This window comes from Chiloscyllium punctatum, chromosome 18 (genome assembly GCF_047496795.1).
Source record: "Chiloscyllium punctatum isolate Juve2018m chromosome 18, sChiPun1.3, whole genome shotgun sequence".
Classification (NCBI taxonomy): domain Eukaryota; kingdom Metazoa; phylum Chordata; class Chondrichthyes; order Orectolobiformes; family Hemiscylliidae; genus Chiloscyllium; species Chiloscyllium punctatum.
Genome location: NC_092756.1, coordinates 8,818,169 through 8,958,584, shown reverse-complemented (window position 1 = coordinate 8,958,584; position 140,416 = coordinate 8,818,169). Strand labels below are relative to the sequence as shown.

General features: G+C 45.4%; 34 non-coding genes across 34 annotated transcripts; all 34 read left to right on the top strand.

Annotated features, from left to right (window-relative positions):
* Positions 1-15,337: 15,337 nt before the first annotated feature.
* Positions 15,338-15,419, top strand: trnal-aag (transfer RNA leucine (anticodon AAG)). The gene has a single exon. It is a non-coding gene; the product is annotated as a tRNA-Leu (tRNA).
* Positions 15,420-17,587: 2,168 nt separating this feature from the next.
* Positions 17,588-17,669, top strand: trnal-aag (transfer RNA leucine (anticodon AAG)). The gene has a single exon. It is a non-coding gene; the product is annotated as a tRNA-Leu (tRNA).
* Positions 17,670-23,325: 5,656 nt separating this feature from the next.
* Positions 23,326-23,407, top strand: trnal-aag (transfer RNA leucine (anticodon AAG)). The gene has a single exon. It is a non-coding gene; the product is annotated as a tRNA-Leu (tRNA).
* A 6,894-nt stretch (positions 23,408-30,301) lies between these two features.
* Positions 30,302-30,383, top strand: trnal-aag (transfer RNA leucine (anticodon AAG)). The gene has a single exon. It is a non-coding gene; the product is annotated as a tRNA-Leu (tRNA).
* A 2,169-nt stretch (positions 30,384-32,552) lies between these two features.
* Positions 32,553-32,634, top strand: trnal-aag (transfer RNA leucine (anticodon AAG)). Its single transcript has one exon. It is a non-coding gene; the product is annotated as a tRNA-Leu (tRNA).
* Positions 32,635-35,514: 2,880 nt separating this feature from the next.
* trnal-aag (transfer RNA leucine (anticodon AAG)) lies at positions 35,515-35,596 on the top strand. Its single transcript has one exon. It is a non-coding gene; the product is annotated as a tRNA-Leu (tRNA).
* A 1,475-nt stretch (positions 35,597-37,071) lies between these two features.
* Positions 37,072-37,153, top strand: trnal-aag (transfer RNA leucine (anticodon AAG)). The gene has a single exon. It is a non-coding gene; the product is annotated as a tRNA-Leu (tRNA).
* A 2,169-nt stretch (positions 37,154-39,322) lies between these two features.
* On the top strand, positions 39,323-39,404 carry trnal-aag (transfer RNA leucine (anticodon AAG)). The gene has a single exon. It is a non-coding gene; the product is annotated as a tRNA-Leu (tRNA).
* Positions 39,405-42,284: 2,880 nt separating this feature from the next.
* Positions 42,285-42,366, top strand: trnal-aag (transfer RNA leucine (anticodon AAG)). Its single transcript has one exon. It is a non-coding gene; the product is annotated as a tRNA-Leu (tRNA).
* A 1,475-nt stretch (positions 42,367-43,841) lies between these two features.
* Positions 43,842-43,923, top strand: trnal-aag (transfer RNA leucine (anticodon AAG)). The gene has a single exon. It is a non-coding gene; the product is annotated as a tRNA-Leu (tRNA).
* A 2,169-nt stretch (positions 43,924-46,092) lies between these two features.
* trnal-aag (transfer RNA leucine (anticodon AAG)) lies at positions 46,093-46,174 on the top strand. The gene has a single exon. It is a non-coding gene; the product is annotated as a tRNA-Leu (tRNA).
* Positions 46,175-47,649: 1,475 nt separating this feature from the next.
* trnal-aag (transfer RNA leucine (anticodon AAG)) lies at positions 47,650-47,731 on the top strand. The gene has a single exon. It is a non-coding gene; the product is annotated as a tRNA-Leu (tRNA).
* A 2,881-nt stretch (positions 47,732-50,612) lies between these two features.
* On the top strand, positions 50,613-50,694 carry trnal-aag (transfer RNA leucine (anticodon AAG)). The gene has a single exon. It is a non-coding gene; the product is annotated as a tRNA-Leu (tRNA).
* Positions 50,695-52,169: 1,475 nt separating this feature from the next.
* trnal-aag (transfer RNA leucine (anticodon AAG)) lies at positions 52,170-52,251 on the top strand. Its single transcript has one exon. It is a non-coding gene; the product is annotated as a tRNA-Leu (tRNA).
* Positions 52,252-54,420: 2,169 nt separating this feature from the next.
* Positions 54,421-54,502, top strand: trnal-aag (transfer RNA leucine (anticodon AAG)). Its single transcript has one exon. It is a non-coding gene; the product is annotated as a tRNA-Leu (tRNA).
* A 2,880-nt stretch (positions 54,503-57,382) lies between these two features.
* trnal-aag (transfer RNA leucine (anticodon AAG)) lies at positions 57,383-57,464 on the top strand. The gene has a single exon. It is a non-coding gene; the product is annotated as a tRNA-Leu (tRNA).
* A 1,475-nt stretch (positions 57,465-58,939) lies between these two features.
* On the top strand, positions 58,940-59,021 carry trnal-aag (transfer RNA leucine (anticodon AAG)). Its single transcript has one exon. It is a non-coding gene; the product is annotated as a tRNA-Leu (tRNA).
* Positions 59,022-64,152: 5,131 nt separating this feature from the next.
* trnal-aag (transfer RNA leucine (anticodon AAG)) lies at positions 64,153-64,234 on the top strand. The gene has a single exon. It is a non-coding gene; the product is annotated as a tRNA-Leu (tRNA).
* Positions 64,235-67,114: 2,880 nt separating this feature from the next.
* trnal-aag (transfer RNA leucine (anticodon AAG)) lies at positions 67,115-67,196 on the top strand. The gene has a single exon. It is a non-coding gene; the product is annotated as a tRNA-Leu (tRNA).
* Positions 67,197-70,076: 2,880 nt separating this feature from the next.
* On the top strand, positions 70,077-70,158 carry trnal-aag (transfer RNA leucine (anticodon AAG)). Its single transcript has one exon. It is a non-coding gene; the product is annotated as a tRNA-Leu (tRNA).
* A 2,880-nt stretch (positions 70,159-73,038) lies between these two features.
* Positions 73,039-73,120, top strand: trnal-aag (transfer RNA leucine (anticodon AAG)). The gene has a single exon. It is a non-coding gene; the product is annotated as a tRNA-Leu (tRNA).
* Positions 73,121-74,595: 1,475 nt separating this feature from the next.
* On the top strand, positions 74,596-74,677 carry trnal-aag (transfer RNA leucine (anticodon AAG)). The gene has a single exon. It is a non-coding gene; the product is annotated as a tRNA-Leu (tRNA).
* A 6,690-nt stretch (positions 74,678-81,367) lies between these two features.
* trnal-aag (transfer RNA leucine (anticodon AAG)) lies at positions 81,368-81,449 on the top strand. The gene has a single exon. It is a non-coding gene; the product is annotated as a tRNA-Leu (tRNA).
* Positions 81,450-86,580: 5,131 nt separating this feature from the next.
* On the top strand, positions 86,581-86,662 carry trnal-aag (transfer RNA leucine (anticodon AAG)). Its single transcript has one exon. It is a non-coding gene; the product is annotated as a tRNA-Leu (tRNA).
* A 2,880-nt stretch (positions 86,663-89,542) lies between these two features.
* Positions 89,543-89,624, top strand: trnal-aag (transfer RNA leucine (anticodon AAG)). Its single transcript has one exon. It is a non-coding gene; the product is annotated as a tRNA-Leu (tRNA).
* Positions 89,625-92,490: 2,866 nt separating this feature from the next.
* On the top strand, positions 92,491-92,572 carry trnal-aag (transfer RNA leucine (anticodon AAG)). Its single transcript has one exon. It is a non-coding gene; the product is annotated as a tRNA-Leu (tRNA).
* Positions 92,573-95,452: 2,880 nt separating this feature from the next.
* trnal-aag (transfer RNA leucine (anticodon AAG)) lies at positions 95,453-95,534 on the top strand. The gene has a single exon. It is a non-coding gene; the product is annotated as a tRNA-Leu (tRNA).
* A 4,100-nt stretch (positions 95,535-99,634) lies between these two features.
* On the top strand, positions 99,635-99,707 carry trnai-uau (transfer RNA isoleucine (anticodon UAU)). Its single transcript has one exon. It is a non-coding gene; the product is annotated as a tRNA-Ile (tRNA).
* A 2,814-nt stretch (positions 99,708-102,521) lies between these two features.
* trnav-uac (transfer RNA valine (anticodon UAC)) lies at positions 102,522-102,594 on the top strand. The gene has a single exon. It is a non-coding gene; the product is annotated as a tRNA-Val (tRNA).
* Positions 102,595-108,281: 5,687 nt separating this feature from the next.
* Positions 108,282-108,354, top strand: trnav-uac (transfer RNA valine (anticodon UAC)). The gene has a single exon. It is a non-coding gene; the product is annotated as a tRNA-Val (tRNA).
* A 1,155-nt stretch (positions 108,355-109,509) lies between these two features.
* Positions 109,510-109,591, top strand: trnal-aag (transfer RNA leucine (anticodon AAG)). Its single transcript has one exon. It is a non-coding gene; the product is annotated as a tRNA-Leu (tRNA).
* Positions 109,592-113,678: 4,087 nt separating this feature from the next.
* Positions 113,679-113,751, top strand: trnav-uac (transfer RNA valine (anticodon UAC)). The gene has a single exon. It is a non-coding gene; the product is annotated as a tRNA-Val (tRNA).
* An 11,774-nt stretch (positions 113,752-125,525) lies between these two features.
* trnag-ucc (transfer RNA glycine (anticodon UCC)) lies at positions 125,526-125,598 on the top strand. The gene has a single exon. It is a non-coding gene; the product is annotated as a tRNA-Gly (tRNA).
* An 8,813-nt stretch (positions 125,599-134,411) lies between these two features.
* On the top strand, positions 134,412-134,484 carry trnav-uac (transfer RNA valine (anticodon UAC)). The gene has a single exon. It is a non-coding gene; the product is annotated as a tRNA-Val (tRNA).
* The last annotated feature ends 5,932 nt before the right edge of the window (positions 134,485-140,416 follow it).

Genomic DNA, 140,416 nt, shown 5'->3' with positions numbered 1-140,416 from the left:
GGACAGACTGGCGGTGTTTTTCTTAGAGTCGAAGAGATTGAGAGGAAACATGATTGAAATGCATAAAATAATCAGTAATATGGATGGCATAGACTGAAATCAATGTTTCTCTTTGATGGTGAGATCGATCACGGGAGGTGGGGCAAGGTGGCATAGATTTAAGGATAGAAGAGGAAAGATTTGAGTGAATGTGCAGACAAATGTCTTGAAACAGCCGTGGGTTGAAATCTGGAACTCAGTGCATGCAAAGGTTGCAGAGGCAGAAATCCGCATAACTTTCAGAAGTTTTCAGATGTGAATTTGTGATGCCAAGACATACAAGGCTATAGGCCAAGTAATTTTAAAAAGTGTTCCGATATTTAAACGAATGTTAATTTCCAGTATAAACAAATAGGCTTATTTTTGCATACAATTCCTGGGCAGTACCACCGCCTGTCACTGCATGAGGTCGGGTTCAATTTGCTTCCAGGACAGGCGCTTGCATATTGGGAGGGCTCAGTGGGTAGAACTGCGCCATTCAGCGTCAGAAACCCGCCTTCGATTCAAGTCTTGTGTGACTGACTGTGTGGAATTTGCACACTCCTGCTCTCTCTCTCTCCCGTGTGAGATTCCTCTGGCTGCTCCGATTGCTTCCCACAATGCAAATGTGTGCAATTCAGGTAAATGGCAAACAAAGTCTGAATGGACTGTAAGTGCTGTAAATAAGAGACAAAATTCAGAATTGCAGCTCGGGGAAAACAGAATGACCATTTCGTGTCAACAGACCCTTCGATGGAACTGATTTTAATTCTCAATGTTAACTCTGATTTCTCTCCACTGATGCTGCCTGACTCGCCGAACTTTTGGAGTAATTTCTATTTTTGTGGGTGCACCATAAATGCTGGTTTAGAAAGATAGAGTGGGGAGTGTGAATCTCTTCCACGGCACAGTGCAGACTCAACTGGCCACATGGTATCTGTATGCACTGTATCTAATTCCATTAACTCTGAATCTATAAGTTTTTGTGCTTCTTTTAGTCTTTGGTTTTCACATCTCTCCTGTCATGTGAATTGCAGAGCAGGACAATCGACGGTTCGGGCATAAGCCACCACCAAAACTTTCCCAAATGACGCCTGGAAGATGACCGCCTCATATTCTGCCTTGGGACCCTGCAACCACACGGGATAAATGTGAATTTCAGCGGCTTCCTCATTTCCCCTCCCCCCACATTATCACAGTCTGAAACATCCATCTCAGCACCACCCTCCGGACCTATTCATCTGTACCCCTCTGACTTATCACCTTCTCCCCGCCTCCATCCACCATTTGCTTTCCCAGCTACCTTGCACCCAACCCCAACCCCCTCCCAATTATCTCTCAGTCCCCACCCTCAAGCCTCATTCCTGATGAAAGATTTATGCCAGAAACGTTGATTCTCCCGCTCCGTGGATGCTGCCTGACCTGCGGTACTTTTCCAGCACGACATTATTGCCATGGCGAAGATAGACAAGCTATGTTCAGGCTCTTTATCTGGGAGCAGAGAAGGCTAAGTGAGGATGTGACTAAGGTGCACATTAAGGGGATCGGTATGTGTGATAGGAATGAACTTCTTATGGAAAGAGTTAACATCCAGGGTTTTCTGTTAAACGCAAGGGAGAGGATGTTCAGAGGAGATATAGGAAAACGTTTTCACTCTGAGAGTATTGTATAATTGGAACTCACTGTTTGAACGTGAGGTAAAGCTATGAGTCATCAAAACATTCCAGGAGTATTTAGTCGAATATTTGAGAAGCGAGAGCACACTTGGATAAGGACCAGTTACTGGAAAGTGGGGTGAAGATGTCTGATGAAAGATCGCAACACTGCACAGAAAATACAGAGCATGAAAGCATGGGAAGGTTAAAGGCATAGAAACTACTGGCAATCTGTTACAAGGGGTCCATGGAATGCTACATTCGTCAAAAGATCACTGGGGCAGGATGGGGCCACTGTGGCAGGATGGGATAAGAACAGTGGAATGATCCTACACCAGTTAGCAGAGTCAGACTGAGGCTGAAAGGTTACAATGGCAGGCTGAGATAATAACAATTAGTAAAGTCAGCCTCGCCTACTAAATATTTTCATGGCAGTTTGGGAAACGTCGTGACAGTACATACTTAGGACATGACTTTCAATAATTAATTGATAATAGAGTCAGCCTGCTTGAGACACTTGTAGCAGGATCTGGCATTAAATACCTAATTAGTAGTTAGTAGAGTCTGCTTGGGACAGGAAAACATTGTGATAGATGGGGGAGCTAAATATCTAATCATGACAGGTTAGTCTGGGATGGAGGTTCATTGTAGCACAGGTGGCAGTAGAATACTTAATAGTTACAGTAGAATAAATTAGGAAAAACAATAGTGGCAGAAGTAGAACGATAATGGGAATTATCACCATTGGTTTATTGTATAGCTGGAGTGAGGTAATTCTGTACTAACACAGTTGGCATTCTGATAAGCTAACAAGACATGATTAAAGAAAAAGGTATAAAGTGATGGAGTTTAATTCAGATACATGTGAGGTGCTGAATTTTGGGAAAGCAAATCTTAGCAGGACTTATACACTTATTGGAAAGTCCCTAGGGAGTGTTGCTGAACAAAGAGACCTTGGAGTGGAGGTTCATAACTCCTTGAAAGTGGAGTCGCAGGTAGATAAGATAGTGAAGAAGGCATTTGGTATGCTTTCCTTTTTTGGTCGGAGTGTTGAGTACAGGACTTGGAACGGCATGTTGCGCCTGTACAGGACATTGGTTAGGCCACTGTTGCAATATTGCGTGCAATTCTGGTGTCCTTCCGATCGGAAAGATGCTGTGAAACTTGTAAGGGTTCCGAAAAGATTCACAAGGATGTTGTCGTGGGTTGGAGGATTTGAGTTATAGGGAGAGGCTGAACAGGCTGGGGCTGTTTTCCCTGGAGCTTTGGAAGCTGAGGGGTGACATCATAGAGATTTACAAAATTATGAGGTGCATGGAAAGGATAAATAGACAAAATATTTTCCCTGGGGTTCGGGCAGTCCAGAACTAGAGGGCATAGGTTTAGTGTGAGAGGGTTAAGATATGAAAGACACCTAAAGGGCAAACTTTTCACACAGAGTGTGGTACGTGAATGGAATGAGCTGCCAGAGGATGTGGTGGAGGCTTGTACAATTGCAACATTTGAGAGGCATGTGTCTATGAAGGGTTTGGAGGGATATGGTCCAGGTGATTGCAGGTGGGACGAGACTGGGTTGGGATATCTGGTCGGCATGGACAAGTTGGACAGCAGTGTCTGTTTTGATGCTGCACATCTCAATGACTCTATGACTCTATGCCATGGACCCTGAGGTTCGTGCGAGTCAAAAATTTGTTTTCTGAATGTCACTGTTTTAGTTTGCAAATAAAAGATCTACTCCTTGAAAAACTCCGCATCTCCTGGTGATTGTCGACATTTTATCTACGACAACCGCAACTTTGGGTGCAGTAAAATTGTGGCGAGTGCAACTCTGTGTCGCACTGAAAAGCGTGTTAGATTTCTACAAATTTGGTAACTTTGCAATTCAATGTTTGTTGTTTTGAACCGCATTAGAATTGGAGTTTAGTTCAGTTTTCCGCTGAATCATTGAGTGTTGTGCTGATTCATCGCCAATTCCTGTTGTCTGGAGTTCTCATCCCTGCTACTGACCAGAGGAAATTCATTACCTTCTTGGTTGTGAGTTTTTACAGAATCATATCGTTTGAAACATGATCAGACCAGAATCAGATGCTCATCCGCAAAACCTGCAAATTTCGTGCAGAAGCCCACTGTGCAACGTGTTCTTGGATGTCGGAATGGTGAAGAATATTGACGATTGCAATATGTTTCATGTTACCTGTATGAACAGAAATTTTCGATTGCTTAAATGATTTTATCCCATTGTACGACAGGTTGTTGTGGATGAGCTGGGCAAAGACATTGACGTGTTTGGTCAGCCATGATTATATCAAACGGCGGGTAGACAGTGAGAGAATTAATCCCACGCTGTTGGTCTCACTTTTCTCACAAACCAGTTAGTCAGCGAACTGAGCTAACCGACTTCCATTCAATGCAGAGCTAAACCAAACAGATCAGTGCATTTGAATTCTATAATATTTCATGTAGAATGAGCTGCTGCACCTTCCAACCCCATTAGCTCTTCTTACATTTAACATTTTCAATTGCAGGTGTTATGCAATTTCTTTCCTATGAATGTTAATGACTTCCAGAGTGTTTCCCTTTTGCACCCCCATCCAGGCAGCCCAGAATCACTGTCGCTGTTTAATTCACTCCTTGTGTGCCTGCACGCGCTTTTCGAATATTCTGGAATCAGCTCCTAAAATGTTTTTATTTCTGAAAATTCATCTCCGAATGCAATAACTCTCAGAATATAAAATGCCTGACCAAAATTATTTATCGTGCCCTACTGGGTTTGAAGTTCTAACGTCTAGTTTCCACTCACTGAAATGAGGAAATGTCCCTCATATTTACTCTTAAGATCTTCACATCAGCTGGATAACCTTCATTCGAACACAACTAAGTCTTTCTTGATTTCTCCCACATTATTCTTTATCTATGCCATCATCCCATGAAACCGCCTCTTTTCTTTTCTGGTAGCTTTGTCTCCCAGTAAACCTCATTTCCTTCATTTCGAACGACATGGTATCATGGGCGTGTCATTCCTAACGTCTTTGTAATTCAGTAAATGGTGCCCGTGTTATTATTCATGTCATTATATCCCTGCAAATTTCCACCTGAGAAAGGATGCATGAAAACTCATTCAATGCATGAAAACACACCACTACACTGTGCAAACTTTTTACTGAAACAGGAAAGGTGGAAGCAATTACAGCTGCAACAGAATCGGGTAAATTCGCAGTCACATACTTGACTGTTGTTCTTATAGTTATTTCTTATCTACGTGTGCTGAAGTAACACAGTGAGGGATCAATTACTATTGCCAGACATACATAAGGGACGTATGAAATGCTGAAGTTGTGAGACCAGAGCAGGTTTTTATTGACATAGACCATTCACTGTTCGAATATCAGTCTTAGGAATTAGACAGAGCGCGATTTTGAGCAAAATTTGAGCAGGGACGTTTACGCCATGACGTAATACCAAATTGTGTGGTTACTTTGTTGTTTACCTCATTGGTGTGTTTTGCCTCATTGAGGATTTTGAAGTTATCCTCTCTATACAAAAGTTTCGTGCTTTTGCACCATTATACAAAAGATGCAGTACAATAACACCCAATGCTGTTTCAGTCTACTTGTACAGATATTGACCCCTGGAAACAGCACTATGCACTCGCCTCGAGTCTGGAAAATAACTTGTTACATTCCCATTCTTATTGCTCTTTTCATTACATCGGCTTCTGTTCTTCACAGATCCGATTCAGCAGATCTGGTCACTGAGTCATTACTTTGTATGTGTTCAGATCATGTGAGCGGAATATCACAGTCCATAACCCAGAAGTCAGACCATACTCAGGGAACTGTACTCTGCTCTAGATCATTTCATGAACACCAGGAAGAAATATCTATGATCTTCAAAATTTACTCACCTGTTTTTCAGAAGCAAGATAAACAATTCCAGGTTTCTGCTTTTGTTGTCACACCGACAAGGTTATAATTGCTGGAACCAGTTGAGACTGTCCGCTCTTCCACATCAGTTTTCTCCCCAGGAAGTGTTAAGATGATGGTCTGAATGTGATTCTTCTAAAAAGAAGAATCTTTTTATCGATTGATTTCTGGTTTAGGGCCGACCAGGCTCCCGCTGGGCCTCCACGCTCGCGCTGATCACAGCAGATTCCCGCAGTCTTCAGCGTTTTTGTAGCAAGTACCTTCGAGGATGACATCAAAAGATATTTGCTGTTACTGGATGATACTCGGCCAATAGAGACAGCTCTATCAATGGAGGCAGCTCAGTCCGCTGGGATGGGATAATTTCTGCTGTGTGTCCTGCGGATCAGATACAATGCACTTTATCATTTAGATCATACAGAGTGAGAGTGCTCGAAAAGGCCAAGCGAGATTTCCCCACAGGAGTTTATTGTAGGTGGAACAATACCAGTGGCACTACCCTAACCGAGGAAAGAACAGTCTCAGAAGTCCATTTGGCAAGTTTACTTTTCAGACTCTGGTCAGCATGCTCCACGAGCCCTGCAGCCTGTGGGCAATAAGCACAATGAAGTTGGTGGTGAATCCCAAAATGAAAGTATAATTCTTCATTAATATGTCCAATAAAATGGGGGTGAGGGGATGGGCATTGTCAGAATGTAGACAATATCAAATACCAAAGCAGGTTATAATCTCCTTGAGTAAAATATTTACAACAGTTTTAGCAGTAGTGTTGGAAGTGGGGTAAGCTTCAACCCATCAAGGAAAAGCAAATCAACAATGACCAAAACATAATTATAATGCTGACACCTTTGCAACTCACTGAAGTCTTTAAACATCTTTTGCAGTTGGCATTAGGTGGTCAGAAGTCGACTCACACTTGTCAGAGAACATAGAACATAGAAACTACAGCACAAAACAGGCCCTTTCATCCACAATGTTCTGCCGCGATTTAATCCTAATGTAAACTATAATAACAACCTACACACCCCTCAATTCACTGCTATCCATGGGCAAGTCGAGAAGTTGCTTAAATGTCCCCAATAACTCTGCTTCCACCACTACCACTGGTAACGTATTCCATGCATTCACAGCTCTCTGTGTTAAAACAAAAACTACTTCTGACATCTCCTTTATACCTTCCTCCTAATATCTTCAAACTATGAGTTCTCATACCAGTCAATCTTGTCCTGGAGAAAATACTCTAGCTATTGACTCTATCTATTCCTCTCATTATTTTGTACACCTCTATAAGGTCTCCTCTCTTCCTCCTTCTCTCCAGAGAGATATCCGAGCCTATTCAACATTTTTTCATAAGCCAAGCCCCCCAGTTCAAGCAGAATCCTGGTAAACCTTCTTTGCACCCTCTCCCAAGCCTCTGTATCTTTCTTACAGTAGGGCCACCAGAACTGGACACAATATTTCAAGTATTGCTTCACCAGGGACTTGTAGAGCTGCAGCAAAACCTCATGGCTCTTAAACTCTATCCCCCCGTTGATGAAAGCCAAAACTCCATATGCTTTCTTAACAACCGTATCCACGTGTATTACAACTTTCAGGGATCTATGTACTTGCACATCCAAATCCCTCTATTCCTCCACACTGCCTTAAATCCTATCTTTAATCCTATATTCAGCATTCGAGCTCCACCTTCCAACATGCATCATTTCGCATTTATCCAGGTTGAACACAATCTGCCATTTCTCAGCCCAGCTCTGCATTCTGTCTATGTCGCGCTGCAGCCTACAGTAGCCATTTATACTATCGCTGACACCTCCAAACTTTATGTCATCTGCAAATTTACTAACCCTCCCCTCAACCTACTCATCCAAGTCATTTAAAAAAACCACAAAAAGCAGAGGCCCAAGTACAGAACCCTGGGAGACCCCACTCAGCACTGTCGTCGAGGCAGAATACTTTCTATCTACAGCCACTCTCTGCCTTCTGTCAGCAAGCCAATTCTGTGTATATCTGTTTAATGCCTGGAAACAGAGTGTTGATGGAGGGTTGTCTGTTTATGTCTGATTAATGGTCAGTGATAGGGGGTGGTGCAGGGTTGTGTGTGTTTTTCTGTATATATCTGCTTAATGACAGGAGACAGACTGGTGGTGGTCGAATGCTGTGTGTGTATTTATGTGCATATCTGCTCAATGGAAGGATAACAGGGCAGTGGTGGAGGGTTGTGTGTATGTGTTTCTGTGTATATCTGTTTAATGGCACGAGATAGTGTTGTCCTGGAGGGGTGTGCCTGTGATTCTGTGTATGTCTATTTAAGGGCTGGAGACAGGGTGGTGATGTGTGTGTTTCTGTGTATACCTGTTCAGTGGCAGGAGACAAGGTGGTCATGAAGGGTTGTGTGTGTGATCCTGCATAGACCTGCTCAATGGCAGGAGGCACGTTGTTCATGGAATGTTGTGCTTGTATGTGTGTGTTTCTGCGTGTATCTATTTAATTGCAGGAGATAGGGTGGTGGTGGAGGATTGTGTTTGCATGTGCGTTTTTGTGTATATCTGTTTAAGGGCAGTAGGCAGGGTGGTCGTAGAAGTTTGTGTGTGTATATTTCCGTGTATAACTGATTAATGAGAGGAGACATGGTGGACAAGGAGGTTTGACTGAGTGTGCGTGTGTGTTTCTGTGCATATGTGCTTAATGGCACGAGACAATTTGGTGTGTGTATGTTATTGTGTATATCTGTCCAATGGCAGGAGGCAGGGTGTTCATGGAGTTTTGTGCATGTCGGTGTTTCTGCGTATATCCTGTATAATGGCATGAGACAGGGTGGTGTTGGATTGTAAATGCCTGTGTTTCTGTGTCTAAGTGCTTATTGGTAGGAGACACGTTGGTGGTGGAGGTTTGTGTGTGTGTGTTTCTGTGCATATCTGTAAAATGGCAGGAGACAGAGTGGTGGTGGTGGAGGGGTATGTGTGTGTTTCTGTGTATATCTGTTTAATACCAGGAGACAGAGTGTTGGTGGACGGTTGTCTGTTTGTTTGTTTGTTTTTCTCTGTCTGTCTGTTTAATGCTGGTGTTACGGTCGTGGTGCAGGGATGTGTATGTTTTTCTGTAAGTATCTGCTTAATGACGGGAGACAGACTGGTGGTGGTGGAGGGTTGTGTGTGTCTGTTTCTTTGTGTATCTGATTAATTGCAGGAAACAGTGTGGCGGTGGAGCGTTCTGTATGTATGTGTATTTCTGTGTATATCTGTTTAAGGGCAGGAGACAGGGTGATGGTAGAGGGATGTGTGCGTGTTTCTGTGTATATCTGTTTTATGGGCTGGAGAGAGTGTAGTGGTGGAGGGGTGTGCGTGTGTTTCTGTGTATATATGCTTAATTTCAGGAGACAGGGTGGTGGTGGAGGATGGTGTGTGTGTGTTTTAGTGTATATATGCTTAATTTCACGAGACAGGGTGGTGGTGGAGGGATTTGTATATGTGTTACTGTATATATCTGTTTATGGGTCGGAGATGGGGTGTCATGGAGGTTTGTGTAAGTGTGTGTGTTTCTGTGTATATCTGTTTAAGGACTGGTGACAGGGTGGTGGTGGAGGGTTGTGTGTGTATTTCTGTATATCTCTGCTTAATAATAGGAGAACAAGGTGGTGTTGGAGGATTGTGTGTGTGTTTCTGTGCATAACTGTTTAATAGCCGGAGACAGGGTGGTGCTGGAGTTTTGTGTGTGTATTTCTGTACATATCTGTTTAATTACAGGAGACAGGTGGAGGGTTGCGTGTGTGTTTCTATGTATACCTGCTCAATGACAGGAGACAATTTGGGTGTCAAGGATTGTGTGTGCGTGTGTGTGTGTTCCTGTGTATATCTGTTTAATGGCAGAAAACAATGTGGTGGTGAAGGGGTTTGTGTGTGTTTCTGTGTATATCAGTTTAATTGCAGGAGACAGCGTGGTGGTGAAGGGTTGTGTGTGTGTGTTCCTGTGTATGTCTATTTAATGGCAAGAGACTGGGGGATGGTGTCGAGATGTGTGTGTGTTTCTTTTTATACCTGTTTAATTGCCGGTGAGTGTGTGATGGTAGACCATTGTGTGTGTGAGTGTGTGTGCGTGTGTTTCTGTGCAGATCTGTGTAATGGCAGGAGACAGTGTGTTCGTGAATGATTGTGTGTGTGTTTCTGGGTATATTTGTTTAATGGCAGAAAACAATGTGGTAGTGAATAGTTATGTGTGTGTGTGTTTCTGTTATATTTGTTTAATGGCAGGAGACAGGAAGGTGTTTTAGAGATTTGTGTGTGTTTCTGTGTATATCTGCTTATTGTTCGGAGGCAAGGTGTTGGTGCAGGGTTGTGTGTTTATGTGCTTCAGTATATATAGACAATACACAAAAGACAATAGATGCACGAGTAGGCCATTCTGCCCTTCGAGCCTGCACCGCCATTCAATATGATCATGGCTGATCATTCCTAATCAGTATCCTGTTCCAGCCTTATCTCCATACCCCTTGACTCCACTATCTGTAAGAGCTCTATCCGATTCTTTCTTAAATGAATCCAGAGACTGGGCCTCCACTGCCCTCTGGGGCAGAGCATTCCACACAGCCACCACTCTCTGGGTGAAGTAGTTTCACCTCATCTCTCTCCTAAATGGTCTACCCCGTATTTTTAAGTTGTGTCCTCTGGTTCGGCACTCCCCCATCAACGGAAATATGTTCCCTCCTGCCAGAGTGTCCAGTCCTTTCATAATCCTATACGTTTCAATCAGATCCCCTCTCAGTCTTCTAAACTCAAGGGTATACAAGCCCAGTCGCTTCAGTCTTTCTGTGTAAGGCAATCCTGCCATTCCAGGAATTGACCTCGTGAACCTACGCTGCACTCCCTCAATAGCCAGAATGTCTTTCCTCAAATTTGGAGACCAGAACTGTACACAATACTCCAGGTGTGGTCTCACCAGGGCCCTGTACAGCTGCAGAAGCACCTCTTTGCTTCTATACTCAATCCCTCTTGTTATGAAGGCCAGCATGCTGTCAGCCTTCTTCACGACCTGCTGTACCTGCATGCTTGCCTTCATTGACTGGTGGACAAGAACACCCAGATATCTGCTTGAGAGCATGAGGCAACGTGGCGGTGGAGGCTTGTGTTTTGTGTTTTAATCTATATCTGATTAGTGGCAAGAAACAGGGTTTTGGTGGAGAGTTGTGTGTGTTTCTGTGTATATCTACTTAATGGAAGGAGACAGTGTGATGATGGAGGGTTGTGTGTGTTTCTACATATATCTGCTTATTGGCAGGAGACAGGGTAGTGGTGGAAGGTTGTGTGCTGGTGTTTCTGTCTATAACAGTTTAATAACAGGAGACATGTATTGGTGCAGGTTGGTGTGCATGTTTTTCTGCATTTTACGTGAACCGTGCAATTTGCTGCAGAGACATTCACACCTTGACACGAGCCACAATGACAATAACTGAGTTGGAAACGTGTTGGAACTGAGTTGGAAGAGTGTCTTTTTTTTAACGTTTTCAAGATGTCACTTACAGCAACGCGCTGTTGGAAACAGAAAGGTGAAAGGTACAATGGCTTCAACTTTCAGTGCTGAATGCCACTGAGCCGCAGGAGGGGCGACTGTGGCTTGTTTCTGCAGTGTAGCAGTCATCACGTTCGCCTGACGCGCGAAACGTCCCCAGTTCGAAAGTGGGCACAAACTGCTTTGTACTACAACTGCAGCATTTGACATAGTCAATAACCGAGTTTCCTTGCTTGCTTTCCCATTTGCAAACCTGCCTTCGAATTTGCTAGAACAAATCTGCTCTCGAAGTGAACTGCAATACAATCCCATTCAAATATTGTGGAAAAAATTGTAAATGATGATATGCCTTCAGTTTGAGAGTGTAGTTACACACTTCTGATGCTTCCACGAAGAATTACCGCATTTACATTCCTTGCGCAGGCGGCCCGGTTCAAAGACAGGGAAGAAGCGGATGCGCTGGTGTCACAGTGCACCACGGATTCCTCAACTGGTCTGTCTGTATTCTCACGCACTCACAGATACATTTGTAGCTGAATCCAGTCTGAGAAGATAGACTCAGTTTACCGGTGATTTTTGTCTGGATTGATGGGCTATCGTTAACTGCTGAGAAATTGATATTGTAGACGGGCACATCCCAGCAGCTGTGCGAGTCGGAGAGGGATCATTCAACCCTTTTCACGTCAGTTTGAATCTGTTGTTATGCAGGAACACAATTGGAAGTGCAAGAAAAGGAAAACGCGGACGTGCTGGTAGTGTGGCCGTGCGGTCTAAGGCGCTGGATTAAGGCTCCAGTCTCGACAGAGGCGTGGGTTCGAATCCCACCGCTGCCATTTCTGCTGAACAGCTCCAAACCATTTTTTTGGTTTAAATGCTGCTTCAATCCCTGCCTCATTTCTGTTTAAAACAGAAGAAAAATGAGTTTGCTTCCCGGGGAATTGACTGCGGTGTGGAAAAGTGCCGAATTTTCCAAAGTGTCTGTGCTGTCGTGATCGTGTTCGCTTCCCGCACGGAAAATCGCCAGCAGCTCTACTGTTGCTTTCTGTTCCAGGCAAGTTGAGCTTTTACTGGAACCGAATGGAGACTGTTATTTCATCGTTGTTGTGAAACAGAGTCCTACGGTGACTCGACTCGTCGTTATTTGGTTTTCTGGCCAATGAGAAAATCGTTCCAATGTATTTCGATGTCATATGTTATTGAATTTCTCCCACTTCAGTCATTTCCGCCCTGGAGTCATCGGAAGGGAAAGGTAATCTAATCGAGACTGTGATTGGTGAAATTCACTTTTTATGGTCCATTCTTATTATGTTCTTTCTTTGTCTCTTTGCAGCATTGTCTGGGAAGTGGTGGTGCACTCAGGCTCCAGTATGTTTGAAAGAGAATTTTGGAATTGCCCTGTTCTTAGTTGTGTGATTACTTTATGGCTCATGCCCCCGGACTGTCTCACATTTAGCATTCATGCTCGCTGTGTCTGAAAATGCATTTGGTTTTCCAGTTTTGTTTGTGTTCCGTGTTAAGTGCTTTCTGTTTTGCGATTCGCTCAATACATTACGAATTAACAGGGTTTCCGAGGTAACTTCCAGCTGCAAAAATCCTCAACTGAGAATCTGGGAAACTTTCACGGAGTATGGTCAGTCGGAGCAAAAGTAAGGAAGTCGTTCGTTTCTGCAGTGTTTCACAATGCTACCTTTCCCGTGAGCAGTCGAACAGACTAAATGATTTTGCCACAGACTGCGACGGTAAGCTCCGCAAAAACGTAATTCTTTAAAGCAGGTGTAAGCAACACAACGTTATTGGCGTACACCGCGTGGAAACAGACACTTCGGTGTATCTCGTCCATGCTCACCACATCGCCAAAAATTACACAAGTCCCATTAAGTCGCTAGTATTAAGGTGCGCCCCGAGATCTAAGCCACGTTGGAACTGAAACGGAGGAATCGACAGAGAGGCGACAGAATGACATCGCATCCATTTGGTTTTCTTTAAATCACTGACGAGCAGGAAAATGGAAACGGGGAGGGCGAGTGGGGAAGTGAGGCAGTTGCAGCTCTGGAGAACGTCCTTCTTTGTGATTCACTCAGCAACCAGAGACGTGACGGTGACTCAGGCGTGAGAGCTCTTCACATCGTGAACAAAAAGCAATCAAGGGCAGTTAGCACCTCTTCCGGAGTGGGGGTGGGGTGAGGTAATTACCTTTTGACTTCTGTTACCATGTTCAGAAACTGCCTTTTGGATTGAGGTGAACAGAAACTGCATTTCTAAAAAGCAACATGGAACTTGTTAAACTTTATTGAGTCGCTTTTTTTAATCGATTCACACACAGGTTATTTCATCGTTGTTGTGAAACAGAGTCCTACGGTGACTCGACTCGTCGTTATTTGGTTTTCTGGCCAATGAGAAAATCGTTCCAATGTATTTCGATGTCATATGTTATTGAATTTCTCCCACTTCAGTCATTTCCGTCCTGGAGTCATCGGAAGGGAAAGGTAATCCAATCGAGACTGTGATTGGTGAAATTCACTTTTTATGGCCCATTCTTATTATGTTCTTTCTTTGTCTCTTTGCAGCATTGTCTGGGAAGTGGTGGTGCACTCAGGCTCCAGTATGTTTGAAAGAGTATTTTGGAATTGCCCTGTTCTTAGTTGTGTGATTACTTTATGGCTCATGCCCCCGGACTGTCTCACATTTAGCATTCATGCTCGCTGTGTCTGAAAATGCATTTGGTTTTCCAGTTTTGTTTGTGTTCCGTGTTAAGTGCTTTCTGTTTTGCGATTCGCTCAATACATTACGAATTAACAGGGTTTCCGAGGTAACTTCCAGCTGCAAAAATCCTCAACTGAGAATCTGGGAAACTTTCACGGAGTATGGTCAGTCGGAGCAAAAGTAAGGAAGTCGTTCGTTTCTGCAGTGTTTCACAATGCTACCTTTCCCGTGAGCAGTCGAACAGACTAAATGATTTTGCCACAGACTGCGACGGTAAGCTCCGCAAAAACGTAATTCTTTAAAGCAGGTGTAAGCAACACAACGTTATTGGGGTACACCGCGTGGAAACAGACACTTCGGTGTATCTCGTCCATGCTCACCACATCGCCAAAAATTACACAAGTCCCATTAAGTCGCTAGTATTAAGGTGCGCCCCGAGATCTAAGCCACGTTGGAACTGAAACGGAGGAATCGACAGAGAGGCGACAGAATGACATCGCATCCATTTGGTTTTCTTTAAATCACTGACGAGCAGGAAAATGGAAACGGGGAGGGCGAGTGGGGAAGTGAGGCAGTTGCAGCTCTGGAGAACGTCCTTCTTTGTGATTCACTCAGCAACCAGAGACGTGACGGTGACTCAGGCGTGAGAGCTCTTCACATCGTGAACAAAAAGCAATCAAGGGCAGTTAGCACCTCTTCCGGAGTGGGGGTGGGGTGAGGTAATTACCTTTTGACTTCTGTTACCATGTTCAGAAACTGCCTTTTGGATTGAGGTGAACAGAAACTGCATTTCTAAAAAGCAACATGGAACTTGTTAAACTTTATTGAGTCGCTTTTTCTCATCGATTCCCACACAGGTTTCCAACTCAGTTGGTATCGATGAGGCTCATGTCCAGGTGTGATCATCTCTGCAGCAAATTGCACGGTTAAGGTAAAAGGCAAGGAAAGTGGCATCTCGAACCGGCCCCGAGGTCAGACCTTCCTCACAATGTAATCTGTCATTCTCGGATTGTAATGCTACCTCCGGTTTTAGGGTGGAACATTCTTTGGGAACCTTATTCTGCAAAACAGACACAGTGACTGAAACTATGCTGCACGGTATGATTTGGGACACGGCCTGCTCAGCTTTGTGCATTTTCCCTGTAGTCCGGTGTGTTTCATGTTCCGTGTCACCGTGAAAGTTGTCCTGTTTCGAACAATGGGTGAAATCATTGAGCAAAGCAAGAATCGAAACTGCAGTAATGTCAAGTAGCTCATGGTAATTTGACCCAATCATAACCGATCATATATTCTCACGCACTCACAGATACATTTGTAGCTGAATCCAGTCTGAGAAGATAGACTCAGCTTACCAGTGATTTTTGTCTGGATTGATGGGCTATCGTTAACTGCTGAGAAATTGATATTGTAGACGCGCACATCCCAGCAGCTGTGCGAGTCGGAGAGGGATCATGGAACCCTTTTCACGTGAGTTTGCATCTGTTGTTATGCAGGAACACAATTGGAAGTGCAAGAAAATGGAATCTCGGGCGTGTTGGTAGTGTGGCCGAGCGGTCTAAGGCGCTGGATTAAGGCTCCAGTCTCAACAGAGGCGTGGGTTCGAATCCCACCGCTGCCATTTCTGCTGAACAGCTCCAACGGAACAGCTGGTTTAAATGCTGTTTCAATCCCTGCCTCATTTCTGTTAAAAACAGAAGAAAAATGAGTTTGCTTCCCAGGGAATTGACTGCGGTGTGGGAAAGTGCCAAATTTTCCAAAGTGTCTCTGCTGTCATGATCGTGTTCGCTTCCCGCGCGGAAAATCGCCAGCAGCTCTACTGTTGCTTTCTGTTCCAGGCAAGTTGAGCTTTTACTGGAACCGAATGGAGACTGTTATTTCATCGTTGTTGCGAAACAGACTCCTCCGGTGACTCGACTCGTCGTTATTTGGTTTTCTGGCCAATGAGAAAATCGTTCATATGTATTTCGATGTCATATGTTATTGAATTTCTCCCACTTCCTTCATTTCCGTCCTGCAGTCATCGGAAGGGAAAGGTAATCTAATCGAGACTGTGATTGGTGAAATTCACTTTTTATGGTCCATTCTTATTATGTTCTTTCTTTGTCTCTTTGCAGCATTGTCTGGGAAGTGGTGGTGCACTCAGGCTCCAGTATGTTTGAAAGAGAATTTTGGAATTGCCCTGTTCTTAGTTGTGTGATTACTTTATGGCTCATGCCCCCGGACTGTCTCACATTTAGCATTCATGCTCGCTGTGTCTGAAAATGCATTTGGTTTTCCAGTTTTGTTTGTGTTCCGTGTTAAGTGCTTTCTGTTTTGCGATTCGCTCAATACATTACGAATTAACAGGGTTTCCGAGGTAACTTCCAGCTGCAAAAATCCTCAACTGAGAATCTGGGAAACTTTCACGGAGTATGGTCAGTCGGAGCAAAAGTAAGGAAGTCGTTCGTTTCTGCAGTGTTTCACAATGCTACCTTTCCCGTGAGCAGTCGAACAGACTAAATGATTTTGCCACAGACTGCGACGGTAAGCTCCGCAAAAACGTAATTCTTTAAAGCAGGTGTAAGCAACACAACGTTATTGGGGTACACCGCGTGGAAACAGACACTTCGGTGTATCTCGTCCATGCTCACCACATCGCCAAAAATTACACAAGTCCCATTAAGTCGCTAGTATTAAGGTGCGCCCCGAGATCTAAGCCACGTTGGAACTGAAACGGAGGAATCGACAGAGAGGCGACAGAATGACATCGCATCCATTTGGTTTTCTTTAAATCACTGACGAGCAGGAAAATGGAAACGGGGAGGGCGAGTGGGGAAGTGAGGCAGTTGCAGCTCTGGAGAACGTCCTTCTTTGTGATTCACTCAGCAACCAGAGACGTGACGGTGACTCAGGCGTGAGAGCTCTTCACATCGTGAACAAAAAGCAATCAAGGGCAGTTAGCACCTCTTCCGGAGTGGGGGTGGGGTGAGGTAATTACCTTTTGACTTCTGTTACCATGTTCAGAAACTGCCTTTTGGATTGAGGTGAACAGAAACTGCATTTCTAAAAAGCAACATGGAACTTGTTAAACTTTATTGAGTCGCTTTTTCTCATCGATTCCCACACAGGTTTCCAACTCAGTTGGTATCGATGAGGCTCATGTCCAGGTGTGATAATCTCTGCAGCAAATTGCACGGTTAAGGTAAAAGGCAAGGAAAGTGGCATCTCGAACCGGCCCCGAGGTCAGACCTTCCTCACAATGTAATCTGTCATTCTCGGATTGTAATGCTACCTCCGGTTTTAGGGTGGAACATTCTTTGGGAACCTTATTCTGCAAAACAGACACAGTGACTGAAACTATGCTGCACGGTATGATTTGGGACACGGCCTGCTCAGCTTTGTGCATTTTCCCTGTAGTCCGGTGTGTTTCATGTTCCGTGTCACCGTGAAAGTTGTCCTGTTTCGAACAATGGGTGAAATCATTGAGCAAAGCAAGAATCGAAACTGCAGTAATGTCAAGTAGCTCATGGTAATTTGACCCAATCATAACCGATCATATATTCTCACGCACTCACAGATACATTTGTAGCTGAATCCAGTCTGAGAAGATAGACTCAGCTTACCAGTGATTTTTGTCTGGATTGATGGGCTATCGTTAACTGCTGAGAAATTGATATTGTAGACGCGCACATCCCAGCAGCTGTGCGAGTCGGAGAGGGATCATGGAACCCTTTTCACGTGAGTTTGCATCTGTTGTTATGCAGGAACACAATTGGAAGTGCAAGAAAATGGAATCTCGGGCGTGTTGGTAGTGTGGCCGAGCGGTCTAAGGCGCTGGATTAAGGCTCCAGTCTCAACAGAGGCGTGGGTTCGAATCCCACCGCTGCCATTTCTGCTGAACAGCTCCAACGGAATAGCTGGTTTAAATGCTGTTTCAATCCCTGCCTCATTTCTGTTAAAAACAGAAGAAAAATGAGTTTGCTTCCCAGGGAATTGACTGCGGTGTGTGAAAGTGCCAAATTTTCCAAAGTGTCTCTGCTGTCATGATCGTGTTCGCTTCCCGCGCGGAAAATCGCCAGCAGCTCTACTGTTGCTTTCTGTTCCAGGCAAGTTGAGCTTTTACTGGAACCGAATGGAGACTGTTATTTCATCGTTGTTGCGAAACAGACTCCTCCGGTGACTCGACTCGTCGTTATTTGGTTTTCTGGCCAATGAGAAAATCGTTCATATGTATTTCGATGTCATATGTTATTGAATTTCTCCCACTTCCTTCATTTCCGTCCTGCAGTCATCGGAAGGGAAAGGTAATCTAATCGAGACTGTGATTGGTGAAATTCACTTTTTATGGTCCATTCTTATTATGTTCTTTCTTTGTCTCTTTGCAGCATTGTCTGGGAAGTGGTGGTGCACTCAGGCTCCAGTATGTTTGAAAGAGAATTTTGGAATTGCCCTGTTCTTAGTTGTGTGATTACTTTATGGCTCATGCCCCCGGACTGTCTCACATTTAGCATTCATGCTCGCTGTGTCTGAAAATGCATTTGGTTTTCCAGTTTTGTTTGTGTTCCGTGTTAAGTGCTTTCTGTTTTGCGATTCGCTCAATACATTACGAATTAACAGGGTTTCCGAGGTAACTTCCAGCTGCAAAAATCCTCAACTGAGAATCTGGGAAACTTTCACGGAGTATGGTCAGTCGGAGCAAAAGTAAGGAAGTCGTTCGTTTCTGCAGTGTTTCACAATGCTACCTTTCCCGTGAGCAGTCGAACAGACTAAATGATTTTGCCACAGACTGCGACGGTAAGCTCCGCAAAAACGTAATTCTTTAAAGCAGGTGTAAGCAACACAACGTTATTGGGGTACACCGCGTGGAAACAGACACTTCGGTGTATCTCGTCCATGCTCACCACATCGCCAAAAATTACACAAGTCCCATTAAGTCGCTAGTATTAAGGTGCGCCCCGAGATCTAAGCCACGTTGGAACTGAAACGGAGGAATCGACAGAGAGGCGACAGAATGACATCGCATCCATTTGGTTTTCTTTAAATCACTGACGAGCAGGAAAATGGAAACGGGGAGGGCGAGTGGGGAAGTGAGGCAGTTGCAGCTCTGGAGAACGTCCTTCTTTGTGATTCACTCAGCAACCAGAGACGTGACGGTGACTCAGGCGTGAGAGCTCTTCACATCGTGAACAAAAAGCAATCAAGGGCAGTTAGCACCTCTTCCGGAGTGGGGGTGGGGTGAGGTAATTACCTTTTGACTTCTGTTACCATGTTCAGAAACTGCCTTTTGGATTGAGGTGAACAGAAACTGCATTTCTAAAAAGCAACATGGAACTTGTTAAACTTTATTGAGTCGCTTTTTCTCATCGATTCCCACACAGGTTTCCAACTCAGTTGGTATCGATGAGGCTCATGTCCAGGTGTGATAATCTCTGCAGCAAATTGCACGGTTAAGGTAAAAGGCAAGGAAAGTGGCATCTCGAACCGGCCCCGAGGTCAGACCTTCCTCACAATGTAATCTGTCGTTCTCGGATTGTAATGCTACCTCCGGTTTTAGGGTGGAACATTCTTTGGGAACCTTATTCTGCAAAACAGACACAGTGACTGAAACTATGCTGCACGGTATGATTTGGGACACGGCCTGCTCAGCTTTGTGCATTTTCCCTGTAGTCCGGTGTGTTTCATGTTCCGTGTAAACGTGAAAGTTGTCCTGTTTCGAGCAATGGATGAAATCATTTAGCAAAGCAAGAATCGAAATTGCAGTAATGTCAAGTAGCTCATGGTAATTTGACCCAATCATAACCGATCATATATTCTCACGCACTCACAGATACATTTGTAGCTGAATCCAGTCTGAGAAGATAGACTCAGTTTACCGGTGATTTTTGTCTGGATTGATGGGCTATCGTTAACTGCTGAGAAATTGATATTGTAGACGGGCACATCCCAGCAGCTGTGCGAGTCGGAGAGGGATCATTCAACCCTTTTCACGTCAGTTTGAATCTGTTGTTATGCAGGAACACAATTGGAAGTGCAAGAAAATGAAATCGCGGACGTGCTGGTAGTGTGGGCGTGCGGTCTAAGGCGCTGGATTAAGGCTCCAGTCTCGACAGAGGCGTGGGTTCGAATCCCACCGCTGCCATTTCTGCTGAACAGCTCCAAACCATTTTTTTGGTTTAAATGCTGCTTCAATCCCTGCCTCATTTCTGTTTAAAACAGAAGAAAAATGAGTTTGCTTCCCGGGGAATTGACTGCGGTGTGGAAAAGTGCCGAATTTTCCAAAGTGTCTGTGCTGTCGTGATCGTGTTCGCTTCCCGCACGGAAAATCGCCAGCAGCTCTACTGTTGCTTTCTGTTCCAGGCAAGTTGAGCTTTTACTGGAACCGAATGGAGACTGTTATTTCATCGTTGTTGTGAAACAGAGTCCTACGGTGACTCGACTCGTCGTTATTTGGTTTTCTGGCCAATGAGAAAATCGTTCCAATGTATTTCGATGTCATATGTTATTGAATTTCTCCCACTTCAGTCATTTCCGTCCTGGAGTCATCGGAAGGGAAAGGTAATCCAATCGAGACTGTGATTGGTGAAATTCACTTTTTATGGCCCATTCTTATTATGTTCTTTCTTTGTCTCTTTGCAGCATTGTCTGGGAAGTGGTGGTGCACTCAGGCTCCAGTATGTTTGAAAGAGTATTTTGGAATTGCCCTGTTCTTAGTTGTGTGATTACTTTATGGCTCATGCCCCCGGACTGTCTCACATTTAGCATTCATGCTCGCTGTGTCTGAAAATGCATTTGGTTTTCCAGTTTTGTTTGTGTTCCGTGTTAAGTGCTTTCTGTTTTGCGATTCGCTCAATACATTACGAATTAACAGGGTTTCCGAGGTAACTTCCAGCTGCAAAAATCCTCAACTGAGAATCTGGGAAACTTTCACGGAGTATGGTCAGTCGGAGCAAAAGTAAGGAAGTCGTTCGTTTCTGCAGTGTTTCACAATGCTACCTTTCCCGTGAGCAGTCGAACAGACTAAATGATTTTGCCACAGACTGCGACGGTAAGCTCCGCAAAAACGTAATTCTTTAAAGCAGGTGTAAGCAACACAACGTTATTGGGGTACACCGCGTGGAAACAGACACTTCGGTGTATCTCGTCCATGCTCACCACATCGCCAAAAATTACACAAGTCCCATTAAGTCGCTAGTATTAAGGTGCGCCCCGAGATCTAAGCCACGTTGGAACTGAAACGGAGGAATCGACAGAGAGGCGACAGAATGACATCGCATCCATTTGGTTTTCTTTAAATCACTGACGAGCAGGAAAATGGAAACGGGGAGGGCGAGTGGGGAAGTGAGGCAGTTGCAGCTCTGGAGAACGTCCTTCTTTGTGATTCACTCAGCAACCAGAGACGTGACGGTGACTCAGGCGTGAGAGCTCTTCACATCGTGAACAAAAAGCAATCAAGGGCAGTTAGCACCTCTTCCGGAGTGGGGGTGTGGTGAGGTAATTACCTTTTGACTTCTGTTACCATGTTCAGAAACTGCCTTTTGGATTGAGGTGAACAGAAACTGCATTTCTAAAAAGCAACATGGAACTTGTTAAACTTTATTGAGTCGCTTTTTTTAATCGATTCACACACAGGTTATTTCATCGTTGTTGTGAAACAGAGTCCTACGGTGACTCGACTCGTCGTTATTTGGTTTTCTGGCCAATGAGAAAATCGTTCCAATGTATTTCGATGTCATATGTTATTGAATTTCTCCCACTTCAGTCATTTCCGTCCTGGAGTCATCGGAAGGGAAAGGTAATCCAATCGAGACTGTGATTGGTGAAATTCACTTTTTATGGCCCATTCTTATTATGTTCTTTCTTTGTCTCTTTGCAGCATTGTCTGGGAAGTGGTGGTGCACTCAGGCTCCAGTATGTTTGAAAGAGTATTTTGGAATTGCCCTGTTCTTAGTTGTGTGATTACTTTATGGCTCATGCCCCCGGACTGTCTCACATTTAGCATTCATGCTCGCTGTGTCTGAAAATGCATTTGGTTTTCCAGTTTTGTTTGTGTTCCGTGTTAAGTGCTTTCTGTTTTGCGATTCGCTCAATACATTACGAATTAACAGGGTTTCCGAGGTAACTTCCAGCTGCAAAAATCCTCAACTGAGAATCTGGGAAACTTTCACGGAGTATGGTCAGTCGGAGCAAAAGTAAGGAAGTCGTTCGTTTCTGCAGTGTTTCACAATGCTACCTTTCCCGTGAGCAGTCGAACAGACTAAATGATTTTGCCACAGACTGCGACGGTAAGCTCCGCAAAAACGTAATTCTTTAAAGCAGGTGTAAGCAACACAACGTTATTGGGGTACACCGCGTGGAAACAGACACTTCGGTGTATCTCGTCCATGCTCACCACATCGCCAAAAATTACACAAGTCCCATTAAGTCGCTAGTATTAAGGTGCGCCCCGAGATCTAAGCCACGTTGGAACTGAAACGGAGGAATCGACAGAGAGGCGACAGAATGACATCGCATCCATTTGGTTTTCTTTAAATCACTGACGAGCAGGAAAATGGAAACGGGGAGGGCGAGTGGGGAAGTGAGGCAGTTGCAGCTCTGGAGAACGTCCTTCTTTGTGATTCACTCAGCAACCAGAGACGTGACGGTGACTCAGGCGTGAGAGCTCTTCACATCGTGAACAAAAAGCAATCAAGGGCAGTTAGCACCTCTTCCGGAGTGGGGGTGGGGTGAGGTAATTACCTTTTGACTTCTGTTACCATGTTCAGAAACTGCCTTTTGGATTGAGGTGAACAGAAACTGCATTTCTAAAAAGCAACATGGAACTTGTTAAACTTTATTGAGTCGCTTTTTCTCATCGATTCCCACACAGGTTTCCAACTCAGTTGGTATCGATGAGGCTCATGTCCAGGTGTGATAATCTCTGCAGCAAATTGCACGGTTAAGGTAAAAGGCAAGGAAAGTGGCATCTCGAACCGGCCCCGAGGTCAGACCTTCCTCACAATGTAATCTGTCATTCTCGGATTGTAATGCTACCTCCGGTTTTAGGGTGGAACATTCTTTGGGAACCTTATTCTGCAAAACAGACACAGTGACTGAAACTATGCTGCACGGTATGATTTGGGACACGGCCTGCTCAGCTTTGTGCATTTTCCCTGTAGTCCGGTGTGTTTCATGTTCCGTGTCACCGTGAAAGTTGTCCTGTTTCGAACAATGGGTGAAATCATTGAGCAAAGCAAGAATCGAAACTGCAGTAATGTCAAGTAGCTCATGGTAATTTGACCCAATCATAACCGATCATATATTCTCACGCACTCACAGATACATTTGTAGCTGAATCCAGTCTGAGAAGATAGACTCAGTTTACCGGTGATTTTTGTCTGGATTGATGGGCTATCGTTAACTGCTGAGAAATTGATATTGTAGACGGGCACATCCCAGCAGCTGTGCGAGTCGGAGAGGGATCATGGAAACCTTTTCACGTGAGTTTGCATCTGTTGTTATGCAGGAACACAATTGGAAGAGCAAGAAAATGGAATCTCGGGCGTGTTGGTAGTGTGGCCGAGCGGTCTAAGGCGCTGGATTAAGGCTCCAGTCTCAACAGAGGCGTGGGTTCGAATCCCACCGCTGCCATTTCTGCTGAACAGCTCCAAACCATTTTTTTGGTTTAAATGCTGCTTCAATCCCTGCCTCATTTCTGTTTAAAACAGAAGAAAAATGAGTTTGCTTCCCGGGGAATTGACTGCGGTGTGGAAAAGTGCCGAATTTTCCAAAGTGTCTGTGCTGTCGTGATCGTGTTCGCTTCCCGCACGGAAAATCGCCAGCAGCTCTACTGTTGCTTTCTGTTCCAGGCAAGTTGAGCTTTTACTGGAACCGAATGGAGACTGTTATTTCATCGTTGTTGTGAAACAGAGTCCTACGGTGACTCGACTCGTCGTTATTTGGTTTTCTGGCCAATGAGAAAATCGTTCCAATGTATTTCGATGTCATATGTTATTGAATTTCTCCCACTTCAGTCATTTCCGTCCTGGAGTCATCGGAAGGGAAAGGTAATCTAATCGAGACTGTGATTGGTGAAATTCACTTTTTATGGCCCATTCTTATTATGTTCTTTCTTTGTCTCTTTGCAGCATTGTCTGGGAAGTGGTGGTGCACTCAGGCTCCAGTATGTTTGAAAGAGTATTTTGGAATTGCCCTGTTCTTAGTTGTGTGATTACTTTATGGCTCATGCCCCCGGACTGTCTCACATTTAGCATTCATGCTCGCTGTGTCTGAAAATGCATTTGGTTTTCCAGTTTTGTTTGTGTTCCGTGTTAAGTGCTTTCTGTTTTGCGATTCGCTCAATACATTACGAATTAACAGGGTTTCCTAGGTAACTTCCAGCTGCAAAAATCCTCAACTGAGAATCTGGGAAACTTTCACGGAGAATGGTCAGTCGGAGCAAAAGTAAGGAAGTCGTTCGTTTCTGCAGTGTTTCACAATGCTACCTTTCCCGTGAGCAGTCGAACAGACTAAATGATTTTGCCACAGACTGCGACGGTAAGCTCCGCAAAAACGTAATTCTTTAAAGCAGGTGTAAGCAACACAACGTTATTGGGGTACACCGCGTGGAAACAGACACTTCGGTGTATCTCGTCCATGCTCACCACATCGCCAAAAATTACACAAGTCCCATTAAGTCGCTAGTATTAAGGTGCGCCCCGAGATCTAAGCCACGTTGGAACTGAAACGGAGGAATCGACAGAGAGGCGACAGAATGACATCGCATCCATTTGGTTTTCTTTAAATCACTGACGAGCAGGAAAATGGAAACGGGGAGGGCGAGTGGGGAAGTGAGGCAGTTGCAGCTCTGGAGAACGTCCTTCTTTGTGATTCACTCAGCAACCAGAGACGTGACGGTGACTCAGGCGTGAGAGCTCTTCACATCGTGAACAAAAAGCAATCAAGGGCAGTTAGCACCTCTTCCGGAGTGGGGGTGGGGTGAGGTAATTACCTTTTGACTTCTGTTACCATGTTCAGAAACTGCCTTTTGGATTGAGGTGAACAGAAACTGCATTTCTAAAAAGCAACATGGAACTTGTTAAACTTTATTGAGTCGCTTTTTTTAATCGATTCACACACAGGTTATTTCATCGTTGTTGTGAAACAGAGTCCTACGGTGACTCGACTCGTCGTTATTTGGTTTTCTGGCCAATGAGAAAATCGTTCCAATGTATTTCGATGTCATATGTTATTGAATTTCTCCCACTTCAGTCATTTCCGTCCTGGAGTCATCGGAAGGGAAAGGTAATCCAATCGAGACTGTGATTGGTGAAATTCACTTTTTATGGCCCATTCTTATTATGTTCTTTCTTTGTCTCTTTGCAGCATTGTCTGGGAAGTGGTGGTGCACTCAGGCTCCAGTATGTTTGAAAGAGTATTTTGGAATTGCCCTGTTCTTAGTTGTGTGATTACTTTATGGCTCATGCCCCCGGACTGTCTCACATTTTGCATTCATGCTCGCTGTGTCTGAAAATGCATTTGGTTTTCCAGTTTTGTTTGTGTTCCGTGTTAAGTGCTTTCTGTTTTGCGATTCGCTCAATACATTACGAATTAACAGGGTTTCCGAGGTAACTTCCAGCTGCAAAAATCCTCAACTGAGAATCTGGGAAACTTTCACGGAGAATGGTCAGTCGGAGCAAAAGTAAGGAAGTCGTTCGTTTCTGCAGTGTTTCACAATGCTACCTTTCCCGTGAGCAGTCGAACAGACTAAATGATTTTGCCACAGACTGCGACGGTAAGCTCCGCAAAAACGTAATTCTTTAAAGCAGGTGTAAGCAACACAACGTTATTGGGGTACACCGCGTGGAAACAGACACTTCGGTGTATCTCGTCCATGCTCACCACATCGCCAAAAATTACACAAGTCCCATTAAGTCGCTAGTATTAAGGTGCGCCCCGAGATCTAAGCCACGTTGGAACTGAAACGGAGGAATCGACAGAGAGGCGACAGAATGACATCGCATCCATTTGGTTTTCTTTAAATCACTGACGAGCAGGAAAATGGAAACGGGGAGGGCGAGTGGGGAAGTGAGGCAGTTGCAGCTCTGGAGAACGTCCTTCTTTGTGATTCACTCAGCAACCAGAGACGTGACGGTGACTCAGGCGTGAGAGCTCTTCACATCGTGAACAAAAAGCAATCAAGGGCAGTTAGCACCTCTTCCGGAGTGGGGGTGGGGTGAGGTAATTACCTTTTGACTTCTGTTACCATGTTCAGAAACTGCCTTTTGGATTGAGGTGAACAGAAACTGCATTTCTAAAAAGCAACATGGAACTTGTTAAACTTTATTGAGTCGCTTTTTTTAATCGATTCACACACAGGTTTCCAACTCTTTTGGTATCGATGAGGCTCATGTCCAGGTGTGATCATCTCTGCAGCAAATTGCACGGTTAAGGTAAAAAGCAAGGAAAGTGACATCTCGAACCGGCCCCGAGGTCAGACCTTCCTCACAATGTAATCTGTCGTTCTCGGATTGTAATGCTACCTCCGGTTTTAGGGTGGAACATTCTTTGGGAACCTTATTCTGCAAAACAGACACAGTGACTGAAACTATGCTGCACGGTATGATTTGGGACACGGCCTGCTCAGCTTTGTGCATTTTCCCTGTAGTCCGGTGTGTTTCATGTTCCGTGTAAACGTGAAAGTTGTCCTGTTTCGAGCAATGGATGAAATCATTTAGCAAAGCAAGAATCGAAATTGCAGTAATGTCAAGTAGCTCATGGTAATTTGACCCAATCATAACCGATCATATATTCTCACGCACTCACAGATACATTTGTAGCTGAATCCAGTCTGAGAAGATAGACTCAGTTTACCGGTGATTTTTGTCTGGATTGATGGGCTATCGTTAACTGCTGAGAAATTGATATTGTAGACGGGCACATCCCAGCAGCTGTGCGAGTCGGAGAGGGATCATTCAACCCTTTTCACGTCAGTTTGAATCTGTTGTTATGCAGGAACACAATTGGAAGTGCAAGAAAATGAAATCGCGGACGTGCTGGTAGTGTGGCCGTGCGGTCTAAGGCGCTGGATTAAGGCTCCAGTCTCGACAGAGGCGTGGGTTCGAATCCCACCGCTGCCATTTCTGCTGAACAGCTCCAAACCATTTTTTTGGTTTAAATGCTGCTTCAATCCCTGCCTCATTTCTGTTTAAAACAGAAGAAAAATGAGTTTGCTTCCCGGGGAATTGACTGCGGTGTGGAAAAGTGCCGAATTTTCCAAAGTGTCTGTGCTGTCGTGATCGTGTTCGCTTCCCGCACGGAAAATCGCCAGCAGCTCTACTGTTGCTTTCTGTTCCAGGCAAGTTGAGCTTTTACTGGAACCGAATGGAGACTGTTATTTCATCGTTGTTGTGAAACAGAGTCCTACGGTGACTCGACTCGTCGTTATTTGGTTTTCTGGCCAATGAGAAAATCGTTCCAATGTATTTCGATGTCATATGTTATTGAATTTCTCCCACTTCAGTCATTTCCGTCCTGGAGTCATCGGAAGGGAAAGGTAATCTAATCGAGACTGTGATTGGTGAAATTCACTTTTTATGGCCCATTCTTATTATGTTCTTTCTTTGTCTCTTTGCAGCATTGTCTGGGAAGTGGTGGTGCACTCAGGCTCCAGTATGTTTGAAAGAGTATTTTGGAATTGCCCTGTTCTTAGTTGTGTGATTACTTTATGGCTCATGCCCCCGGACTGTCTCACATTTAGCATTCATGCTCGCTGTGTCTGAAAATGCATTTGGTTTTCCAGTTTTGTTTGTGTTCCGTGTTAAGTGCTTTCTGTTTTGCGATTCGCTCAATACATTACGAATTAACAGGGTTTCCTAGGTAACTTCCAGCTGCAAAAATCCTCAACTGAGAATCTGGGAAACTTTCACGGAGAATGGTCAGTCGGAGCAAAAGTAAGGAAGTCGTTCGTTTCTGCAGTGTTTCACAATGCTACCTTTCCCGTGAGCAGTCGAACAGACTAAATGATTTTGCCACAGACTGCGACGGTAAGCTCCGCAAAAACGTAATTCTTTAAAGCAGGTGTAAGCAACACAACGTTATTGGGGTACACCGCGTGGAAACAGACACTTCGGTGTATCTCGTCCATGCTCACCACATCGCCAAAAATTACACAAGTCCCATTAAGTCGCTAGTATTAAGGTGCGCCCCGAGATCTAAGCCACGTTGGAACTGAAACGGAGGAATCGACAGAGAGGCGACAGAATGACATCGCATCCATTTGGTTTTCTTTAAATCACTGACGAGCAGGAAAATGGAAACGGGGAGGGCGAGTGGGGAAGTGAGGCAGTTGCAGCTCTGGAGAACGTCCTTCTTTGTGATTCACTCAGCAACCAGAGACGTGACGGTGACTCAGGCGTGAGAGCTCTTCACATCGTGAACAAAAAGCAATCAAGGGCAGTTAGCACCTCTTCCGGAGTGGGGGTGTGGTGAGGTAATTACCTTTTGACTTCTGTTACCATGTTCAGAAACTGCCTTTTGGATTGAGGTGAACAGAAACTGCATTTCTAAAAAGCAACATGGAACTTGTTAAACTTTATTGAGTCGCTTTTTTTAATCGATTCACACACAGGTTATTTCATCGTTGTTGTGAAACAGAGTCCTACGGTGACTCGACTCGTCGTTATTTGGTTTTCTGGCCAATGAGAAAATCGTTCCAATGTATTTCGATGTCATATGTTATTGAATTTCTCCCACTTCAGTCATTTCCGTCCTGGAGTCATCGGAAGGGAAAGGTAATCCAATCGAGACTGTGATTGGTGAAATTCACTTTTTATGGCCCATTCTTATTATGTTCTTTCTTTGTCTCTTTGCAGCATTGTCTGGGAAGTGGTGGTGCACTCAGGCTCCAGTATGTTTGAAAGAGTATTTTGGAATTGCCCTGTTCTTAGTTGTGTGATTACTTTATGGCTCATGCCCCCGGACTGTCTCACATTTAGCATTCATGCTCGCTGTGTCTGAAAATGCATTTGGTTTTCCAGTTTTGTTTGTGTTCCGTGTTAAGTGCTTTCTGTTTTGCGATTCGCTCAATACATTACGAATTAACAGGGTTTCCGAGGTAACTTCCAGCTGCAAAAATCCTCAACTGAGAATCTGGGAAACTTTCACGGAGTATGGTCAGTCGGAGCAAAAGTAAGGAAGTCGTTCGTTTCTGCAGTGTTTCACAATGCTACCTTTCCCGTGAGCAGTCGAACAGACTAAATGATTTTGCCACAGACTGCGACGGTAAGCTCCGCAAAAACGTAATTCTTTAAAGCAGGTGTAAGCAACACAACGTTATTGGGGTACACCGCGTGGAAACAGACACTTCGGTGTATCTCGTCCATGCTCACCACATCGCCAAAAATTACACAAGTCCCATTAAGTCGCTAGTATTAAGGTGCGCCCCGAGATCTAAGCCACGTTGGAACTGAAACGGAGGAATCGACAGAGAGGCGACAGAATGACATCGCATCCATTTGGTTTTCTTTAAATCACTGACGAGCAGGAAAATGGAAACGGGGAGGGCGAGTGGGGAAGTGAGGCAGTTGCAGCTCTGGAGAACGTCCTTCTTTGTGATTCACTCAGCAACCAGAGACGTGACGGTGACTCAGGCGTGAGAGCTCTTCACATCGTGAACAAAAAGCAATCAAGGGCAGTTAGCACCTCTTCCGGAGTGGGGGTGGGGTGAGGTAATTACCTTTTGACTTCTGTTACCATGTTCAGAAACTGCCTTTTGGATTGAGGTGAACAGAAACTGCATTTCTAAAAAGCAACATGGAACTTGTTAAACTTTATTGAGTCGCTTTTTCTCATCGATTCCCACACAGGTTTCCAACTCAGTTGGTATCGATGAGGCTCATGTCCAGGTGTGATAATCTCTGCAGCAAATTGCACGGTTAAGGTAAAAGGCAAGGAAAGTGGCATCTCGAACCGGCCCCGAGGTCAGACCTTCCTCACAATGTAATCTGTCATTCTCGGATTGTAATGCTACCTCCGGTTTTAGGGTGGAACATTCTTTGGGAACCTTATTCTGCAAAACAGACACAGTGACTGAAACTATGCTGCACGGTATGATTTGGGACACGGCCTGCTCAGCTTTGTGCATTTTCCCTGTAGTCCGGTGTGTTTCATGTTCCGTGTCACCGTGAAAGTTGTCCTGTTTCGAACAATGGGTGAAATCATTGAGCAAAGCAAGAATCGAAACTGCAGTAATGTCAAGTAGCTCATGGTAATTTGACCCAATCATAACCGATCATATATTCTCACGCACTCACAGATACATTTGTAGCTGAATCCAGTCTGAGAAGATAGACTCAGTTTACCGGTGATTTTTGTCTGGATTGATGGGCTATCGTTAACTGCTGAGAAATTGATATTGTAGACGGGCACATCCCAGCAGCTGTGCGAGTCGGAGAGGGATCATGGAAACCTTTTCACGTGAGTTTGCATCTGTTGTTATGCAGGAACACAATTGGAAGAGCAAGAAAATGGAATCTCGGGCGTGTTGGTAGTGTGGCCGAGCGGTCTAAGGCGCTGGATTAAGGCTCCAGTCTCAACAGAGGCGTGGGTTCGAATCCCACCGCTGCCATTTCTGCTGAACAGCTCCAAACCATTTTTTTGGTTTAAATGCTGCTTCAATCCCTGCCTCATTTCTGTTTAAAACAGAAGAAAAATGAGTTTGCTTCCCGGGGAATTGACTGCGGTGTGGAAAAGTGCCGAATTTTCCAAAGTGTCTGTGCTGTCGTGATCGTGTTCGCTTCCCGCACGGAAAATCGCCAGCAGCTCTACTGTTGCTTTCTGTTCCAGGCAAGTTGAGCTTTTACTGGAACCGAACGGAGACTGTTATTTCATCGTTGTTGTGAAACAGAGTCCTACGGTGACTCGACTCGTCGTTATTTGGTTTTCTGGCCAATGAGAAAATCGTTCCAATGTATTTCGATGTCATATGTTATTGAATTTCTCCCACTTCAGTCATTTCCGTCCTGGAGTCATCGGAAGGGAAAGGTAATCTAATCGAGACTGTGATTGGTGAAATTCACTTTTTATGGCCCATTCTTATTATGTTCTTTCTTTGTCTCTTTGCAGCATTGTCTGGGAAGTGGTGGTGCACTCAGGCTCCAGTATGTTTGAAAGAGTATTTTGGAATTGCCCTGTTCTTAGTTGTGTGATTACTTTATGGCTCATGCCCCCGGACTGTCTCACATTTTGCATTCATGCTCGCTGTGTCTGAAAATGCATTTGGTTTTCCAGTTTTGTTTGTGTTCCGTGTTAAGTGCTTTCTGTTTTGCGATTCGCTCAATACATTACGAATTAACAGGGTTTCCGAGGTAACTTCCAGCTGCAAAAATCCTCAACTGAGAATCTGGGAAACTTTCACGGAGAATGGTCAGTCGGAGCAAAAGTAAGGAAGTCGTTCGTTTCTGCAGTGTTTCACAATGCTACCTTTCCCGTGAGCAGTCGAACAGACTAAATGATTTTGCCACAGACTGCGACGGTAAGCTCCGCAAAAACGTAATTCTTTAAAGCAGGTGTAAGCAACACAACGTTATTGGGGTACACCGCGTGGAAACAGACACTTCGGTGTATCTCGTCCATGCTCACCACATCGCCAAAAATTACACAAGTCCCATTAAGTCGCTAGTATTAAGGTGCGCCCCGAGATCTAAGCCACGTTGGAACTGAAACGGAGGAATCGACAGAGAGGCGACAGAATGACATCGCATCCATTTGGTTTTCTTTAAATCACTGACGAGCAGGAAAATGGAAACGGGGAGGGCGAGTGGGGAAGTGAGGCAGTTGCAGCTCTGGAGAACGTCCTTCTTTGTGATTCACTCAGCAACCAGAGACGTGACGGTGACTCAGGCGTGAGAGCTCTTCACATCGTGAACAAAAAGCAATCAAGGGCAGTTAGCACCTCTTCCGGAGTGGGGGTGGGGTGAGGTAATTACCTTTTGACTTCTGTTACCATGTTCAGAAACTGCCTTTTGGATTGAGGTGAACAGAAACTGCATTTCTAAAAAGCAACATGGAACTTGTTAAACTTTATTGAGTCGCTTTTTCTCATCGATTCCCACACAGGTTTCCAACTCAGTTGGTATCGATGAGGCTCATGTCCAGGTGTGATAATCTCTGCAGCAAATTTCACGGTTAAGGTAAAAGGCAAGGAAAGTGGCATCTCGAACCGGCCCCGAGGTCAGACCTTCCTCACAATGTAATCTGTCATTCTCGGATTGTAATGCTACCTCCGGTTTTAGGGTGGAACATTCTTTGGGAACCTTATTCTGCAAAACAGACACAGTGACTGAAACTATGCTGCACGGTATGATTTGGGACACGGCCTGCTCAGCTTTGTGCATTTTCCCTGTAGTCCGGTGTGTTTCATGTTCCGTGTCACCGTGAAAGTTGTCCTGTTTCGAACAATGGGTGAAATCATTGAGCAAAGCAAGAATCGAAACTGCAGTAATGTCAAGTAGCTCATGGTAATTTGACCCAATCATAACCGATCATATATTCTCACGCACTCACAGATACATTTGTAGCTGAATCCAGTCTGAGAAGATAGACTCAGTTTACCGGTGATTTTTGTCTGGATTGATGGGCTATCGTTAACTGCTGAGAAATTGATATTGTAGACGGGCACATCCCAGCAGCTGTGCGAGTCGGAGAGGGATCATGGAACCCTTTTCACGTGAGTTTGCATCTGTTGTTATGCAGGAACACAATTGGAAGTGCAAGAAAATGGAATCTCGGGCGTGTTGGTAGTGTGGCCGAGCGGTCTAAGGCGCTGGATTAAGGCTCCAGTCTCAACAGAGGCGTGGGTTCGAATCCCACCGCTGCCATTTCTGCTGAACAGCTCCAACGGAACAGCTGGTTTAAATGCTGTTTCAATCCCTGCCTCATTTCTGTTAAAAACAGAAGAAAAATGAGTTTGCTTCCCAGGGAATTGACTGCGGTGTGGGAAAGTGCCAAATTTTCCAAAGTGTCTCTGCTGTCATGATCGTGTTCGCTTCCCGCGCGGAAAATCGCCAGCAGCTCTACTGTTGCTTTCTGTTCCAGGCAAGTTGAGCTTTTACTGGAACCGAATGGAGACTGTTATTTCATCGTTGTTGCGAAACAGACTCCTCCGGTGACTCGACTCGTCGTTATTTGGTTTTCTGGCCAATGAGAAAATCGTTCCAATGTATTTCGATGTCATATGTTATTGAATTTCTCCCACTTCCTTCATTTCCGTCCTGCAGTCATCGGAAGGGAAAGGTAATCTAATCGAGACTGTGATTGGTGAAATTCACTTTTTATGGCCCATTCTTATTATGTTCTTTCTTTGTCTCTTTGCAGCATTGTCTGGGAAGTGGTGGTGCACTCAGGCTCCAGTCTGTTTGAAAGAGTAGTTTGGTATTGCCCTGTTGTTAGTTGTGTGATTACTTTATGGCTCATGCCCCCCGACACTCTCACATTTAGCATTCATGCTCGCTGTGTCTGAAAATGCATTTGGTTTTCCAGTTTTGTTTGTGTTCCGTGTTAAATGCTTTCTGTTTTGCGATTCGCTCAATACATTACGAATTAACAGGGTTTCTGAGGTAACTTCCAGCTGCAAAAATCCTCAACTGAGAATCTGGGAAACTTTCACGGAGTATGGTCAGTCGGAGCAAAAGTAAGGAAGTCGTTCGTTTCTGCAGTGTTTCACAATGCTACCTTTCCCGTGAGCAGTCCAACAGACTAAATGATTTTGCCACAGACTGCGACGGTAAGCTCCGCAAAAACGTAATTCTTTAAAGCAGGTGTAAGCAACACAACGTTATTGGGGTACACCGCGTGGAAACAGATACTTCGGTGTATCTCGTCCATGCTCACCACATAGCCAAAATTAAACAAGTCCCATTAAACAACGAGCTAACGGAAACAGAAAGGTGAAAGGTAGAATGGCTTCAACTTTCAGTGCTGGATGCCACTGAGCTGCAGCGGGGGCGACCGAGGCTTGTTTTTGTCGTGTCGTGGTCATCACGTTCGCCTTATACGCGAAAAGTCCCCAGTTTGAAACTGGGCAGAAACTGCTTTGTTCTTCAACTGTAGCCTTTTACATGGACAAGAACGCAGCTTTCTTGCTTGATTTCCCAACTTCAAACCTGCCTTCGAGTTTGCTTGAACAAATCTTCTCTCGTAGTGCAGTGCAATGCAATGCAATTCCATTTAATTACTGTGCAAAGCATTGTAAAGTTTTTCTCCAACCTGGTTCTGATCATATGCCATTCTGTTTGAGAGTGTAGTTACCCCCTTCTGATCCTTCCACGAAAAGCATTACCGCATTCGCATTCCTTGCGCAGGCGGCCCGGTTCAAAGACAGGGAAGAAGCTGATGTGCTGGTGTCACAGTGCACCACGGATTCCTCAACTAGTCTGTCTGTCAAATGTATCCCAAAGTCGTCTCTGAAAGACCTCATTTGGAAGGTGTCTGTCGTTATTCAACGTGCGAGAATTGGCACCAGAGGTCCTGAAACATGTTTTGGAGCAGTTCCCACGTCAGTGGCTCATTCAATCAGCAACAGCAATGAAAGAAATTACACTCTCAGAGGAACCTCTGGACCTGTGCTTTCATAGCGTCGCTAGTATTAAGGTGCGCCCCGAGATCTAAGCCACGTTGGAACTGAAACGGAGGAATCGACAGAGAGGCTACAGAATGACATCGCATCCATTTGGTTTTCTTTAAATCACTGACGAGCAGGAAAATGGAAACGGGTAGGGCGAGTGGGGAAGTGAGGCAGTTGCGGCTCTGGAGAAAGTCCTTCTTTGTGATTCATTCTGCAACCAGAGACGTGACGGTGACTCAGGCGTGAGAGCTCTTCACATCGTGAACAAAAAGCAATCAAGGGCAGTTAGCACCTCTTCCGGAGTGGGGGTGGGGTGAGGTAATTACCTTTTGACTTCTGTTACTATGTTCAGAAACTGCCTTTTGGATTGAGGTGAACAGAAACTGCATTTCTAAAAAGCACCATGGAACTTGTTAAACTTTATTGAGTCGCTTTTTCTCATCGATTCCCACACAGGTTTCCAACTCAGTTGGTATCGATGAGGCTCATGTCCAGGTGTGATAATCTCTGCAGCAAATTGCACGGTTAAGGTAAAAGGCAAGGAAAGTGGCATCTCGAACCGGCCCCGTGGTCAGACCTTCCTCACAATGTAATCTGTCATTCTCGGATTGTAATGCTACCTCCGGTTTTAGGGTGGAACATTCTTTGGGAACCTTATTCTGCAAAACAGACACAGTGACTGAAACTATGCTGCACGGTATGATTTGGGACACGGCCTGCTCAGCTTTGTGCATTTTCCCTGTAGTCCGGTGTGTTTCATGTTCCGTGTCACCGTGAAAGTTGTCCTGTTTCGAACAATGGGTGAAATCATTGAGCAAAGCAAGAATCGAAACTGCAGTAATGTCAAGTAGCTCATGGTAATTTGACCCAATCATAACCGATCATATATTCTCACGCACTCACAGATACATTTGTAGCTGAATCCAGTCTGAGAAGATAGACTCAGCTTACCAGTGATTTTTGTCTGGATTGATGGGCTATCGTTAACTGCTGAGAAATTGATATTGTAGACGCGCACATCCCAGCAGCTGTGCGAGTCGGAGAGGGATCATGGAACCCTTTTCACGTGAGTTTGCATCTGTTGTTATGCAGGAACACAATTGGAAGTGCAAGAAAATGGAATCTCGGGCGTGTTGGTAGTGTGGCCGAGCGGTCTAAGGCGCTGGATTAAGGCTCCAGTCTCAACAGAGGCGTGGGTTCGAATCCCACCGCTGCCATTTCTGCTGAACAGCTCCAACGGAACAGCTGGTTTAAATGCTGTTTCAATCCCTGCCTCATTTCTGTTAAAAACAGAAGAAAAATGAGTTTGCTTCCCAGGGAATTGACTGCGGTGTGGGAAAGTGCCAAATTTTCCAAAGTGTCTCTGCTGTCATGATCGTGTTCGCTTCCCGCGCGGAAAATCGCCAGCAGCTCTACTGTTGCTTTCTGTTCCAGGCAAGTTGAGCTTTTACTGGAACCGAATGGAGACTGTTATTTCATCGTTGTTGCGAAACAGACTCCTCCGGTGACTCGACTCGTCGTTATTTGGTTTTCTGGCCAATGAGAAAATCGTTCATATGTATTTCGATGTCATATGTTATTGAATTTCTCCCACTTCCTTCATTTCCGTCCTGCAGTCATCGGAAGGGAAAGGTAATCTAATCGAGACTGTGATTGGTGAAATTCACTTTTTATGGCCCATTCTTATTATGTTCTTTCTTTGTCTCTTTGCAGCATTGTCTGGGAAGTGGTGGTGCACTCAGGCTCCAGTATGTTTGAAAGAGTAGTTTGGAATTGCCCTGTTGTTAGTTGTGTGATTACTTTATGGCTCATGCCCCCCGACACTCTCACATTTAGCATTCATGCTCGCTGTGTCTGAAAATGCATTTGGTTTTCCAGTTTTGTTTGTGTTCCGTGTTAAATGCTTTCTGTTTTGCGATTCGCTCAATACATTACGAATTAACAGGGTTTCTGAGGTAACTTCCAGCTGCAAAAATCCTCAACTGAGTCGCTTTTTTTAATCGATTCACACACAGGTTTCCAACTCGTTTGGTATCGATGAGGCTCATGTCCAGGTGTGATAATCTCTGCAGCAAATTGCACGGTTAAGGTAAAAAGCAAGGAAAGTGACATCTCGAACCGGCCCCGAGGTCAGACCTTCCTCACAATGTAATCTGTCGTTCTCGGATTGTAATGCTACCTCCGGTTTTAGGGTGGAACATTCTTTGGGAACCTTATTCTGCAAAACAGACACAGTGACTGAAACTATGCTGCACGGTATGATTTGGGACACGGCCTGCTCAGCTTTGTGCATTTTCCCTGTAGTCTGGTGTGTTTCATGTTCCGTGTAAACGTGAAAGTTGTCCTGTTTCGAGCAATGGGTGAAATCATTTAGCAAAGCAAGAATCGAAATTGCAGTAATGTCAAGTAGCTCATGGTAATTTGACCCAATCATAACCGATCATATATTCTCACGCACTCACAGATACATTTGTAGCTGAATCCAGTCTGAGAAGATTGTCTCAGTTTACCGGTGATTTTTGTCTGGATTGATGGGCTATCGTTAACTGCTGAGAAATTGATATTGTCGACGGGCACATCCCAGCAGCTGTGCGAGTCGGAGAGGGATCATTCAACCCTTTTCACGTCAGTTTAAATCTGTTGTTATGCAGGAACACAATTGGAAGTGCAAGAAAATGGACTTTGGCGTGCTGGTAGTGTGGCCGAGCGGTCTAAGGCGCTGGGTTAAGGCTCCAGTCTCGACAGAGGCGTGGGTTCGAATCCCACCGCTGCCATTTCTGCTGAACAGCGCCAAACCATTTTTTTGGTTTAAATGCTGCTTCAATCCCTGCCTCATTTCTGTTTAAAACAGAAGAAAAATGAGTTTGCTTCCCGGGGAATTGACTGCGGTGTAGAAAAGTGCCGAATTTTCCAAAGTATCTGTGCTGTCGTGATCGTGTTCGCTTCCCGCACGGAAAATCGCCAGCAGCTCTACTGTTGCTTTCTGTTCCAGGCAAGTTGAGCTTTTACTGGAACCGAATGGAGACTGTTATTTCATCGTTGTTGTGAAACAGAGTCCTACGGTGACTCGACTCGTCGTTATTTGGTTTTCTGGCCAATGAGAAAATCGTTCCAATGTATTTCGATGTCATATGTTATTGAATTTCTCCCACTTCAGTCATTTCCGTCCTGGAGTCATCGGAAGGGAAAGGTAATCTAATCGAGACTGTGATTGGTGAAATTCACTTTTTATGGTCCATTCTTATTATGTTCTTTCTTTGTCTCTTTGCAGCATTGTCTGGGAAGTGGTGGTGCACTCAGGCTCCAGTATGTTTGAAAGAGTATTTTGGAATTGCCCTGTTCTTAGTTGTGTGATTACTTTATGGCTCATGCCCCCGGACTGTCTCACATTTAGCATTCATGCTCGCTGTGTCTGAAAATGCATTTGGTTTTCCAGTTTTGTTTGTGTTCCGTGTTAAGTGCTTTCTGTTTTGCGATTCGCTCAATACATTACGAATTAACAGGGTTTCCGAGGTAACTTCCAGCTGCAAAAATCCTCAACTGAGAATCTGGGAAACTTTCACGGAGTATGGTCAGTCGGAGCAAAAGTAAGGAAGTCGTTCGTTTCTGCAGTGTTTCACAATGCTACCTTTCCCGTGAGCAGTCGAACAGACTAAATGATTTTGCCACAGACTGCGACGGTAAGCTCCGCAAAAACGTAATTCTTTAAAGCAGGTGTAAGCAACACAACGTTATTGGGGTACACCGCGTGGAAACAGACACTTCGGTGTATCTCGTCCATGCTCACCACATCGCCAAAAATTACACAAGTCCCATTAAGTCGCTAGTATTAAGGTGCGCCCCGAGATCTAAGCCACGTTGGAACTGAAACGGAGGAATCGACAGAGAGGCGACAGAATGACATCGCATCCATTTGGTTTTCTTTAAATCACTGACGAGCAGGACAATGGAAACGGGGAGGGCGAGTGGGGAAGTGAGGCAGTTGCAGCTCTGGAGAACGTCCTTCTTTGTGATTCACTCAGCAACCAGAGACGTGACGGTGACTCAGGCGTGAGAGCTCTTCACATCGTGAACAAAAAGCAATCAAGGGCAGTTAGCACCTCTTCCGGAGTGGGGGTGGGGTGAGGTAATTACCTTTTGACTTCTGTTACCATGTTCAGAAACTGCCTTTTGGATTGAGGTGAACAGAAACTGCATTTCTAAAAAGCAACATGGAACTTGTTAAACTTTATTGAGTCGCTTTTTCTCATCGATTCCCACACAGGTTTCCAACTCAGTTGGTATCGATGAGGCTCATGTCCAGGTGTGATAATCTCTGCAGCAAATTGCACGGTTAAGGTAAAAGGCAAGGAAAGTGGCATCTCGAACCGGCCCCGAGGTCAGACCTTCCTCACAATGTAATCTGTCATTCTCGGATTGTAATGCTACCTCCGGTTTTAGGGTGGAACATTCTTTGGGAACCTTATTCTGCAAAACAGACACAGTGACTGAAACTATGCTGCACGGTATGATTTGGGACACGGCCTGCTCAGCTTTGTGCATTTTCCCTGTAGTCCGGTGTGTTTCATGTTCCGTGTCACCGTGAAAGTTGTCCTGTTTCGAACAATGGGTGAAATCATTGAGCAAAGCAAGAATCGAAACTGCAGTAATGTCAAGTAGCTCATGGTAATTTGACCCAATCATAACCGATCATATATTCTCACGCACTCACAGATACATTTGTAGCTGAATCCAGTCTGAGAAGATAGACTCAGTTTACCGGTGATTTTTGTCTGGATTGATGGGCTATCGTTAACTGCTGAGAAATTGATATTGTAGACGGGCACATCCCAGCAGCTGTGCGAGTCGGAGAGGGATCATGGAAACCTTTTCACGTGAGTTTGCATCTGTTGTTATGCAGGAACACAATTGGAAGAGCAAGAAAATGGAATCTCGGGCGTGTTGGTAGTGTGGCCGAGCGGTCTAAGGCGCTGGATTAAGGCTCCAGTCTCAACAGAGGCGTGGGTTCGAATCCCACCGCTGCCATTTCTGCTGAACAGCTCCAACGGAACAGCTGGTTTAAATGCTGTTTCAATCCCTGCCTCATTTCTGTTAAAAACAGAAGAAAAATGAGTTTGCTTCCCAGGGAATTGACTGCGGTGTGGGAAAGTGCCAAATTTTCCAAAGTGTCTCTGCTGTCATGATCGTGTTCGCTTCCCGCGCGGAAAATCGCCAGCAGCTCTACTGTTGCTTTCTGTTCCAGGCAAGTTGAGCTTTTACTGGAACCGAATGGAGACTGTTATTTCATCGTTGTTGCGAAACAGACTCCTCCGGTGACTCGACTCGTCGTTATTTGGTTTTCTGGCCAATGAGAAAATCGTTCATATGTATTTCGATGTCATATGTTATTGAATTTCTCCCACTTCCTTCATTTCCGTCCTGCAGTCATCGGAAGGGAAAGGTAATCTAATCGAGACTGTGATTGGTGAAATTCACTTTTTATGGCCCATTCTTATTATGTTCTTTCTTTGTCTCTTTGCAGCATTGTCTGGGAAGTGGTGGTGCACTCAGGCTCCAGTCTGTTTGAAAGAGTAGTTTGGTATTGCCCTGTTGTTAGTTGTGTGATTACTTTATGGCTCATGCCCCCCGACACTCTCACATTTAGCATTCATGCTCGCTGTGTCTGAAAATGCATTTGGTTTTCCAGTTTTGTTTGTGTTCCGTGTTAAATGCTTTCTGTTTTGCGATTCGCTCAATACATTACGAATTAACAGGGTTTCTGAGGTAACTTCCAGCTGCAAAAATCCTCAACTGAGAATCTGGGAAACTTTCACGGAGTATGGTCAGTCGGAGCAAAAGTAAGGAAGTCGTTCGTTTCTGCAGTGTTTCACAATGCTACCTTTCCCGTGAGCAGTCCAACAGACTAAATGATTTTGCCACAGACTGCGACGGTAAGCTCCGCAAAAACGTAATTCTTTAAAGCAGGTGTAAGCAACACAACGTTATTGGGGTACACCGCGTGGAAACAGATACTTCGGTGTATCTCGTCCATGCTCACCACATAGCCAAAATTAAACAAGTCCCATTAAACAACGAGCTAACGGAAACAGAAAGGTGAAAGGTAGAATGGCTTCAACTTTCAGTGCTGGATGCCACTGAGCTGCAGCGGGGGCGACCGAGGCTTGTTTTTGTCGTGTCGTGGTCATCACGTTCGCCTTATACGCGAAAAGTCCCCAGTTTGAAACTGGGCAGAAACTGCTTTGTTCTTCAACTGTAGCCTTTTACATGGACAAGAACGCAGCTTTCTTGCTTGATTTCCCAACTTCAAACCTGCCTTCGAGTTTGCTTGAACAAATCTTCTCTCGTAGTGCAGTGCAATGCAATGCAATTCCATTTAATTACTGTGCAAAGCATTGTAAAGTTTTTCTCCAACCTGGTTCTGATCATATGCCATTCTGTTTGAGAGTGTAGTTACCCCCTTCTGATCCTTCCACGAAAAGCATTACCGCATTCGCATTCCTTGCGCAGGCGGCCCGGTTCAAAGACAGAGAAGAAGCTGATGTGCTGGTGTCACAGTGCACCACGGATTCCTCAACTAGTCTGTCTGTCAAATGTATCCCAAAGTCGTCTCTGAAAGACCTCATTTGGAAGGTGTCTGTCGTTATTCAACGTGCGAGAATTGGCACCAGAGGTCCTGAAACATGTTTTGGAGCAGTTCCCACGTCAGTGGCTCATTCAATCAGCAACAGCAATGAAAGAAATTACACTCTCAGAGGAACCTCTGGACCTGTGCTTTCATAGCGTCGCTAGTATTAAGGTGCGCCCCGAGATCTAAGCCACGTTGGAACTGAAACGGAGGAATCGACAGAGAGGCTACAGAATGACATCGCATCCATTTGGTTTTCTTTAAATCACTGACGAGCAGGAAAATGGAAACGGGTAGGGCGAGTGGGGAAGTGAGGCAGTTGCGGCTCTGGAGAAAGTCCTTCTTTGTGATTCATTCTGCAACCAGAGACGTGACGGTGACTCAGGCGTGAGAGCTCTTCACATCGTGAACAAAAAGCAATCAAGGGCAGTTAGCACCTCTTCCGGAGTGGGGGTGGGGTGAGGTAATTACCTTTTGACTTCTGTTACTATGTTCAGAAACTGCCTTTTGGATTGAGGTGAACAGAAACTGCATTTCTAAAAAGCACCATGGAACTTGTTAAACTTTATTGAGTCGCTTTTTCTCATCGATTCCCACACAGGTTTCCAACTCAGTTGGTATCGATGAGGCTCATGTCCAGGTGTGATAATCTCTGCAGCAAATTGCACGGTTAAGGTAAAAGGCAAGGAAAGTGGCATCTCGAACCGGCCCCGTGGTCAGACCTTCCTCACAATGTAATCTGTCATTCTCGGATTGTAATGCTACCTCCGGTTTTAGGGTGGAACATTCTTTGGGAACCTTATTCTGCAAAACAGACACAGTGACTGAAACTATGCTGCACGGTATGATTTGGGACACGGCCTGCTCAGCTTTGTGCATTTTCCCTGTAGTCCGGTGTGTTTCATGTTCCGTGTCACCGTGAAAGTTGTCCTGTTTCGAACAATGGGTGAAATCATTGAGCAAAGCAAGAATCGAAACTGCAGTAATGTCAAGTAGCTCATGGTAATTTGACCCAATCATAACCGATCATATATTCTCACGCACTCACAGATACATTTGTAGCTGAATCCAGTCTGAGAAGATAGACTCAGCTTACCAGTGATTTTTGTCTGGATTGATGGGCTATCGTTAACTGCTGAGAAATTGATATTGTAGACGCGCACATCCCAGCAGCTGTGCGAGTCGGAGAGGGATCATGGAACCCTTTTCACGTGAGTTTGCATCTGTTGTTATGCAGGAACACAATTGGAAGTGCAAGAAAATGGAATCTCGGGCGTGTTGGTAGTGTGGCCGAGCGGTCTAAGGCGCTGGATTAAGGCTCCAGTCTCAACAGAGGCGTGGGTTCGAATCCCACCGCTGCCATTTCTGCTGAACAGCTCCAACGGAACAGCTGGTTTAAATGCTGTTTCAATCCCTGCCTCATTTCTGTTAAAAACAGAAGAAAAATGAGTTTGCTTCCCAGGGAATTGACTGCGGTGTGGGAAAGTGCCAAATTTTCCAAAGTGTCTCTGCTGTCATGATCGTGTTCGCTTCCCGCGCGGAAAATCGCCAGCAGCTCTACTGTTGCTTTCTGTTCCAGGCAAGTTGAGCTTTTACTGGAACCGAATGGAGACTGTTATTTCATCGTTGTTGCGAAACAGACTCCTCCGGTGACTCGACTCGTCGTTATTTGGTTTTCTGGCCAATGAGAAAATCGTTCATATGTATTTCGATGTCATATGTTATTGAATTTCTCCCACTTCCTTCATTTCCGTCCTGCAGTCATCGGAAGGGAAAGGTAATCTAATCGAGACTGTGATTGGTGAAATTCACTTTTTATGGCCCATTCTTATTATGTTCTTTCTTTGTCTCTTTGCAGCATTGTCTGGGAAGTGGTGGTGCACTCAGGCTCCAGTATGTTTGAAAGAGTAGTTTGGAATTGCCCTGTTGTTAGTTGTGTGATTACTTTATGGCTCATGCCCCCCGACACTCTCACATTTAGCATTCATGCTCGCTGTGTCTGAAAATGCATTTGGTTTTCCAGTTTTGTTTGTGTTCCGTGTTAAATGCTTTCTGTTTTGCGATTCGCTCAATACATTACGAATTAACAGGGTTTCTGAGGTAACTTCCAGCTGCAAAAATCCTCAACTGAGTCGCTTTTTTTAATCGATTCACACACAGGTTTCCAACTCGTTTGGTATCGATGAGGCTCATGTCCAGGTGTGATAATCTCTGCAGCAAATTGCACGGTTAAGGTAAAAAGCAAGGAAAGTGACATCTCGAACCGGCCCCGAGGTCAGACCTTCCTCACAATGTAATCTGTCGTTCTCGGATTGTAATGCTACCTCCGGTTTTAGGGTGGAACATTCTTTGGGAACCTTATTCTGCAAAACAGACACAGTGACTGAAACTATGCTGCACGGTATGATTTGGGACACGGCCTGCTCAGCTTTGTGCATTTTCCCTGTAGTCTGGTGTGTTTCATGTTCCGTGTAAACGTGAAAGTTGTCCTGTTTCGAGCAATGGGTGAAATCATTTAGCAAAGCAAGAATCGAAATTGCAGTAATGTCAAGTAGCTCATGGTAATTTGACCCAATCATAACCGATCATATATTCTCACGCACTCACAGATACATTTGTAGCTGAATCCAGTCTGAGAAGATAGTCTCAGTTTACCGGTGATTTTTGTCTGGATTGATGGGCTATCGTTAACTGCTGAGAAATTGATATTGTCGACGGGCACATCCCAGCAGCTGTGCGAGTCGGAGAGGGATCATTCAACCCTTTTCACGTCAGTTTAAATCTGTTGTTATGCAGGAACACAATTGGAAGTGCAAGAAAATGGACTTTGGCGTGCTGGTAGTGTGGCCGAGCGGTCTAAGGCGCTGGGTTAAGGCTCCAGTCTCGACAGAGGCGTGGGTTCGAATCCCACCGCTGCCATTTCTGCTGAACAGCGCCAAACCATTTTTTTGGTTTAAATGCTGCTTCAATCCCTGCCTCATTTCTGTTTAAAACAGAAGAAAAATGAGTTTGCTTCCCGGGGAATTGACTGCGGTGTGGAAAAGTGCCGAATTTTCCAAAGTGTCTGTGCTGTCGTGATCGTGTTCGCTTCCCGCACGGAAAATCGCCAGCAGCTCTACTGTTGCTTTCTGTTCCAGGCAAGTTGAGCTTTTACTGGAACCGAATGGAGACTGTTATTTCATCGTTGTTGTGAAACAGAGTCCTACGGTGACTCGACTCGTCGTTATTTGGTTTTCTGGCCAATGAGAAAATCGTTCCAATGTATTTCGATGTCATATGTTATTGAATTTCTCCCACTTCAGTCATTTCCGTCCTGGAGTCATCGGAAGGGAAAGGTAATCTAATCGAGACTGTGATTGGTGAAATTCACTTTTTATGGCCCATTCTTATTATGTTCTTTCTTTGTCTCTTTGCAGCATTGTCTGGGAAGTGGTGGTGCACTCAGGCTCCAGTATGTTTGAAAGAGTATTTTGGAATTGCCCTGTTCTTAGTTGTGTGATTACTTTATGGCTCATGCCCCCGGACTGTCTCACATTTAGCATTCATGCTCGCTGTGTCTGAAAATGCATTTGGTTTTCCAGTTTTGTTTGTGTTCCGTGTTAAGTGCTTTCTGTTTTGCGATTCGCTCAATACATTACGAATTAACAGGGTTTCCGAGGTAACTTCCAGCTGCAAAAATCCTCAACTGAGAATCTGGGAAACTTTCACGGAGAATGGTCAGTCGGAGCAAAAGTAAGGAAGTCGTTCGTTTCTGCAGTGTTTCACAATGCTACCTTTCCCGTGAGCAGTCGAACAGACTAAATGATTTTGCCACAGACTGCGACGGTAAGCTCCGCAAAAACGTAATTCTTTAAAGCAGGTGTAAGCAACACAACGTTATTGGGGTACACCGCGTGGAAACAGACACTTCGGTGTATCTCGTCCATGCTCACCACATCGCCAAAAATTACACAAGTCCCATTAAGTCGCTAGTATTAAGGTGCGCCCCGAGATCTAAGCCACGTTGGAACTGAAACGGAGGAATCGACAGAGAGGCGACAGAATGACATCGCATCCATTTGGTTTTCTTTAAATCACTGACGAGCAGGAAAATGGAAACGGGGAGGGCGAGTGGGGAAGTGAGGCAGTTGCAGCTCTGGAGAACGTCCTTCTTTGTGATTCACTCAGCAACCAGAGACGTGACGGTGACTCAGGCGTGAGAGCTCTTCACATCGTGAACAAAAAGCAATCAAGGGCAGTTAGCACCTCTTCCGGAGTGGGGGTGGGGTGAGGTAATTACCTTTTGACTTCTGTTACCATGTTCAGAAACTGCCTTTTGGATTGAGGTGAACAGAAACTGCATTTCTAAAAAGCAACATGGAACTTGTTAAACTTTATTGAGTCGCTTTTTCTCATCGATTCCCACACAGGTTTCCAACTCAGTTGGTATCGATGAGGCTCATGTCCAGGTGTGATAATCTCTGCAGCAAATTTCACGGTTAAGGTAAAAGGCAAGGAAAGTGGCATCTCGAACCGGCCCCGAGGTCAGACCTTCCTCACAATGTAATCTGTCATTCTCGGATTGTAATGCTACCTCCGGTTTTAGGGTGGAACATTCTTTGGGAACCTTATTCTGCAAAACAGACACAGTGACTGAAACTATGCTGCACGGTATGATTTGGGACACGGCCTGCTCAGCTTTGTGCATTTTCCCTGTAGTCCGGTGTGTTTCATGTTCCGTGTCACCGTGAAAGTTGTCCTGTTTCGAACAATGGGTGAAATCATTGAGCAAAGCAAGAATCGAAACTGCAGTAATGTCAAGTAGCTCATGGTAATTTGACCCAATCATAACCGATCATATATTCTCACGCACTCACAGATACATTTGTAGCTGAATCCAGTCTGAGAAGATAGACTCAGTTTACCGGTGATTTTTGTCTGGATTGATGGGCTATCGTTAACTGCTGAGAAATTGATATTGTAGACGGGCACATCCCAGCAGCTGTGCGAGTCGGAGAGGGATCATGGAACCCTTTTCACGTGAGTTTGCATCTGTTGTTATGCAGGAACACAATTGGAAGTGCAAGAAAATGGAATCTCGGGCGTGTTGGTAGTGTGGCCGAGCGGTCTAAGGCGCTGGATTAAGGCTCCAGTCTCAACAGAGGCGTGGGTTCGAATCCCACCGCTGCCATTTCTGCTGAACAGCTCCAACGGAACAGCTGGTTTAAATGCTGTTTCAATCCCTGCCTCATTTCTGTTAAAAACAGAAGAAAAATGAGTTTGCTTCCCAGGGAATTGACTGCGGTGTGGGAAAGTGCCAAATTTTCCAAAGTGTCTCTGCTGTCATGATCGTGTTCGCTTCCCGCGCGGAAAATCGCCAGCAGCTCTACTGTTGCTTTCTGTTCCAGGCAAGTTGAGCTTTTACTGGAACCGAATGGAGACTGTTATTTCATCGTTGTTGCGAAACAGACTCCTCCGGTGACTCGACTCGTCGTTATTTGGTTTTCTGGCCAATGAGAAAATCGTTCATATGTATTTCGATGTCATATGTTATTGAATTTCTCCCACTTCCTTCATTTCCGTCCTGCAGTCATCGGAAGGGAAAGGTAATCTAATCGAGACTGTGATTGGTGAAATTCACTTTTTATGGCCCATTCTTATTATGTTCTTTCTTTGTCTCTTTGCAGCATTGTCTGGGAAGTGGTGGTGCACTCAGGCTCCAGTATGTTTGAAAGAGTAGTTTGGAATTGCCCTGTTGTTAGTTGTGTGATTACTTTATGGCTCATGCCCCCCGACACTCTCACATTTAGCATTCATGCTCGCTGTGTCTGAAAATGCATTTGGTTTTCCAGTTTTGTTTGTGTTCCGTGTTAAATGCTTTCTGTTTTGCGATTCGCTCAATACATTACGAATTAACAGGGTTTCTGAGGTAACTTCCAGCTGCAAAAATCCTCAACTGAGTCGCTTTTTTTAATCGATTCACACACAGGTTTCCAACTCGTTTGGTATCGATGAGGCTCATGTCCAGGTGTGATAATCTCTGCAGCAAATTGCACGGTTAAGGTAAAAAGCAAGGAAAGTGACATCTCGAACCGGCCCCGAGGTCAGACCTTCCTCACAATGTAATCTGTCGTTCTCGGATTGTAATGCTACCTCCGGTTTTAGGGTGGAACATTCTTTGGGAACCTTATTCTGCAAAACAGACACAGTGACTGAAACTATGCTGCACGGTATGATTTGGGACACGGCCTGCTCAGCTTTGTGCATTTTCCCTGTAGTCTGGTGTGTTTCATGTTCCGTGTAAACGTGAAAGTTGTCCTGTTTCGAGCAATGGGTGAAATCATTTAGCAAAGCAAGAATCGAAATTGCAGTAATGTCAAGTAGCTCATGGTAATTTGACCCAATCATAACCGATCATATATTCTCACGCACTCACAGATACATTTGTAGCTGAATCCAGTCTGAGAAGATTGTCTCAGTTTACCGGTGATTTTTGTCTGGATTGATGGGCTATCGTTAACTGCTGAGAAATTGATATTGTCGACGGGCACATCCCAGCAGCTGTGCGAGTCGGAGAGGGATCATTCAACCCTTTTCACGTCAGTTTAAATCTGTTGTTATGCAGGAACACAATTGGAAGTGCAAGAAAATGGACTTTGGCGTGCTGGTAGTGTGGCCGAGCGGTCTAAGGCGCTGGGTTAAGGCTCCAGTCTCGACAGAGGCGTGGGTTCGAATCCCACCGCTGCCATTTCTGCTGAACAGCGCCAAACCATTTTTTTGGTTTAAATGCTGCTTCAATCCCTGCCTCATTTCTGTTTAAAACAGAAGAAAAATGAGTTTGCTTCCCGGGGAATTGACTGCGGTGTAGAAAAGTGCCGAATTTTCCAAAGTATCTGTGCTGTCGTGATCGTGTTCGCTTCCCGCACGGAAAATCGCCAGCAGCTCTACTGTTGCTTTCTGTTCCAGGCAAGTTGAGCTTTTACTGGAACCGAATGGAGACTGTTATTTCATCGTTGTTGTGAAACAGAGTCCTACGGTGACTCGACTCGTCGTTATTTGGTTTTCTGGCCAATGAGAAAATCGTTCCAATGTATTTCGATGTCATATGTTATTGAATTTCTCCCACTTCAGTCATTTCCGTCCTGGAGTCATCGGAAGGGAAAGGTAATCTAATCGAGACTGTGATTGGTGAAATTCACTTTTTATGGTCCATTCTTATTATGTTCTTTCTTTGTCTCTTTGCAGCATTGTCTGGGAAGTGGTGGTGCACTCAGGCTCCAGTATGTTTGAAAGAGTATTTTGGAATTGCCCTGTTCTTAGTTGTGTGATTACTTTATGGCTCATGCCCCCGGACTGTCTCACATTTAGCATTCATGCTCGCTGTGTCTGAAAATGCATTTGGTTTTCCAGTTTTGTTTGTGTTCTGTGTTAAATGCTTTCTGTTTTGCGATTCGCTCAATACATTACGAATTAACAGGGTTTCTGAGGTAACTTCCAGCTGCAAAAATCCTCAACTGAGAATCTGGGAAACTTTCACGGAGTATGGTCAGTCGGAGCAAAAGTAAGGAAGTCGTTCGTTTCTGCAGTGTTTCACAATGCTACCTTTCCCGTGAGCAGTCCAACAGACTAAATGATTTTGCCACAGACTGCGACGGTAAGCTCCGCAAAAACGTAATTCTTTAAAGCAGGTGTAAGCAACACAACGTTATTGGGGTACACCGCGTGGAAACAGATACTTCGGTGTATCTCGTCCATGCTCACCACATAGCCAAAATTAAACAAGTCCCATTAAACAACGAGCTAACGGAAACAGAAAGGTGAAAGGTAGAATGGCTTCAACTTTCAGTGCTGGATGCCACTGAGCTGCAGCGGGGGCGACCGAGGCTTGTTTTTGTCGTGTCGTGGTCATCACGTTCGCCTTATACGCGAAAAGTCCCCAGTTTGAAACTGGGCAGAAACTGCTTTGTTCTTCAACTGTAGCCTTTTACATGGACAAGAACGCAGCTTTCTTGCTTGATTTCCCAACTTCAAACCTGCCTTCGAGTTTGCTTGAACAAATCTTCTCTCGTAGTGCAGTGCAATGCAATGCAATTCCATTTAATTACTGTGCAAAGCATTGTAAAGTTTTTCTCCAACCTGGTTCTGATCATATGCCATTCTGTTTGAGAGTGTAGTTACCCCCTTCTGATCCTTCCACGAAAAGCATTACCGCATTCGCATTCCTTGCGCAGGCGGCCCGGTTCAAAGACAGAGAAGAAGCTGATGTGCTGGTGTCACAGTGCACCACGGATTCCTCAACTAGTCTGTCTGTCAAATGTATCCCAAAGTCGTCTCTGAAAGACCTCATTTGGAAGGTGTCTGTCGTTATTCAACGTGCGAGAATTGGCACCAGAGGTCCTGAAACATGTTTTGGAGCAGTTCCCACGTCAGTGGCTCATTCAATCAGCAACAGCAATGAAAGAAATTACACTCTCAGAGGAACCTCTGGACCTGTGCTTTCATAGCGTCGCTAGTATTAAGGTGCGCCCCGAGATCTAAGCCACGTTGGAACTGAAACGGAGGAATCGACAGAGAGGCTACAGAATGACATCGCATCCATTTGGTTTTCGTTAAATCACTGACGAGCAGGAAAATGGAAACGGGTAGGGCGAGTGGGGAAGTGAGGCAGTTGCGGCTCTGGAGAAAGTCCTTCTTTGTGATTCATTCTGCAACCAGAGACGTGACGGTGACTCAGGCGTGAGAGCTCTTCACATCGTGAACAAAAAGCAATCAAGGGCAGTTAGCACCTCTTCCGGAGTGGGGGTGGGGTGAGGTAATTACCTTTTGACTTCTGTTACTATGTTCAGAAACTGCCTTTTGGATTGAGGTGAACAGAAACTGCATTTCTAAAAAGCACCATGGAACTTGTTAAACTTTATTGAGTCGCTTTTTCTCATCGATTCCCACACAGGTTTCCAACTCAGTTGGTATCGATGAGGCTCATGTCCAGGTGTGATAATCTCTGCAGCAAATTGCACGGTTAAGGTAAAAGGCAAGGAAAGTGGCATCTCGAACCGGCCCCGTGGTCAGACCTTCCTCACAATGTAATCTGTCATTCTCGGATTGTAATGCTACCTCCGGTTTTAGGGTGGAACATTCTTTGGGAACCTTATTCTGCAAAACAGACACAGTGACTGAAACTATGCTGCACGGTATGATTTGGGACACGGCCTGCTCAGCTTTGTGCATTTTCCCTGTAGTCCGGTGTGTTTCATGTTCCGTGTCACCGTGAAAGTTGTCCTGTTTCGAACAATGGGTGAAATCATTGAGCAAAGCAAGAATCGAAACTGCAGTAATGTCAAGTAGCTCATGGTAATTTGACCCAATCATAACCGATCATATATTCTCACGCACTCACAGATACATTTGTAGCTGAATCCAGTCTGAGAAGATAGACTCAGCTTACCAGTGATTTTTGTCTGGATTGATGGGCTATCGTTAACTGCTGAGAAATTGATATTGTAGACGCGCACATCCCAGCAGCTGTGCGAGTCGGAGAGGGATCATGGAACCCTTTTCACGTGAGTTTGCATCTGTTGTTATGCAGGAACACAATTGGAAGTGCAAGAAAATGGAATCTCGGGCGTGTTGGTAGTGTGGCCGAGCGGTCTAAGGCGCTGGATTAAGGCTCCAGTCTCAACAGAGGCGTGGGTTCGAATCCCACCGCTGCCATTTCTGCTGAACAGCTCCAACGGAACAGCTGGTTTAAATGCTGTTTCAATCCCTGCCTCATTTCTGTTAAAAACAGAAGAAAAATGAGTTTGCTTCCCAGGGAATTGACTGCGGTGTGGGAAAGTGCCAAATTTTCCAAAGTGTCTCTGCTGTCATGATCGTGTTCGCTTCCCGCGCGGAAAATCGCCAGCAGCTCTACTGTTGCTTTCTGTTCCAGGCAAGTTGAGCTTTTACTGGAACCGAATGGAGACTGTTATTTCATCGTTGTTGCGAAACAGACTCCTCCGGTGACTCGACTCGTCGTTATTTGGTTTTCTGGCCAATGAGAAAATCGTTCATATGTATTTCGATGTCATATGTTATTGAATTTCTCCCACTTCCTTCATTTCCGTCCTGCAGTCATCGGAAGGGAAAGGTAATCTAATCGAGACTGTGATTGGTGAAATTCACTTTTTATGGCCCATTCTTATTATGTTCTTTCTTTGTCTCTTTGCAGCATTGTCTGGGAAGTGGTGGTGCACTCAGGCTCCAGTATGTTTGAAAGAGTAGTTTGGAATTGCCCTGTTGTTAGTTGTGTGATTACTTTATGGCTCATGCCCCCCGACACTCTCACATTTAGCATTCATGCTCGCTGTGTCTGAAAATGCATTTGGTTTTCCAGTTTTGTTTGTGTTCTGTGTTAAATGCTTTCTGTTTTGCGATTCGCTCAATACATTACGAATTAACAGGGTTTCTGAGGTAACTTCCAGCTGCAAAAATCCTCAACTGAGTCGCTTTTTTTAATCGATTCACACACAGGTTTCCAACTCGTTTGGTATCGATGAGGCTCATGTCCAGGTGTGATAATCTCTGCAGCAAATTGCACGGTTAAGGTAAAAAGCAAGGAAAGTGACATCTCGAACCGGCCCCGAGGTCAGACCTTCCTCACAATGTAATCTGTCGTTCTCGGATTGTAATGCTACCTCCGGTTTTAGGGTGGAACATTCTTTGGGAACCTTATTCTGCAAAACAGACACAGTGACTGAAACTATGCTGCACGGTATGATTTGGGACACGGCCTGCTCAGCTTTGTGCATTTTCCCTGTAGTCTGGTGTGTTTCATGTTCCGTGTAAACGTGAAAGTTGTCCTGTTTCGAGCAATGGGTGAAATCATTTAGCAAAGCAAGAATCGAAATTGCAGTAATGTCAAGTAGCTCATGGTAATTTGACCCAATCATAACCGATCATATATTCTCACGCACTCACAGATACATTTGTAGCTGAATCCAGTCTGAGAAGATAGTCTCAGTTTACCGGTGATTTTTGTCTGGATTGATGGGCTATCGTTAACTGCTGAGAAATTGATATTGTCGACGGGCACATCCCAGCAGCTGTGCGAGTCGGAGAGGGATCATTCAACCCTTTTCACGTCAGTTTAAATCTGTTGTTATGCAGGAACACAATTGGAAGTGCAAGAAAATGGACTTTGGCGTGCTGGTAGTGTGGCCGAGCGGTCTAAGGCGCTGGGTTAAGGCTCCAGTCTCGACAGAGGCGTGGGTTCGAATCCCACCGCTGCCATTTCTGCTGAACAGCGCCAAACCATTTTTTTGGTTTAAATGCTGCTTCAATCCCTGCCTCATTTCTGTTTAAAACAGAAGAAAAATGAGTTTGCTTCCCGGGGAATTGACTGCGGTGTGGAAAAGTGCCGAATTTTCCAAAGTGTCTGTGCTGTCGTGATCGTGTTCGCTTCCCGCACGGAAAATCGCCAGCAGCTCTACTGTTGCTTTCTGTTCCAGGCAAGTTGAGCTTTTACTGGAACCGAATGGAGACTGTTATTTCATCGTTGTTGTGAAACAGAGTCCTACGGTGACTCGACTCGTCGTTATTTGGTTTTCTGGCCAATGAGAAAATCGTTCCAATGTATTTCGATGTCATATGTTATTGAATTTCTCCCACTTCAGTCATTTCCGTCCTGGAGTCATCGGAAGGGAAAGGTAATCTAATCGAGACTGTGATTGGTGAAATTCACTTTTTATGGCCCATTCTTATTATGTTCTTTCTTTGTCTCTTTGCAGCATTGTCTGGGAAGTGGTGGTGCACTCAGGCTCCAGTATGTTTGAAAGAGTATTTTGGAATTGCCCTGTTCTTAGTTGTGTGATTACTTTATGGCTCATGCCCCCGGACTGTCTCACATTTAGCATTCATGCTCGCTGTGTCTGAAAATGCATTTGGTTTTCCAGTTTTGTTTGTGTTCCGTGTTAAGTGCTTTCTGTTTTGCGATTCGCTCAATACATTACGAATTAACAGGGTTTCCGAGGTAACTTCCAGCTGCAAAAATCCTCAACTGAGAATCTGGGAAACTTTCACGGAGAATGGTCAGTCGGAGCAAAAGTAAGGAAGTCGTTCGTTTCTGCAGTGTTTCACAATGCTACCTTTCCCGTGAGCAGTCGAACAGACTAAATGATTTTGCCACAGACTGCGACGGTAAGCTCCGCAAAAACGTAATTCTTTAAAGCAGGTGTAAGCAACACAACGTTATTGGGGTACACCGCGTGGAAACAGACACTTCGGTGTATCTCGTCCATGCTCACCACATCGCCAAAAATTACACAAGTCCCATTAAGTCGCTAGTATTAAGGTGCGCCCCGAGATCTAAGCCACGTTGGAACTGAAACGGAGGAATCGACAGAGAGGCGACAGAATGACATCGCATCCATTTGGTTTTCTTTAAATCACTGACGAGCAGGAAAATGGAAACGGGGAGGGCGAGTGGGGAAGTGAGGCAGTTGCAGCTCTGGAGAACGTCCTTCTTTGTGATTCACTCAGCAACCAGAGACGTGACGGTGACTCAGGCGTGAGAGCTCTTCACATCGTGAACAAAAAGCAATCAAGGGCAGTTAGCACCTCTTCCGGAGTGGGGGTGGGGTGAGGTAATTACCTTTTGACTTCTGTTACCATGTTCAGAAACTGCCTTTTGGATTGAGGTGAACAGAAACTGCATTTCTAAAAAGCAACATGGAACTTGTTAAACTTTATTGAGTCGCTTTTTCTCATCGATTCCCACACAGGTTTCCAACTCAGTTGGTATCGATGAGGCTCATGTCCAGGTGTGATAATCTCTGCAGCAAATTTCACGGTTAAGGTAAAAGGCAAGGAAAGTGGCATCTCGAACCGGCCCCGAGGTCAGACCTTCCTCACAATGTAATCTGTCATTCTCGGATTGTAATGCTACCTCCGGTTTTAGGGTGGAACATTCTTTGGGAACCTTATTCTGCAAAACAGACACAGTGACTGAAACTATGCTGCACGGTATGATTTGGGACACGGCCTGCTCAGCTTTGTGCATTTTCCCTGTAGTCCGGTGTGTTTCATGTTCCGTGTCACCGTGAAAGTTGTCCTGTTTCGAACAATGGGTGAAATCATTGAGCAAAGCAAGAATCGAAACTGCAGTAATGTCAAGTAGCTCATGGTAATTTGACCCAATCATAACCGATCATATATTCTCACGCACTCACAGATACATTTGTAGCTGAATCCAGTCTGAGAAGATAGACTCAGTTTACCGGTGATTTTTGTCTGGATTGATGGGCTATCGTTAACTGCTGAGAAATTGATATTGTAGACGGGCACATCCCAGCAGCTGTGCGAGTCGGAGAGGGATCATGGAACCCTTTTCACGTGAGTTTGCATCTGTTGTTATGCAGGAACACAATTGGAAGTGCAAGAAAATGGAATCTCGGGCGTGTTGGTAGTGTGGCCGAGCGGTCTAAGGCGCTGGATTAAGGCTCCAGTCTCAACAGAGGCGTGGGTTCGAATCCCACCGCTGCCATTTCTGCTGAACAGCTCCAACGGAACAGCTGGTTTAAATGCTGTTTCAATCCCTGCCTCATTTCTGTTAAAAACAGAAGAAAAATGAGTTTGCTTCCCAGGGAATTGACTGCGGTGTGGGAAAGTGCCAAATTTTCCAAAGTGTCTCTGCTGTCATGATCGTGTTCGCTTCCCGCGCGGAAAATCGCCAGCAGCTCTACTGTTGCTTTCTGTTCCAGGCAAGTTGAGCTTTTACTGGAACCGAATGGAGACTGTTATTTCATCGTTGTTGCGAAACAGACTCCTCCGGTGACTCGACTCGTCGTTATTTGGTTTTCTGGCCAATGAGAAAATCGTTCATATGTATTTCGATGTCATATGTTATTGAATTTCTCCCACTTCCTTCATTTCCGTCCTGCAGTCATCGGAAGGGAAAGGTAATCTAATCGAGACTGTGATTGGTGAAATTCACTTTTTATGGCCCATTCTTATTATGTTCTTTCTTTGTCTCTTTGCAGCATTGTCTGGGAAGTGGTGGTGCACTCAGGCTCCAGTCTGTTTGAAAGAGTAGTTTGGTATTGCCCTGTTGTTAGTTGTGTGATTACTTTATGGCTCATGCCCCCCGACACTCTCACATTTAGCATTCATGCTCGCTGTGTCTGAAAATGCATTTGGTTTTCCAGTTTTGTTTGTGTTCCGTGTTAAATGCTTTCTGTTTTGCGATTCGCTCAATACATTACGAATTAACAGGGTTTCTGAGGTAACTTCCAGCTGCAAAAATCCTCAACTGAGAATCTGGGAAACTTTCACGGAGTATGGTCAGTCGGAGCAAAAGTAAGGAAGTCGTTCGTTTCTGCAGTGTTTCACAATGCTACCTTTCCCGTGAGCAGTCCAACAGACTAAATGATTTTGCCACAGACTGCGACGGTAAGCTCCGCAAAAACGTAATTCTTTAAAGCAGGTGTAAGCAACACAACGTTATTGGGGTACACCGCGTGGAAACAGATACTTCGGTGTATCTCGTCCATGCTCACCACATAGCCAAAATTAAACAAGTCCCATTAAACAACGAGCTAACGGAAACAGAAAGGTGAAAGGTAGAATGGCTTCAACTTTCAGTGCTGGATGCCACTGAGCTGCAGCGGGGGCGACCGAGGCTTGTTTTTGTCGTGTCGTGGTCATCACGTTCGCCTTATACGCGAAAAGTCCCCAGTTTGAAACTGGGCAGAAACTGCTTTGTTCTTCAACTGTAGCCTTTTACATGGACAAGAACGCAGCTTTCTTGCTTGATTTCCCAACTTCAAACCTGCCTTCGAGTTTGCTTGAACAAATCTTCTCTCGTAGTGCAGTGCAATGCAATGCAATTCCATTTAATTACTGTGCAAAGCATTGTAAAGTTTTTCTCCAACCTGGTTCTGATCATATGCCATTCTGTTTGAGAGTGTAGTTACCCCCTTCTGATCCTTCCACGAAAAGCATTACCGCATTCGCATTCCTTGCGCAGGCGGCCCGGTTCAAAGACAGAGAAGAAGCTGATGTGCTGGTGTCACAGTGCACCACGGATTCCTCAACTAGTCTGTCTGTCAAATGTATCCCAAAGTCGTCTCTGAAAGACCTCATTTGGAAGGTGTCTGTCGTTATTCAACGTGCGAGAATTGGCACCAGAGGTCCTGAAACATGTTTTGGAGCAGTTCCCACGTCAGTGGCTCATTCAATCAGCAACAGCAATGAAAGAAATTACACTCTCAGAGGAACCTCTGGACCTGTGCTTTCATAGCGTCGCTAGTATTAAGGTGCGCCCCGAGATCTAAGCCACGTTGGAACTGAAACGGAGGAATCGACAGAGAGGCTACAGAATGACATCGCATCCATTTGGTTTTCGTTAAATCACTGACGAGCAGGAAAATGGAAACGGGTAGGGCGAGTGGGGAAGTGAGGCAGTTGCGGCTCTGGAGAAAGTCCTTCTTTGTGATTCATTCTGCAACCAGAGACGTGACGGTGACTCAGGCGTGAGAGCTCTTCACATCGTGAACAAAAAGCAATCAAGGGCAGTTAGCACCTCTTCCGGAGTGGGGGTGGGGTGAGGTAATTACCTTTTGACTTCTGTTACTATGTTCAGAAACTGCCTTTTGGATTGAGGTGAACAGAAACTGCATTTCTAAAAAGCACCATGGAACTTGTTAAACTTTATTGAGTCGCTTTTTCTCATCGATTCCCACACAGGTTTCCAACTCAGTTGGTATCGATGAGGCTCATGTCCAGGTGTGATAATCTCTGCAGCAAATTGCACGGTTAAGGTAAAAGGCAAGGAAAGTGGCATCTCGAACCGGCCCCGTGGTCAGACCTTCCTCACAATGTAATCTGTCATTCTCGGATTGTAATGCTACCTCCGGTTTTAGGGTGGAACATTCTTTGGGAACCTTATTCTGCAAAACAGACACAGTGACTGAAACTATGCTGCACGGTATGATTTGGGACACGGCCTGCTCAGCTTTGTGCATTTTCCCTGTAGTCCGGTGTGTTTCATGTTCCGTGTCACCGTGAAAGTTGTCCTGTTTCGAACAATGGGTGAAATCATTGAGCAAAGCAAGAATCGAAACTGCAGTAATGTCAAGTAGCTCATGGTAATTTGACCCAATCATAACCGATCATATATTCTCACGCACTCACAGATACATTTGTAGCTGAATCCAGTCTGAGAAGATAGACTCAGCTTACCAGTGATTTTTGTCTGGATTGATGGGCTATCGTTAACTGCTGAGAAATTGATATTGTAGACGCGCACATCCCAGCAGCTGTGCGAGTCGGAGAGGGATCATGGAACCCTTTTCACGTGAGTTTGCATCTGTTGTTATGCAGGAACACAATTGGAAGTGCAAGAAAATGGAATCTCGGGCGTGTTGGTAGTGTGGCCGAGCGGTCTAAGGCGCTGGATTAAGGCTCCAGTCTCAACAGAGGCGTGGGTTCGAATCCCACCGCTGCCATTTCTGCTGAACAGCTCCAACGGAACAGCTGGTTTAAATGCTGTTTCAATCCCTGCCTCATTTCTGTTAAAAACAGAAGAAAAATGAGTTTGCTTCCCAGGGAATTGACTGCGGTGTGGGAAAGTGCCAAATTTTCCAAAGTGTCTCTGCTGTCATGATCGTGTTCGCTTCCCGCGCGGAAAATCGCCAGCAGCTCTACTGTTGCTTTCTGTTCCAGGCAAGTTGAGCTTTTACTGGAACCGAATGGAGACTGTTATTTCATCGTTGTTGCGAAACAGACTCCTCCGGTGACTCGACTCGTCGTTATTTGGTTTTCTGGCCAATGAGAAAATCGTTCATATGTATTTCGATGTCATATGTTATTGAATTTCTCCCACTTCCTTCATTTCCGTCCTGCAGTCATCGGAAGGGAAAGGTAATCTAATCGAGACTGTGATTGGTGAAATTCACTTTTTATGGCCCATTCTTATTATGTTCTTTCTTTGTCTCTTTGCAGCATTGTCTGGGAAGTGGTGGTGCACTCAGGCTCCAGTATGTTTGAAAGAGTAGTTTGGAATTGCCCTGTTGTTAGTTGTGTGATTACTTTATGGCTCATGCCCCCCGACACTCTCACATTTAGCATTCATGCTCGCTGTGTCTGAAAATGCATTTGGTTTTCCAGTTTTGTTTGTGTTCCGTGTTAAATGCTTTCTGTTTTGCGATTCGCTCAATACATTACGAATTAACAGGGTTTCTGAGGTAACTTCCAGCTGCAAAAATCCTCAACTGAGTCGCTTTTTTTAATCGATTCACACACAGGTTTCCAACTCGTTTGGTATCGATGAGGCTCATGTCCAGGTGTGATAATCTCTGCAGCAAATTGCACGGTTAAGGTAAAAAGCAAGGAAAGTGACATCTCGAACCGGCCCCGAGGTCAGACCTTCCTCACAATGTAATCTGTCGTTCTCGGATTGTAATGCTACCTCCGGTTTTAGGGTGGAACATTCTTTGGGAACCTTATTCTGCAAAACAGACACAGTGACTGAAACTATGCTGCACGGTATGATTTGGGACACGGCCTGCTCAGCTTTGTGCATTTTCCCTGTAGTCTGGTGTGTTTCATGTTCCGTGTAAACGTGAAAGTTGTCCTGTTTCGAGCAATGGGTGAAATCATTTAGCAAAGCAAGAATCGAAATTGCAGTAATGTCAAGTAGCTCATGGTAATTTGACCCAATCATAACCGATCATATATTCTCACGCACTCACAGATACATTTGTAGCTGAATCCAGTCTGAGAAGATAGTCTCAGTTTACCGGTGATTTTTGTCTGGATTGATGGGCTATCGTTAACTGCTGAGAAATTGATATTGTCGACGGGCACATCCCAGCAGCTGTGCGAGTCGGAGAGGGATCATTCAACCCTTTTCACGTCAGTTTAAATCTGTTGTTATGCAGGAACACAATTGGAAGTGCAAGAAAATGGACTTTGGCGTGCTGGTAGTGTGGCCGAGCGGTCTAAGGCGCTGGGTTAAGGCTCCAGTCTCGACAGAGGCGTGGGTTCGAATCCCACCGCTGCCATTTCTGCTGAACAGCGCCAAACCATTTTTTTGGTTTAAATGCTGCTTCAATCCCTGCCTCATTTCTGTTTAAAACAGAAGAAAAATGAGTTTGCTTCCCGGGGAATTGACTGCGGTGTAGAAAAGTGCCGAATTTTCCAAAGTATCTGTGCTGTCGTGATCGTGTTCGCTTCCCGCACGGAAAATCGCCAGCAGCTCTACTGTTGCTTTCTGTTCCAGGCAAGTTGAGCTTTTACTGGAACCGAATGGAGACTGTTATTTCATCGTTGTTGTGAAACAGAGTCCTACGGTGACTCGACTCGTCGTTATTTGGTTTTCTGGCCAATGAGAAAATCGTTCCAATGTATTTCGATGTCATATGTTATTGAATTTCTCCCACTTCAGTCATTTCCGTCCTGGAGTCATCGGAAGGGAAAGGTAATCTAATCGAGACTGTGATTGGTGAAATTCACTTTTTATGGTCCATTCTTATTATGTTCTTTCTTTGTCTCTTTGCAGCATTGTCTGGGAAGTGGTGGTGCACTCAGGCTCCAGTATGTTTGAAAGAGTATTTTGGAATTGCCCTGTTCTTAGTTGTGTGATTACTTTATGGCTCATGCCCCCGGACTGTCTCACATTTAGCATTCATGCTCGCTGTGTCTGAAAATGCATTTGGTTTTCCAGTTTTGTTTGTGTTCCGTGTTAAGTGCTTTCTGTTTTGCGATTCGCTCAATACATTACGAATTAACAGGGTTTCCGAGGTAACTTCCAGCTGCAAAAATCCTCAACTGAGAATCTGGGAAACTTTCACGGAGTATGGTCAGTCGGAGCAAAAGTAAGGAAGTCGTTCGTTTCTGCAGTGTTTCACAATGCTACCTTTCCCGTGAGCAGTCGAACAGACTAAATGATTTTGCCACAGACTGCGACGGTAAGCTCCGCAAAAACGTAATTCTTTAAAGCAGGTGTAAGCAACACAACGTTATTGGGGTACACCGCGTGGAAACAGACACTTCGGTGTATCTCGTCCATGCTCACCACATCGCCAAAAATTACACAAGTCCCATTAAGTCGCTAGTATTAAAGTGCGCCCCGAGATCTAAGCCACGTTGGAACTGAAACGGAGGAATCGACAGAGAGGCGACAGAATGACATCGCATCCATTTGGTTTTCTTTAAATCACTGACGAGCAGGACAATGGAAACGGGGAGGGCGAGTGGGGAAGTGAGGCAGTTGCAGCTCTGGAGAACGTCCTTCTTTGTGATTCACTCAGCAACCAGAGACGTGACGGTGACTCAGGCGTGAGAGCTCTTCACATCGTGAACAAAAAGCAATCAAGGGCAGTTAGCACCTCTTCCGGAGTGGGGGTGGGGTGAGGTAATTACCTTTTGACTTCTGTTACCATGTTCAGAAACTGCCTTTTGGATTGAGGTGAACAGAAACTGCATTTCTAAAAAGCAACATGGAACTTGTTAAACTTTATTGAGTCGCTTTTTCTCATCGATTCCCACACAGGTTTCCAACTCAGTTGGTATCGATGAGGCTCATGTCCAGGTGTGATAATCTCTGCAGCAAATTGCACGGTTAAGGTAAAAGGCAAGGAAAGTGGCATCTCGAACCGGCCCCGAGGTCAGACCTTCCTCACAATGTAATCTGTCATTCTCGGATTGTAATGCTACCTCCGGTTTTAGGGTGGAACATTCTTTGGGAACCTTATTCTGCAAAACAGACACAGTGACTGAAACTATGCTGCACGGTATGATTTGGGACACGGCCTGCTCAGCTTTGTGCATTTTCCCTGTAGTCCGGTGTGTTTCATGTTCCGTGTCACCGTGAAAGTTGTCCTGTTTCGAACAATGGGTGAAATCATTGAGCAAAGCAAGAATCGAAACTGCAGTAATGTCAAGTAGCTCATGGTAATTTGACCCAATCATAACCGATCATATATTCTCACGCACTCACAGATACATTTGTAGCTGAATCCAGTCTGAGAAGATAGACTCAGTTTACCGGTGATTTTTGTCTGGATTGATGGGCTATCGTTAACTGCTGAGAAATTGATATTGTCGACGGGCACATCCCAGCAGCTGTGCGAGTCGGAGAGGGATCATGGAACCCTTTTCACGTGAGTTTGCATCTGTTGTTATGCAGGAACACAATTGGAAGTGCAAGAAAATGGAATCTCGGGCGTGTTGGTAGTGTGGCCGAGCGGTCTAAGGCGCTGGATTAAGGCTCCAGTCTCAACAGAGGCGTGGGTTCTAATCCCACCGCTGCCATTTCTGCTGAACAGCTCCAACGGAACAGCTGGTTTAAATGCTGTTTCAATCCCTGCCTCATTTCTGTTAAAAACAGAAGAAAAATGAGTTTGCTTCCCAGGGAATTGACTGCGGTGTGGGAAAGTGCCAAATTTTCCAAAGTGTCTCTGCTGTCATGATCGTGTTCGCTTCCCGCGCGGAAAATCGCCAGCAGCTCTACTGTTGCTTTCTGTTCCAGGCAAGTTGAGCTTTTACTGGAACCGAATGGAGACTGTTATTTCATCGTTGTTGCGAAACAGACTCCTCCGGTGACTCGACTCGTCGTTATTTGGTTTTCTGGCCAATGAGAAAATCGTTCATATGTATTTCGATGTCATATGTTATTGAATTTCTCCCACTTCCTTCATTTCCGTCCTGCAGTCATCGGAAGGGAAAGGTAATCTAATCGAGACTGTGATTGGTGAAATTCACTTTTTATGGCCCATTCTTATTATGTTCTTTCTTTGTCTCTTTGCAGCATTGTCTGGGAAGTGGTGGTGCACTCAGGCTCCAGTCTGTTTGAAAGAGTAGTTTGGAATTGCCCTGTTGTTAGTTGTGTGATTACTTTATGGCTCATGCCCCCCGACACTCTCACATTTAGCATTCATGCTCGCTGTGTCTGAAAATGCATTTGGTTTTCCAGTTTTGTTTGTGTTCCGTGTTAAATGCTTTCTGTTTTGCGATTCGCTCAATACATTACGAATTAACAGGGTTTCTGAGGTAACTTCCAGCTGCAAAAATCCTCAACTGAGAATCTGGGAAACTTTCACGGAGTATGGTCAGTCGGAGCAAAAGTAAGGAAGTCGTTCGTTTCTGCAGTGTTTCACAATGCTACCTTTCCCGTGAGCAGTCCAACAGACTAAATGATTTTGCCACAGACTGCGACGGTAAGCTCCGCAAAAACGTAATTCTTTAAAGCAGGTGTAAGCAACACAACGTTATTGGGGTACACCGCGTGGAAACAGATACTTCGGTGTATCTCGTCCATGCTCACCACATAGCCAAAATTAAACAAGTCCCATTAAACAACGAGCTAACGGAAACAGAAAGGTGAAAGGTAGAATGGCTTCAACTTTCAGTGCTGGATGCCACTGAGCTGCAGCGGGGGCGACCGAGGCTTGTTTTTGTCGTGTCGTGGTCATCACGTTCGCCTTATACGCGAAAAGTCCCCAGTTTGAAACTGGGCAGAAACTGCTTTGTTCTTCAACTGCAGCCTTTTACATGGACAAGAACGCAGCTTTCTTGCTTGATTTCCCAACTTCAAACCTGCCTTCGAGTTTGCTTGAACAAATCTTCTCTCGTAGTGCAGTGCAATGCAATGCAATTCCATTTAATTACTGTGCAAAGCATTGTAAAGTTTTTCTCCAACCTGGTTCTGATCATATGCCATTCTGTTTGAGAGTGTAGTTACCCCCTTCTGATCCTTCCACGAAAAGCATTACCGCATTCGCATTCCTTGCGCAGGCGGCCCGGTTCAAAGACAGAGAAGAAGCTGATGTGCTGGTGTCACAGTGCACCACGGATTCCTCAACTAGTCTGTCTGTCAAATGTATCCCAAAGTCGTCTCTGAAAGACCTCATTTGGAAGGTGTCTGTCGTTATTCAACGTGCGAGAATTGGCACCAGAGGTCCTGAAACATGTTTTGGAGCAGTTCCCACGTCAGTGGCTCATTCAATCAGCAACAGCAATGAAAGAAATTACACTCTCAGAGGAACCTCTGGACCTGTGCTTTCATAGCGTCGCTAGTATTAAGGTGCGCCCCGAGATCTAAGCCACGTTGGAACTGAAACGGAGGAATCGACAGAGAGGCTACAGAATGACATCGCATCCATTTGGTTTTCTTTAAATCACTGACGAGCAGGAAAATGTAAACGGGTAGGGCGAGTGGGGAAGTGAGGCAGTTGCGGCTCTGGAGAAAGTCCTTCTTTGTGATTCATTCTGCAACCAGAGACGTGACGGTGACTCAGGCGTGAGAGCTCTTCACATCGTGAACAAAAAGCAATCAAGGGCAGTTAGCACCTCTTCCGGAGTGGGGGTGGGGTGAGGTAATTACCTTTTGACTTCTGTTACTATGTTCAGAAACTGCCTTTTGGATTGAGGTGAACAGAAACTGCATTTCTAAAAAGCACCATGGAACTTGTTAAACTTTATTGAGTCGCTTTTTCTCATCGATTCCCACACAGGTTTCCAACTCAGTTGGTATCGATGAGGCTCATGTCCAGGTGTGATAATCTCTGCAGCAAATTGCACGGTTAAGGTAAAAGGCAAGGAAAGTGGCATCTCGAACCGGCCCCGTGGTCAGACCTTCCTCACAATGTAATCTGTCATTCTCGGATTGTAATGCTACCTCCGGTTTTAGGGTGGAACATTCTTTGGGAACCTTATTCTGCAAAACAGACACAGTGACTGAAACTATGCTGCACGGTATGATTTGGGACACGGCCTGCTCAGCTTTGTGCATTTTCCCTGTAGTCCGGTGTGTTTCATGTTCCGTGTCACCGTGAAAGTTGTCCTGTTTCGAACAATGGGTGAAATCATTGAGCAAAGCAAGAATCGAAACTGCAGTAATGTCAAGTAGCTCATGGTAATTTGACCCAATCATAACCGATCATATATTCTCACGCACTCACAGATACATTTGTAGCTGAATCCAGTCTGAGAAGATAGACTCAGCTTACCAGTGATTTTTGTCTGGATTGATGGGCTATCGTTAACTGCTGAGAAATTGATATTGTAGACGCGCACATCCCAGCAGCTGTGCGAGTCGGAGAGGGATCATGGAACCCTTTTCACGTGAGTTTGCATCTGTTGTTATGCAGGAACACAATTGGAAGTGCAAGAAAATGGAATCTCGGGCGTGTTGGTAGTGTGGCCGAGCGGTCTAAGGCGCTGGATTAAGACTCCAGTCTCAACAGAGGCGTGGGTTCGAATCCCACCGCTGCCATTTCTGCTGAACAGCTCCAACGGAACAGCTGGTTTAAATGCTGTTTCAATCCCTGCCTCATTTCTGTTAAAAACAGAAGAAAAATGAGTTTGCTTCCCAGGGAATTGACTGCGGTGTGGGAAAGTGCCAAATTTTCCAAAGTGTCTCTGCTGTCATGATCGTGTTCGCTTCCCGCGCGGAAAATCGCCAGCAGCTCTACTGTTGCTTTCTGTTCCAGGCAAGTTGAGCTTTTACTGGAACCGAATGGAGACTGTTATTTCATCGTTGTTGCGAAACAGACTCCTCCGGTGACTCGACTCGTCGTTATTTGGTTTTCTGGCCAATGAGAAAATCGTTCATATGTATTTCGATGTCATATGTTATTGAATTTCTCCCACTTCCTTCATTTCCGTCCTGCAGTCATCGGAAGGGAAAGGTAATCTAATCGAGACTGTGATTGGTGAAATTCACTTTTTATGGCCCATTCTTATTATGTTCTTTCTTTGTCTCTTTGCAGCATTGTCTGGGAAGTGGTGGTGCACTCAGGCTCCAGTCTGTTTGAAAGAGTAGTTTGGAATTGCCCTGTTGTTAGTTGTGTGATTACTTTATGGCTCATGCCCCCCGACACTCTCACATTTAGCATTCATGCTCGCTGTGTCTGAAAATGCATTTGGTTTTCCAGTTTTATTTGTGTTCCGTGTTAAATGCTTTCTGTTTTGCGATTCGCTCAATACATTACGAATTAACAGGGTTTCTGAGGTAACTTCCAGCTGCAAAAATCCTCAACTGAGAATCTGGGAAACTTTCACGGAGTATGGTCAGTCGGAGCAAAAGTAAGGAAGTCGTTCGTTTCTGCAGTGTTTCACAATGCTACCTTTCCCGTGAGCAGTCCAACAGACTAAATGATTTTGCCACAGACTGCGACGGTAAGCTCCGCAAAAACGTAATTCTTTAAAGCAGGTGTAAGCAACACAACGTTATTGGGGTACACCGCGTGGAAACAGATACTTCGGTGTATCTCGTCCATGCTCACCACATAGCCAAAATTAAACAAGTCCCATTAAACAACGAGCTAACGGAAACAGAAAGGTGAAAGGTAGAATGGCTTCAACTTTCAGTGCTGGATGCCACTGAGCTGCAGCGGGGGCGACCGAGGCTTGTTTTTGTCGTGTCGTGGTCATCACGTTCGCCTTATACGCGAAAAGTCCCCAGTTTGAAACTGGGCAGAAACTGCTTTGTTCTTCAACTGCAGCCTTTTACATGGACAAGAACGCAGCTTTCTTGCTTGATTTCCCAACTTCAAACCTGCCTTCGAGTTTGCTTGAACAAATCTTCTCTCGTAGTGCAGTGCAATGCAATGCAATTCCATTTAATTACTGTGCAAAGCATTGTAAAGTTTTTCTCCAACCTGGTTCTGATCATATGCCATTCTGTTTGAGAGTGTAGTTACCCCCTTCTGATCCTTCCACGAAAAGCATTACCGCATTCGCATTCCTTGCGCAGGCGGCCCGGTTCAAAGACAGGGAAGAAGCTGATGTGCTGGTGTCACAGTGCACCACGGATTCCTCAACTAGTCTGTCTGTCAAATGTATCCCAAAGTCGTCTCTGAAAGACCTCATTTGGAAGGTGTCTGTCGTTATTCAACGTGCGAGAATTGGCACCAGAGGTCCTGAAACATGTTTTGGAGCAGTTCCCACGTCAGTGGCTCATTCAATCAGCAACAGCAATGAAAGAAATTACACTCTCAGAGGAACCTCTGGACCTGTGCTTTCATAGCGTCGCTAGTATTAAGGTGCGCCCCGAGATCTAAGCCACGTTGGAACTGAAACGGAGGAATCGACAGAGAGGCTACAGAATGACATCGCATCCATTTGGTTTTCTTTAAATCACTGACGAGCAGGAAAATGTAAACGGGTAGGGCGAGTGGGGAAGTGAGGCAGTTGCGGCTCTGGAGAAAGTCCTTCTTTGTGATTCATTCTGCAACCAGAGACGTGACGGTGACTCAGGCGTGAGAGCTCTTCACATCGTGAACAAAAAGCAATCAAGGGCAGTTAGCACCTCTTCCGGAGTGGGGGTGGGGTGAGGTAATTACCTTTTGACTTCTGTTACTATGTTCAGAAACTGCCTTTTGGATTGAGGTGAACAGAAACTGCATTTCTAAAAAGCACCATGGAACTTGTTAAACTTTATTGAGTCGCTTTTTCTCATCGATTCCCACACAGGTTTCCAACTCAGTTGGTATCGATGAGGCTCATGTCCAGGTGTGATAATCTCTGCAGCAAATTGCACGGTTAAGGTAAAAGGCAAGGAAAGTGGCATCTCGAACCGGCCCCGTGGTCAGACCTTCCTCACAATGTAATCTGTCATTCTCGGATTGTAATGCTACCTCCGGTTTTAGGGTGGAACATTCTTTGGGAACCTTATTCTGCAAAACAGACACAGTGACTGAAACTATGCTGCACGGTATGATTTGGGACACGGCCTGCTCAGCTTTGTGCATTTTCCCTGTAGTCCGGTGTGTTTCATGTTCCGTGTCACCGTGAAAGTTGTCCTGTTTCGAACAATGGGTGAAATCATTGAGCAAAGCAAGAATCGAAACTGCAGTAATGTCAAGTAGCTCATGGTAATTTGACCCAATCATAACCGATCATATATTCTCACGCACTCACAGATACATTTGTAGCTGAATCCAGTCTGAGAAGATAGACTCAGCTTACCAGTGATTTTTGTCTGGATTGATGGGCTATGGTTAACTGCTGAGAAATTGATATTGTAGACGCGCACATCCCAGCAGCTGTGCGAGTCGGAGAGGGATCATGGAACCCTTTTCACGTGAGTTTGCATCTGTTGTTATGCAGGAACACAATTGGAAGTGCAAGAAAATGGAATCTCGGGCGTGTTGGTAGTGTGGCCGAGCGGTCTAAGGCGCTGGATTAAGACTCCAGTCTCAACAGAGGCGTGGGTTCGAATCCCACCGCTGCCATTTCTGCTGAACAGCTCCAACGGAACAGCTGGTTTAAATGCTGTTTCAATCCCTGCCTCATTTCTGTTAAAAACAGAAGAAAAATGAGTTTGCTTCCCAGGGAATTGACTGCGGTGTGGGAAAGTGCCAAATTTTCCAAAGTGTCTCTGCTGTCATGATCGTGTTCGCTTCCCGCGCGGAAAATCGCCAGCAGCTCTACTGTTGCTTTCTGTTCCAGGCAAGTTGAGCTTTTACTGGAACCGAATGGAGACTGTTATTTCATCGTTGTTGCGAAACAGACTCCTCCGGTGACTCGACTCGTCGTTATTTGGTTTTCTGGCCAATGAGAAAATCGTTCCAATGTATTTCGATGTCATATGTTATTGAATTTCTCCCACTTCCTTCATTTCCGTCCTGCAGTCATCGGAAGGGAAAGGTAATCTAATCGAGACTGTGATTGGTGAAATTCACTTTTTATGGCCCATTCTTATTATGTTCTTTCTTTGTCTCTTTGCAGCATTGTCTGGGAAGTGGTGGTGCACTCAGGCTCCAGTATGTTTGAAAGAGTATTTTGGAATTGCCCTGTTCTTAGTTGTGTGATTACTTTATGGCTCATGCCCCCCGACACTCTCACATTTAGCATTCATGCTCGCTGTGTCTGAAAATGCATTTGGTTTTCCAGTTTTGTTTGTGTTCCGTGTTAAATGCTTTCTGTTTTGCGATTCGCTCAATACATTACGAATTAACAGGGTTTCTGAGGTAACTTCCAGCTGCAAAAATCCTCAACTGAGAATCTGGGAAACTTTCACGGAGTATGGTCAGTCGGAGCAAAAGTAAGGAAGTCGTTCGTTTCTGCAGTGTTTCACAATGCTACCTTTCCCGTGAGCAGTCCAACAGACTAAATGATTTTGCCACAGACTGCGACGGTAAGCTCCGCAAAAACGTAATTCTTTAAAGCAGGTGTAAGCAACACAACGTTATTGGGGTACACCGCGTGGAAACAGATACTTCGGTGTATCTCGTCCATGCTCACCACATAGCCAAAATTAAACAAGTCCCATTAAACAACGAGCTAACGGAAACAGAAAGGTGAAAGGTAGAATGGCTTCAACTTTCAGTGCTGGATGCCACTGAGCTGCAGCGGGGGCGACCGAGGCTTGTTTTTGTCGTGTCGTGGTCATCACGTTCGCCTTATACGCGAAAAGTCCCCAGTTTGAAACTGGGCAGAAACTGCTTTGTTCTTCAACTGCAGCCTTTTACATGGACAAGAACGCAGCTTTCTTGCTTGATTTCCCAACTTCAAACCTGCCTTCGAGTTTGCTTGAACAAATCTTCTCTCGTAGTGCAGTGCAATGCAATGCAATTCCATTTAATTACTGTGCAAAGCATTGTAAAGTTTTTCTCCAACCTGGTTCTGATCATATGCCATTCTGTTTGAGAGTGTAGTTACCCCCTTCTGATCCTTCCACGAAAAGCATTACCGCATTCGCATTCCTTGCGCAGGCGGCCCGGTTCAAAGACAGGGAAGAAGCTGATGTGCTGGTGTCACAGTGCACCACGGATTCCTCAACTAGTCTGTCTGTCAAATGTATCCCAAAGTCGTCTCTGAAAGACCTCATTTGGAAGGTGTCTGTCGTTATTCAACGTGCGAGAATTGGCACCAGAGGTCCTGAAACATGTTTTGGAGCAGTTCCCACGTCAGTGGCTCATTCAATCAGCAACAGCAATGAAAGAAATTACACTCTCAGAGGAACCTCTGGACCTGTGCTTTCATAGCGTCGCTAGTATTAAGGTGCGCCCCGAGATCTAAGCCACGTTGGAACTGAAACGGAGGAATCGACAGAGAGGCTACAGAATGACATCGCATCCATTTGGTTTTCTTTAAATCACTGACGAGCAGGAAAATGTAAACGGGTAGGGCGAGTGGGGAAGTGAGGCAGTTGCGGCTCTGGAGAAAGTCCTTCTTTGTGATTCATTCTGCAACCAGAGACGTGACGGTGACTCAGGCGTGAGAGCTCTTCACATCGTGAACAAAAAGCAATCAAGGGCAGTTAGCACCTCTTCCGGAGTGGGGGTGGGGTGAGGTAATTACCTTTTGACTTCTGTTACTATGTTCAGAAACTGCCTTTTGGATTGAGGTGAACAGAAACTGCATTTCTAAAAAGCACCATGGAACTTGTTAAACTTTATTGAGTCGCTTTTTCTCATCGATTCCCACACAGGTTTCCAACTCAGTTGGTATCGATGAGGCTCATGTCCAGGTGTGATAATCTCTGCAGCAAATTGCACGGTTAAGGTAAAAGGCAAGGAAAGTGGCATCTCGAACCGGCCCCGTGGTCAGACCTTCCTCACAATGTAATCTGTCATTCTCGGATTGTAATGCTACCTCCGGTTTTAGGGTGGAACATTCTTTGGGAACCTTATTCTGCAAAACAGACACAGTGACTGAAACTATGCTGCACGGTATGATTTGGGAAACGGCCTGCTCAGCTTTGTGCATTTTCCCTGTAGTCCGGTGTGTTTCATGTTCCGTGTCACCGTGAAAGTTGTCCTGTTTCGAACAATGGGTGAAATCATTGAGCAAAGCAAGAATCGAAACTGCAGTAATGTCAAGTAGCTCATGGTAATTTGACCCAATCATAACCGATCATATATTCTCACGCACTCACAGATACATTTGTAGCTGAATCCAGTCTGAGAAGATAGACTCAGCTTACCAGTGATTTTTGTCTGGATTGATGGGCTATCGTTAACTGCTGAGAAATTGATATTGTAGACGGGCACATCCCAGCAGCTGTGCGAGTCGGAGAGGGATCATGGAACCCTTTTCACGTGAGTTTGCATCTGTTGTTATGCAGGAACACAATTGGAAGTGCAAGAAAATGGAATCTCGGGCGTGTTGGTAGTGTGGCCGAGCGGTCTAAGGCGCTGGATTAAGGCTCCAGTCTCAACAGAGGCGTGGGTTCGAATCCCACCGCTGCCATTTCTGCTGAACAGCTCCAACGGAACAGCTGGTTTAAATGCTGTTTCAATCCCTGCCTCATTTCTGTTAAAAACAGAAGAAAAATGAGTTTGCTTCCCAGGGAATTGACTGCGGTGTGGGAAAGTGCCAAATTTTCCAAAGTGTCTCTGCTGTCATGATCGTGTTCGCTTCCCGCGCGGAAAATCGCCAGCAGCTCTACTGTTGCTTTCTGTTCCAGGCAAGTTGAGCTTTTACTGGAACCGAATGGAGACTGTTATTTCATCGTTGTTGCGAAACAGACTCCTCCGGTGACTCGACTCGTCGTTATTTGGTTTTCTGGCCAATGAGAAAATCGTTCATATGTATTTCGATGTCATATGTTATTGAATTTCTCCCACTTCCTTCATTTCCGTCCTGCAGTCATCGGAAGGGAAAGGTAATCTAATCGAGACTGTGATTGGTGAAATTCACTTTTTATGGCCCATTCTTATTATGTTCTTTCTTTGTCTCTTTGCAGCATTGTCTGGGAAGTGGTGGTGCACTCAGGCTCCAGTCTGTTTGAAAGAGTAGTTTGGAATTGCCCTGTTGTTAGTTGTGTGATTACTTTATGGCTCATGCCCCCCGACACTCTCACATTTAGCATTCATGCTCGCTGTGTCTGAAAATGCATTTGGTTTTCCAGTTTTATTTGTGTTCCGTGTTAAATGCTTTCTGTTTTGCGATTCGCTCAATACATTACGAATTAACAGGGTTTCTGAGGTAACTTCCAGCTGCAAAAATCCTCAACTGAGAATCTGGGAAACTTTCACGGAGTATGGTCAGTCGGAGCAAAAGTAAGGAAGTCGTTCGTTTCTGCAGTGTTTCACAATGCTACCTTTCCCGTGAGCAGTCCAACAGACTAAATGATTTTGCCACAGACTGCGACGGTAAGCTCCGCAAAAACGTAATTCTTTAAAGCAGGTGTAAGCAACACAACGTTATTGGGGTACACCGCGTGGAAACAGATACTTCGGTGTATCTCGTCCATGCTCACCACATAGCCAAAATTAAACAAGTCCCATTAAACAACGAGCTAACGGAAACAGAAAGGTGAAAGGTAGAATGGCTTCAACTTTCAGTGCTGGATGCCACTGAGCTGCAGCGGGGGCGACCGAGGCTTGTTTTTGTCGTGTCGTGGTCATCACGTTCGCCTTATACGCGAAAAGTCCCCAGTTTGAAACTGGGCAGAAACTGCTTTGTTCTTCAACTGCAGCCTTTTACATGGACAAGAACGCAGCTTTCTTGCTTGATTTCCCAACTTCAAACCTGCCTTCGAGTTTGCTTGAACAAATCTTCTCTCGTAGTGCAGTGCAATGCAATGCAATTCCATTTAATTACTGTGCAAAGCATTGTAAAGTTTTTCTCCAACCTGGTTCTGATCATATGCCATTCTGTTTGAGAGTGTAGTTACCCCCTTCTGATCCTTCCACGAAAAGCATTACCGCATTCGCATTCCTTGCGCAGGCGGCCCGGTTCAAAGACAGGGAAGAAGCTGATGTGCTGGTGTCACAGTGCACCACGGATTCCTCAACTAGTCTGTCTGTCAAATGTATCCCAAAGTCGTCTCTGAAAGACCTCATTTGGAAGGTGTCTGTCGTTATTCAACGTGCGAGAATTGGCACCAGAGGTCCTGAAACATGTTTTGGAGCAGTTCCCACGTCAGTGGCTCATTCAATCAGCAACAGCAATGAAAGAAATTACACTCTCAGAGGAACCTCTGGACCTGTGCTTTCATAGCGTCGCTAGTATTAAGGTGCGCCCCGAGATCTAAGCCACGTTGGAACTGAAACGGAGGAATCGACAGAAAGGCTACAGAATGACATCGCATCCATTTGGTTTTCTTTAAATCACTGACGAGCAGGAAAATGTAAACGGGTAGGGCGAGTGGGGAAGTGAGGCAGTTGCGGCTCTGGAGAAAGTCCTTCTTTGTGATTCATTCTGCAACCAGAGACGTGACGGTGACTCAGGCGTGAGAGCTCTTCACATCGTGAACAAAAAGCAATCAAGGGCAGTTAGCACCTCTTCCGGAGTGGGGGTGGGGTGAGGTAATTACCTTTTGACTTCTGTTACTATGTTCAGAAACTGCCTTTTGGATTGAGGTGAACAGAAACTGCATTTCTAAAAAGCACCATGGAACTTGTTAAACTTTATTGAGTCGCTTTTTCTCATCGATTCCCACACAGGTTTCCAACTCAGTTGGTATCGATGAGGCTCATGTCCAGGTGTGATAATCTCTGCAGCAAATTGCACGGTTAAGGTAAAAGGCAAGGAAAGTGGCATCTCGAACCGGCCCCGTGGTCAGACCTTCCTCACAATGTAATCTGTCATTCTCGGATTGTAATGCTACCTCCGGTTTTAGGGTGGAACATTCTTTGGGAACCTTATTCTGCAAAACAGACACAGTGACTGAAACTATGCTGCACGGTATGATTTGGGACACGGCCTGCTCAGCTTTGTGCATTTTCCCTGTAGTCCGGTGTGTTTCATGTTCCGTGTCACCGTGAAAGTTGTCCTGTTTCGAACAATGGGTGAAATCATTGAGCAAAGCAAGAATCGAAACTGCAGTAATGTCAAGTAGCTCATGGTAATTTGACCCAATCATAACCGATCATATATTCTCACGCACTCACAGATACATTTGTAGCTGAATCCAGTCTGAGAAGATAGACTCAGCTTACCAGTGATTTTTGTCTGGATTGATGGGCTATGGTTAACTGCTGAGAAATTGATATTGTAGACGCGCACATCCCAGCAGCTGTGCGAGTCGGAGAGGGATCATGGAACCCTTTTCACGTGAGTTTGCATCTGTTGTTATGCAGGAACACAATTGGAAGTGCAAGAAAATGGAATCTCGGGCGTGTTGGTAGTGTGGCCGAGCGGTCTAAGGCGCTGGATTAAGACTCCAGTCTCAACAGAGGCGTGGGTTCGAATCCCACCGCTGCCATTTCTGCTGAACAGCTCCAACGGAACAGCTGGTTTAAATGCTGTTTCAATCCCTGCCTCATTTCTGTTAAAAACAGAAGAAAAATGAGTTTGCTTCCCAGGGAATTGACTGCGGTGTGGGAAAGTGCCAAATTTTCCAAAGTGTCTCTGCTGTCATGATCGTGTTCGCTTCCCGCGCGGAAAATCGCCAGCAGCTCTACTGTTGCTTTCTGTTCCAGGCAAGTTGAGCTTTTACTGGAACCGAATGGAGACTGTTATTTCATCGTTGTTGCGAAACAGACTCCTCCGGTGACTCGACTCGTCGTTATTTGGTTTTCTGGCCAATGAGAAAATCGTTCATATGTATTTCGATGTCATATGTTATTGAATTTCTCCCACTTCCTTCATTTCCGTCCTGCAGTCATCGGAAGGGAAAGGTAATCTAATCGAGACTGTGATTGGTGAAATTCACTTTTTATGGCCCATTCTTATTATGTTCTTTCTTTGTCTCTTTGCAGCATTGTCTGGGAAGTGGTGGTGCACTCAGGCTCCAGTCTGTTTGAAAGAGTAGTTTGGAATTGCCCTGTTGTTAGTTGTGTGATTACTTTATGGCTCATGCCCCCCGACACTCTCACATTTAGCATTCATGCTCGCTGTGTCTGAAAATGCATTTGGTTTTCCAGTTTTGTTTGTGTTCCGTGTTAAATGCTTTCTGTTTTGCGATTCGCTCAATACATTACGAATTAACAGGGTTTCTGAGGTAACTTCCAGCTGCAAAAATCCTCAACTGAGTCGCTTTTTTTAATCGATTCACACACAGGTTTCCAACTCGTTTGGTATCGATGAGGCTCATGTCCAGGTGTGATAATCTCTGCAGCAAATTGCACGGTTAAGGTAAAAAGCAAGGAAAGTGACATCTCGAACCGGCCCCGAGGTCAGACCTTCCTCACAATGTAATCTGTCGTTCTCGGATTGTAATGCTACCTCCGGTTTTCGGGTGGAACATTCTTTGGGAACCTTATTCTGCAAAACAGACACAGTGACTGAAACTATGCTGCACGGTATGATTTGGGACACGGCCTGCTCAGCTTTGTGCATTTTCCCTGTAGTCTGGTGTGTTTCATGTTCCGTGTAAACGTGAAAGTTGTCCTGTTTCGAGCAATGGGTGAAATCATTTAGCAAAGCAAGAATCGAAATTGCAGTAATGTCAAGTAGCTCATGGTAATTTGACCCAATCATAACCGATCATATATTCTCACGCACTCACAGATACATTTGTAGCTGAATCCAGTCTGAGAAGATAGTCTCAGTTTACCGGTGATTTTTGTCTGGATTGATGGGCTATCGTTAACTGCTGAGAAATTGATATTGTCGACGGGCACATCCCAGCAGCTGTGCGAGTCGGAGAGGGATCATTCAACCCTTTTCACGTCAGTTTAAATCTGTTGTTATGCAGGAACACAATTGGAAGTGCAAGAAAATGGAGTTTGGCGTGCTGGTAGTGTGGCCGAGCGGTCTAAGGCGCTGGGTTAAGGCTCCAGTCTCGACAGAGGCGTGGGTTCGAATCCCACCGCTGCCATTTCTGCTGAACAGCGCCAAACCATTTTTTTGGTTTAAATGCTGCTTCAATCCCTGCCTCATTTCTGTTTAAAACAGAAGAAAAATGAGTTTGCTTCCCGGGGAATTGACTGCGGTGTAGAAAAGTGCCGAATTTTCCAAAGTATCTGTGCTGTCGTGATCGTGTTCGCTTCCCGCACGGAAAATCGCCAGCAGCTCTACTGTTGCTTTCTGTTCCAGGCAAGTTGAGCTTTTACTGGAACCGAATGGAGACTGTTATTTCATCGTTGTTGTGAAACAGAGTCCTACGGTGACTCGACTCGTCGTTATTTGGTTTTCTGGCCAATGAGAAAATCGTTCCAATGTATTTCGATGTCATATGTTATTGAATTTCTCCCACTTCAGTCATTTCCGTCCTGGAGTCATCGGAAGGGAAAGGTAATCTAATCGAGACTGTGATTGGTGAAATTCACTTTTTATGGCCCATTCTTATTATGTTCTTTCTTTGTCTCTTTTCAGCATTGTCTGGGAAGTGGTGGTGCACTCAGGCTCCAGTATGTTTGAAAGAGTATTTTGGAATTGCCCTGTTCTTAGTTGTGTGATTACTTTATGGCTCATGCCCCCGGACTGTCTCACATTTAGCATTCATGCTCGCTGTGTCTGAAAATGCATTTGGTTTTCCAGTTTTGTTTGTGTTCCGTGTTAAGTGCTTTCTGTTTTGCGATTCGCTCAATACATTACGAATTAACAGGGTTTCCGAGGTAACTTCCAGCTGCAAAAATCCTCAACTGAGAATCTGGGAAACTTTCACGGAGTATGGTCAGTCGGAGCAAAAGTAAGGAAGTCGTTCGTTTCTGCAGTGTTTCACAATGCTACCTTTCCCGTGAGCAGTCGAACAGACTAAATGATTTTGCCACAGACTGCGACGGTAAGCTCCGCAAAAACGTAATTCTTTAAAGCAGGTGTAAGCAACACAACGTTATTGGCGTACACCGCGTGGAAACAGACACTTCGGTGTATCTCGTCCATGCTCACCACATCGCCAAAAATTACACAAGTCCCATTAAGTCGCTAGTATTAAGGTGCGCCCCGAGATCTAAGCCACGTTGGAACTGAAACGGAGGAATCGACAGAGAGGCGACAGAATGACATCGCATCCATTTGGTTTTCTTTAAATCACTGACGAGCAGGAAAATGGAAACGGGGAGGGCGAGTGGGGAAGTGAGGCAGTTGCAGCTCTGGAGAACGTCCTTCTTTGTGATTCACTCAGCAACCAGAGACGTGACGGTGACTCAGGCGTGAGAGCTCTTCACATCGTGAACAAAAAGCAATCAAGGGCAGTTAGCACCTCTTCCGGAGTGGGGGTGGGGTGAGGTAATTACCTTTTGACTTCTGTTACCATGTTCAGAAACTGCCTTTTGGATTGAGGTGAACAGAAACTGCATTTCTAAAAAGCAACATGGAACTTGTTAAACTTTATTGAGTCGCTTTTTTTAATCGATTCACACACAGGTTTCCAACTCTTTTGGTATCGATGAGGCTCATGTCCAGGTGTGATCATCTCTGCAGCAAATTGCAAGGTTAAGGTAAAAAGCAAGGAAAGTGACATCTCGAACCGGCCCCGAGGTCAGACCTTCCTCACAATGTAATCTGTCATTCTCGGATTGTAATGCAACCTCCGGTTTTAGGGTGGAACATTCTTTGGGAACCTTATTCTGCAAAACAGACACAGTGACTGAAACTATGCTGCACGGTATGATTTGGGACACGGCCTGCTCAGCTTTGTGCATTTTCCCTGTAGTCCGGTGTGTTTCATGTTCCGTGTAAACGTGAAAGTTGTCCTGTTTCGAGCAATGGATGAAATCATTTAGCAAAGCAAGAATCGAAATTGCAGTAATGTCAAGTAGCTCATCGCAATTTGACCCAATCATAACCGATCATATATTCTCACGCACTCACAGATACATTTGTAGCTGAATCCAGTCTGAGAAGATAGACTCAGTTTACCGGTGATTTTTGTCTGGATTGATGGGCTATCGTTAACTGCTGAGAAATTGATATTGTAGACGGGCACATCCCAGCAGCTGTGCGAGTCGGAGAGGGATCATTCAACCCTTTTCACGTCAGTTTGAATCTGTTGTTATGCAGGAACACAATTGGAAGTGCAAGAAAATGAACTCGCGGACGTGCTGGTAGTGTGGCCGTGCGGTCTAAGGCGCTGGATTAAGGCTGCAGTCTCGACAGAGGCGTGGGTTCGAATCCCACCGCTGCCATTTCTGCTGAACAGCTCCAACGGAACAGCTGGTTTAAATGCTGTTTCCATCCCTGCCTCATTTCTGTTAAAAACAGAAGAAAAATGAGTTTGCTTCCCAGGGAATTGACTGCGGTGTGGGAAAGTGCCAAATTTTCCAAAGTGTCTCTGCTGTCATGATCGTGTTCGCTTCCCGCGCGGAAAATCGCCAGCAGCTCTACTGTTGCTTTCTGTTCCAGGCAAGTTGAGCTTTTACTGGAACCGAATGGAGACTGTTATTTCATCGTTGTTGCGAAACAGACTCCTCCGGTGACTCGACTCGTCGTTATTTGGTTTTCTGGCCAATGAGAAAATCGTTCCAATGTATTTCGATGTCATATGTTATTGAATTTCTCCCACTTCCTTCATTTCCGTCCTGCAGTCATCGGAAGGGAAAGGTAATCTAATCGAGACTGTGATTGGTGAAATTCACTTTTTATGGCCCATTCTTATTATGTTCTTTCTTTGTCTCTTTGCAGCATTGTCTGGGAAGTGGTGGTGCACTCAGGCTCCAGTCTGTTTGAAAGAGTAGTTTGGAATTGCCCTGTTGTTAGTTGTGTGATTACTTTATGGCTCATGCCCCCCGACACTCTCACATTTAGCATTCATGCTCGCTGTGTCTGAAAATGCATTTGGTTTTCCAGTTTTGTTTGTGTTCCGTGTTAAATGCTTTCTGTTTTGCGATTCGCTCAATACATTACGAATTAACAGGGTTTCTGAGGTAACTTCCAGCTGCAAAAATCCTCAACTGAGAATCTGGGAAACTTTCACGGAGTATGGTCAGTCGGAGCAAAAGTAAGGAAGTCGTTCGTTTCTGCAGTGTTTCACAATGCTACCTTTCCCGTGAGCAGTCCAACAGACTAAATGATTTTGCCACAGACTGCGACGGTAAGCTCCGCAAAAACGTAATTCTTTAAAGCAGGTGTAAGCAACACAACGTTATTGGGGTACACCGCGTGGAAACAGATACTTCGGTGTATCTCGTCCATGCTCACCACATAGCCAAAATTAAACAAGTCCCATTAAACAACGAGCTAACGGAAACAGAAAGGTGAAAGGCAGAATGGCTTCAACTTTCAGTGCTGGATGCCACTGAGCTGCAGCGGGGGCGACCGAGGTTTGTTTTTGTCGTGTCGTGGTCATCACGTTCGCCTTATACGCGAAAAGTCCCCAGTTTGAAACTGGGCAGAAACTGCTTTGTTCTTCAACTGCAGCCTTTTACATGGACAAGAACGCAGCTTTCTTGCTTGATTTCCCAACTTCAAACCTGCCTTCGAGTTTGCTTGAACAAATCTTCTCTCGTAGTGCAGTGCAATGCAATGCAATTCCATTTAATTACTGTGCAAAGCATTGTAAAGTTTTTCTCCAACCTGGTTCTGATCATATGCCATTCTGTTTGAGAGTGTAGTTACCCCCTTCTGATCCTTCCACGAAAAGCATTACCGCATTCGCATTCCTTGCGCAGGCGGCCCGGTTCAAAGACAGAGAAGAAGCTGATGTGCTGGTGTCACAGTGCACCACGGATTCCTCAACTAGTCTGTCTGTCAAATGTATCCCAAAGTCGTCTCTGAAAGACCTCATTTGGAAGGTGTCTGTCGTTATTCAACGTGCGAGAATTGGCACCAGAGGTCCTGAAACATGTTTTGGAGCAGTTCCCACGTCAGTGGCTCATTCAATCAGCAACAGCAATGAAAGAAATTACACTCTCAGAGGAACCTCTGGACCTGTGCTTTCATAGCGTCGCTAGTATTAAGGTGCGCCCCGAGATCTAAGCCACGTTGGAACTGAAACGGAGGAATCGACAGAGAGGCTACAGAATGACATCGCATCCATTTGGTTTTCTTTAAATCACTGACGAGCAGGAAAATGTAAACGGGTAGGGCGAGTGGGGAAGTGAGGCAGTTGCGGCTCTGGAGAAAGTCCTTCTTTGTGATTCATTCTGCAACCAGAGACGTGACGGTGACTCAGGCGTGAGAGCTCTTCACATCGTGAACAAAAAGCAATCAAGGGCAGTTAGCACCTCTTCCGGAGTGGGGGTGGGGTGAGGTAATTACCTTTTGACTTCTGTTACTATGTTCAGAAACTGCCTTTTGGATTGAGGTGAACAGAAACTGCATTTCTAAAAAGCACCATGGAACTTGTTAAACTTTATTGAGTCGCTTTTTCTCATCGATTCCCACACAGGTTTCCAACTCAGTTGGTATCGATGAGGCTCATGTCCAGGTGTGATAATCTCTGCAGCAAATTGCACGGTTAAGGTAAAAGGCAAGGAAAGTGGCATCTCGAACCGGCCCCGAGGTCAGACCTTCCTCACAATGTAATCTGTCATTCTCGGATTGTAATGCTACCTCCGGTTTTAGGGTGGAACATTCTTTGGGAACCTTATTCTGCAAAACAGACACAGTGACTGAAACTATGCTGCACGGTATGATTTGGGACACGGCCTGCTCAGCTTTGTGCATTTTCCCTGTAGTCCGGTGTGTTTCATGTTCCGTGTCACCGTGAAAGTTGTCCTGTTTCGAACAATGGGTGAAATCATTGAGCAAAGCAAGAATCGAAACTGCAGTAATGTCAAGTAGCTCATGGTAATTTGACCCAATCATAACCGATCATATATTCTCACGCACTCACAGATACATTTGTAGCTGAATCCAGTCTGAGAAGATAGACTCAGTTTACCAGTGATTTTTGTCTGGATTGATGGGCTATCGTTAACTGCTGAGAAATTGATATTGTAGACGCGCACATCCCAGCAGCTGTGCGAGTCGGAGAGGGATCATGGAACCCTTTTCACGTGAGTTTGCATCTGTTGTTATGCAGGAACACAATTGGAAGTGCAAGAAAATGAACTCGCGGACGTGCTGGTAGTGTGGCCGTGCGGTCTAAGGCGCTGGGTTAAGGCTCTAGTCTCGACAGAGGCGTGGGTTCGAATCCCACCACTGCCATTTCTGCTGAACAGCTCCAACGGAACAGCTGGTTTAAATGCTGTTTCAATCCCTGCCTCATTTCTGTTAAAAACAGAAGAATAATGAGTTTGCTTCCCAGGGAATTGACTGCGGTGTGGGAAAGTGCCAAATTTTCCAAAGTGTCTCTGCTGTCATGATCGTGTTCGCTTCCCGCGCGGAAAATCGCCAGCAGCTCTACTGTTGCTTTCTGTTCCAGGCAAGTTGAGCTTTTACTGGAACCGAATGGAGACTGTTATTTCATCGTTGTTGCGAAACAGACTCCTCCGGTGACTCGACTCGTCGTTATTTGGTTTTCTGGCCAATGAGAAAATCGTTCATATGTATTTCGATGTCATATGTTATTGAATTTCTCCCACTTCCTTCATTTCCGTCCTGCAGTCATCGGAAGGGAAAGGTAATCTAATCGAGACTGTGATTGGTGAAATTCACTTTTTATGGCCCATTCTTATTATGTTCTTTCTTTGTCTCTTTGCAGCATTGTCTGGGAAGTGGTGGTGCACTCAGGCTCCAGTATGTTTGAAAGAGTAGTTTGGAATTGCCCTGTTGTTAGTTGTGTGATTACTTTATGGCTCATGCCCCCCGACACTCTCACATTTAGCATTCATGCTCGCTGTGTCTGAAAATGCATTTGGTTTTCCAGTTTTGTTTGTGTTCCGTGTTAAATGCTTTCTGTTTTGCGATTCGCTCAATACATTACGAATTAACAGGGTTTCTGAGGTAACTTCCAGCTGCAAAAATCCTCAACTGAGTCGCTTTTTTTAATCGATTCACACACAGGTTTCCAACTCTTTTGGTATCGATGAGGCTCATGTCCAGGTGTGATCATCTCTGCAGCAAATTGCACGGTTAAGGTAAAAAGCAAGGAAAGTGACATCTCGAACCGGCCCCGAGGTCAGACCTTCCTCACAATGTAACCTGTCGTTCTCGGATTGTAATGCTACCTCCGGTTTTAGGGTGGAACATTCTTTGGGAACCTTATTCTGCAAAACAGACACAGTGACTGAAACTATGCTGCACGGTATGATTTGGGACACGGCCTGCTCAGCTTTGTGCATTTTCCCTGTAGTCTGGTGTGTTTCATGTTCCGTGTAAACGTGAAAGTTGTCCTGTTTCGAGCAATGGGTGAAATCATTTAGCAAAGCAAGAATCGAAATTGCAGTAATGTCAAGTAGCTCATGGTAATTTGACCCAATCATAACCGATCATATATTCTCACGCACTCACAGATACATTTGTAGCTGAATCCAGTCTGAGAAAAAAGACTCAGTTTACCGGTGATTTTTGTCTGGATTGATGGGCTATCGTTAACTGCTGAGAAATTGATATTGTCGACGGGCACATCCCAGCAGCTGTGCGAGTCGGAGAGGGATCATGGAACCCTTTTCACGTGAGTTTGCATCTGTTGTTATGCAGGAACACAATTGGAAGTGCAAGAAAATGGAATCTCGGGCGTGTTGGTAGTGTGGCCGAGCGGTCTAAGGCGCTGGATTAAGGCTCCAGTCTCGACAGAGGCGTGGGTTCGAATCCCACCGCTGCCATTTCTGCTGAACAGCGCCAGACCATTTTTTTGGTTTAAATGCTGCTTCAATCCCTGCCTCATTTCTGTTTAAAACAGAAGAAAAATGAGTTTGCTTCCCGGGGAATTGACTGCGGTGTAGAAAAGTGCCGAATTTTCCAAAGTGTCTGTGCTGTCGTGATCGTGTTCGCTTCCCGCACGGAAAATCGCCAGCAGCTCTACTGTTGCTTTCTGTTCCAGGCAAGTTGAGCTTTTACTGGAACCGAATGGAGACTGTTATTTCATCGTTGTTGTGAAACAGAGTCCTACGGTGACTCGACTCGTCGTTATTTGGTTTTCTGGCCAATGAGAAAATCGTTCCAATGTATTTCGATGTCATATGTTATTGAATTTCTCCCACTTCAGTCATTTCCGTCCTGGAGTCATCGGAAGGGAAAGGTAATCCAATCGAGACTGTGTTTGGTGAAATTCACTTTTTATGGCCCATTCTTATTATGTCCTTTCTTTGTCTCTTTGCAGCATTGTCTGGGAAGTGGTGGTGCACTCAGGCTCCAGTATGTTTGAAAGAGTATTTTGGAATTGCCCTGTTCTTAGTTGTGTGATTACTTTATGGCTCATGCCCCCGGACTGTCTCACATTTAGCATTCATGCTCGCTGTGTCTGAAAATGCATTTGGTTTTCCAGTTTTGTTTGTGTTCCGTGTTAAGTGCTTTCTGTTTTGCGATTCGCTCAATACATTACGAATTAACAGGGTTTCCGAGGTAACTTCCAGCTGCAAAAATCCTCAACTGAGAATCTGGGAAACTTTCACGGAGTATGGTCAGTCGGAGCAAAAGTAAGGAAGTCGTTCGTTTCTGCAGTGTTTCACAATGCTACCTTTCCCGTGAGCAGTCCAACAGACTAAATGATTTTGCCACAGACTGCGACGGTAAGCTCCGCAAAAACGTAATTCTTTAAAGCAGGTGTAAGCAACACAACGTTATTGGGGTACACCGCGTGGAAACAGACACTTCGGTGTATCTCGTCCATGCTCACCACATCGCCAAAAATTACACAAGTCCCATTAAGTCGCTAGTATTAAGGTGCGCCCCGAGATCTAAGCCACGTTGGAACTGAAACGGAGGAATCGACAGAGAGGCGACAGAATGACATCGCATCCATTTGGTTTTCTTTAAATCACTGACGAGCAGGAAAATGGAAACGGGGAGGGCGAGTGGGGAAGTGAGGCAGTTGCAGCTCTGGAGAACGTCCTTCTTTGTGATTCACTCAGCAACCAGAGACGTGACGGTGACTCAGGCGTGAGAGCTCTTCACATCGTGAACAAAAAGCAATCAAGGGCAGTTAGCACCTCTTCCGGAGTGGGGGTGGGGTGAGGTAATTACCTTTTGACTTCTGTTACCATGTTCAGAAACTGCCTTTTGGATTGAGGTGAACAGAAACTGCATTTCTAAAAAGCAACATGGAACTTGTTAAACTTTATTGAGTCGCTTTTTTTAATCGATTCACACACAGGTTTCCAACTCTTTTGGTATCGATGAGGCTCATGTCCAGGTGTGATCATCTCTGCAGCAAATTGCACGGTTAAGGTAAAAAGCAAGGAAAGTGACATCTCGAACCGGCCCCGAGGTCAGACCTTCCTCACAATGTAATCTGTCGTTCTCAGATTGTAATGCTACCTCCGGTTTTAGGGTGGAACATTCTTTGGGAACCTTATTCTGCAAAACAGACACAGTGACTGAAACTATGCTGCACGGTATGATTTGGGACACGGCCTGCTCAGCTTTGTGCATTTTCCCTGTAGTCCGGTGTGTTTCATGTTCCGTGTAAACGTGAAAGTTGTCCTGTTTCGAGCAATGGATGAAATCATTTAGCAAAGCAAGAATCGAAATTGCAGTAATGTCAAGTAGCTCATGGTAATTTGACCCAATCATAACCGATCATATATTCTCACGCACTCACAGATACATTTGTAGCTGAATCCAGTCTGAGAAGATAGACTCAGTTTACCGGTGATTTTTGTCTGGATTGATGGGCTATCGTTAACTGCTGAGAAATTGATATTGTAGACGGGCACATCCCAGCAGCTGTGCGAGTCGGAGAGGGATCATTCAACCCTTTTCACGTCAGTTTGAATCTGTTGTTATGCAGGAACACAATTGGAAGTGCAAGAAAATGAACTCGCGGACGTGCTGGTAGTGTGGCCGTGCGGTCTAAGGCGCTGGATTAAGGCTGCAGTCTCGACAGAGGCGTGGGTTCGAATCCCTATGCTGCCATTTCTGCTGAACAGCTCCAACGGAACAGCTGGTTTAAATGCTGTTTCAATCCCTGCCTCATTTCTGTTAAAAACAGAAGAAAAATGAGTTTGCTTCCCAGGGAATTGACTGCGGTGTGGGAAAGTGCCAAATTTTCCAAAGTGTCTCTGCTGTCATGATCGTGTTCGCTTCCCGCGCGGAAAATCGCCAGCAGCTCTACTTTTGCTTTCTGTTCCAGGCAAGTTGAGCTTTTACTGGAACCGAATGGAGACTGTTATTTCATCGTTGTTGCGAAACAGACTCCTCCGGTGACTCGACTCGTCGTTATTTGGTTTTCTGGCCAATGAGAAAATCGTTCCAATGTATTTCGATGTCATATGTTATTGAATTTCTCCCACTTCCTTCATTTCCGTCCTGCAGTCATCGGAAGGGAAAGGTAATCTAATCGAGACTGTGATTGGTGAAATTCACTTTTTATGGCCCATTCTTATTATGTTCTTTCTTTGTCTCTTTGCAGCATTGTCTGGGAAGTGGTGGTGCACTCAGGCTCCAGTCTGTTTGAAAGAGTAGTTTGGAATTGCCCTGTTGTTAGTTGTGTGATTACTTTATGGCTCATGCCCCCCGACACTCTCACATTTAGCATTCATGCTCGCTGTGTCTGAAAATGCATTTGGTTTTCCAGTTTTGTTTGTGTTCCGTGTTAAATGCTTTCTGTTTTGCGATTCGCTCAATACATTACGAATTAACAGGGTTTCTGAGGTAACTTCCAGCTGCAAAAATCCTCAACTGAGAATCTGGGAAACTTTCACGGAGTATGGTCAGTCGGAGCAAAAGTAAGGAAGTCGTTCGTTTCTGCAGTGTTTCACAATGCTACCTTTCCCGTGAGCAGTCCAACAGACGAAATGATTTTGCCACAGACTGCGACGGTAAGCTCCGCAAAAACGTAATTCTTTAAAGCAGGTGTAAGCAACACAACGTTATTGGGGTACACCGCGTGGAAACAGATACTTCGGTGTATCTCGTCCATGCTCACCACATAGCCAAAATTAAACAAGTCCCATTAAACAACGAGCTAACGGAAACAGAAAGGTGAAAGGTAGAATGGCTTCAACGTTCAGTGCTGGATGCCACTGAGCTGCAGCGGGGGCGACCGAGGCTTGTTTTTGTCGTGTCGTGGTCATCACGTTCGCCTTATACGCGAAAAGTCCCCAGTTTGAAACTGGGCAGAAACTGCTTTGTTCTTCAACTGCAGCCTTTTACATGGACAAGAACGCAGCTTTCTTGCTTGATTTCCCAACTTCAAACCTGCCTTCGAGTTTGCTTGAACAAATCTTCTCTCGTAGTGCAGTGCAATGCAATGCAATTCCATTTAATTACTGTGCAAAGCATTGTAAAGTTTTTCTCCAACCTGGTTCTGATCATATGCCATTCTGTTTGAGAGTGTAGTTACCCCCTTCTGATCCTTCCACGAAAAGCATTACCGCATTCGCATTCCTTGCGCAGGCGGCCCGGTTCAAAGACAGAGAAGAAGCTGATGTGCTGGTGTCACAGTGCACCACGGATTCCTCAACTAGTCTGTCTGTCAAATGTATCCCAAAGTCGTCTCTGAAAGACCTCATTTGGAAGGTGTCTGTCGTTATTCAACGTGCGAGAATTGGCACCAGAGGTCCTGAATCATGTTTTGTGGCAGTTCCCACGTCAGTGGCTCATTCAATCAGCAACAGCAATGAAAGAAATTACACTCTCAGAGGAACCTCTGGACCTGTGCTTTCATAGCGTCGCTAGTATTAAGGTGCGCCCCGAGATCTAAGCCACGTTGGAACTGAAACGGAGGAATCGACAGAGAGGCTACAGAATGACATCGCATCCATTTGGTTTTCTTTAAATCACTGACGAGCAGGAAAATGTAAACGGGTAGGGCGAGTGGGGAAGTGAGGCAGTTGCGGCTCTGGAGAAAGTCCTTCTTTGTGATTCATTCTGCAACCAGAGACGTGACGGTGACTCAGGCGTGAGAGCTCTTCACATCGTGAACAAAAAGCAATCAAGGGCAGTTAGCACCTCTTCCGGAGTGGGGGTGGGGTGAGGTAATTACCTTTTGACTTCTGTTACTATGTTCAGAAACTGCCTTTTGGATTGAGGTGAACAGAAACTGCATTTCTAAAAAGCACCATGGAACTTGTTAAACTTTATTGAGTCGCTTTTTCTCATCGATTCCCACACAGGTTTCCAACTCAGTTGGTATCGATGAGGCTCATGTCCAGGTGTGATAATCTCTGCAGCAAATTGCACGGTTAAGGTAAAAGGCAAGGAAAGTGGCATCTCGAACCGGCCCCGAGGTCAGACCTTCCTCACAATGTAATCTGTCATTCTCGGATTGTAATGCTACCTCCGGTTTTAGGGTGGAACATTCTTTGGGAACCTTATTCTGCAAAACAGACACAGTGACTGAAACTATGCTGCACGGTATGATTTGGGACACGGCCTGCTCAGCTTTGTGCATTTTCCCTGTAGTCCGGTGTGTTTCATGTTCCGTGTCACCGTGAAAGTTGTCCTGTTTCGAACAATGGGTGAAATCATTGAGCAAAGCAAGAATCGAAACTGCAGTAATGTCAAGTAGCTCATGGTAATTTGACCCAATCATAACCGATCATATATTCTCACGCACTCACAGATACATTTGTAGCTGAATCCAGTCTGAGAAGGTAGACTCAGTTTACCAGTGATTTTTGTCTGGATTGATGGGCTATCGTTAACTGCTGAGAAATTGATATTGTAGACGCGCACATCCCAGCAGCTGTGCGAGTCGGAGAGGGATCATGGAACCCTTTTCACGTGAGTTTGCATCTGTTGTTATGCAGGAACACAATTGGAAGTGCAAGAAAATGGAATCTCGGGCGTGTTGGTAGTGTGGCCGAGCGGTCTAAGGCGCTGGATTAAGGCTCCAGTCTCGACAGAGGCGTGGGTTCGAATCCCACCGCTGCCATTTCTGCTGAACAGCTCCAACGGAACAGCTGGTTTAAATGCTGTTTCAATCCCTGCCTCATTTCTGCTAAAAACAGAAGAAAAATGAGTTTGCTTCCCAGGGAATTGACTGCGGTTTGGGAAAGTGCCAAATTTTCCAAAGTGTCTCGGCTGTCATGATCGTGTTCGCTTCCCGCGCGGAAAATCGCCAGCAGCTCTACTGTTGCTTTCTGTTCCAGGCAAGTTGAGCTTTTACTGGAACCGAATGGAGACTGTTATTTCATCGTTGTTGCGAAACAGACTCCTCCGGTGACTCGACTCGTCGTTATTTGGTTTTCTGGCCAATGAGAAAATCGTTCATATGTATTTCGATGTCATATGTTATTGAATTTCTCCCACTTCCTTCATTTCCGTCCTGCAGTCATCGGAAGGGAAAGGTAATCTAATCGAGACTGTGATTGGTGAAATTCACTTTTTATGGCCCATTCTTATTATGTTCTTTCTTTGTCTCTTTGCAGCATTGTCTGGGAAGTGGTGGTGCACTCAGGCTCCAGTATGTTTGAAAGAGTAGTTTGGAATTGCCCTGTTGTTAGTTGTGTGATTACTTTATGGCTCATGCCCCCCGACACTCTCACATTTAGCATTCATGCTCGCTGTGTCTGAAAATGCATTTGGTTTTCCAGTTTTGTTTGTGTTCCGTGTTAAATGCTTTCTGTTTTGCGATTCGCTCAATACATTACGAATTAACAGGGTTTCTGAGGTAACTTCCAGCTGCAAAAATCCTCAACTGAGAATCTGGGAAACTTTCACGGAGTATGGTCAGTCGGAGCAAAAGTAAGGAAGTCGTTCGTTTCTGCAGTGTTTCACAATGCTACCTTTCCCGTGAGCAGTCCAACAGACTAAATGATTTTGCCACAGACTGCGACGGTAAGCTCCGCAAAAACGTAATTCTTTAAAGCAGGTGTAAGCAACACAACGTTATTGGGGTACACCGCGTGGAAACAGATACTTCGGTGTATCTCGTCCATGCTCACCACATAGCCAAAATTAAACAAGTCCCATTAAACAACGAGCTAACGGAAACAGAAAGGTGAAAGGTAGAATGGCTTCAACTTTCAGTGCTGGATGCCACTGAGCTGCAGCGGGGGCGACCGAGGCTTGTTTCTGTCGTGTCGTGGTCATCACGTTCGCCTTATACGCGAAAAGTCCCCAGTTTGAAACTGGGCAGAAACTGCTTTGTTCTTCAACTGCAGCCTTTTACATGGACAAGAACGCAGCTTTCTTGCTTGATTTCCCAACTTCAAACCTGCCTTCGAGTTTGCTTGAACAAATCTTCTCTCGTAGTGCAGTGCAATGCAATGCAATTCCATTTAATTACTGTGCAAAGCATTGTAAAGTTTTTCTCCAACCTGGTTCTGATCATATGCCATTCTGTTTGAGAGTGTAGTTACCCCCTTCTGATCCTTCCACGAAAAGCATTACCGCATTCGCATTCCTTGCGCAGGCGGCCCGGTTCAAAGACAGAGAAGAAGCTGATGTGCTGGTGTCACAGTGCACCACGGATTCCTCAACTAGTCTGTCTGTCAAATGTATCCCAAAGTCGTCTCTGAAAGACCTCATTTGGAAGGTGTCTGTCGTTATTCAACGTGCGAGAATTGGCACCAGAGGTCCTGAAACATGTTTTGGAGCAGTTCCCACGTCAGTGGCTCATTCAATCAGCAACAGCAATGAAAGAAATTACACTCTCAGAGGAACCTCTGGACCTGTGCTTTCATAGCGTCGCTAGTATTAAGGTGCGCCCCGAGATCTAAGCCACGTTGGAACTGAAACGGAGGAATCGACAGAGAGGCTACAGAATGACATCGCATCCATTTGGTTTTCTTTAAATCACTGACGAGCAGGAAAATGTAAACGGGTAGGGCGAGTGGGGAAGTGAGGCAGTTGCGGCTCTGGAGAAAGTCCTTCTTTGTGATTCATTCTGCAACCAGAGACGTGACGGTGACTCAGGCGTGAGAGCTCTTCACATCGTGAACAAAAAGCAATCAAGGGCAGTTAGCACCTCTTCCGGAGTGGGGGTGGGGTGAGGTAATTACCTTTTGACTTCTGTTACTATGTTCAGAAACTGCCTTTTGGATTGAGGTGAACAGAAACTGCATTTCTAAAAAGCACCATGGAACTTGTTAAACTTTATTGAGTCGCTTTTTCTCATCGATTCCCACACAGGTTTCCAACTCAGTTGGTATCGATGAGGCTCATGTCCAGGTGTGATAATCTCTGCAGCAAATTGCACGGTTAAGGTAAAAGGCAAGGAAAGTGGCATCTCGAACCGGCCCCGAGGTCAGACCTTCCTCACAATGTAATCTGTCATTCTCGGATTGTAATGCTACCTCCGGTTTTAGGGTGGAACATTCTTTGGGAACCTTATTCTGCAAAACAGGCACAGTGACTGAAACTATGCTGCACGGTATGATTTGGGACACGGCCTGCTCAGCTTTGTGCATTTTCCCTGTAGTCCGGTGTGTTTCATGTTCCGTGTCACCGTGAAAGTTGTCCTGTTTCGAACAATGGGTGAAATCATTGAGCAAAGCAAGAATCGAAACTGCAGTAATGTCAAGTAGCTCATGGTAATTTGACCCAATCATAACCGATCATATATTCTCACGCACTCACAGATACATTTGTAGCTGAATCCAGTCTGAGAAGATAGACTCAGCTTACCAGTGATTTTTGTCTGGATTGATGGGCTATCGTTAACTGCTGAGAAATTGATATTGTAGACGCGCACATCCCAGCAGCTGTGCGAGTCGGAGAGGGATCATGGAACCCTTTTCACGTGAGTTTGCATCTGTTGTTATGCAGGAACACAATTGGAAGTGCAAGAAAATGGAATCTCGGGCGTGTTGGTAGTGTGGCCGAGCGGTCTAAGGCGCTGGATTAAGGCTCCAGTCACGACAGAGGCGTGGGTTCGAATCCCACCGCTGCCATTTCTGCGGAACAGCTGGTTTAAATGCTGTTTCAATCCCTGCCTCATTTCTGCTAAAAACAGAAGAAAAATGAGCTTGCTTCCCGGGGAATTGACTGCGGTGTGGGAAAGTGCCAAATTTTCCGAAGTATCTCTGCTGTCATGATCGTGTTCGCTTCCCGCGCGGAAAATCGCCAGCAGCTCTACTGTTGCTTTCTGTTCCAGGCAAGTTGAGCTTTTACTGGAACCGAATGGAGACTGTTATTTCATCGTTGTTGCGAAACAGACTCCTCCGGTGACTCGACTCGTCGTTATTTGGTTTTCTGGCCAATGAGAAAATCGTTCCAATGTATTTCGATGTCATATGTTATTGAATTTCTCCCACTTCCTTCATTTCCGTCCTGCAGTCATCGGAAGGGAAAGGTAATCTAATCGAGACTGTGTTTGGTGAAATTCACTTTTTATGGCCCATTCTTATTATGTTCTTTCTTTGTCTCTTTGCAGCATTGTCTGGGAAGTGGTGGTGCACTCAGGCTCCAGTCTGTTTGAAAGAGTAGTTTGGAATTGCCCTGTTGTTAGTTGTGTGATTACTTTATGGCTCATGCCCCCCGACACTCTCACATTTAGCATTCATGCTCGCTGTGTCTGAAAATGCATTTGGTTTTCCAGTTTTGTTTGTGTTCCGTGTTAAATGCTTTCTGTTTTGCGATTCGCTCAATACATTACGAATTAACAGGGTTTCTGAGGTAACTTCCAGCTGCAAAAATCCTCAACTGAGAATCTGGGAAACTTTCACGGAGTATGGTCAGTCGGAGCAAAAGTAAGGAAGTCGTTCGTTTCTGCAGTGTTTCACAATGCTACCTTTCCCGTGAGCAGTCCAACAGACTAAATGATTTTGCCACAGACTGCGACGGTAAGCTCCGCAAAAACGTAATTCTTTAAAGCAGGTGTAAGCAACACAACGTTATTGGGGTACACCGCGTGGAAACAGATACTTCGGTGTATCTCGTCCATGCTCACCACATAGCCAAAATTAAACAAGTCCCATTAAACAACGAGCTAACGGAAACAGAAAGGTGAAAGGTAGAATGGCTTCAACTTTCAGTGCTGGATGCCACTGAGCTGCAGCGGGGGCGACCGAGGCTTGTTTCTGTCGTGTCGTGGTCATCACGTTCGCCTTATACGCGAAAAGTCCCCAGTTTGAAACTGGGCAGAAACTGCTTTGTTCTTCAACTGCAGCCTTTTACATGGACAAGAACGCAGCTTTCTTGCTTGATTTCCCAACTTCAAACGTGCCTTCGAGTTTGCTTGAACAAATCTTCTCTCGTAGTGCAGTGCAATGCAATGCAATTCCATTTAATTACTGTGCAAAGCATTGTAAAGTTTTTCTCCAACCTGGTTCTGATCATATGTCATTCTGTTTGAGAGTGTAGTTACCCCCTTCTGATCCTTCCACGAAAAGCATTACCGCATTCGCATTCCTTGCGCAGGCGGCCCGGTTCAAAGACAGAGAAGAAGCTGATGTGCTGGTGTCACAGTGCACCACGGATTCCTCAACTAGTCTGTCTGTCAAATGTATCCCAAAGTCGTCTCTGAAAGACCTCATTTGGAAGGTGTCTGTCGTTATTCAACGTGCGAGAATTGGCACCAGAGGTCCTGAATCATGTTTTGGAGCAGTTCCCACGTCAGTGGCTCATTCAATCAGCAACAGCAATGAAAGAAATTACACTCTCAGAGGAACCTCTGGACCTGTGCTTTCATAGCGTCGCTAGTATTAAGGTGCGCCCCGAGATCTAAGCCACGTTGGAACTGAAACGGAGGAATCGACAGAGAGGCTACAGAATGACATCGCATCCATTTGGTTTTCTTTAAATCACTGACGAGCAGGAAAATGTAAACGGGTAGGGCGAGTGGGGAAGTGAGGCAGTTGCGGCTCTGGAGAAAGTCCTTCTTTGTGATTCATTCTGCAACCAGAGACGTGACGGTGACTCAGGCGTGAGAGCTCTTCACATCGTGAACAAAAAGCAATCAAGGGCAGTTAGCACCTCTTCCGGAGTGGGGGTGGGGTGAGGTAATTACCTTTTGACTTCTGTTACTATGTTCAGAAACTGCCTTTTGGATTGAGGTGAACAGAAACTGCATTTCTAAATAGCACCATGGAACTTGTTAAACTTTATTGAGTCGCTTTTTCTCATCGATTCCCACACAGGTTTCCAACTCAGTTGGTATCGATGAGGCTCATGTCCAGGTGTGATAATCTCTGCAGCAAATTGCACGGTTAAGGTAAAAGGCAAGGAAAGTGGCATCTCGAACCGGCCCCGAGGTCAGACCTTCCTCACAATGTAATCTGTCATTCTCGGATTGTAATGCTACCTCCGGTATTAGGGTGGAACATTCTTTGGGAACCTTATTCTGCAAAACAGACACAGTGACTGAAACTATGCTGCACGGTATGATTTGGGACACGGCCTGCTCAGCTTTGTGCATTTTCCCTGTAGTCCGGTGTGTTTCATGTTCCGTGTCACCGTGAAAGTTGTCCTGTTTCGAACAATGGGTGAAATCATTGAGCAAAGCAAGAATCGAAACTGCAGTAATGTCAAGTAGCTCATGGTAATTTGACCCAATCATAACCGATCATATATTCTCACGCACTCACAGATACATTTGTAGCTGAATCCAGTCTGAGAAGATAGACTCAGCTGACCAGTGATTTTTGTCTGGATTGATGGGCTATCGTTAACTGCTGAGAAATTGATATTGTAGACGCGCACATCGCAGCAGCTGTGCGAGTCGGAGAGGGATCATGGAACCCTTTTCACGTGAGTTTGCATCTGTTGTTATGCAGGAACACAATTGGAAGTGCAAGAAAATGGACTCTCGGGCGTGTTGGTAGTGTGGCCGAGCGGTCTAAGGCGCTGGATTAAGGCTCCAGTCTCGACAGAGGCGTGGGTTCGAATCCCACCGCTGCCATTTCTGCTGAACAGCTCCAACGGAACAGCTGGTTTAAATACTGTTTCAATCCCTGCCTCATTTCTGCTAAAAACAGAAGAAAAATGAGTTTGCTTCCCGGGGAATTGACTGCGGTGTGGGAAAGTGCCAAATTTTCCAAAGTATCTCTGCTGTCATGATCGTGTTCGCTTCCCGCGCGGAAAATCGCCAGCAGCTCTACTGTTGCTTTCTGTTCCAGGCAAGTTGAGCTTTTACTGGAACCGAATGGAGACTGTTATTTCATCGTTGTTGCGAAACAGACTCCTCCGGTGACTCGACTCGTCGTTATTTGGTTTTCTGGCCAATGAGAAAATCGTTCCAATGTATTTCGATGTCATATGTTATTGAATTTCTCCCACTTCCTTCATTTCCGTCCTGCAGTCATCGGAAGGGAAAGGTAATCTAATCGAGACTGTGTTTGGTGAAATTCACTTTTTATGGCCCATTCTTATTATGTTCTTTCTTTGTCTCTTTGCAGCATTGTCTGGGAAGTGGTGGTGCACTCAGGCTCCAGTCTGTTTGAAAGAGTAGTTTGGAATTGCCCTGTTGTTAGTTGTGTGATTACTTTATGGCTCATGCCCCCCGACACTCTCACATTTAGCATTCATGCTCGCTGTGTCTGAAAATGCATTTGGTTTTCCAGTTTTGTTTGTGTTCCGTGTTAAATGCTTTCTGTTTTGCGATTCGCTCAATACATTACGAATTAACAGGGTTTCTGAGGTAACTTCCAGCTGCAAAAATCCTCAACTGAGAATCTGGGAAACTTTCACGGAGTATGGTCAGTCGGAGCAAAAGTAAGGAAGTCGTTCGTTTCTGCAGTGTTTCACAATGCTACCTTTCCCGTGAGCAGTCCAACAGACTAAATGATTTTGCCACAGACTGCGACGGTAAGCTCCGCAAAAACGTAATTCTTTAAAGCAGGTGTAAGCAACACAACGTTATTGGGGTACACCGCGTGGAAACAGATACTTCGGTGTATCTCGTCCATGCTCACCACATAGCCAAAATTAAACAAGTCCCATTAAACAACGAGCTAACGGAAACAGAAAGGTGAAAGGTAGAATGGCTTCAACTTTCAGTGCTGGATGCCACTGAGCTGCAGCGGGGGCGACCGAGGCTTGTTTCTGTCGTGTCGTGGTCATCACGTTCGCCTTATACGCGAAAAGTCCCCAGTTTGAAACTGGGCAGAAACTGCTTTGTTCTTCAACTGCAGCCTTTTACATGGACAAGAACGCAGCTTTCTTGCTTGATTTCCCAACTTCAAACCTGCCTTCGAGTTTGCTTGAACAAATCTTCTCTCGTAGTGCAGTGCAATGCAATGCAATTCCATTTAATTACTGTGCAAAGCATTGTAAAGTTTTTCTCCAACCTGGTTCTGATCATATGTCATTCTGTTTGAGAGTGCAGTTACCCCCTTCTGATCCTTCCACGAAAAGCATTACCGCATTCGCATTCCTTGCGCAGGCGGCCCGGTTCAAAGACAGAGAAGAAGCTGATGTGCTGGTGTCACAGTGCACCACGGATTCCTCAACTAGTCTGTCTGTCAAATGTATCCCAAAGCCGTCTCTGAAAGACCTCATTTGGAAGGTGTCTGTCGTTATTCAACGTGCGAGAATTGGCACCAGAGGTCCTGAATCATGTTTTGTGGCAGTTCCCACGTCAGTGGCTCATTCAATCAGCAACAGCAATGAAAGAAATTACACTCTCAGAGGAACCTCTGGACCTGTGCTTTCATAGCGTCGCTAGTATTAAGGTGCGCCCCGAGATCTAAGCCACGTTGGAACTGAAACGGAGGAATCGACAGAGAGGCTACAGAATGACATCGCATCCATTTGGTTTTCTTTAAATCACTGACGAGCAGGAAAATGTAAACGGGTAGGGCGAGTGGGGAAGTGAGGCAGTTGCGGCTCTGGAGAAAGTCCTTCTTTGTGATTCATTCTGCAACCAGAGACGTGACGGTGACTCAGGCGTGAGAGCTCTTCACATCGTGAACAAAAAGCAATCAAGGGCAGTTAGCACCTCTTCCGGAGTGGGGGTGGGGTGAGGTAATTACCTTTTGACTTCTGTTACTATGTTCAGAAACTGCCTTTTGGATTGAGGTGAACAGAAACTGCATTTCTAAAAAGCACCATGGAACTTGTTAAACTTTATTGAGTCGCTTTTTCTCATCGATTCCCACACAGGTTTCCAACTCAGTTGGTATCGATGAGGCTCATGTCCAGGTGTGATAATCTCTGCAGCAAATTGCACGGTTAAGGTAAAAGGCAAGGAAAGTGGCATCTCGAACCGGCCCCGAGGTCAGACCTTCCTCACAATGTAATCTGTCATTCTCGGATTGTAATGCTACCTCCGGTATTAGGGTGGAACATTCTTTGGGAACCTTATTCTGCAAAACAGACACAGTGACTGAAACTATGCTGCACGGTATGATTTGGGACACGGCCTGCTCAGCTTTGTGCATTTTCCCTGTAGTCCGGTGTGTTTCATGTTCCGTGTCACCGTGAAAGTTGTCCTGTTTAGAACAATGGGTGAAATCATTGAGCAAAGCAAGAATCGAAACTGCAGTAATGTCAAGTAGCTCATGGTAATTTGACCCAATCATAACCGATCATATATTCTCACGCACTCACAGATACATTTGTAGCTGAATCCAGTCTGAGAAGATAGACTCAGCTTACCAGTGATTTTTGTCTGGATTGATGGGCTATCGTTAACTGCTGAGAAATTGATATTGTAGACGCGCACATCCCAGCAGCTGTGCGAGTCGGAGAGGGATCATGGAACCCTTTTCACGTGAGTTTGCATCTGTTGTTATGCAGGAACACAATTGGAAGTGCAAGAAAATGGGATCTCGGGCGTGTTGGTAGTGTGGCCGAGCGGTCTAAGGCGCTGGATTAAGGCTCCAGTCTCGACAGAAGCGTGGGTTCGAATCCCACCGCTGCCATTTCTGCTGAACAGCTCCAACGGAACAGCTGGTTTAAATGCTGTTTCAATCCCTGCCTCATTTCTGCTAAAAACAGAAGAAAAATGAGTTTGCTTCCCGGGGAATCGACTGCGGTGTGGGAAAGTGCCAAATTTTCCAAAGTATCTCTGCTGTCATGATCGTGTTCGCTTCCCGCGCGGAAAATCGCCAGCAGCTCTACTGTTGCTTTCTGTTCCAGGCAAGTTGAGCTTTTACTGGAACCGAATGGAGACTGTTATTTCATCGTTGTTGCGAAACAGACTCCTCCGGTGACTCGACTCGTCGTTATTTGGTTTTCTGGCCAATGAGAAAATCGTTCCAATGTATTTCGATGTCATATGTTATTGAATTTCTCCCACTTCCTTCATTTCCGTCCTGCAGTCATCGGAAGGGAAAGGTAATCTAATCGAGACTGTGTTTGGTGAAATTCACTTTTTATGGCCCATTCTTATTATGTTCTTTCTTTGTCTCTTTGCAGCATTGTCTGGGAAGTGGTGGTGCACTCAGGCTCCAGTATGTTTGAAAGAGTAGTTTGGAATTGCCCTGTTGTTAGTTGTGTGATTACTTTATGGCTCATGCCCCCCGACACTCTCACATTTAGCATTCATGCTCGCTGTGTCTGAAAATGCATTTGGTTTTCCAGTTTTGTTTGTGTTCCGTGTTAAATGCTTTCTGTTTTGCGATTCGCTCAATACATTACGAATTAACAGGGTTTCTGAGGTAACTTCCAGCTGCAAAAATCCTCAACTGAGAATCTGGGAAACTTTCACGGAGTATGGTCAGTCGGAGCAAAAGTAAGGAAGTCGTTCGTTTCTGCAGTGTTTCACAATGCTACCTTTCCCGTGAGCAGTCCAACAGACTAAATGATTTTGCCACAGACTGCGACGGTAAGCTCCGCAAAAACGTAATTCTTTAAAGCAGGTGTAAGCAACACAACGTTATTGGGGTACACCGCGTGGAAACAGATACTTCGGTGTATCTCGTCCATGCTCACCACATAGCCAAAATTAAACAAGTCCCATTAAACAACGAGCTAACGGAAACAGAAAGGTGAAAGGTAGAATGGCTTCAACTTTCAGTGCTGGATGCCACTGAGCTGCAGCGGGGGCGACCGAGGCTTGTTTCTGTCGTGTCGTGGTCATCACGTTCGCCTTATACGCGAAAAGTCCCCAGTTTGAAACTGGGCAGAAACTGCTTTGTTCTTCAACTGCAGCCTTTTACATGGACAAGAACGCAGCTTTCTTGCTTGATTTCCCAACTTCAAACGTGCCTTCGAGTTTGCTTGAACAAATCTTCTCCCGTAGTGCAGTGCAATGCAATGCAATTCCATTTAATTACTGTGCAAAGCATTGTAAAGTTTTTCTCCAACCTGGTTCTGATCATATGTCATTCTGTTTGAGAGTGTAGTTACCCCCTTCTGATCCTTCCACGAAAAGCATTACCGCATTCGCATTCCTTGCGCAGGCGGCCCGGTTCAAAGACAGAGAAGAAGCTGATGTGCTGGTGTCACAGTGCACCACGGATTCCTCAACTAGTCTGTCTGTCAAATGTATCCCAAAGTCGTCTCTGAAAGACCTCATTTGGAAGGTGTCTGTCGTTATTCAACGTGCGAGAATTGGCACCAGAGGTCCTGAATCATGTTTTGTGGCAGTTCCCACGTCAGTGGCTCATTCAATCAGCAACAGCAATGAAAGAAATTACACTCTCAGAGGAACCTCTGGACCTGTGCTTTCATAGCGTCGCTAGTATTAAGGTGCGCCCCGAGATCTAAGCCACGTTGGAACTGAAACGGAGGAATCGACAGAGAGGCTACAGAATGACATCGCATCCATTTGGTTTTCTTTAAATCACTGACGAGCAGGAAAATGTAAACGGGTAGGGCGAGTGGGGAAGTGAGGCAGTTGCGGCTCTGGAGAAAGTCCTTCTTTGTGATTCATTCTGCAACCAGAGACGTGACGGTGACTCAGGCGTGAGAGCTCTTCACATCGTGAACAAAAAGCAATCAAGGGCAGTTAGCACCTCTTCCGGAGTGGGGGTGGGGTGAGGTAATTACCTTTTGACTTCTGTTACTATGTTCAGAAACTGCCTTTTGGATTGAGGTGAACAGAAACTGCATTTCTAAATAGCACCATGGAACTTGTTAAACTTTATTGAGTCGCTTTTTCTCATCGATTCCCACACAGGTTTCCAACTCAGTTGGTATCGATGAGGCTCATGTCCAGGTGTGATAATCTCTGCAGCAAATTGCACGGTTAAGGTAAAAGGCAAGGAAAGTGGCATCTCGAACCGGCCCCGAGGTCAGACCTTCCTCACAATGTAATCTGTCATTCTCGGATTGTAATGCTACCTCCGGTATTAGGGTGGAACATTCTTTGGGAACCTTATTCTGCAAAACAGACACAGTGACTGAAACTATGCTGCACGGTATGATTTGGGACACGGCCTGCTCAGCTTTGTGCATTTTCCCTGTAGTCCGGTGTGTTTCATGTTCCGTGTCACCGTGAAAGTTGTCCTGTTTCGAACAATGGGTGAAATCATTGAGCAAAGCAAGAATCGAAACTGCAGTAATGTCAAGTAGCTCATGGTAATTTGACCCAATCATAACCGATCATATATTCTCACGCACTCACAGATACATTTGTAGCTGAATCCAGTCTGAGAAGATAGACTCAGCTTACCAGTGATTTTTGTCTGGATTGATGGGCTATCGTTAACTGCTGAGAAATTGATATTGTAGACGCGCACATCCCAGCAGCTGTGCGAGTCGGAGAGGGATCATGGAACCCTTTTCACGTGAGTTTGCATCTGTTGTTATGCAGGAACACAATTGGAAGTGCAAGAAAATGGAATCTCGGGCGTGTTGGTAGTGTGGCCGAGCGGTCTAAAGCGCTGGATTAAGGCTCAGGTCTCGACAGAGGCGTGCGTTCGAATCCCACCGCTGCCATTTCTGCTGAATAGCTCCAACGGAACAGCTGGTTTAAATGCTGTTTCAATCCCTGCCTCATTCTTGTTTAAAACAGAAGAAAAATGAGTTTGCTTCCCGGGGAATTGACTGCGGTGTGGGAAAGTGCCGAATCTTCCAAAGTGTCTGTGCTGTCATGATCGTGTTCACTTCCCGCGCGGAAAATCGCCAGCAGCTCTACTGTCGCTTTCTGTTCCAGGCAAGTTGAGCTTTTACTGGAACCGAATGGAGACTGTTATTTCATCGTTGTTGCGAAACAGACTCCTCCGGTGACTCGACTAGTCGTTATTTGGTTTTCTGGCCAATGAGAAAATCGTTCCAATGTATTTCGATGTCATATGTTATTGAATTTCTCCCACTTCCTTCATTTCCGTCCTGCAGTCATCGGAAGGGAAAGGTAATCTAATCGAGACTGTGATTGGTGAAATTCACTTTTTATGGCCCATTCTTATTATGTTCTTTCTTTGTCTCTTTGCAGCATTGTCTGGGAAGTGGTGGTGTACTCAGGCTCCAGTATGTTTGAAAGAGTAGTTTGGAATTGCCCTGTTGTTAGTTGTGTGATTACTTTATGGCTCATGCCCCCCGACACTCTCACATTTAGCATTCATGCTCGCTGTGTCTGAAAATGCATTTGGTTTTCCAGTTTTGTTTGTGTTCCGTGTTAAATGCTTTCTGTTTTGCGATTCGCTCAATACATTACGAATTAACAGGGTTTCTGAGGTAACTTCCAGCTGCAAAAATCCTCAACTGAGAATCTGGGAAACTTTCACGGAGTATGGTCAGTCGGAGCAAAAGTAAGGAAGTCGTTCGTTTCTGCAGTGTTTCACAATGCTACCTTTCCCGTGAGCAGTCGAACAGACTAAATGATTATGCCACAGACTGCGACGGTAAGCGCCGCAAAAACGTAATTCTTTAAAGCAGGTGTAAGCAACACAACGTTATTGGGGTACACCGCGTGGAAACAGATACTTCGGTGTATCTCGTCCATGCTCACCACAAAGCCAAAATTAAACAAGTCCCATTAAACAACGAGCTAACGGAAACAGAAAGGTGAAAGGTAGAATGGCTTCAACTTTCAGTGCTGGATGCCACTGAGCTGCAGCGAGAGCGACTGCGGCTTGTCTCTGTAGTGTAGTGGTCATCACGTTCGCCTTATACGTGAAAGGTCCCCGGTTCGAAACTGGGCAGAAACTGCTTTGCTCTTCAACTGCAGCCTTTTACATGGACAAGAACGCCGCTTTCTTGCTTGATTTCCCAACTTCAAACCTGCCTTCGAGTTTGCTTGAACAAATCTTCTCTCGTAGTGCAGTGCAATGCAATGCAATTCCATTTAATTACTGTGCAAAGCATTGTAAAGTTTTTCTCCAACCTGGTTCTGATCATATCCCATTCTGTTTGAGAGTGTAGTTACCCCCTTCTGATCCTTCCACGAAAAGCATTACCACGGATTCCTCAAATAGTCTGTCTGTCAAATGTATCCCAAAGTCGTCTCTGAAAGACCTCATTTGGAAGGTGTCTGTCGTTATTCAACGTGCGAGAATTGGCACCAGATGTCCTGAATCATGTTTTGGAGCAGTTCCCACGTCACTGGCTCATTCAATCAGCAACAGCAATGAAAGAAATTACACTCTCAGAGGAACCTCTGGACCTGTGCTTTCATAGCGTCGCTAGTATTAAGGTGCGCCCCGAGATCTAAGCCACGTTGGAACTGAAACGGAGGAATCGACAGAGAGGCTACAGAATGACATCGCATCCATTTGGTTTTCTTTAAATCACTGACGAGCAGGAAAATGTAAACGGGGAGGGCGAGTGGGGAAGTGAGGCAGTTGCGGCTCTGGAGAAAGTCCTTCTTTGTGATTCATTCTGCAACCAGAGACGTGACGGTGACTCAGGCGTGAGAGCTCTTCACATCGTGAACAAAAAGCAATCAAGGGCAGTTAGCACCTCTTCCGGAGTGGGGGTGGGGTGAGGTAATTACCTTTTGACTTCTGTTACTATGTTCAGAAACTGCCTTTTGGATTGAGGTGAACAGAAACTGCATTTCTAAAAAGCACCATGGAACTTGTTAAACTTTATTGAGTCACTTTTTCTCATCGATTCCCACACAGGTTTCCAACTCAGTTGGTATCGATGAGGCTCATGTCCAGGTGTGATAATCTCTGCAGCAAATTGCACGGTTAAGGTAAAAGGCAAGGAAAGTGGCATCTCGAACCGGCCCCGAGGTCAGACCTTCCTCACAATGTAATCTGTCGTTCTCGGATTGTAATGCTACCTCCGGTTTTAGGGTGGAACATTCTTTGGGAACCTTATTCTGCAAAACAGACACAGTGACTGAAACTATGCTGCACGGTATGATTTGGGACACGGCCTGCTCAGCTTTGTGCATTTTCCCTGTAGTCCGGTGTGTTTCATGTTCCGTGTAACCGTGAAAGTTGTCCTGTTTCGAACAATGGGTGAAATCATTGAGCAAAGCAAGAATCGAAACTGCAGTAATGTCAAGTAGCTCATGGTAATTTGACCCAATCATAACCGATCATATATTCTCACGCACTCACAGATACATTTGTAGCTGAATGCAGTCTGAGAAGATAGACTCAGCTTACCAGTGATTTTTGTCTGGATTGATGGGCTATCGTTAACTGCTGAGAAATTGATATTGTAGACGCGCACATCCCAGCAGCTGTGCGAGTCGGAGAGGGATCATGGAACCCTTTTCACGTGAGTTTGCATCTGTTGTTATGCAGGAACACAATTGGAAGTGCAAGAAAATGGACTCTCGAGCGTGTTGGTAGTGTGGCTGCGCTGTCTAAGGTGCTGGATTAAGGCTCCAGTCTCGACAGAGGCGTGGGTTCGTATCCCACCGCTGCCTTTTCTGCTGAACAGCTCCAACGGAACAGCTGGTTTAAATGCTGTTTCAATCCCTGCCTCATTTCTGTTTAAAACAGAAGAAAAATGAGTTTGCTTCCCGGGGAATTGACTGCGGTGTGGGAAAGTGCCGAATTTTCCAAAGTGTCTGTGCTGTCATGATCGTGTTCGCTTCCCGCGCGGAAAATCGCCAGCAGCTCTACTGTCGCTTTCTGTTCCAGGCAAGTTGAGCTTTTACTGGAACCGAATGGAGACTGTTATTTCATCGTTGTTGCGAAACAGACTCCTCCGGTGACTCGACTAGTCGTTATTTGGTTTTCTGGCCAATGAGAAAATCGTTCCAATGTATTTCGATGTCATATGTTATTAAATTTCTCCCACTTCCTTCATTTCCGTCCTGCAGTCATCGGAAGGGAAAGGTAATCTAATCGAGACTGTGATTGGTGAAATTCACTTTTTATGGCCCATTCTTATTATGTTCTTTCTTTGTCTCTTTGCAGCATTGTCTGGGAAGTGGTGGTGTACTCAGGCTCCAGTATGTTTGAAAGAGTAGTTTGGAATTGCCCTGTTGTTAGTTGTGTGATTACTTTATGGCTCATGCCCCCTGACACTCTCACATTTAGCATTCATGCTCGCTGTGTCTGAAAATGCATTTGGTTTTCCAGTTTTGTTTGTGTTCCGTGTTTAATGCTTTCTGTTTTGCGATTCGCTCAATACATTACGAATTAACAGGGTTTCTGAGGTTACTTCCAGCTGCAAAAATCCTCAACTGAGAATCTGGGAAACTTTCACGGAGTATGGTCAGTCGGAGCAAAAGTAAGGAAGTCGTTCGTTTCTGCAGTGTTTCACAATGCTACCTTTCCCGTGAGCAGTCGAACAGACTAAATGATTTTGCCACAGACTGCGACGGTAAGCTCCGCAAAAACGTAATTCTTTAAAGCAGGTGTAAGCAACACAACGTTATTGGGGTACACCGCGTGGAAACAGATACTTCGGTGTATCTCGTCCATGCTCACCACAAAGCCAAAATTAAACAAGTCCCATTAAACAACGAGCTAACGGAAACAGAAAGGTGAAAGGTAGAATGGCTTCAACTTTCAGTGCTGGATGCCACTAAGCTGCAGTGAGGGCGACTGCGGCTTGTTTCTGTAGTGTAGTGGTCATCACGTTCGCCTTACACGCGAAAGGTCCCCGGTTCGAAACTGGGCAGAAACTGTTTTGCTCTTCAACTGCAGCCTTTTACATGGACAAGAACGCAGCTTTCTTGCTTGATTTCCCAACTTCAAACCTGCCTTCGAGTTTGCTTGAACAAATCTTCTCTCGTAGTGCAGTGCAATGCAATGCAATTCCATTTAATTACTGTGGAAAGCATTGTAAAGTTTTTCTCCAACCTGGTTCTGATCATATCCCATTCTGTTTGAGAGTGTAGTTACCCCCTTCTGATCCTTCCACGAAAAGCATTACCACGGATTCCTCAAATAGTCTGTCTGTCAAATGTATCCCAAAGTCGTCTCTGAAAGACCTCATTTGGAAGGTGTCTGTCGTTATTCAACGTGCGAGAATTGGCACCAGATGTCCTGAATCATGTTTTGGAGCAGTTCCCACGTCACTGGCTCATTCAATCAGCAACAGCAATGAAAGAAATTACACTCTCAGAGGAACCTCTGGACCTGTGCTTTCATAGCGTCGCTAGTACTAAGGTGCGCCCCGAGATCTAAGCCACGTTGGAACTGAAACGGAGGAATCGACAGAGAGGCTACAGAATGACATCGCATCCATTTGGTTTTCTTTAAATCACTGACGAGCAGGAAAATGTAAACGGGGAGGGCGAGTGGGGAAATGAGGCAGTTGCGGCTCTGGAGAAAGTCCTTCTTTGTGATTCATTCTGCAACCAGAGACGTGACGGTGACTCAGGCGTGAGAGCTCTTCACATCGTGAACAAAAAGCAATCAAGGGCAGTTAGCACCTCTTCCGGAGTGGGGGTGGGGTGAGGTAATTACCTTTTGACTTCTGTTACTATGTTCAGAAGCTGCCTTTTGGAATGAGGTGAACAGAAACTGCATTTCTAAAAAGCACCATGGAACTTGTTAAACTTTATTGAGTCACTTTTTCTCATCGATTCCCACACAGGTTTCCAACTCAGTTGGTATCGATGAGGCTCATGTCCAGGTGTTATAATCTCTGCAGCAAATTGCACGGTTAAGGTAAAAGGCAAGGAAAGTGGCATCTCGAACCGGCCCCGAGGTCAGACCTTCCTCACAATGTAATCTGTCGTTCTCGGATTGGAATGCTACCTCCGGTTTTAGGGTGGAACATTCTTTGGGAACCTTATTCTGCAAAACAGACACAGTGACTGAAACTATGCTGCACGGTATGATTTGGGACACGGCCTGCTCAGCTTTGTGCATTTTCCCTGTAGTCCGGTGTGTTTCATGTTCCGTGTAACCGTGAAAGTTGTCCTGTTTCGAACAATGGGTGAAATCATTGAGCATAGCAAGAATCGAAACTGCAGAAATGTCAAGTAGCTCATGGTAATTTGACCCAATCATAACCGATCATATATTCTCACGCACTCACAGATACATTTGTAGCTGAATGCAGTCTGAGAAGATAGACTCACCTTACCAGTGATTTTTGTCTGGATTGATGGGCTATCGTTAACTGCTGAGAAATTGATATTGTAGACGCGCACATCCCAGCAGCTGTGCGAGTCGGAGAGGGATCATGGAACCCTTTTCACGTGAGTTTGCATCTGTTGTTATGCAGGAACACAATTGGAAGTGCAAGAAAATGGCCTCTCGAGTGTGTTGGTAGTGTGGCCGAGCGGTCTAAGGCGCTGGATTAAGGCTCCAGTCTCGACAGAGGCGTGGGTTCGTATCCCACTGCTGCCATTTCTGCTGAACAGCTCCAACGGAACAGCTGGTTTAAATGCTGTTTCAATCCCTGCCTCGTTTCTGTTTAAAACAGAAGAAAAATGAGTTTGCTTCCCGGGGAATTGACTGCGGTGTGGGAAAGTGCCGAATTTTCCAAAGTGTCTGTGCTGTCATGATCGTGTTCGCTTCCCGCGCGGAAAATCGCCAGCAGCTCTACTGTCGCTTTCTGTTCCAGGCAAGTTGAGCTTTTACTGGAACCGAATGGAGACTGTTATTTCATCGTTGTTGCGAAACAGACTCCTCCGGTGACTCGACTAGTAGTTATTTGGTTTTCTGGCCAATGAGAAAATCGTTCCAATGTATTTCGATGTCATATGTTATTAAATTTCTCCCACTTCCTTCATTTCCGTCCTGCAGTCATCGGAAGGGAAAGGTAATCTAATCGAGACTGTGATTGGTGAAATTCACTTTTTATGGCCCATTCTTATTATGTTCTTTCTTTGTCTCTTTGCAGCATTGTCTGGGAAGTGGTGGTGTACTCAGGCTCCAGTATGTTTGAAAGAGTAGTTTGGAATTGCCCTGTTGTTAGTTGTGTGATTACTTTATGGCTCATGCCCCCCGACACTCTCACATTTAGCATTCATGCTCGCTGTGTCTGAAAATGCATTTGGTTTTCCAGTTTTGTTTGTGTTCCGTGTTAAATGCTTTCTGTTTTGCGATTCGCTCAATACATTACGAATTAACAGGGTTTCTGAGGTAACTTCCAGCTGCAAAAATCCTCAACTGAGAATCTGGGAAACTTTCACGGAGTATGGTCAGTCGGAGCAAAAGTAAGGAAGTCGTTCGTTTCTGCAGTGTTTCACAATGCTACCTTTCCCGTGAGCAGTCGAACAGACTAAATGATTTTGCCACAGACTGCGACGGTAAGCTCCGCAAAAACGTAATTCTTTAAAGCAGGTGTAAGCAACACAACGTTATTGGGGTACACCGCGTGGAAACAGATACTTCGGTGTATCTCGTCCATGCTCACCACAAAGCCAAAATGAAACAAGTCCCATTAAACAACGAGCTAACGGAAACAGAAAGGTGAAAGGTAGAATGGCTTCAACTTTCAGTGCTGGATGCCACTGAGCTGCAGCGAGAGCGACTGCGGCTTGTTTCTGTAGTGTAGTGGTCATCACGTTCGCCTTACACGCGAAAGGTCCCCGGTTCGAAACTGGGTAGAAACTGTTTTGCTCTTCAACTGCAGCCTTTTACATGGACAAGAACGCAGCTTTCTTGCTTGATTTCCCAACTTCAAACCTGCCTTCGAGTTTGCTTGAACAAATCTTCTCTCGTAGTGCAGTGCAATGCAATGCAATTCCATTTAATTACTGTGCAAAGCATTGTAAAGTTTTTCTCCAACCTGGTTCTGATCATATCCCATTCTGTTTGAGAGTGTAGTTACCCCCTTCTGATCCTTCCACGAAAAGCATTACCACGGATTCCTCAAATAGTCTGTCTGTCAAATGTATCCCAAAGTCGTCTCTGAAAGACCTCATTTGGAAGGTGTCTGTCGTTATTCAACGTGCGAGAATTGGCACCAGATGTCCTGAATCATGTTTTGGAGCAGTTCCCACGTCACTGGCTCATTCAATCAGCAACAGCAATGAAAGAAATTACACTCTCAGAGGAACCTCTGGACCTGTGCTTTCATAGCGTCGCTAGTATTAAGGTGCGCCCCGAGATCTAAGCCACGTTGGAACTGAAACGGAGGAATCGACAGAGAGGCTACAGAATGACATCGCATCCATTTGGTTTTCTTTAAATCACTGACGAGCAGTAAAATGTAAACGGGGAGGGCGAGTGGGGAAGTGAGGCAGTTGCGGCTCTGGAGAAAGTCCTTCTTTGTGATTCATTCTGCAACCAGAGACGTGACGGTGACTCAGGCGTGAGAGCTCTTCACATCGTGAACAAAAAGCAATCAAGGGCAGTTAGCACCTCTTCCGGAGTGGGGGTGGGGTGAGGTAATTACCTTTTGACTTCTGTTACTATGTTCAGAAACTGCCTTTTGGATTGAGGTGAACAGAAACTGCATTTCTAAAAAGCACCATGGAACTTGTTAAACTTTATTGAGTCACTTTTTCTCATCGATTCCCACACAGGTTTCCAACTCAGTTGGTATCGATGAGGCTCATGTCCAGGTGTGATAATCTCTGCAGCAAATTGCACGGTTAAGGTAAAAGGCAAGGAAAGTGGCATCTCGAACCGGCCCCGAGGTCAGACCTTCCTCACAATGTAATCTGTCATTCTCGGATTGGAATGCTACCTCCGGTTTTAGGGTGGAACATTCTTTGGGAACCTTATTCTGCAAAACAGACACAGTGACTGAAACTATGCTGCACGGTATGATTTGGGACACGGCCTGCTCAGCTTTGTGCATTTTCCCTGTAGTCCGGTGTGTTTCATGTTCCGTGTCACCGTGAAAGTTGTCCTGTTTCGAACAATGGGTGAAATCATTGAGCAAAGCAAGAATCGAAACTGCAGTAATGTCAAGTAGCTCATGGTAATTTGACCCAATCATAACCGATCATATATTCTCACGCACTCACAGATACATTTGTAGCTGAATGCAGTCTGAGAAGATAGACTCAGCTTACCAGTGATTTTTGTCTGGATTGATGGGCTATCGTTAACTGCTGAGAAATTGATATTGTAGACGCGCACATCCCAGCAGCTGTGCGAGTCGGAGAGGGATCATGGAACCCTTTTCACGTGAGTTTGCATCTGTTGTTATGCAGGAACACAATTGGAAGTGCAAGAAAATGGATTCTCGAGCGTGTTGGTAGTGTGGCCGAGCGGTCTAAGGCGCTGGATTAAGACTCCAGTATCGACAGAGGCGTGGGTTCGTATCCCACCGCTGCCATTTCTACGGAACAGCTGGTTTAAATGCTGTTTCAATCCCTGCCTCATTTCTGTTTAAAACAGAAGCAAAATGAGTTTGCTTCCCGGGGAATTGACTGCGGTGTGGGTAAGTGCCGAATTTTCCAAAGTGTCTGTGCTGTCATGATCGTGTTCGCTTCCCGCGCGGAAAATCGCCAGCAGCTCTACTGTTGCTTTCTGTTCCAGGCAAGTTGAGCTTTTACTGGAACCGAATGGAGACTGTTATTTCATCGTTGTTGCGAAACAGGCTCCTCCGGTGACTCGACTCGTCGTTATTTGGTTTTCTGGCCAATGAGAAAATCGTTCCAATGTATTTCGATGTCATATGTTATTAAATTTCTCCCACTTCCTTCATTTCTGTCCTGCAGTCATCGGAAGGGAAAGGTAATCTAATCGAGACTGTGATTGGTGAAATTCACTTTTTATGGCCCATTCTTATTATGTTCTTTCTTTGTCTCTTTGCAGCATTGTCTGGGAAGTGGTGGTGCACTCAGGCTCCAGTATGTTTGAAAGAGTAGTTTGGAATTGCCCTGTTGTTAGTTGTGTGATTACTTTATGGCTCATGCCCCCCGACACTCTCACATTTAGCATTCATGCTCGCTGTGTCTGAAAATGCATTTGGTTTTCCAGTTTTGTTTGTGTTCCGTGTTAAATGCTTTCTGTTTTGCGATTCGCTCAATACATTACGAATTAACAGGGTTTCTGAGGTAACTTCCAGCTGCAAAAATCCTCAACTGAGAATCTGGGAAACTTTCACGGAGTATGGTCAGTCGGAGCAAAAGTAAGGAAGTCGTTCGTTTCTGCAGTGTTTCACAATGCTACCTTTCCCGTGAGCAGTCGAACAGACTAAATGATTTTGCCACAGACTGCGACGGTAAGCTCCGCAAAAACGTAATTCTTTAAAGCAGGTGTAAGCAACACAACGTTATTGGGGTACACCGCGTGGAAACAGATACTTCGGTGTATCTCGTCCATGCTCACCACAAAGCCAAAATTAAACAAGTCCCATTAAACAACGAGCTAACGGAAACAGAAAGGTGAAAGGTAGAATGGCTTCAACTTTCAGTGCTGGATGCCACTGAGCTGCAGTGAGGGCGACTGCGGCTTGTTTCTGTAGTGTAGTGGTCATCACGTTCGCCTTACACGCGAAAGGTCCCCGGTTCGAAACTGGGCAGAAACTGTTTTGCTCTTCAACTGCAGCCTTTTACATGGACAAGAACGCAGCTTTCTTGCTTGATTTCCCAACTTCAAACCTGCCTTCGAGTTTGCTTGAACAAATCTTCTCTCGTAGTGCAGTGCAATGCAATGCAATTCCATTTAATTACTGTGCAAAGCATTGTAAAGTTTTTCTCCAACCTGGTTCTGATCATATGCCATTCTGTTTGAGAGTGTAGTTACCCCAACTGATCCTTCCACGAAAAGCATTACCGCATTCGCATTCCTTGCGCAGGCGGCCCGGTTCAAAGACAGAGAAGAAGCTGATGTGCTGGTGTCACAGTGCACCACGGATTCCTCAACTAGTCTGTCTGTCAAATGTATCCCAAAGTCGTCTCTGAAAGACCTCATTTGGAAGGTGTCTGTCGTTATTCAAGGTGCGAGAATTGGCACCAGAGGTCCTGAATCATGTTTTGGAGCAGTTCCCACGTCAGTGGCTCATTCAATCAGCAACAGCAATGAAAGAAATTACACTCTCAGAGGAACCTCTGGACCTGTGCTTTCATAGCGTCGCTAGTATTAAGGTGCGCCCCGAGATCTAAGCCACGTTGGAACTGAAACGGAGGAATCGACAGAGAGGCTACAGAATGACATCGCATCCATTTGGTTTTCTTTAAATCACTGACGAGCAGGAAAATGTAAACGGGGAGGGCGTGTGGGGAAGTGAGGCAGTTGCGGCTCTGGAGAAAGTCCTTCTTTGTGATTCATTCTGCAACCAGAGACGTGACGGTGACTCAGGCGTGAGAGCTCTTCACATCGTGAACAAAAAGCAATCAAGGGCAGTTAGCACCTCTTCCGGAGTGGGGGTGGGGTGAGTTTGCATCTGTTGTTATGCCAGTGATTTTTGTCTGGATTGATGGGCTATCGTTAACTGCTGAGAAATTGATATTGTAGACGCGCACATCCCAGCACGTGAGTTTGCATCTGTTGTTATACCAGTGATTTTTGTCTGGATTGATGGGCTATCGTTAACTGCTGAGAAATTGATATTGTAGACGCGCACATCCCAGCAGCTGTGCGAGTCGGAGAGGGATCATGGAACCCTTTTCACGTGAGTTTGCATCTGTTGTTATGCAGGAACACAATTGGAAGTGCAAGAAAATGGATTCGCGAGCGTGTTGGTAGTGTGGCCGAGCGGTCTAAGGCGCTGGATTAAGACTCCAGTCTCGACAGAGGCGTGGGTTCGTATCCCACCGCTGCCATTTCTGCGGAACAGCTCGTTTAAATGCTGTTTCAATCCCTGCCTCATTTCTGTTTAAAACAGAAGCAAAATGAGTTTGCTTCCCGGGGAATTGACTGCGGTGTGGGAAAGTGCCGAATTTTCCAAAGTGTCTGTGCTGTCATGATCGTGTTCGCTTCCCGCGCGGAAAATCGCCAGCGGCTCTACTGTTGCTTTCTGTTCCAGGCAAGTTGAGCTTTTACTGGAACCGAATGGAGACTGTTATTTCATCGTTGTTGTGAAACAGACTCCTCCGGTGACTCGACTAGTCGTTATTTGGTTTTCTGGCCAATGAGAAAATCGTTCCAATGTATTTCGATGTCATATGTTATTAAATTTCTCCCACTTCCTTCATTTCCGTCCTGCAGTCATCGGAAGGGAAAGGTAATCTAATCGAGACTGTGATTGGTGAAATTCACTTTTTATGGCCCATTCTTATTATGTTCTTTCTTTGTCTCTTTGCAGCATTGTCTGGGAAGTGGTGGTGTACTCAGGCTCCAGTATGTTTGAAAGAGTAGTTTGGAATTGCCCTGTTGTTAGTTGTGTGATTACTTTATGGCTCATGCCCCCCGACACTCTCACATTTAGCATTCATGCTCGCTGTGTCTGAAAATGCATTTGGTTTTCCAGTTTTGTTTGTGTTCCGTGTTAAATGCTTTCTGTTTTGCGATTCGCTCAATACATTACTAATTTACAGGGTTTCTGAGGTAACTTCCAGCTGCAAAAATCCTCAACTGAGAATCTGGGAAACTTTCACGGAGTATGGTCAGTCGGAGCAAAAGTAAGGAAGTCGTTCGTTTCTGCAGTGTTTCACAATGCTACCTTTCCCGTGAGCAGTCGAACAGACTAAATGATTTTGCCACAGACTGCGACGGTAAGCTCCGCAAAAACGTAATTCTTTAAAGCAGGTGTAAGCAACACAACGTTATTGGGGTACACCGCGTGGAAACAGATACTTCGGTGTATCTCGTCCATTCTCACCACAAAGCCAAAATTAAACAAGTCCCATTAAACAACGAGCTAACGGAAACAGAAAGGTGAAAGGTAGAATGGCTTCAACTTTCAGTGCTGGATGCCACTGAGCTGCAGCGAGAGCGACTGCGGCTTGTTTCTGTAGTGTAGTGGTCATCACGTTCGCCTTACACGCGAAAGGTCCCCGGTTCGAAACTTGGCAGCAACTGTTTTGCTCTTCAACTGCAGCCTTTTACATGGACAAGAACGCAGCTTTCTTGCTTGATTTCCCAACTTCAAACCTGCCTTCGAGTTTGCTTGAACAAATCTTCTCTCGTAGTGCAGTGCAATGCAATGCAATTCCATTTAATTACTGTGCAAAGCATTGTAAAGTTTTTCTCCAACCTGGTTCTGATCATATGCCATTCTGTTTGAGAGTGTAGTTACCCCCTTCTGATCCTTCCACGAAAAGCATTACCGCATTCGCATTCATTGCGCAGGTGGCCCGGATCAAAGACAGAGAAGAAGCTGATGTGCTGGTGTCACAGTGCACCACGGATTCATCAACTAGTCTGTCTGTCAAATGTATCCCAAAGTCGTCTCTGAAAGACCTCATTTGGAAGGTGTCTGTCGTTATTCAACGTGCGAGAATTGGCACCAGAGGTCCTGAATCATGTTTTGGAGCAGTTCCCACGTCAGTGGCTCATTCAATCAGCAACAGCAATGAAAGAAATTACACTCTCAGAGGAACCTCTGGACCTGTGCTTTCATAGCGTCGCTAGTATTAAGGTGCGCCCCGAGATCTAAGCCACGTTGGAACTGAAACGGAGGAATCGACAGAGAGGCTACAGAATGACATCGCATCCATTTGGTTTTCTTTAAATCACTGACGAGCAGGAAAATGTAAACGGGGAGGGCGTGTGGGGAAGTGAGGCAGTTGCGGCTCTGGAGAAAGTCCTTCTTTGTGATTCATTCTGCAACCAGAGACGTGACGGTGACTCAGGCGTGAGAGCTCTTCACATCGTGAACAAAAAGCAATCAAGGGCAGTTAGCACCTCTTCCGGAGTGGGGGTGGGGTGAGGTAATTACCTTTTGACTTCTGTTACTATGTTCAGAAACTGCCTTTTGGATTGAGGTGAACAGAAACTGCATTTCTAAAAAGCACCATGGAACTTGTTAAACTTTATTGAGTCACTTTTTCTCATCGATTCCCACACAGGTTTCCAACTCAGTTGGTATCGATGAGGCTCATGTCCAGGTGTGATAATCTCTGCAGCAAATTGCACGGTTAAGGTAAAAGGCAAGGAAAGTGGCATCTCGAACCGGCCCCGAGGTCAGACCTTCCTCACAATGTAATCTGTCATTCTCGGATTGTAATGCTACCTCCGGTTTTAGGGTGGAACATTCTTTGGGAACCTTATTCTGCAAAACAGACACAGTGACTGAAACTATGCTGCACGGTATGATTTGGGACACGGCCTGCTCAGCTTTGTGCATTTTCCCTGTAGTCCGGTGTGTTTCATGTTCCGTGTCACCGTGAAAGTTGTCCTGTTTCGAACAATGGGTGAAATCATTGAGCAAAGCAAGAATCGAAACTGCAGTAATGTCAAGTAGCTCATGGTAATTTGACCCAATCATAACCGATCATATATTCTCACGCACTCACAGATACATTTGTAGCTGAATGCAGTCTGAGAAGATAGACTCAGCTTACCAGTGATTTTTGTCTGGATTGATGGGCTATCGTTAACTGCTGAGAAATTGATATTGTAGACGCGCACATCCCAGCAGCTGTGCGAGTCGGAGAGGGATCATGGAACCCTTTTCACGTGAGTTTGCATCTGTTGTTATGCAGGAACACAATTGGAAGTGCAAGAAAATGGAATCTCGGGCGTGTTGGTAGTGTGGCCGAGCGGTCTCAGGCGCTGGATTAAAGCTCAGGTCTCGACAGAGGCGTGGGTTCGTATCCCACCGCTGCCATTTCTGCTGAACAGCTCCAACGGAACAGCTGGTTTAAATGCTGTTTCAATCCCTGCCTCATTTCTGTTTAAAACAGAAGAAAAATGAGTTTGCTTTCCGGGGAATTGACTGCGGTGTGGGAAAGTGCCGAATTTTCCAAAGTGTCTGTGCTGTCATGATCGTGTTCGCTTCCCGCGCGGAAAATCGCCAGCAGCTCTACTGTTGCTTTCTGTTCCAGGCAAGTTGAGCTTTTACTGGAACCGAATGGAGACTGTTATTTCATCGTTGTTGCGAAACAGACTCCTCCGGTGACTCGACTCGTCGTTATTTGGTTTTCTGGCCAATGAGAAAATCGTTCCAATGTATTTCGATGTCATATGTTATTAAATTTCTCCCACTTCCTTCATTTCCGTCCTGCAGTCATCGGAAGGGAAAGGTAATCTAATCGAGACTGTGATTGGTGAAATTCACTTTTTATGGCCCATTCTTATTATGTTCTTTCTTTGTCTCTTTGCAGCATTGTCTGGGAAGTGGTGGTGCACTCAGGCTCCAGTATGTTTGAAAGAGTAGTTTGGAATTGCCCTGTTGTTAGTTGTGTGATTACTTTATGGCTCATGCCCCCCCGACACTCTCACATTTAGCATTCATGCTCGCTGTGTCTGAAAATGCATTTGGTTTTCCAGTTTTGTTTGTGTTCCGTGTTAAATGCTTTCTGTTTTGCGATTCGCTCAATACATTACGAATTAACAGGGTTTCTGAGGTAACTTCCAGCTGCAAAAATCCTCAACTGAGAATCTGGGAAACTTTCACGGAGTATGGTCAGTCGGAGCAAAAGTAAGGAAGTCGTTCGTTTCTGCAGTGTTTCACAATGCTATCTTTCCCGTGAGCAGTCCAACAGACTAAATGATTTTGCCACAGACTGCGACGGTAAGCTCCGCAAAAACGTAATTCTTTAAAGCAGGTGTAAGCAACACAACGTTATTGGGGTACACCGCGTGGAAACAGATACTTCGGTGTATCTCGTCCATGCTCACCACAAAGCCAAAATTAAACAAGTCCCATTAAACAACGAGCTAACGGAAACAGAAAGGTGAAAGGTAGAATGGCTTCAACTTTCAGTGCTGGATGCCACTGAGCTGCAGTGAGGGCGACTGCGGCTTGTTTCTGTAGTGTAGTGGTCATCACGTTCGCCTTACACGCGAAAGGTCCCCGGTTCGAAACTGGGCAGAAACTGTTTTGCTCTTCAACTGCAGCCTTTTACATGGACAAGAACGCAGCTTTCTTGCTTGATTTCCCAACTTCAAACCTGCCTTCGAGTTTGCTTGAACAAATCTTCTCTCGTAGTGCAGTGCAATGCAATGCAATTCCATTTAATTACTGTGCAAAGCATTGTAAAGTTTTTCTCCAACCTGGTTCTGATCATATGCCATTCGGTTTGAGAGTGTAGTTTCCCCCTTCTGATCCTTCCACGAAAAGCATTACCGCATTCGCATTCCTTGCGCAGGCGGCCCGGTTCAAAGACAGGGAAGAAGCTGATGTGCTGGTGTCACAGTGCACCACGGATTCCTCAACTAGTCTGTCTGCGAAATGTATCCCAAAGTCGTCTCTGAAAGACCTCATTTGGAAGGTGTCTGTCGTTATTCAACGTGCGAGAATTGGCACCAGAGGTCCTGAATCATGTTTTGGAGCAGTTCCCACGTCAGTGGCTCATTCAATCAGCAACAGCAATGAAAGAAATTACACTCTCAGAGGAACCTCTGGACCTGTGCTTTCATAGCGTCGCTAGTATTAAGGTGCGCCCCGAGATCTAAGCCACGTTGGAACTGAAACGGAGGAATCGACAGAGAGGCTACAGAATGACATCGCATCCATTTGGTTTTCTTTAAATCACTGACGAGCAGGAAAATGTAAACGGGGAGGGCGTGTGGGGAAGTGAGGCAGTTGCGGCTCTGGAGAAAGTCCTTCTTTGTGATTCATTCTGCAACCAGAGACGTGACGGTGACTCAGGCGTGAGAGCTCTTCACATCGTGAACAAAAAGCAATCAAGCGCAGTTAGCACCTCTTCCGGAGTGGGGGTGGGGTGAGGTAATTACCTTTTGACTTCTGTTACTATGTTCAGAAACTGCCTTTTGGATTGAGGTGAACAGAAACTGCATTTCTAAAAAGCACCATGGAACTTGTTAAACTTTATTGAGTCACTTTTTCTCATCGATTCCCACACAGGTTTCCAACTCAGTTGGTATCGATGAGGCTCATGTCCAGGTGTGATAATCTGTGCAGCAAATTGCACGGTTAACGTAAAAGGCAAGGAAAGTGGCATCTCGAACCGGCCCCGAGGTCAGACCTTCCTCACAATGTAATCTGTCATTCTCGGATTGTAATGCTACCTCCGGTTTTAGGGTGGAACATTCTTTGGGAACCTTATTCTGCAAAACAGACACAGTGACTGAAACTATGCTGCACGGTATGATTTGGGACACGGCCTGCTCAGCTTTGTGCATTTTCCCTGTAGTCCGGTGTGTTTCATGTTCCGTGTAACCGTGAAAGTTGTCCTGATTCGAACAATGGGTGAAATCATTGAGCAAAGCAAGAATCGAAACTGCAGTAATGTCAAGTAGCTCATGGTAATTTGACCCAATCATAACCGATCATATATTCTCACGCACTCACAGATACATTTGTAGCTGAATGCAGTCTGAGAAGATAGACTCAGCTTACCAATGATTTTTGTCTGGATTGATGGGCTATCGTTAACTGCTGAGAAATTGATATTGTAGACGCGCACATCCCAGCAGCTGTGCGAGTCGGAGAGGGATCATGGAACCCTTTTCACGTGAGTTTGCATCTGTTGTCATGCAGGAACACAATTGGAAGTGCAAGAAAATGGACTCTGGAGCGTGTTGGTAGTGTGGCCGAGCGGTCTAAGGCGCTGGATTAAGGCTCCAGTCTCGACAGAGGCGTGGGTTCGTATACCACCGCTGCCATTTCTGCTGAACAGCTCCAACGGAACAGCTGGTTTAAATGCTGTTTCAATCCCTGCCTCATTTCTGTTTAAAACAGAAGTTAAATGAGTTTGCTTCCCGGGGAATTGACTGCGGTGTGTGAAAGTGCCGAATTTTCCAAAGTGTCTGTGCTGTCATGATCGTGTTCGCTTCCCGCGCGGAAAATCGCCAGCAGCTCTACTGTTGCTTTCTGTTCCAGGCAAGTTGAGCTTTTACTGGAACCGAATGGAGACTGTTATTTCATCGTTGTTGCGAAACAGACTCCTCCGGTGACTCGACTCGTCGTTATTTGGTTTTCTGGCCAATGAGAAAATCGTTCCAATGTATTTCGATGTCATATGTTATTGAATTTCTCCCACTTCCTTCATTTCCGTCCTGCAGTCATCGGAAGGGAAAGGTAATCTAATCGAGACTGTGATTGGTGAAATTCACTTTTTATGGCCCATTCTTATTATGTTCTTTCTTTGTCTCTTTGCAGCATTGTCTGGGAAGTGGTGGTGCACTCAGGCTCCAGTATGTTTGAAAGAGTAGTTTGGAATTGCCCTGTTGTTAGTTGTGTGATTACTTTATGGCTCATGACCCCCGACACTCTCACATTTAGCATTCATGCTCGCTGTGTCTGAAAATGCATTTGGTTTTCCAGTTTTGTTTGTGTTCCGTGTTAAATGCTTTCTGTTTTGCGATTCGCTCAATACATTACGAATTAACAGGGTTTCTGAGGTAACTTCCAGCTGCAAAAATCCTCAACTGAGAATCTGGGAAACTTTCACGGAGTATGGTCAGTCGGAGCAAAAGTAAGGAAGTCGTTCGTTTCTGCAGTGTTTCACAATGCTACCTTTCCCTTGAGCAGTCCAACAGACTAAATGATTTTGCCACAGACTGCGACGGTAAGCTCCGCAAAAACGTAATTCTTTAAAGCAGGTGTAAGCAACACAACGTTATTGGGGTACACCGCGTGGAAACAGATACTTCGGTGTATCTCGTCCATGCTCACCACATCGCCAAAATTAAACAAGTCCCATTAAACAACGAGCTAACGGAAACAGAAAGGTGAAAGGTAGAATGGCTTCAACTTTCAGTGCTGGATGCCACTGAGTTGCAGCGAGGGCGAATGCGGCTTGTTTCTGTAGTGTAGTGGTCATCACGTTCGCCTTACACGCGAAAGGTCCCGGTTCGAAACTTGGCAGCAACTGTTTTGCTCTTCAACTGCAGCCTTTTACATGGACAAGAACGCAGCTTTCTTGCTTGATTTCCCAACTTCAAACCTGCCTTCGAGTTTGCTTGAACAAATCTTCTCTCGTAGTGCAGTGCAATGCAATGCAATTCCATTTAATTACTGTGCAAAGCATTGTAAAGTTTTTCTCCAACCTGGTTCTGATCATATGCCATTCTGTTTGAGAGTGTAGTTACCCCCTTCTGATCCTTCCACGAAAAGCATTACCGCATTCGCATTCCTTGCGCAGGTGGCCCGGTTCAAAGACAGGGAAGAAGCTGATGTGCTGGTGTCACAGTGCACCACGGATTCCTCAACTAGTCTGTCTGTCAAATGTATCCCAAAGTCGTCTCTGAACTACCTCATTTGGAAGGTGTCTGTCGTTATTCAACGTGCGAGAATTGGCACCAGAGGTCCTGAATCATGTTTTGGAGCAGTTCCCACGTCAGTGGATCATTCAATCAGCAACAGCAATGAAAGAAATTACACTCTCAGAGGAACCTCTGGACCTGTGCTTTCATAGCGTCGCTAGTATTAAGGTGCGCCCCGAGATCTAAGCCACGTTGGAACTGAAAAGGAGGAATCGACAGAGAGGCTACAGAATGACATCGCATCCATTTGGTTTTCTTTAAATCACTGACGAGCAGGAAAATGTAAACGGGGAGGGCGAGTGGGGAAGTGAGGCAGTTGCGGCTCTGGAGAAAGTCCTTCTTTGTGATTCATTCTGCAACCAGAGACGTGACGGTGACTCAGGCGTGAGAGCTCTTCACATCGTGAACAAAAAGCAATCAAGGGCAGTTAGCACCTCTTCCGGAGTGGGGGTGGGGTGAGGTAATTACCTTTTGACTTCTGTTACTATGTTCAGAAACTGCCTTTTGGATTGAGGTGAACAGAAACTGCATTTCTAAAAAGCACCATGGAACTTGTTAAACTTTATTGAGTCACTTTTTCTCATCGATTCCCACACAGGTTTCCAACTCAGTTGGTATCGATGAGGCTCATGTCCAGGTGTGATAATCTCTGCAGCAAATTGCACGGTTAAGGTAAAAGGCAAGGAAAGTGGCATCTCGAACCGGCCCCGAGGTCAGACCTTCCTCACAATGTAATCTGTCATTCTCGGATTGTAATGCTACCTCCGGTTTTAGGGTGGAACATTCTTTGGGAACCTTATTCTGCAAAACAGACACAGTGACTGAAACTATGCTGCACGGTATGATTTGGGACACGGCCTGCTCAGCTTTGTGCATTTTCCCTGTAGTCCGGTGTGTTTCATGTTCCGTGTCACCGTGAAAGTTGTCCTGTTTCGAACAATGGGTGAAATCATTGAGCAAAGCAAGAATCGAAACTGCAGTAATGTCAAGTAGCTCATGGTAATTTGACCCAATCATAACCGATCATATATTCTCACGCACTCACAGATACATTTGTAGCTGAATGCAGTCTGAGAAGATAGACTCAGCTTACCAGTGATTTTTGTCTGGATTGATGGGCTATCGTTAACTGCTGAGAAATTGATATTGTAGACGCGCACATCCCAGCAGCTGTGCGAGTCGGAGAGGGATCATGGAACCCTTTTCACGTGAGTTTGCATCTGTTGTTATGCAGGAACACAATTGGAAGTGCAAGAAAACGGACCCTCGAGCGTGTTGGTATTGTGGCCGAGCGGTCTATGGCGCTGGATTAAGACTCCAGCCTCGACAGAGGCGTGGGTTCGTGTCCCATCGCTGCCATTTCTGCTGAACAGCTCCAAGGGAACAGCTGGTTTAAATGCTGTTTCAATCCCTGCCTCATTTCTGTTTAAAACAGAAGAAAAATGAGTTTGCTTTCCGGGGAATTGACTGCGGTGTGGGAAAGTGCCGAATTTTCCAAAGTGTCTGTGCTGTCATGATCGTGTTCGCTTCCCGCGCGGAAAATCGCCAGCAGCTCTACTGTTGCTTTCTGTTCCAGGCAAGTTGAGCTTTTACTGGAACCGAATGGAGACTGTTATTTCATCGTTGTTGCGAAACAGACTCCTCCGGTGACTCGACTCGTCGTTATTTGGTTTTCTGGCCAATGAGAAAATCGTTCCAATGTATTTCGATGTCATATGTTATTGAATTTCTCCCACTTCCTTCATTTCCGTCCTGCAGTCATCGGAAGGGAAAGGTAATCTAATCGAGACTGTGATTGGTGAAATTCACTTTTTATGGCCCATTCTTATTATGTTCTTTCTTTGTCTCTTTGCAGCATTGTCTGGGAAGTGGTGGTGCACTCAGGCTCCAGTATGTTTGAAAGAGTAGTTTGGAATTGCCCTGTTGTTAGTTGTGTGATTACTTTATGGCTCATGCCCCCCGACACTCTCACATTTAGCATTCATGCTCGCTGTGTCTGAAAATGCATTTGGTTTTCCAGTTTTGTTTGTGTTCCGTGTTAAATGCTTTCTGTTTTGCGATTCGCTCAATACATTACGAATTAACAGGGTTTCTGAGGTAACTTCCAGCTGCAAAAATCCTCAACTGAGAATCTGGGAAACTTTCACGGAGTATGGTCAGTCGGAGCAAAAGTAAGGAAGTCGTTCGTTTCTGCAGTGTTTCACAATGCTACCTTTCCCGTGAGCAGTCCAACAGACTAAATGATTTTGCCACAGACTGCGACGGTAAGCTCCGCAAAAACGTAATTCTTTAAAGCAGGTGTAAGCAACACAACGTTATTGGGGTACACCGCGTGGAAACAGATACTTCGGTGTATCTCGTCCATGCTCACCACAAAGCCAAAATTAAACAAGTCCCATTAAACAACGAGCTAACGGAAACAGAAAGGTGAAAGGTAGAATGGCTTCAACTTTCAGTGCTGGATGCCACTGAGCTGCAGCGAGGGCGAAAGCGGCTTGTTTCTGTAGTGTACTGGTCATCACGTTCGCTTTACACGCGAAAGGTCCCCAGTTCGAAACTTGGCAGAAGCTGTTTTGCTCTTCAACTGCAGCCTTTGACATGGACAAAAACGCAGCTTTCTTGCTTGATTTCCCAACTTCAAACCTGCCTTCGAGTTTGCTTGAACAAATCTTCTCTCGTAGTGCAGTGCAATGCAATGCAATTCCATTTAATTACTGTGCAAAGCATTGTAAAGTTTTTCTCCAACCTGGTTCTGATCATATGCCATTCTGTTTGAGAGTGTAGTTACCCCCTTCTGATCCTTCCACGAAAAGCATTACCGCATTCGCATTCCTTGCGCAGGCGGCCCGGTTCAAAGACAGAGAAGAAGCTGATGTGCTGGTGTCACAGTGCACCACGGATTCCTCAACTAGTCTGTCTGTCAAATGTATCCCAAAGTCGTCTCTGAAAGACCTCATTTGGAAGGTGTCTGTCGTTATTCAACGTGCGAGAATTGGCACCAGAGGTCCTGAATCATGTTTTGGAGCAGTTCCCACGTCAGTGGCTCATTCAATCAGCAACAGCAATGAAAGAAATTACACTCTCAGAGGAACCTCTGGACCTGTGCTTTCATAGCGTCGCTAGTATTAAGGTGCGCCCCGAGATCTAAGCCACGTTGGAACTGAAACGGTGGAATCGACAGAGAGGCTACAGAATGACATCGCATCCATTTGGTTTTCTTTAAATCACTGACGAGCAGGAAAATGTAAACGGGGAGGGCGAGTGGGGAAGTGAGGCAGTTGCGGCTCTGGAGAAAGTCCTTCTTTGTGATTCATTCTGCAACCAGAGACGTGACGGTGACTCAGGCGTGAGAGCTCTTCACATCGTGAACAAAAAGCAATCAAGGGCAGTTAGCACCTCTTCCGGAGTGGGGGTGGGGTGAGGTAATTACCTTTTGACTTCTGTTACTATGTTCAGAAACTGCCTTTTGGATTGAGGTGAACAGAAACTGCATTTCTAAAAAGCACCATGGAACTTGTTAAACTTTATTGAGTCACTTTTTCTCATCGATTCCCACACAGGTTTCCAACTCAGTTGGTATCGATGAGGCTCATGTCCAGGTGTGATAATCTCTGCAGCAAATTGCACGGTTAAGGTAAAAGGCAAGGAAAGTGGCATCTCGAACCGGCCCCGAGGTCAGACCTTCCTCACAATGTAATCTGTCATTCTCGGATTGTAATGCTACCTCCGGTTTTAGGGTGGAACATTCTTTGGGAACCTTATTCTGCAAAACAGACACAGTGACTGAAACTATGCTGCACGGTATGATTTGGGACACGGCCTGCTCAGCTTTGTGCATTTTCCCTGTAGTCCGGTGTGTTTCATGTTCCGTGTCACCGTGAAAGTTGTCCTGTTTCGAACAATGGGTGAAATCATTGAGCAAAGCAAGAATCGAAACTGCAGTAATGTCAAGTAGCTCATGGTAATTTGACCCAATCATAACCGATCATATATTCTCACGCACTCACAGATACATTTGTAGCTGAATGCAGTCTGAGAAGATAGACTCAGCTTACCAGTGATTTTTGTCTGGATTGATGGGCTATCGTTAACTGCTGAGAAATTGATATTGTAGACGCGCACATCCCAGCAGTTGTGCGAGTCGGAGAGGGATCATGGAACCCTTTTCACGTGAGTTTGCATCTGTTGTTATGCAGGAACACAATTGGAAGTGCAAGAAAATGGAAACTCGGGCGTGTTGGTAGTGTGGCCGAGCGGTCTAAGGCGCTGGATTAAGGCTCAGGTCTCGACAGAGGCGTGGGCTCGTATCCCACCGCTGCCATTTCTGCTGAACAGCTCCAACGGAACAGCTGGTTTAAATGCTGTTTCAATCCCTGCCTCATTTCTGTTTAAAACAGAAGAAAAATGAGTTTGCTTCCCGGGGAATTGACTGCGGTGTGGGAAAGTGCCGAATTTTCCAAAGTGTCTGTGCTGTCATGATCGTGTTCGCTTCCCGCGCGGAAAATCGCCAGCAGCTCTACTGTTGCTTTCTGTTCCAGGCAAGTTGAGCTTTTACTGGAACCGAATGGAGACTGTTATTTCATCGTTGTTGCGAAACAGACTCCTCCGGTGACTCGACTCGTCGTTATTTGGTTTTCTGGCCAATGAGAAAATCGTTCCAATGTATTTCGATGTCATATGTTATTGAATTTCTCCCACTTCCTTCATTTCCGTCCTGCAGTCATCGGAAGGGAAAGGTAATCTAATCGAGACTGTGATTGGTGAAATTCACTTTTTATGGCCCATTCTTATTATGTTCTTTCTTTGTCTCTTTGCAGCATTGTCTGGGAAGTGGTGGTGCACTCAGGCTCCAGTATGTTTGAAAGAGTAGTTTGGAATTGCCCTGTTGTTAGTTGTGTGATTACTTTATGGCTCATGCCCCCCGACACTCTCACATTTAGCATTCATGCTCGCTGTGTCTGAAAATGCATTTGGTTTTCCAGTTTTGTTTGTGTTCCGTGTTAAATGCTTTCTGTTTTGCGATTCGCTCAATACATTACGAATTAACAGGGTTTCTGAGGTAACTTCCAGCTGCAAAAATCCTCAACTGAGAATCTGGGAAACTTTCACGGAGTATGGTCAGTCGGAGCAAAAGTAAGGAAGTCGTTCGTTTCTGCAGTGTTTCACAATGCTACCTTTCCCGTGAGCAGTCCAACAGACTAAATGATTTTGCCACAGACTGCGACGGTAAGCTCCGCAAAAACGTAATTCTTTAAAGCAGGTGTAAGCAACACAACGTTATTGGGGTACACCGCGTGGAAACAGATACTTCGGTGTATCTCGTCCATGCTCACCACAAAGCCAAAATTAAACAAGTCCCATTAAACAACGAGCTAACGGAAACAGAAAGGTGAAAGGTAGAATGGCTTCAACTTTCAGTGCTGGATGCCACTGAGCTGCAGCGAGGGCGAATGCGGCTTGTTTCTGTAGTGTACTGGTCATCACGTTCGCCTTACACGCGAAAGGTCCCCAGTTCGAAACTTGGCAGAAGCTGTTTTGCTCTTCAACTGCAGCCTTTGACATGGACAAGAACGCAGCTTTCTTGCTTGATTTCCCAACTTCAAACCTGCCTTCGAGTTTGCTTGAACAAATCTTCTCTCGTAGTGCAGTGCAATGCAATGCAATTCCATTTAATTACTGTGCAAAGCATTGTAAAGTTTTTCTCCAACCTGGTTCTGATCATATGCCATTCTGTTTGAGAGTGTAGTTACCCCCTTCTGATCCTTCCACGAAAAGCATTACCGCATTCGCATTCCTTGCGCAGGCGGCCCGGTTCAAAGACAGAGAAGAAGCTGATGTGCTGGTGTCACAGTGCACCACGGATTCCTCAACTAGTCTGTCTGTCAAATGTATCCCAAAGTCGTCTCTGAACTACCTCATTTGGAAGGTGTCTGTCGTTATTCAACGTGCGAGAATTGGCACCAGAGGTCCTGAATCATGTTTTGGAGCAGTTCCCACGTCAGTGGCTCATTCAATCAGCAACAGCAATGAAAGAAATTACACTCTCAGAGGAACCTCTGGACCTGTGCTTTCATAGCGTCGCTAGTATTAAGGTGCGCCCCGAGATCTAAGCCACGTTGGAACTGAAACGGTGGAATCGACAGAGAGGCTACAGAATGACATCGCATCCATTTGGTTTTCTTTAAATCACTGACGAGCAGGAAAATGTAAACGGGGAGGGCGAGTGGGGAAGTGAGGCAGTTGCGGCTCTGGAGAAAGTCCTTCTTTGTGATTCATTCTGCAACCAGAGACGTGACGGTGACTCAGGCGTGAGAGCTCTTCACATCGTGAACAAAAAGCAATCAAGGGCAGTTAGCACCTCTTCCGGAGTGGGGGTGGGGTGAGGTAATTACCTTTTGACTTCTGTTACTATGTTCAGAAACTGCCTTTTGGATTGAGGTGAACAGAAACTGCATTTCTAAAAAGCACCATGGAACTTGTTAAACTTTATTGAGTCACTTTTTCTCATCGATTCCCACACAGGTTTCCAACTCAGTTGGTATCGATGAGGCTCATGTCCAGGTGTGATAATCTCTGCAGCAAATTGCACGGTTAAGGTAAAAGGCAAGGAAAGTGGCATCTCGAACCGGCCCCGAGGTCAGACCTTCCTCACAATGTAATCTGTCATTCTCGGATTGTAATGCTACCTCCGGTTTTAGGGTGGAACATTCTTTGGGAACCTTATTCTGCAAAACAGACACAGTGACTGAAACTATGCTGCACGGTATGATTTGGGACACGGCCTGCTCAGCTTTGTGCATTTTCCCTGTAGTCCGGTGTGTTTCATGTTCCGTGTCACCGTGAAAGTTGTCCTGTTTCGAACAATGGGTGAAATCATTGAGCAAAGCAAGAATCGAAACTGCAGTAATGTCAAGTAGCTCATGGTAATTTGACCCAATCATAACCGATCATATATTCTCACGCACTCACAGATACATTTGTAGCTGAATGCAGTCTGAGAAGATAGACTCAGCTTACCAGTGATTTTTGTCTGGATTGATGGGCTATCGTTAACTGCTGAGAAATTGATATTGTAGACGCGCACATCCCAGCAGTTGTGCGAGTCGGAGAGGGATCATGGAACCCTTTTCACGTGAGTTTGCATCTGTTGTTATGCAGGAACACAATTGGAAGTGCAAGAAAATGGAAACTCGGGCGTGTTGGTAGTGTGGCCGAGCGGTCTAAGGCGCTGGATTAAGGCTCAGGTCTCGACAGAGGCGTGGGCTCGTATCCCACCGCTGCCATTTCTGCTGAACAGCTCCAACGGAACAGCTGGTTTAAATGCTGTTTCAATCCCTGCCTCATTTCTGTTTAAAACAGAAGAAAAATGAGTTTGCTTCCCGGGGAATTGACTGCGGTGTGGGAAAGTGCCGAATTTTCCAAAGTGTCTGTGCTGTCATGATCGTGTTCGCTTCCCGCGCGGAAAATCGCCAGCAGCTCTACTGTTGCTTTCTGTTCCAGGCAAGTTGAGCTTTTACTGGAACCGAATGGAGACTGTTATTTCATCGTTGTTGCGAAACAGACTCCTCCGGTGACTCGACTCGTCGTTATTTGGTTTTCTGGCCAATGAGAAAATCGTTCCAATGTATTTCGATGTCATATGTTATTGAATTTCTCCCACTTCCTTCATTTCCGTCCTGCAGTCATCGGAAGGGAAAGGTAATCTAATCGAGACTGTGATTGGTGAAATTCACTTTTTATGGCCCATTCTTATTATGTTCTTTCTTTGTCTCTTTGCAGCATTGTCTGGGAAGTGGTGGTGCACTCAGGCTCCAGTATGTTTGAAAGAGTAGTTTGGAATTGCCCTGTTGTTAGTTGTGTGATTACTTTATGGCTCATGACCCCCGACACTCTCACATTTAGCATTCATGCTCGCTGTGTCTGAAAATGCATTTGGTTTTCCAGTTTTGTTTGTGTTCCGTGTTAAATGCTTTCTGTTTTGCGATTCGCTCAATACATTACGAATTAACAGGGTTTCTGAGGTAACTTCCAGCTGCAAAAATCCTCAACTGAGAATCTGGGAAACTTTCACGGAGTATGGTCAGTCGGAGCAAAAGTAAGGAAGTCGTTCGTTTCTGCAGTGTTTCACAATGCTACCTTTCCCGTGAGCAGTCGAACAGACTAAATGATTTTGCCACAGACTGCGACGGTAAGCTCCGCAAAAACGTAATTCTTTAAAGCAGGTGTAAGCAACACAACGTTATTGGGGTACACCGCGTGGAAACAGATACTTCGGTGTATCTCGTCCATGCTCACCACAAAGCCAAAATTAAACAAGTCCCATGAAACAACGAGCTAACGGAAACAGAAAGGTGAAAGGTAGAATGGCTTCAACTTTCAGTGCTGGATGCCACTGAGCTGCAGCGAGGGCGACTGCGGCTTGTTTCTGTAGTGTAGTGGTCATCACGTTCGCCTTCCACGCGAAAGGTCCCCGGTTCGAAACTGGGCAGAAACCGTTTTGCTCTTCAACTGCAGCCTTTTACATGGACAAGAACGCAGCTTTCTTGCTTGATTTCCCAACTTCAAACCTGCCTTCGAGTTTGCTTGAACAAATCTTCTCTCGTAGTGCAGTGCAATGCAATGCAATTCCATTTAATTACTGTGCAAAGCATTGTAAAGTTTTTCTCCAACCTGGTTCTGATCATATGCCATTCGGTTTGAGAGTGTAGTTTCCCCCTTCTGATCCTTCCACGAAAAGCATTACCGCATTCGCATTCCTTGCGCAGGTGGCCCGGTTCAAAGACATAGAAGAAGCTGATGTGCTGGTGTCACAGTGCACCACGGATTCCTCAACTAGTCTGTCTGTCAAATGTATCCCAAAGTCGTCTCTGAAAGACCTCATTTGGAAGGTGTCTGTCGTTATTCAACGTGCGAGAATTGGCACCAGAGGTCCTGAATCATGTTTTGGAGCAGTTCCCACGTCAGTGGCTCATTCAATCAGCAACAGCAATGAAAGAAATTACACTCTCAGAGGAACCTCTGGACCTGTGCTTTCATAGCGTCGCTAGTATTAAGGTGCGCCCCGAGATCTAAGCCACGTTGGAACTGAAACGGAGGAATCGACAGAGAGGCTACAGAATGACATCGCATCCATTTGGTTTTCTTTAAATCACTGACGAGCAGGAAAATGTAAACGGGGAGGGCGTGTGGGGAAGTGAGGCAGTTGCGGCTCTGGAGAAAGTCCTTCTTTGTGATTCATTCTGCAACCAGAGACGTGACGGTGACTCAGGCGTGAGAGCTCTTCACATCGTGAACAAAAAGCAATCAAGGGCAGTTAGCACCTCTTCCGGAGTGGGGGTGGGGTGAGGTAATTACCTTTTGACTTCTGTTACTATGTTCAGAAACTGCCTTTTGGATTGAGGTGAACAGAAACTGCATTTCTAAAAAGCACCATGGAACTTGTTAAACTTTATTGAGTCACTTTTTCTCATCGATTCCCACACAGGTTTCCAACTCAGTTGGTATCGATGAGGCTCATGTCCAGGTGTGATAATCTGTGCAGCAAATTGCACGGTTAACGTAAAAGGCAAGGAAAGTGGCATCTCGAACCGGCCCCGAGGTCAGACCTTCCTCACAATGTAATCTGTCATTCTCGGATTGTAATGCTACCTCCGGTTTTAGGGTGGAACATTCTTTGGGAACCTTATTCTGCAAAACAGACACAGTGACTGAAACTATGCTGCACGGTATGATTTGGGACACGGCCTGCTCAGCTTTGTGCATTTTCCCTGTAGTCCGGTGTGTTTCATGTTCCGTGTAACCGTGAAAGTTGTCCTGATTCGAACAATGGGTGAAATCATTGAGCAAAGCAAGAATCGAAACTGCAGTAATGTCAAGTAGCTCATGGTAATTTGACCCAATCATAACCGATCATATATTCTCACGCACTCACAGATACATTTGTAGCTGAATGCAGTCTGAGAAGATAGACTCAGCTTACCAATGATTTTTGTCTGGATTGATGGGCTATCGTTAACTGCTGAGAAATTGATATTGTAGACGCGCACATCCCAGCAGCTGTGCGAGTCGGAGAGGGATCATGGAACCCTTTTCACGTGAGTTTGCATCTGTTGTCATGCAGGAACACAATTGGAAGTGCAAGAAAATGGACTCTTGAGCGTGTTGGTAGTGTGGCCGAGCGGTCTAAGGCGCTGGATTAAGGCTCCAGTCTCGACAGAGGCGTGGGTTCGTATCCCACCGCTGCCATTTCTGCTGAACAGCTCCAACGGAACAGCTGGTTTAAATGCTGTTTCAATCCCTGCCTCATTTCTGTTTAAAACAGAAGAAAAATGAGTTTGCTTTCCGGGGAATTGACTGCGGTGTGGGAAAGTGCCGAATTTTCCAAAGTGTCTGTGCTGTCATGATCGTGTTCGCTTCCCGCGCGGAAAATCGCCAGCAGCTCTACTGTTGCTTTCTGTTCCAGGCAAGTTGAGCTTTTACTGGAACCGAATGGAGACTGTTATTTCATCGTTGTTGCGAAACAGACTCCTCCGGTGACTCGACTCGTCGTTATTTGGTTTTCTGGCCAATGAGAAAATCGTTCCAATGTATTTCGATGTCATATGTTATTGAATTTCTCCCACTTCCTTCATTTCCGTCCTGCAGTCTTCGGAAGGGAAAGGTAATCTAATCGAGACTGTGATTGGTGAAATTCACTTTTTATGGCCCATTCTTATTATGTTCTTTCTTTGTCTCTTTGCAGCATTGTCTGGGAAGTGGTGGTGCACTCAGGCTCCAGTATGTTTGAAAGAGTAGTTTGGAATTGCCCTGTTGTTAGTTGTGTGATTACTTTATGGCTCATGCCCCCCGACACTCTCACATTTAGCATTCATGCTCGCTGTGTCTGAAAATGCATTTGGTTTTCCAGTTTTGTTTGTGTTCCGTGTTAAATGCTTTCTGTTTTGCGATTCGCTCAATACATTACGAATTAACAGGGTTTCTGAGGTAACTTCCAGCTGCAAAAATCCTCAACTGAGAATCTGGGAAACTTTCACGGAGTATGGTCAGTCGGAGCAAAAGTAAGGAAGTCGTTCGTTTCTGCAGTGTTTCACAATGCTACCTTTCCCTTGAGCAGTCCAACAGACTAAATGATTTTGCCACAGACTGCGACGGTAAGCTCCGCAAAAACGTAATTCTTTAAAGCAGGTGTAAGCAACACAACGTTATTGGGGTACACCGCGTGGAAACAGATACTTCGGTGTATCTCGTCCATGCTCACCACATCGCCAAAATTAAACAAGTCCCATGAAACAACGAGCTAACGGAAACAGAAAGGTGAAAGGTAGAATGGCTTCAACTTTCAGTGCTGGATGCCACTGAGCTGCAGCGAGGGCCAATGCGGCTTGTTTCTGTAGTGTAGTGGTCATCACGTTCGCCTTACACGCGAAAGGTCCCGGTTCGAAACTTGGCAGCAACTGTTTTGCTCTTCAACTGCAGCCTTTTACATGGACAAGAACGCAGCTTTCTTGCTTGATTTCCCAACTTCAAACCTGCCTTCGAGTTTGCTTGAACAAATCTTCTCTCGTAGTGCAGTGCAATGCAATGCAATTCCATTTAATTACTGTGCAAAGCATTGTAAAGTTTTTCTCCAACCTGGTTCTGATCATATGCCATTCTGTTTGAGAGTGTAGTTACCCCCTTCTGATCCTTCCACGAAAAGCATTACCGCATTCGCATTCCTTGCGCAGGCGGCCCGGTTCAAAGACAGAGAAGAAGCTGATGTGCTGGTGTCACAGTGCACCACGGATTCCTCAACTAGTCTGTCTGTCAAATGTATCCCAAAGTCGTCTCTGAACTACCTCATTTGGAAGGTGTCTGTCGTTATTCAACGTGCGAGAATTGGCACCAGAGGTCCTGAATCATGTTTTGGAGCAGTTCCCACGTCAGTGGCTCATTCAATCAGCAACAGCAATGAAAGAAATTACACTCTCAGAGGAACCTCTGGACCTGTGCTTTCATAGCGTCGCTAGTATTAAGGTGCGCCCCGAGATCTAAGCCACGTTGGAACTGAAAAGGAGGAATCGACAGAGAGGCTACAGAATGACATCGCATACATTTGGTTTTCTTTAAATCACTGACGAGCAGGAAAATGGAAACCGGGAGGGCGAGTGGGGAAGTGAGGCAGTTGCGGCTCTGGAGAAAGTCCTTCTTTGTGATTCATTCTGCAACCAGAGACGTGACGGTGACTCAGGCGTGAGAGCTCTTCACATCGTGAACAAAAAGCAATCAAGGGCAGTTAGCACCTCTTCCGGAGTGGGGGTGGGGTGAGGTAATTACCTTTTGACTTCTGTTACTATGTTCAGAAACTGCCTTTTGGATTGAGGTGAACAGAAACTGCATTTCTAAAAAGCACCATGGAACTTGTTAAACTTTATTGAGTCACTTTTTCTCATCGATTCCCACACAGGTTTCCAACTCAGTTGGTATCGATGAGGCTCATGTCCAGGTGTGATAATCTCTGCAGCAAATTGCACGGTTAAGGTAAAAGGCAAGGAAAGTGGCATCTCGAACCGGCCCCGAGGTCAGACCTTCCTCACAATGTCATCTGTCATTCTCGGATTGTAATGCTACCTCCGGTTTTAGGGTGGAACATTCTTTGGGAACCTTATTCTGCAAAACAGACACAGTGACTGAAACTATGCTGCACGGTATGATTTGGGACACGGCCTGCTCAGCTTTGTGCATTTTCCCTGTAGTCCGGTGTGTTTCATGTTCCGTGTCACCGTGAAAGTTGTCCTGTTTCGAACAATGGGTGAAATCATTGAGCAAAGCAAGAATCGAAACTGCAGTAATGTCAAGTAGCTCATGGTAATTTGACCCAATCATAACCGATCATATATTCTCACGCACTCACAGATACATTTGTAGCTGAATGCAGTCTGAGAAGATAGACTCAGCTTACCAGTGATTTTTGTCTGGATTGATGGGCTATCGTTAACTGCTGAGAAATTGATATTGTAGACGCGCACATCCCAGCAGTTGTGCGAGTCGGAGAGGGATCATGGAACCCTTTTCACGTGAGTTTGCATCTGTTGTTATGCAGGAACACAATTGGAAGTGCAAGAAAATGGAATCTCGGGCGTGTTGGTAGTGTGGCCGAGCGGTCTAAGGCGCTGGATTAAGGTTCAGGTCTCGACAGAGGCGTGGGTTCGAATCCCACCGCTGCCATTTCTGCTGAACAGCTCCAACGGAACAGCTGGTTTAAATGCTGTTTCAATCCCTGCCTCATTTCTGTTTAAAACAGAAGAAAAATGAGTTTGCTTCCCGGGGAATTGACTGCGGTGTGGGAAAGTGCCGAATTTTCCAAAGTGTCTGTGCTGTCATGATCGTGTTCGCTTCCCGCGCGGAAAATCGCCAGCAGCTCTACTGTTGCTTTCTGTTCCAGGCAAGTTGAGCTTTTACTGGAACCGAATGGAGACTGTTATTTCATCGTTGTTGCGAAACAGACTCCTCCGGTGACTCGACTCGTCGTTATTTGGTTTTCTGGCCAATGAGAAAATCGTTCATATGTATTTCGATGTCATATGTTATTGAATTTCTCCCACTTCCTTCATTTCCGTCCTGCAGTCATCGGAAGGGAAAGGTAATCTAATCGAGACTGTGATTGGTGAAATTCACTTTTTATGGCCCATTCTTATTATGTTCTTTCTTTGTCTCTTTGCAGCATTGTCTGGGAAGTGGTGGTGCACTCAGGCTCCAGTATGTTTGAAAGAGTAGTTTGGAATTGCCCTGTTGTTAGTTGTGTGATTACTTTATGGCTCATGCCCCCCGACACTCTCACATTTAGCATTCATGCTCGCTGTGTCTGAAAATGCATTTGGTTTTCCAGTTTTGTTTGTGTTCCGTGTTAAATGCTTTCTGTTTTGCGATTCGCTCAATACATTACGAATTAACAGGGTTTCTGAGGTAACTTCCAGCTGCAAAAATCCTCAACTGAGAATCTGGGAAACTTTCACGGAGTATGGTCAGTCGGAGCAAAAGTAAGGAAGTCGTTCGTTTCTGCAGTGTTTCACAATGCTACCTTTCCCGTGAGCAGTCCAACAGACTAAATGATTTTGCCACAGACTGCGACGGTAAGCTCCGCAAAAACGTAATTCTTTAAAGCAGGTGTAAGCAACACAACGTTATTGGGGTACACCGCGTGGAAACAGATACTTCGGTGTATCTCGTCCATGCTCACCACAAAGCCAAAATTAAACAAGTCCCATTAAACAACGAGCTAACGGAAACAGAAAGGTGAAAGGTAGAATGGCTTCAACTTTCAGTGCTGGATGCCACTGAGCTGCAGCGAGGGCGAATGCGGCTTGTTTCTGCAGTGTACTGGTCATCACGTTCGCCTTACACGCGAAAGGTCCCCAGTTCGAAACTTGGCAGAAGCTGCTTTGCTCTTCAACTGCAGCCTTTGACATGGACAAGAACGCAGCTTTCTTGCTTGATTTCCCAACTTCAAACCTGCCTTCGAGTTTGCTTGAACAAATCTTCTCTCGTAGTGCAGTGCAATGCAATGCAATTCCATTTAATTACTGTGCAAAGCATTGTAAAGTTTTTCTCCAACCTGGTTCTGATCATATGCCATTCTGTTTGAGAGTGTAGTTACCCCCTTCTGATCCTTCCACGAAAAGCATTACCGCATTCGCATTCCTTGCGCAGGCGGCCCGGTTCAAAGACAGAGAAGAAGCTGATGTGCTGGTGTCACAGTGCACCACGGATTCCTCAACTAGTCTGTCTGTCAAATGTATCCCAAAGTCGTCTCTGAACTACCTCATTTGGAAGGTGTCTGTCGTTATTCAACGTGCGAGAATTGGCACCAGAGGTCCTGAATCATGTTTTGGAGCAGTTCCCACGTCAGTGGCTCATTCAATCAGCAACAGCAATGAAAGAAATTACACTCTCAGAGGAACCTCTGGACCTGTGCTTTCATAGCGTCGCTAGTATTAAGGTGCGCCCCGAGATCTAAGCCACGTTGGAACTGAAACGGTGGAATCGACAGAGAGGCTACAGAATGACATCGCATCCATTTGGTTTTCTTTAAATCACTGACGAGCAGGAAAATGTAAACGGGGAGGGCGAGTGGGGAAGTGAGGCAGTTGCGGCTCTGGAGAAAGTCCTTCTTTGTGATTCATTCTGCAACCAGAGACGTGACGGTGACTCAGGCGTGAGAGCTCTTCACATCGTGAACAAAAAGCAATCAAGGGCAGTTAGCACCTCTTCCGGAGTGGGGGTGGGGTGAGATAATTACCTTTTGACTTCTGTTACTATGTTCAGAAACTGCCTTTTGGATTGAGGTGAACAGAAACTGCATTTCTAAAAAGCACCATGGAACTTGTTAAACTTTATTGAGTCACTTTTTCTCATCGATTCCCACACAGGTTTCCAACTCAGTTGGTATCGATGAGGCTCATGTCCAGGTGTGATAATCTCTGCAGCAAATTGCACGGTTAAGGTAAAAGGCAAGGAAAGTGGCATCTCGAACCGACCCCGAGGTCAGACCTTCCTCACAATGTAATCTGTCGTTCTCGGATTGTAATACTACCTCCGGTTTTAGGGTGGAACATTCTTTGGGAACCTTATTCTGCAAAACAGACACAGTGACTGAAACTATGCTGCACGGTATGATTTGGGACACGGCCTGCTCAGCTTTGTGCATTTTCCCTGTAGTCCGGTGTGTTTCATGTTCCGTGTCACCGTGAAAGTTGTCCTGTTTCGAACAATGGGTGAAATCATTGAGCAAAGCAAGAATCGAAACTGCAGTAATGTCAAGTAGCTCATGGTAATTTGACCCAATCATAACCGATCATATATTCTCACGCACTCACAGATACATTTGTAGCTGAATGCAGTCTGAGAAGATAGACTCAGCTTACCAGTGATTTTTGTCTGGATTGATGGGCTATCGTTAACTGCTGAGAAATTGATATTGTAGACGCGCACATACCAGCAGCTGTGCGAGTCGGAGAGGGATCATGGAACCCTTTTCACGTGAGTTTGCATCTGTTGTTATGCAGGAACACAATTGGAAGTGCAAGAAAACGGACTCTCGAGCGTGTTGGTAGTGTGGCCGAGCGGTCTAAGGCGCTGGATTAAGGCTCCAGTCTCGACAGAGGCGTGGGTTCGTGTCCTACCGCTGCCATTTCTGCTGAACAGCTCCAACGGAACAGCTGGTTTAAATGCTGTTTCAATCCCTGCCTCATTTCTGTTTAAAACAGAAGGAAAAATGAGTTTGCTTTCCGGGGAATTGACTGCGGTGTGGGAAAGTGCCGAATTTTCCAAAGTGTCTGTGCTGTCATGATCGTGTTCGCTTCCCGCGCGGAAAATCGCCAGCAGCTCTACTGTTGCTTTCTGTTCCAGGCAAGTTGAGCTTTTACTGGAACCGAATGGAGACTGTTATTTCATCGTTGTTGCGAAACAGACTCCTCCGGTGACTCGACTCGTCGTTATTTGGTTTTCTGGCCAATGAGAAAATCGTTCCAATGTATTTCGATGTCATATGTTATTAAATTTCTCCCACTTCCTTCATTTCCGTCCTGCAGTCATCGGAAGAGAAAGGTAATCTAATCGAGACTGTGATTGGTGAAATTCACTTTTTATGGCCCATTCTTATTATGTTCTTTCTTTGTCTCTTTGCAGCATTGTCTGGGAAGTGGTGGTGCACTCAGGCTCCAGTATGTTTGAAAGAGTAGTTTGGAATTGCCCTGTTGTTAGTTGTGTGATTACTTTATGGCTCATGCCCCCCGACACTCTCACATTTAGCATTCATGCTCGCTGTGTCTGAAAATGCATTTGGTTTTCCAGTTTTGTTTGTGTTCCGTGTTAAATGCTTTCTGTTTTGCGATTCGCTCAATACATTACGAATTAACAGGGTTTCTGAGGTAACTTCCAGCTGCAAAAATCCTCAACTGAGAATCTGGGAAACTTTCACGGAGTATGGTCAGTCGAAGCAAAAGTAAGGATTTCGTTCGTTTCTGCAGTGTTTCACAATGCTACCTTTCCCGTGAGCAGTCCAACAGACTAAATGATTTTGCCACAGACTGCGACGGTAAGCTCCGCAAAAACGTAATTCTTTAAAGCAGGTGTAAGCAACACAACGTTATTGGGGTACACCGCGTGGAAACAGACACTTCGGTGTATCTCGTCCATGCTCACCACATCGCCAAAATTAAACAAGTCCCATTAAACAACGAGCTAACGGAAACAGAAAGGTGAAAGGTAGAATGGCTTCAACTTTCAGTGCTGGATGCCACTGAGCTGCAGCAGGGTCGACCGAGGCTTGTTTCTGTAGTGTAGTGGTCATCACGTTCGCCTTACACGCGAAAAGTCCCCAGTTCGAAACTGGGCAGAAACTGCTTTGCTCTTCAACTGCAGCCTTTGACATCGACAAGAATGGAACTTTCTTGCCTGCTTTCCCATGTGCAAACCTGCCTTCGAGTTTGCTTGAACAAATCTTCTCTCGTAGTGCAATGCAATTCCATTTAATTACTGTGCAAAGCATTGTAAAGTTTTTCTCCAACCTGTTTCCTATCATATGCCATTCTGTTTGAGAGTGTAGTTACCCCCTTCTGATCCTTCCACGAAAAGCATTACCGCATTCGCATTCCTTGCGCAGGCGGCCCGGTTCAAAGACAGGGAAGAAGCTGATGTGCTGGTGTCACAGTGCACCACGGATTCCTCAACTAGTCTGTCTGTCAAATGTATCCCAAAGTCGTCTCAGAAGACCTCATTTGGAAGGTGTCTGTCGTTATTCAACGTGCGAGAATTGGCGCCAGAGGTCCTGAATCATGTTTTGGAGCAGTTCGCACGTTAGTGGCTCATTCAATCAGCAACAGCAATGAAAGAAATTACACTCTCAGAGGAACCTCTGGACCTGTGCTTTCATAGCGTCGCTAGTATTAAGGTGCGCCCCGAGATCTAAGCCACGTTGGAACTGAAACGGAAGAATCGACAGAGAGGCTACAGAATGACATCGCATCCATTTGGTTTTCTTTAAATCACTGACGAGCAGGAAAATGTAAACGGGGAGGGCGAGTGGGGAAGTGAGGCAGTTGCAGCTCTGGAGAAAGCCCTTCTTTGTGATTCACTCAGCACCCAGAGACGTGACGGTGACTCAGGCGTGAGAGCTCTTCACATCGTGAACAAAAAACAATCAGGGGCAGTTAGCACCTCATCCGGAGTGGGGGTGGGGTGAGGTAATTACCTTTTGACTTCTGTTACTATGTTCAGAAACTGCCTTTTGGATTGAGGTGAACAGAAACTGCATTTCTAAAAAGCACCATGGAACTTGTTAATCTTTATTGAGTCGCTTTTTCTCATAGATTCCCACACAGGTTTCCAACTCAGTTGGTATCCATGAGGCTCATGTCCAGGAGTGATAATCTCTGCAGCAAATTGCACGGTTAAGGTAAAAGGCAAGGAAAGTGGCATCTCGAACGGGCCCCGAGGTCAGACCTTCCTCACAATGTAATCTGTCCTTCTCGGATTGCAATGCTACCTCCGGTTTTAGGGTGGAACATACTTTGGGAACCTTATTCTGCAAAACAGACACAGTGACTGAAACTATGCTGCACGGTATGAATCATGTTTTGGAGCAGTTTGCACGTTAGTGGCTTCTTCAGAATCAAACCAATGTCCCTGGCGCTGTGAGGCAGCATTGCTAACCACTGAGGTACCATGTAATCTTATGCAATAAGTAAAATCAGTGAACGATTCGAAAAAAACAAGTTTCAAATGAACACTCTCCGACATTGTCAAAGAATGTCAATCTCACATTCAATACGAATCGGTATATTGAAAACAAAATAAAGTCCCTGAAATTCATGAATTAACAATAATTAAAAATTTAATTTCATCAAAGGTCATAACAATATTTAGACGAATTGCAATTTTTAATGACAAATGTAAGTAATTAGCTGACTAATGAATAATTGGAAGTGGCATATATTTACTTCATGCCGAAGAAAGCGACTTGTTTTTCCCCTTGTTACACAGCAGAATAAGTGTGTGTCTCTGTGTGTGTGTGTGTGTGTGTGTGTGTGTGTTCGAAATGTTTGAATCAAGCTCTTTCTAACAAAATAAATGATGACTTACGATCACTTCGCCTTGTGACCTTTAAAACCACAACATTCTCAAATATTTTCCAGGAATTTACAACCAGAAGAACTAGTTAATTTCTTTTCATAGGAACCCAAAGAGAATAAGTTGCGGACACTGTGAATTCGTAAGTCAATGCAAGAATTCAACTGAAGACAACATCCCTTCTTTCCAAAATGTTCAAATTTTAAAAAATCTAAATTTATTGCCATTGTTGACTGAAAGAATAGAGATGCTAATTCTTTTTCATTTGATTTTGTTGCATGAAACATCCGTCAGTCGAATTATCATTACAAACACAATAAATGTGAGCATTGAAGTCAAATATAATTAATTGAATTCAACTATGTTTCAACAGGTAAAATAAAAATTGATATTTACAATGATTGAGAGATTGTGCACTGCAATATCTTTACAGTGGTTAATATACTGTTCCGTAAATCCACATTTGCGCAATCTACTGGATTGAATAATTATTATTTTTATTCTAAATCAGCAACAATTGTATTATCAAAGTCTGTCAATGCATTCAAGAATAATGAAAAATCTCTTTTTGCAAGTGATAGAGCAATGTCTGGAAATGAACGGGAATTAATTCAGTGAAAAGTAATTACATTTTCCTGAATTTTAAAGCTGACATTACCGTGATCATTCAAATGAGCAAACATCAGATATTTGCAATGACTGGATGGGAATTCATTGGTTCCTTTGTGGGGTAGGTGACCTGATAAATAAAGGCATTTTCATACTGTACTATTAGTACTCAGAAATAATGGATTAATTGAAAATGTGAATCTCACTATACTTGATCAGAAGACTTTTTTTTATAAATAATTGTGCCATTATTATAATGGCAATGACTTGATAATGAATGCTCTTTTGAAGAATTAAAATGATTCAATATTTCAAAAGCACTTTGCTTTGATGTTGATTGGATATTTATTAAGATCAATAAACTGAGGAATAAAACATTGTACCTAGCTTTATGGATTGAAGAAAAATGAGCCATTCAGTGATTATTGAGCGAAATTCTTCTTTTTTAAAGTAAAAAATGTATGTAATACAAGAATTGTGAATTTCCATACACCGGATTCCTTGTAGAGATATGTTACATCAATTTATATGATCACTATCTGTGAGCATATAAATTGATGTAACACTGTGTGTGCTCATCTCCCCTTGCTGTGTGAGTGCATGACCCCCTTGCTGTGTTTGCATGTGTCCCTCCATCGCCGTGTCTGTGCATGTCCGCTCTCGCTGTGTGTGCGTGTCCCTCCCACGCTGTGTGTGTGCGTGTTTGTGTTTGTGTGTGTCCCTCCCTCACTGTGTGTGCATGTCCATTCCTGGCTGTGTGTTCGTGTCCCTCTCTCGCTGTGTGTGTCAGTCATTTTGTGCTTTCGCATGCGTGTGTCCGTCACTTGCTGTGTGTGTGTGTGTGTCCCTCTTGCTGTGAGTATGTGTGTCCCTGTTGCAGTGTACGTGAGTGTGTGTGAGTATGTGTGTCCCTCCCTGGTTGTGTGTCTGCGTGTATCCCCTTAACTGTGTGGATGTGTGCGTGTCCATCCCTCTGTGTGTGTGTGTGTCCCTCCCTTGCTCTTTGTGTATAACCCCCTCCCTGTGTGTGCTCAACTCCCCTTGCTGTGTGAGTGCATGAACCCCTTGCTGTGTTTGCATGTGTCCCTCCATCGCCGTGTCTGCGCATGTCCCCTCTCGCTGTGTGTGCGTGTCCCTCCCACGCTGTGTGTGTGCATGTCCTTCCATCGCTGTGTATGTGCGTGTCCCTCCCTCGCTGTGCGTGTGTGTCCGTACCTCGTTGTGGGTCTCAGCAAGCCTCTCGCTCACTGCGTGTGTCCCTTGCTCGCTTTGTGTGTGTGTGTGTGTGTGTGTGTGTGTGTTTGTGTCCCTTCCTCTGTGTGTGTGTACACGAGTCACGCCGTCACAGTATGTGTTTGTGTGACGTCCCTTCGCTGCGTGTCCCTCACTTGCTGTTTGTGTGTGTGTCACTCCCCCGCGTTGTGTGTGTATGTCTCTCTCTTGCTGTGCGTGTGCATGTCTCACCCTCGCTCTGTGCGTGTGCGTTCATGTCCCTCCCTCATTGCGTGTGTGTGCGTGTCCCCCCTCACTGTGTGTGTGTGTGTGTGTGTCCTTCCCTCGCTGTGTGTGTGTCCCTCCTTCGCTGTGTGTGTGTCCCTCCTTCGCTGTGTGTACATCCCTCCCTCGCTGTATGTGTGCACGTCCCTCTGTCGCTGCGTGTGCATATCCCTCCCTCACTGTGTGTGTGTGTGCGTGTGTGTGTGTGTGTGTGTCCCTCCCTCGCTGTGTGTGTGCATGTCCCTGCCTTGCTGCGTGTCTCAGCAAGTCCCTCGCTCGCTGTGTGTGTCCCTCCCTCGCTGTGTGTGTGTGTGTGTGTGTGTGTGTGTGCGCTCGCACCCGCGCGTGTCTCTCGCTTGCTGTGGGTGTGTTTCCCTTCCTTTAGTGTGTACGTGTCACACTCTCACATTGTGTTTGTGTATCCCCTCTTTGCTGCGTGTTCCTCACTCGCTATGTGTGTGCGTGTCCCTCCCTCACTCTGTGTGTCAGTGTGTGTCTCACTCTCTTGCTGTAAGTATGTGTCTCTCTCCTCGCTGGGTGTGTGTGCGCACGTGCACGTGTCCCTCCCACGCTGTGAGTATGCGTGTACCCTCTCGCTGTGTGTGTGTCTCCCTCCCTCGTTGTGTGTGTGCGTGTCCCCCCTCTCAGTGTGTGTGTGTCCCTCCTCACTGTGTGTGTGTGTGTGTGTGTCTCCCTCTTGGTGTGCGTGGTCCTCCCTCGCTGTGTGTGCATATGTCCCTCTCTTGCTTTGTGTGTGTGTTTGTGTGTGTCCCTCACTGTGTATGCATGTCCCTCCTGGCTATGTGTGAGTGTCCCACTCTCGCTGTATATGTCTTTGTTTGTGTGCTTTCTCATGCGCGTGTCGCTCCCCCACTGTATGTGCGTGGCCCTCCCTCACTGTCTGTGTGTGTGTTTGTGTCCCTCCCTCATTCTGTGTGTGCGTGTCCCTCCCTCGCTGCGTGTACATGATTCGCCCAATCGCTCTGTGTGTGTGTGTGTGTGTGTGTGTGTGTCCCTCCTTTGCTTTGTGTGTATGTGTTTCTGTGATCCCACCCTCGCTGTCTGTATGTGTTCGTGTACCTCCCTCACTGTGTATGTGTGAGTTACCCCCCTTGCTGTGTGTGTGTGTGTGTGTGTCCGTGTCCTTCTTGCTGTGCATGTGTGTGCGTGGCCCTCCCTCGCTGTGTGTGTATGTGTCGCCCCCTCGCTATGTGTATGTGTGTATGCCTCTCCCTCGCTCTGTGTGTGTGTGGTCCCACCCTCACTTTCTCTGTGTGTGCGTGTCCCTCCCTTGCCGTGTATTTGTTTGTCCCTCTCTCGCTGTTTACCGGTTCTTTGTGTGCTTGCGCAGGCATGTGTCCCTCCCTCACTGTGTGTGTGTGTCCCACTTGCTGTGAGTATGTGTGTCCCTCTTGCAATGTATCTGAGTCTCCCTCCTCGGAGTGTGTGTGTGTGTGTGTGTGTGTGTCACTCCCTCACTGTGGATCTGTTTGTCCCTCTCACGCTGCGTGTGGGTGTGTGTGTGTGTGTGTGTGTCCCTGCCTTGCTGTGTGTATGCGTGTATCCCCTTAACTGTGTGTGTGCGCGCGTGTCCCTCCCTTGCTCTTTGTGTATATCCCCCTCACTGCGTGTGCGTATCTCCCCTTGCTGTGTGAGTGCATGCCCCCCCTTGCTGTGTATGCGTGTGTCCCTCACTCACCGTGTCTGTTCGCGTCCCCTCTCGCTATGTGTGCGTGCCCCCTCTCAATTTCTGTGCACATGCCCCCCCAGCTGTGTGTGTGCTTGTCCCTCCCTCGCTGTGTGTGTGTGTGTGTCCCTCCCTCACTCTGTGTGTGTGTGTGTGTGTGTGTGTGTGTGTGTGTGTGTGTGTTTCACTCCCTTGCTGTTTGTGTGTCTCTCACTCGCTGTGTGTGTGTGTTTGTCCCATCCTCGCTGTGTGCATGTGTGTCCCTCCCTCGCTGTGTGTGCACGTGTCCCTCGATCGCTGTGCATGTGCGTGTTCCTCCCTTTCTGCGTGTCTCAGCAAGTCCCTCCCTTGCTGTGTGTCCCACGCTTGCTGTGTGTGTGTGTGTGTGTGTCCCTTTCTCACTGTGTGTATG